This window comes from Simochromis diagramma, unplaced genomic scaffold (genome assembly GCF_900408965.1).
Source record: "Simochromis diagramma unplaced genomic scaffold, fSimDia1.1 OVJJ01000457.1, whole genome shotgun sequence".
In the NCBI taxonomy this organism is placed as follows: domain Eukaryota; kingdom Metazoa; phylum Chordata; class Actinopteri; order Cichliformes; family Cichlidae; genus Simochromis; species Simochromis diagramma.
This window is the reverse complement of record NW_024387277.1, coordinates 259363-381258: the sequence shown is the minus strand read 5'-3', so window position 1 is coordinate 381258 and position 121896 is coordinate 259363. Positions and strand designations below refer to the sequence as shown.

Here is a 121896-nt window from a genome sequence, read left to right as displayed (position 1 = left end):
CCAGCAAATCCAGCCCAAGGTCAGACCATGCATCTCTCTGAGAAACTGGAAAAAACCCAGGAGCTATATCTCAGAAGAAATGGACCCACCTGAGGCATGATGGATATTTGGGGATGCATGCTAAGTGAGATAGTAAACACTGTATTTCCGCTGTAAAGTCGCACGGGTCAGTAACCTGTCAGTATAAACAAGGTGTCTGGATGGGAAACATCTGCCGTCTCACTGACGTTCTCATGGAGTCTCTCCTTTGCTCAGTCATAAACACGTAGATAAACACAGCTCGTCTTAGCTGAGGTTGCACAGATGCAGCGGAGAAGCTGTGTTTATGCCAGCGACACGGTAGTCTAAGGAACACGTCTCAGTGTCTCAAAACAAACATCCACATGCCCTCAAACACAGCTGCAGTGGGAATCCACTCGTACACGCACGTAGAATAACTTCACAAACACACAGTCAACAAAGTCATCCTCGGTTGGCTCACTGCTGGCAAATGTTCCCACACAGCCCAAATGTGCTTTGTACTTGTTGGCTGAGAATAACACACAAAAGCATGTAAACATCCAAAGCACAAAGGCAGGTCGCAGATCAGGATGATGTTGCTGCTCCTCGTACTCTTCTGGGAACCAGGTTTATTTGAGCCCGTTCAGCCAGGATCCTGCTGCTGTTGTGTGGATTAGTCTATTTCAGTCACCCGCAACATGCAATGCCAGAGGTGTGGCCGCCCTGCCACCCCGGCCACAAGAAACCTAAAAATACAGATCACAAGCATTCAGGCCGGATGAGAACTAAAGAGTTTGTTAGTGGGTGCAATGAGCGAGGCATTAGAAAGCAAAGGAAACACTGCTATACAGGCATCTAACAACAGCTGCATCATGAAACCAATTAAATATGAAAAGAACCCAAATCACACCAACTGTAGTACACGCCCATTTAAAAAAGAAGCTTTACATGCAGATCTCCTGGTCTTTATTAGGTCCTAAAATAAGGTAAAAATGGTCTCGAATGAACTACAACACATGACGAATTGTGCCATTATTTTTTCAAAATACAGAAGAAGTGTCTGAAGAATGAAGTTCACCCTCACTGTCTCCACAGGAATTAGGAAGGAGAGAATCAGCCACGCGAAAACCAAATACACCGAACAGCAGAAGCTACGATGGGCCGGGCTTCTTTGCATCGTGCAGTTGGTGAACCATGAACCAAAATATCGGTCAAATGTGAGGACGTCTGCCTGACAGCTAAAGCTTGGCCCACATTGAGTGGTGAAACAGAGCGATGGTAGAAGCAAATATACTGAAGCTACACTGTGATGAGGGACTGAGAAGAAACACTGCTGCAGCAGTGTTGTTAAACAGAGAGTGGAGTGTGTCACATGCAGCTAATCTCAGGTTGAATTTGCCTTATTTTTCATTTGCCGTGGGTTTGACCACGTCTCTGACACATAGCAGCAGATAGCGTGAGTCATCCAGGCTGCTGTTTGCTGAAGGCCTCAGAGGTCACATATATGGACAAGACATAGACAATAGACTTGAAGTCAAGACCGCCTAAACCAAGACAATACCAAGACCAGAGGGTATCGAGACCAAGACAGAGTCGAGACGAGACCACGTAAAAGTGGCCTCGAGACATCCAACTCTAATAGACAATAACATGTATGGAGGTGTCCCAATCCTGAGAGTCACAGGTAATCTCCAGTCTTATATATTATCTCCAATTAAGACCTGCCAGAGATTTTTATGATGTCCTGATACAGAAAATCTTGGTGTACTTTGTATCTCACAGATTTTGAGCTCTTTTAAAAACTATCACCAAATGCCTTTCATGCCCATTTCAACTTTTAAACGTGAGATTTTCATGAAGTCAAGAAGACACGAAGGCTAAAAAAACATGAGAATTGGTCCCAGTTTAAACAGGACATGCTCAAATCACATTTCTCTCTCCTCTTTTTATCAGGATTACAATCACCTGAAGAAATTCATCCCAGAGACATTTTAGGGACATCTCATCAGGGTCTCTGTGCTGGAATGAATGCTGAGGCTCACTGAGCCACGCAAACATGGCCTGACATGTGGTCGTAGCACAAAGTCAGGCCGGTGGAAGTCACGAATGCTTTCTTACTGTTAGCAGTAAAAGGAGCAACTGCTAGATTGAAGCCAGAGGAGAAAAACAAGAATGCTGAAAACAAACAGCCGGAGTGAATTTAGAGACAGAACAGAGTGGAGCTTCTTTATATCACAGGACGCTTTGTGGTTCAGTGATCGAGTTAACTTTAAGTGCAGCACCTCTGGTTTCCTCTGGGTCATAATATGGAACATCAAACCAAACGGCACAATAATGGAGGGAAATGCTTCACGTGATGAAATAATCCACTGCAAACATAAAATTCTGAACATGCACCGAAGAAGGTCAAAGTCAATGTGTAGTTTTTCAAAGATGGGGGGAAAGATAGAACTAGATTGATTTTAATGAATTTCCCATCATGCTCTGGGTGGAAATGAATGATGGAGCAGAAGCACAGCTGCTTTTGTGTGTTTCTGAGAAAAAGCAGGTGACACCAGAGCCGTAGACAGAGATCATTGTTGTCGACAATCATCATGCAAATTAACATCATCGTGTGCACAAACCTAGAAAAGACAAACCTGCAACAGCATTAAATCTGTCTGACCTTATCAGAACCTCAAGGCAAAAAAGGACTTAAATAGTTCAGCAAATGTTTGAGATGAATGACGAGCATCGTGAGAGTCAAGCTATAATATTACCTGATAGTAAATCAGCTTACACTGCAGCCACACACAGACTGGTCAGCCACCAGCAATGAGGGGAAGGTGTGTATCCCCCAACCATTTAGTGGTTCCTGGATGCAGCTGATTGCCAAACACTGCTATACACAGTGCTTTAATCACTAGCAGGTTGCCAGTAGTTTTAATGGAAGAAGCTGATTTGTCTGCAGACACAAAAACGACTCACCATGGGGAGGTACAACTGTGAAAAGTGTGACACAAACTGGAAATGGAGAGTCCTGACTTCCACGATTGCATCCTATTCTAAGATCACCTTTTAGTTGTGACTCTATGCATTTCAGAGTAATGACATCCTGATGTAGGCCATGGGTCCCCCGTCTCCTCGTTTTAGCTTGCCTATAAAAATCTCACCCAAACTCACAAAGTTATATAAAACAAACTGCTGCAAACTTTTGACTGCATCTGAGAACATGAATGCTTTAAGGATTATTCTCTGTGTACACAACAAACCTCATCCTTAGACAAAGATGCAGTTGAAAGACCCAGAAAGCCCTGATCGAGTTTTGGTGTGAGATAAAAATATCAAAGTAGCATTAAATAATAAATAGATGGCTTTTTGTGACCAGCTAACGACTCCACGACCAACTTTGTTCTTAACTGGTTTAAACAGAAATCAGCTGGTGCACTGCAGGACTACCGGCAGCTTAAACCAGTTCATTAATTACTTTTCGGCAGCAGCTCAGTTCAGTACTCCTCCAGGTTCCCACCAGCTGGACAGTGTACACACACACACACACACACACACACACACACACACACCATCCTCAGAGGAATGTCAGGCTGGCATCCTGACCTGCCCAGACTCACTCTGTGGAGCTACTCCAGCTCTCTGACTGAGGACTGATTATCTGTTCAGCTCCCTTACTGTGTGTGTGTGTGTGTGTGTGTGTGTGCGCGCGTAGTTGTTTTGGGAACTCACTCCCAGACTGCATTTGATATATGAAGCCTGGCTGATTTCCATGGCCCACACTGTCCTCACACACTGCTATGTAAAGTCTATACTGTTTGCATGTGTGGTTCCAGGGACTGTAATTATCCCCCGCGGGGCAACAAATGTCACATTTTATCTGAAATAGTGTTTACTGCAGAGTCAACAATTAGTATTACCATCTTCTTACGGCAGCTGTGAGGATGAGCACGAAGCAGGCGAACACACTGAGATGACTAAAACTCTGGGAAATGCTTTTTCTCTCATAGCTTCAGCTGAAATTTAGAGTTCTTAGACAGAGAGAAGACTAGATTTCGACTTAATCCCACAGTTTGCCTTTGCTGGCAGGTACAGAGGAACAAACATTATCAAATTGTTACCATCTGACTTCAGCTTGGACGTATAAACACAGAGCAGCAGTGCTAATAAATACACATGAACAGGTCTATGTGCCGGCACTCAATCGAGTACTGTAGTCATCAGACACTCGAGAGTAACGTGACGCTATTGTGCTCATTCACAGCTTCATGTTTTTATTCTTGGACTCTGCTAGGAGGAGCTTTGCATGATTCACGGTTCAAAATCATCTTTTTTTTTTTTTTTTTTTAAATCTTATACCAGGACTTTGTGCAGTCGCGCAATTAGCCATCATTTGAAACAAGCAGTCCTTCCTTTAACCTAAAGCTCTTTCCAGTGGCTGACCTTCATAACATAAAGACAACCGAGCGTGTTTTCAATGTGAGGATATCCTTGATGTCATGTGGAGCTAAAAGAAAAAAACCTCAGAAACTTAGATGACAGATTATATGCAACTTTGGTCATGTTTTATTTGATGCCAGCATCCACATCATTAGCTACACCAGTACTAGGTTGGATCACCTTTTGCATTCAGAACTGCCTCAAGTCTTTGTGGCACAGTTTCAGCAAGTTGCTGGAAACATTCATCAGAGATTTGGATCACTACTGACACGACAGCATCACACAGTTGCTGCAGATTTTTGCACATCCATGATGTGTGTTCGACTGGATTAAAATGTAACTAAAAGGACAAGAAACTAGTTTGATGCATTTCAATTTTTGTGGCATGGCACAATATCCTGCAGGAAGCAGCTATCAGAAGGGATGGATATGAAAGGAGACAATAGTATTTATGTAGGCTGTGGTGTTTGATTGATTTAATTGGTAAAAAGGAGCCCGAAGTGTGTAAAGACAATGTCCTCCACACCGTTACAGCACCTGATCCACTGATACAAGAAGGAGTCGTGTTTTCATTTGTTTACATCAAATTCTGACCTCATCATCCAGATGTTGCAGCACAAATTGAGACACATCAGGTGGATGATCATTTTTCCAACCATTTATCTTCCGATGTTTGGCGATCCCATTGCAGCCTCAGCTCCCTGTTCTGATAGAAAACAACCACACCGGGGACTCTTTCTAACAGCACATCTGCTCTAAGGGCTGACATGTTGTACATTCAGAGCTACCAAGTAACCCTTTCCATCAGTGTGAAACAGCTTTCCACTGACCTCTGACATCATGGTGTGTGGGGATGTGTACATTAATGCATAGAGGAAACTTGTAAATAAATAATCTGCATTTGAATCCTGACAGACACTAACAAATGTTGTTTGTAGACCACTTACAGAAAACATGAGGGCAAAGGAAACTGCACGTGTTGAGCTCATCAGCTGAACTAGCTGTGGCTTAAAGAGGCTTCCTGCAGCGATGCTGTTAGTTTGTTCAGCGCTTACAAACATCGGAACCAATCAAATCAGACGTCCCTTTAAGGGACTTGTCTCTTTACAGAGTACAGTTATATTGGTTTCAAGCGAGCGTGTGTTCGACTGTAAGTGTGAGGTACACCACACTGCTGCCATCTGGTGGCAGGAGCAGAAACGCCAGGACAACATTAATACTTAATGCACAGTATAGAGTTTTATTGTTTATATTAAATCAGAAAGATAAGCACTATAACGTATGATACAAACCAATAAAATTTTATATCTTAGGGAAAAACAAAAACTCAAATGACATTACAAAAAAATAGTAACACTAGTGGACAAAAAACATTCTTTAAATAACAGAACTGTACATTTTCATACGCAACTAAAAAACAAAAAACAGAAAAAAGTAAGACACCAAAAAGAAACAAATTAAATAGTGATGGAAAAGAACCACAGGCAGTCAGTACCAAACAGAGCTAAAGCTAAAGTCAGCTGACGCGGGAGGAAGGACGTAAGGCAGCAGGAAACAGGCTGGGACGCGGGGAGGATCAGAGCGAAGAGAGGAGAAACTGCTGTGTGGTTCCTTCACTCACCGTCTTTACAGAGTTAACAAGAGAGAGCAAGTAGCTGAATATAAACTCTTTAGAAAACAACCTCAGTGTAACCCCAGCACCCCCCCTTCATTTTCATTTTGACAAATATAATGACACTGAATCTCTTTGACACACAGACAGAAGCCACAGTCCACACAGTGCAGGACACCTCCAGGTTCCTTTGCATCAATCACTGTAAACTGTCACGAGAGTCGGCACGCACCGTGGACGCCGGACGGATGTAATATCGCAATTTGTAGGAAACTTGAGCCCGCCCATCGAGTCAACCGGCGAGCCTTGTTACACTGCATAAAGTCCAAGTTGCACCTGTTCTACAGGTTTCTGAAACTCTTTGAAAAGTTGCATAGGTAAACGAGCAGGCAGCAAACGACAGCCTTCGATTTGACTACAACAAACACTAGAGGGCACCGAATGACTTTGATTCATTACATAATCGTCTGCAAATCTGAAAAACTTTTCACCCAGGAAACAAAAACTCATCTCGCATCAAAATTAAACTCGTGTTGCTTTTCTGCAACAACTGCATGTGTGCTATAGAAAGTCTTCAGTGATGGCTTCATTCTGTTTCTTTGGGTTTGCAGGTTTAAACAAAGAATCTACACAATGAGAATCAATTAGTGCAAAAGAGGTTAAATGCAACGTTACACCATGTCCGGAGTCCACGTGATCGAGAGCCCCCTGAACGACTCAGCAGCTTCAGCCACAGAGTGCTGGTGGAGGGAGGGGAGCTATGTACTGCTACAGAAGACAAACACGTAATTAACCCAGTAGCACAGCGCATGCCCCGCCCCCTTTTTTCTTGTCTTTTTTAAAAAAAGCGCCATTACAAGTCGGTACAAAATGTAAAATAAAATCATATGCAGTGAACGTACACATGAGCAAAAATGTGTCAGGTTCCTTTGAAGCGGATTCGGCCCAGAGCTGTGCGAGCTGTGCCAGACAGAAGTGCCAGGCCGCTCACGTGTGACGCAGGAAAGATCCATCAAAAATGCAAATAAACAAAACGTCTCAGAATCGGACTTCTCCGATAGAAAATTCACAAATCTAAACTTTTTAGTAGCAATATGAAAATGTCCTCTTTGTAAACAGTTTGCCCTTTTTGTCGAGTGGGTAAATACATTCTAGTCACACTGATGCTGAGGCTTGTATACGAGTGTGTAAGCGTGTATTCACAAATCTGTGGCAAACATCTCAAAATCATCTGATGCTCAAATCCCTGTGAGCTGCACTTCTGTTGTTCAAGCAGCCACGGCTGACTTCACTGCAGAACAAAGTCATGCAGGTGTTTGACTTCATCGCAGCTCCACTCGTACGTTTGAAGAAACGTAAATTGCGTGCTGGCGTTCGCGTCGCCTTTTGGAGCAGCGGCGGGGTTGCTATGGTGCGTAACCATGGTGATTGGCGCAGAGTGGGGTCGGGGTAGGGTGTTGTGAGCTGGTGATGAGTGAAAGGACGGGAGCACTCGAGCTCCTGTCGGACGTCCTCGAGGTTTTGAGTGTGGAGACGGGAGGGGCTGTGTGTGTGTGTGTGTGAGTGTGTGTGTTGGGACGGGGGGGGCTCAAGCGTGCATGAGGGGAACGTTGCTCAGAGCAGGCATAAACAGTGTCTGTTCACAAGTCTCCTTCTTCCGAAGTGGGCATGACCGTGTGGGCGTGTTTCACATTTCATGAATCTTAGTGGCAGTGGATGCATGCACAGTGGCCCTACATGGATTGTTTGCATGCAGATTCAGATTTGTACACTATACACTGCAAATCTGTGTGTGTGTGAGTGTGTTTCTTTAGACATGTGGTGCTCTTCACATTCAGAGTCTGTCACTGCGGAAAGTATCCTCCACAGACGGGTCCGGCAGCACCATGTCGGGATCACTGAGCATGCTCAGTCCGTCCAGGCTGAGGGGCTCGATGCGCAGCTCGTCCTCCAACGGGAAGCCTACCTCTGAGTCAAAACATTCGGGCACCGTGGAGAGCGCACTGCTGATGTCCTTGGACAGACTGGGGTTGGAGTCATCTGAGAGAGAGAAGCAGATAACGCCCAATGATCTCTTTGCTTCTTAGACCAAAAAGAAATTAAAAAAAGCACAAGAGCAGCACAGGTAAAAGTCACGTACATGAAAGTGAGTTCATCTCCCTTCAGTGAGAAACGTCAGCATGGCGCTCTCCTATTCTTTGCTTTCAATGAACACTGAAAATTCGAGGTCGCAGCTGCGTGACATTTACTAATGTCACTGCAGTTCAGCACAATCACTGCAGCTGTCTGAGGCTGCGCTGCATTAGCTCAACATCCACCAGCTCTCTGCAACACGGCAAACATCATAATACACAACATCCTGTGAAACAGGTGATTTCTAACACCCATAACTGCACAGGCCAGTGGCTCATGTTAGCAAGCCAGAGACAGGTTAACAGATGGGAGGGGCTCCGTGATCCACCGAAAGCAGTAAAGACAGATGGAAAACGGGAGGTGCAGTAAAACAACTTGTGACCAGCAGAGGAGCTCTCAGCTGGACCGTCCTGACAGACGAAGCTAGCTCTGCTAACGTGAATGAGCCAGATGTTGACTTTGTTTGAAAACAGTAGCACCAAAATGTGGCACCGCATCCAATCGAACAGCAGGCAGCCTGGTGAGGACTCCCTGTGCCAAACTCACTGACTGCTGTTAACTCAAACTAACAGCAACAGCAACAAAAGTAAGACTAATAACAATGTGACATCATAGCAAACAGTAAGGGTGACAAAAACAGGGCTGTGTAACTGGCTCAGATTCCTGCACCAGGATATCCAAACAGTCCAGCGTGTCAGGAAAACACTGACTGTTCGGTTTGTTTTACATACTCGCATGTTTATTTTTTTAATCCAGACATGACAGCGGCTCTCTCCCCGTCAGACTCACCAGTCAGTATGATGTTGGGCAGTCCTCCGCTGCAGTTTGAGTACAACATATTGGACCTCATGTGCATCTGGTCCTGCAGGCTGCTGTGGCTGCCACCCATCCCTGACTGAGCAGCCTGTGAGTAATAGAGGGAGGCGGACGACGGATCGAAGCAAGACCCCCCTGCTGTGGAACTCATTGTGTTTTCCAACAGACCGAACTGATCCAACTAGCAGGCAGAAGGTGGAGAGAAAAACAGAAAGAATCAAGGAGCTGAGATGGTGTCACATTCACCCTGGCAGACTGTACCATGTAGCACGTTTTCTCAGCACAAGAAAAACGTCACATCCTCCTGATCTGTCCTGTCAACACTGCACTCACTTTACTGTTGGTTTGATCTTTGTTTGAGGTTTCACACATACAGTCTGCAGGATTTTGTTTAGGAAAAATGTTCTCAGAAGATATTTCAATCTTTTAACAATTACAGACACTGGAATCTGTGTGTCAATAACCAAACACTCGAGGTTCTCATAGCACATCTGCAGGTTTAACAGTGGTCACCTGATAGGGGACCATCTTGTTCTGGCGATTACAGAACTGCGGCTCCATGAACGGGTCGCTGAAGAGAGCTGCCAAATTGTTGGGCTATCAGGGAGAAAACATTACAATGAGAAGGAAATCAGTTCATTTCATTCGTGATGACGTGTGCTGCCAAAACATATCAGACTTTATTATTATTACATATAATGTTGCTTCAGTCACTTTAACCGTAACCACAGGAAAGGACAAAAAGCTAAAACAGAATGAAACTAAAGGAGGCTTTGTGTGTCTGCTTCTGAACACATCTGCATAAAAATGATCGCATATGAAGTGCTGACTGACAAATCCAACTACAGTCTCAGTGCTGCACTGGCATGTTTGTTGTTCAGACTCCATAATAAGATATAAAGGCTCAGCCTTGTCTGTTACAGTTCAAATGCTGAAGCAAAAATGTATGAAAATCAATAATACGCTCCAAACACTGTTGTTTAGTGACATGACTGTGTGTCCCCGTGTGTGCATGCTAACCATTCTGCACACACACAGACAGACAAAGACGCTCTTCACTCACTTGGCTCGTGTTGAAGTCTAGTGGAATGCTCTGAAGCGGAGAGACGGGTTGCTGCTGCTGCTGCTGCTGCTGCTGGCGTTGGCGGCCCTGGTCCACTACATGCTGGGGTTGTTGGTAGAGCGGATAGGGCGGCGGAGGCTCCCTTGGCATATTGCTGGTATCCAAAGCAACTCCCTATCCACAACAGAGAAACCCAGCAGGAGTCACTAAAGTCCAATAAAGACCTGAAGCTCATTCAGTCTGACTGTAGTGTCATTACTTCCTTACTCTGAACAATGACACCAGCGTGTTTTCTGCGATGTAAATGAGTAACTTGGAGGAAATGCTTTGCTTTGTTATGCGTACGTTGAATTTTGGATCCTTCTTTGTGACAGCAGTCGTTCACACAGTGAAATAACTCCTTTTTCTGGTGTTTCCCTCTCGTCAGGGGAAACCTGTGTGTGAGGTGAGTGTACCTGCGTGATGGGGGACAGCGAGGGCGACATGGTCGGAGACAGCTGCTTGGCCAGACCCCTGCGCTGCTCGGCCCCAGGAGACAGGGTGAGGGGGCTGATGGGAGCTGGCCTTCGCCGGGGGGAGTTGCTGGACAGGCGCAGGGACGAGTTGATGGAGGGATTGCTGAGCGAAGACTGCAGCTGACAGTTGTTGAGGGAAGCCTGGATTGAAGGATTGCTCAAAGAGGAGGAGAGACCTGCAGGGAGAGAAAACACAGCAACACAGGGACTCAATCACACGAGCTTCAGACCCAGCACGGTGTAAACGAGGAGAGTACGTGGTACTGCTGATGTACTTTTTTCCAGAATACTCTCCAGGCCCCGACTCACAACACTAGACTTTATTGTGTGACTGGGAAGGGAGAGAAAGATGGCGAGCAGAGGAAAGGAAAATGAGAGGACAGAGGGAAACTGAGGGGAAAGAAAAGGGCTGTTTGTAGCGAACCGAAAGAGGGTCAAAGTTTCTCTGTCACTTTGGTGTTCGGCCAAGCTGAACTGTATCCGACGTGGGAGCCCAAACACACACGCGCACACGCAACATACACAGACATTTATGGGCGTGACCAGGCAGCAGAGTTCACAGTGGGAGCTCTGAGACAGAGAGAGCCTTTAATGAGTTACTAACAACGTATGGCTGGCAGAGACATGGAGCTGGAGCTCGCTCAAAGTGCCGGAGCTCGGCTTCCTAAGTTAAAGGGACAGTTCGAGCCCCAAATTCATGTATTTTCCCCATCAGCGCTGTTATTCACCTGTCCAGACTGTTTCAGCGTAAAGTCCTAAAAGTCAAAGAAAAATCTATCAAAAGCACGTGTTACTCACTCCAAGTATGCCACAACTAAATGTTGCAAGGACATGTGGAAGCAGCAGTGCTGTGTTAAACTGAGCTCCCACAGAATCACTGCTGTGATGTGTTTTATGAATAATTCAGGCAGACTCACATCTTTGGTCTTGGATCGGTCACAGCTCAATATTATTGGAACGTCCCAGACATGTTTGAGGTGTGCGGGCCAGAGATTGTCCGCGGTGATGTCATGTGATGAAAGGGGGGGGGGGGGCACTTTGAGTTTGCGCTATCAGGCAAGAGGAGCAACAGAAGGGGAGGCAGGCACCCAGGTATCTGTGAGGTTTCCCCTGGTGTGTGTGTCCTGTGTTTGTGTGTAAACAAGTATTTGTTTGTAATTTACTCATTTCCACGTGGTCAAAATGAGTCTTTATCACATGTGGACTGTTGATTCAGCACCATGGCTACGACGGGTGCAAGAGAGGCACGGGTGCTCCACAGTGACCACAACTGCACAAACAGCTGCTAATTTGTGATTGTTTTTTTTTTTTACAGAAATAAAGCTTTGTATTTTTTTTAAATAAACTCCCATAATGACTTGCACATTAAAAAAACCTTTTTTTTTTTTTTTTTATTGGGGAGTGACGGTAACGGTGTTCTGGGAATCCATCCTACCTGAAAAAACATCCTACCCAATGTTTCTGCGCAGAAGCGGCGCATGCGCACAACACCAACGCTGAATTAACTTCTTTTTCTCTCACCCATCCGGAATACTTCTTAAGGTTATGGTTAGGGTTATGGGTAGGGTTAGGTTTAGTCGCAAGTCACCGTCAAATTATAACACGGGTAGGACGTTTTGTCAGAGTAGGATGGTTTCTCAGAACAGGCAGCGAGACAGAGCGAGCGAGTAGAGAGAGAGAGAGTTTTTAGATGTGGGAGATTTGTGACGTTTAGTGTGGAGTGTTTACTTAGTGTGTTGTCTTGTGTAGTTGTTCTGTTGTGTAGTCGTTTTGTTTTGTGTGTCAGTGAGGGCACTAATGAATGTCACAAAGGCACATTTGCAATGTAAACACTGTCACTAAGTAGAAAACCAGCGGAGTGATACACCTCCTGTCGTCAGGCCTGCAGGTTTGTCCCTGTGCTGTTCTGTCTTTTGGTGGACAAACTTTTTTTTTTTTTTACTGACACACATCATTTGTGGGGCATCTTATTGTGACACCTGATTGTTCTCTCACTTTAGTTTTAGTAATACTTTTAAATGGTTGTAGAAAATGAAAAACCAGCAGGTGTATTGGCTGCATTTTTAGATAAATAGTTGTATATGTTTACAAAATGTACAAATTATATTTACCCAGCATGTCTGTGTTTTTTTACAGTAAAAAATACTACTAAGATTTTAAGTTCTTTGTGTGATTTCAGATCATTAATAGAACTATCAATAGTAATAGTAATACTAATGCAGTATGTCAGTGAAAAAACAACAACATGCTGTTGAGCTGAAAGAATGAAACCAAACCAGGCAAAGGGGAAAAATAAAATGAAACAATTTGAGGGTGAAATACAAACGTAAACTCAAAAGGAGTCAAAAATGGCCGGTTGTATTTCAGACCTCAGAGGGTTAATCCAACAAATCATGAAAAATTAGGTTTAAATTTTTGTTCATGACAGTGCAGATTTCTGACATTTTGTGTCATTTAACATGTAACAATGTGATTGTTTTCTGACAAAAAACAGTGTGAAACTTAAGTTAGACTTGTGTTTGTAAATGAACTGCCCCATGTTGTGTAGCTTTCTGGATTTTATACTTATTGGGCTGCATATTTATTTATTATACAGGCTATACGGTACATAACATCAAAACTCACATGTTTTATGTAACTAAAGTGTGTAATTATGTGGGCTACAGACAATAATTAAGTTGTAGACTATATTTATATGAAAAACATGTATTCTTACTGCATTTGAATCATTTTAACCATATGTAACCACCTGCATATGTGTTTGGGGGAAAAAAAAGGCTTTGATTTTGCCACCCCATTTGATTTCTTTGTCACCCTCATGCCCCCCTAAGAAAATTTCTCTAGATCCGCCCCTGCACACACACACACACACACACACACACACACACACACACACACACACACACACACACACACAACCTTGTGAGTTGCCGATGCCCAGGTGCATCATTGCAGCTGGCAGGTTTCCGGTGCTGCTGCCCCCGCTGATGTTGGGGTACCCAATGTTGTCGTCAGGGTCCAGCGGCGTGGAGAGCGGGGAGGGAAACTGCAGGTTGCTGAGGTCTGGCAGGGAGCCCCCGGTACTCAACGAGCCCTGGTAGTGGGACAGCCCGGGGTTCTGCTCTGGAGACGGGAATATGCTGTAGGAAAGGCAGACAGAACACTGATTCAACACCGCGCCGCTGACCACAAACCATTCGGATTAAAGTAACGAACGCGACTAATTGAAAAGCACTCTCTTCTGTTCCCCACCCACTCTCTGCTTCTTCAATTATTTCCAAATAATAGCATATGGGCAGCAACTGTGCCTCGTCTGTCCCCAGACTATAAAGCAAATGCTCGCCTCCATAAACAGAGCAGCTCGGCACCTGGTACTCAGTGTTCTGCCTTTCTTATTTCCATGTTCAACTGGGGGAGGTCTATGAACGCTCTGCAGAAGCTGTTACTGCATTCTGTATCATGAAAAGAGAAGCTATAGGTCAGAGCTGTCTCACACGGAACCACAAGGCTGCTGCTAATACATTCCTGGCAAAAATGGAGATCCACGACACCGGAGGTCGTTCGTGGTGGAAGGAAAATAGTGTCAACAAAACACGGTTAAACAATGCCAATGGCATGTGATTGTCGTAACAACACTCTTCCTCTTACTTCTAAAGGTTAAAGGTGTAAAGGACGTCCTGTTTGAAGCAGTGGGAATGCGTGGCATTTCATTTCTAGCATTCCTTTGTTTCCTTAGATCAGCTGCAGTTGTTACTGCCCATGGAAAACACCCACAGCAGGTCAGTTATGACCACAGGGAAACAGCAGAAAACACACACAGTGACCCTGCTCAGACTCACTTGATTCCAGGCACTTCACAGGATTTAGGCCTTGAGGCCAGAGACTGGACCTGAAACAGAAACAGGAAAACTATGATACACGCAAAACATAACTGAGACATAAAGCAACGAAAACCCCAAACATGCATTTACACTTCTTGAAACAACAATTCTGCATTTTGATTTTATGCTAAAATTATTTCAAGGTTGCATCAAAGACAACCTAGTGTGCTAAAAAAAGGCAACGCAACAGCAGCCAGTGACTGCAGTCAGGGCTAGGCCACGCGGTGCGTTTGACTGAGCATGAAAGATCAGCAATTAGGCAACATTTAAAATGTTAACAACATGGAGATGTTGGAGCCTCCCGTTCATGTCAGAGCATGTTCACAGCATTTACAGCTTCAATTAGAGGTTGAAACAGAACTGCCATGAGAGAGAGGAAGAGGAGAAAAAGTCCTGCAGCGGTGTCAAGATGTGCTAAACTGTGGCTTCTTTACTTCCCAGCCACTCTGTGGGCCGTGCACCACCAAAGGGAGCATCAAACCATTTATAGGCTGCACTTGACGAGCAGCGATGAAGAACTTTGTTTAGAAACTGCATCTTGGAAATGATGAACACTTAAACACGCATCCATGTGCACAAGTTAAAAACACGAACACTACCGCCAGGCAGCAGAAAAAGCTCACCATTATTTCACTTTTCTACTACCGCTTATTGCTCGTGCACATGTTGCTATTCCAGAGAAATTATTTCAACAAACACTTAGAGAATAAAAGCAGTAAAATAAGGATCGCTCAGGCATCAAAACCAGAGCATCTGTGCTGAGAGCGGCTCTTTGCATCAGCACAGCGTATTCATCCAATAATGAGCAGAAATCCCCCTGAATACCAAGAATTGAGCAAAAAGAATGGGGACATTAATCACTGAGCAATGGGTGGTCATAACATTTGAGAATGCTGTGATCAGACAGACAGTGTTCTGACTGAAGGTCCATGTTTAAAACACACACAGTGTGCAAAAGTAAATGTCACGCATGCAACTGTGTTATGTGCAAATGTGCAGCTGGTGACTCGAGGGGTTAGAAAGACCACCATACTCTCTGTGTATTTAAATCATTTCTTGTTCCTTTGTGAATTTCAACATTCCCGATTCCGTATATTTGCCTCTCACATTTCTGGCTGCTAACGATCAGACAGGAAGGACTGGTTTGACCTGCAGTCTCTCCTGAGCCACGGCAGGAATCCACAGTGTCACGATCACCTACGCTGCCACAGACAAATGCTGTTGGTCCCATTTTCAAGTTTGTTTTTATCAGCATAGAAAGAATGCAACCAGACGTGCAGGGATGAAGCCAGCCTGTGGTCAGTGATGTAAAAAGAGAGCAAACTTCTCACCTTCTTGGCCTGCCACAGCTGCTTGGGTAGCGGCTTACTGACACCTATGAGGTTCTCCTCGTTAGGGATGGTGGGGAAGGAGAAGACTGCAGAGAGAAAGGCGCACGTTCATTCACACACGTTTCCTAATGTCAAGTATAATATGGTGCAATGTGGTGCAACTCACCGTCTCCTGAGCCGTCCACCTCGGCCTCATTTACACTCGCTGCACACCAGCCTCCATCAGAAGCAAACAAACAGGAAGCAGCGTGCGAGTGGCGTGATTGACGAAGAAAGACACAGAAAACAAAGGCGGAGGAACGTTAGAGGATATTCTATATTAACCAGCTGTTTAAATAATCCCAGCACGCCTGATGCTCTCATTAGCCTCTCTGACAGTAACAGGCCCTCTGGCATTCTGCAATTACTGTGCAGTTTCAACAACAACAGCTGGGCATCTGGCATCGTGTTATTAATCAGAGAGGGCGAAGAAAAGTTGGGAGACGACTGTTGTTTTCTCATGCCTCAAAGATGCTTTCTACTCCTCCAGACTTAACAGCAGATCCACATGCCTGTGTCTCGTCCACCCAGCGTTTCTCTTTTCTCTGCCCAAGTTGTCGTGTGGGCAACACCACTTCCTGTGAAACACTTCTGTTGCTTATTAGGAAAATAATTTTTGTTTCTCTCGTTTTCTCCTTCAGAGCTCATCGTGGATCAAACTTGAGTTTAGGTCATTTTTTTACGACTGCTATTATAGAAGTTTAAGGGCTGAAAACCTGGAATTTATGTCAATGCTACTTTGGCACAGACACTTCCCAAATTGAAGCCGGCTCGCCCCGGCAGGCTTATGCCCCCCACTACACCAGAGCAACTGCTCAGGCAGAGCTCAAGCAACACAATCAAGAGCCCAAGGCACTGACTTTGCCTCCAAACTGCACCAGCTTCCAATGGGATGCACTGGTCTAATACATGGAGGCAGCATCTGAAATCCACAGAACACAAAGGCTCCACAAACCTGTGACCACAGGTTAGAAGTGCTCAATCATCCAGGTAAGTAAATCCCTAAAGGTTGATTCTGTCCATCTGGACATAGTGGGAGTGGGAGAAGTGTTTGTCACTCATCTTTCAACGTCTTATAATGCTGTGATTGCAGCCCAGCTCTCTGTGAATGGTACTCATGGCCGTTGATCGGTGGTTGTTGATCAATGGCCATGATAATCTGCATATTAATGATCAAGGAACTGACCTCCATTGTTCCCTCAGTGGTGCTACTTTCAGTCATTGTGCAAATGTAGTGTTTATCACGTTGGGGAAACCTGCAGTCAGCTGAGACTGAAGAAGTCACCTATGATGACAAAACGTCTCTCCCACTGAAAACGTCCAGAATCAACCTTTGGGACAAGTCAGAAGTGTTTTGGTTTCATTGGATTTAGACCATATCAGTGCATGTAGTGTGAAGCATAAATCCAATAAAACCTTTAAAGTATAATTGTAATTTGCTTTGAGGACAGATGTTTCCAAAGACTTTTCAGGATCTCCACAGCCCGACTCCTTCCGTGCTCTCATTCTCTCTGAGGCCCATTCAAATTGAGAGATAGCATTCAGATGGAGCAATGAGACAAGACAAGCGTCTGGCATCGCTACATTTCCCCTTTAAAGGTTGTCGAGTCCCCGTAGCTCAATGCTGCAACTAGGACGGAAACGGGACAACTGGCATGGAAAATGGTTGGGCTGGTGTCCCTGGCTCGGATCAGGCCGTGCAATGCTCTCAGTATGGGTGTTGTAAATGCTCAGGATTAAGAAAAAACACTAGTGTCTACTGCCACAGCATAGCAGCAATCAGAGCCCTGTCAGCTGCACAGACTGCTCCTTTTCTACTGACAACAACAGAAACGAAATCTCACGATTAGAGACTGCAGCTGAACTGATCTGTCCAAAGTGTTTCCACCTATTCCTCCAGTGTGACTCATAGCTGTAATTTCTAGTTAGATGCTTCTTTAATCAGCCAGGGCTTAACACCACTCTAAGTCCGCCGAAGCCTTGAGAGGTGTCAACGAGGCCCTGGAGCCTCACAGCTCTGTGCGCTCGTGCACGAGGCCGTGACACCAGGCTGCTCCATCTCAAGGCCTCTTTCAGAGGAAACGACACAGAGCCTGTGGGTCATGTGCAGCATGTATTTTACATTTACAACAGGCTGTGAGCGCAGACTGCACTGTGCATAGTCCCCCACAGACTCCTTAGTTCATGTTGGAGAAACAGAATTAGCTCTTTGCAGATACAGTTAATGATTTATCAGTTTGACAGAAATGCACCGAATAAAGTTTAACTACTTAAACTATTGTCAACGGACATTATCATAATTACACATTCATTTATAGACATAAATCCTTCAGTGGTTTGAGCCTCTTAACAATTCCAATGATGGGAAAAAAAAGAAACCTTATGGATTCTGACTGATGGAGTCTCAAGCTGCAGCTCCTCTAATGGCCAAATGAGGCTTTAATGTTAAGGTTTCATTTTAAAATACCTCTTTTTTTTTCATTATTTAAAAAAAAAAAAAAAAAAAAAAGTTTACCGCTTACTTATTTTGGTCTTCTTGGGTAATTTCTCCCTTCATAGCACACCTGTTTGGATTTTGTTTAAGTACGGGGTGCAACTGCTCTGTCAGGTGTGCTGACAGCTGTAGTCCCATAGCTGCATGCTGGGCCTCACCTCCATTAACTGGAGTCGCTGAACTGGACCTCTGGGGTGCTGTTTGTGCATTTTGGAGCATGTCAACAGACGAGCAAATGTTACAGCTGAGATGCAGCACAGACCATCCAAGAAGTCTGTGCTTCAGGTTTGGTGCGTAAGGCTGTAATATTTTACTCAGTGTGCTGTGTGTCCACTTCATGGATGCAGTTTGCTAACAACAGTTGGTAACTCAGTACTCCACCCACTGATCAACGGCCAATATGCTATAAACACAAAAACTAATGGGTCACAGTGGCTACGTCCATCTGGGATCCACGGGTAGCCACTCCCATCAGTGCATGTGAGCTGGAACTAACATACAGGCAAAAGCAACCCTGTGTGCATAAATGAAGCTCTTTCTTGGGTTAGATCTTGAGGCAATATCCTGTTTGAATGTGTTGTCTAAACAGAAGGAGTAGGAATCCACTGCAGGAGCACTTCTGTTCCACACTTCATCAGCACTGAGATAACAAAGAAGCACAAAGTGAAGGACTAACGAGTGCAGAGAGGAGGACGATCAGCTCTTTGACTCTGAGTCGACTCTCTCTCTTTGGCTCAGCTACAGACGTATAAACAGACTGTTTTAAACCACAAAGGGCTGATGGTGAGTTGTGTAACTGAGCCTAGAGTGGCTTACTGGCCTGAAATGCAGCTGGTTGGACTGTGTTCTCTGTTAATAAATGACCAGGGGAACAGAAACACAAACATCATAAACTAGCATGATTACAATGAAATGAGCCCAGTATAGGAGCGGTCTGCTTACTCTATATGACTAAAACACATCAGCTCTGTATTGCAGTGATCCAGCTTTCTACTCTGAAGTGTAACACATTGGCTAAGTTTTTGAGGCTAAATCCACGAGTGGGTTGTAATTAGTCTCGCTGGACTGTTTCCTGGCCTGTTGGTGGAGTGTTTCACACTGTTATTCCTCAGATTCTTTCATGTGATGGTTCCTGTTAGATTTAGGACCTGATTAAGTGGCTCAGGGCAGAATAAAAACCTCTGTTGGCACCAAAAAGCAGGCACACAAACAGGTTAGCGATGGAACCTGCTGATTAATTCAGCTTGGACTTTCTGACTTGCTCAGATTTGCAGGAGGACGAGGTCACTGCTGCTGTTTGTGGCATCATTTAGCCCCGTGTCCGTCATTGCAGCAATCATTGTTAGAACAAGCACAAGGCTGTAAGATCCATTCCTTCAGTCTTTAACGACTGCTCCCTCTGAACCAAGCCCTGCATATTTCTGCTCCTCAACACTGCTGTTTTAATGCATCCGAGCTGATTTGAAAGGTCAGAGAGAGGGGACGCATATAGGCAACAGTGTGTACTTCTCAAGTCATTTAAACACAGTCGGTCAGAATCTGACTAATGCTCTGTGTTTTTCTACACATCCGACAGGTCAGCTGTTAAAGACAGATTCCAGGTTTACATCCCGCCCTCTGGTTAGGAATATAAAGCAGCCTCACTCTGGATGAATCCTGCACTCCATCTCAGCTGTCAGGATTTGGAGAACAGCATTTCTCAGTGGCTGACAGAAGATTTTACCCAAAAACACAGCGATTCTCCTTCTGCCCCCTCTCCTTGGTCGTTTGCTTTTGTCCCCCTGTTATGCACAGCTCGTGGTAGCTTGTGTTGCTCATTACTGAAATGACTCGGTCATGTCTTTTCTCATAAATTGGTGATTTACTCTTAGATCACCTGCAAAACCTTCCACTTCCTGTGGCACTTTTCAGCTGTTGTGGGATTATGCTAATCCGGCCTGCTTAGCAGCGCTGTGTTAGACGTTAATTCACAAATTCTGCTTGAACTAAAATTAGCTGGTGGGGCAGACCGTGGCTTCAAATGAGCCTGAGTATGTGTTTTAAGACACAAAGCTGGGAAGTTTAAAGATGTTCAAACAGAGAGTTTAACAAATGTATTAGTCCAGGTTTACACCACAGGTACCGTAACATAACAGTACTGCTAATCAACAAAACCATTTTTATGTTTGTGTCATGGTTAATCCATCTGCATGTGCAAGTTCTTTAATCGAAATGATATTTAAATACTAGAATATAATGTTGTTAAACATGTGTATTGAGTTAAGGAAATTATTTTGTTTTAAACATATTTTCCAAAAGTGTGTTTTCCTATTTTTACAACAGACAGTCTCATAAATTTGTTAAGCACTGTACTTCCATATCACACCTGTGCAACCAAATGCAACACCATCTTGTTTGCTTGTAGCTTAAAGTGAATCGGGTGACTCACTCTGCACAGAAGTTACAAACTCACGGTGAAGCACAGACGCACAAAACCCACGGAGTGAAGAGGCGACATTTTCTGGTTTGTTTGCGTCTCTCTTCAGGCAAACTGAGGCCTGATGATGTCAGGTTCTTTGATGGCCAATAAGAGCAAAGTAACTGCTGTGAACATAGGTAATATTTACAGGAATAAGACTACTTTAAACTCCAAATGTCTTTTTAATTTTGCAACTTAAAGGCATGTCTTAATGATGGAGATGAATTGCAGGTCTTCTTAAGTCAAATTCTAACTTACAACACTAAACACTGTCAAAAGGGACGCATAGAAAGTGCTCTCTGAATGAGTGTGCGTATGATACTCTCACCATTGCGCTGTGGGGGTCCTCTACCCATCTGCTGGTGCATGCCAAATGGGTCCTGAGGGTTTGGGTTCATAGCACTTGTATGAAGAGCAGAGTCTGAGTTGGTTCTGTGTAGGAGGAAGAGGAGGAGGAAGAAATTATGGTGTGTATTCCAGCACCCTGGACAGAGGCAGAAGGTTTCTGAGGGCTGTAAGGTCAGTGAATCATTCCTGCTCTGGCTGCACATGGGCCACATTCATCTGCAGGCTCCCGCTGACCTTACACATAAACACCCTCACAGCACTCAGCTCAATCTTTAGCAGGACATCGTAACATAATCACCTTAAACCCTGAACGAGACACAGGGAACTCCATGCAATGGTTAAGATTAATATGAATGTTATAACAATCCAATTTCATCTGATTATTTGATTTGAAGCTGCGCTTTTCTTGGCGGTAGATGCCCAATCCAACATTTCACACACATATGTTCACCTTTCACTTGAAGCAATCTCTGAACATACACACATGAGCCAGCCCACACACAGCATCTTCGTCTTGCAGCGCTTCAGCTGAGAGCTTTCTTTAGTGCGCTCCATTAAGCCTAAATAGCTGCTTTTGTGCATCACAATGTAGAAAAGTGTTGTAATCACACTTATACTGTGAATGTGTGTGTGAATGGGTGGGTGACTGGATGTGTAGAGCGCTTTGGGGTCATTAGGGACTAGTAAAGCGCTATACAAATACAGGCCATTTACCATTTATACTTGATCCAGTTTAAGCTTTTAAAGCTGCCAGATTTTATTCCAAGTCTGCTTTGTACCATCCATTACTGTAGGCTGAGGCAGGCGAGGGGGAAGTACGTTTGATTATTGAGCACATCGAAATGAAGCTAATGCATCTACACACTTTGGCTGTAAATATAAATCTGTGCTGTGGTTTGAAATAAAATAACAGAGACACATCAAAATGACCATTTTCTTCACTGTGCCAATTATAATGATGACTAGGGCTGGGCGATACATCGAGTTTTTCAATATATCGATATATTTTTATACGAGATAAGAGATGTGACAGTATCGTTTATATCAATAGCGTCTATGTCACGTTATAATTATAAGTTTGCTTCTTGTCCACTTTTGTCTCTGCGCTGCGTTACTCCGCCTCCCCCATCGCTTCACCTGCAGGCAACGACTAGATGGACACGCAGCTATCAAAGAGGAGCTGGTCGGTAAAAACAAAACATTTGGAAATTACTGCTTTAGTCCTGGCAGCGTTAATCTCATTAAAATGACGTTAACGTGGCAAATCTCCGTTAACGAGTTACCGCGGATCGCCCTGTGCGTGGGGCTGCACGGCGTCAATGCCTTAATGCACTAACGCCATGGAGCCCCACGCACGGGGGCTGCATGCCCTAAAGTCCTTTAATTTTCTCAAAAATCGACAGCGCGCCTTATGTATGAATTCTGGTTGTGCTCACTGATATCGAACCGATTTTCTGTGGTACATGGCGCTCAAAAATCTGTGAAAAATGTTTTAGTACGACTTTGCTAAGCTACAAGGCCGCACCGCTTGATGGATTGTCAGAGCATTACGGCTATCGTAGGCAGGAGCCTCGCGGAGTGATAGTACTGTGCTTCAACGTAATATTACCGTACTGTGTGTATAAGGACTAGGGCTGCACGATTAATCGTTAGAAAATCGCGATCTCGATTCATACATATGTGCGATCTCATTTCCAAATGGCAACGATTTAAAAAAAAAAAAAAAAAAAAAAAAAAAAGACGACAACGATTGTACCGCATTTTGATCCGGGACGTACTCTGCATGAAAACAAGCGCTCACTCTTCCTGCTCAACAAATGACAAGGGCGGAGCCTTATACCACGTGATACAGAAGCTGTGCCGTGTGATGCTAAAATTAGCAGGGAAAAAACAACGGAGAGCACGTCAGGGATGACGAGAAAGTGACAGGAGAAAATCCGTCCCGGTCAACCACCCAAACATCTATAACGGGAACCTTATACAGCGCTTCCCTATACACGTCGAACTCCCGCAGGCACAAAGAAATTACGGAGGCTATCACTTATCACCTGACCAAAGATATGGCTCCCAACAACACTGTGCAAAACGAGGGATTTAGGAAAATGATCAACACCCTAGACAAACGCTACACAGTGCCGTCCCGCAACTATTTTTCTATTGTTGCACTACCTGCTCTATACACGCAGTGTCGAGCAACGGTGGAGGATGGAATTTCAAGCAGTACAACATTTTGTGGCAACGACAAAATGTGAGACATTTGTTGTTTTTATGTTTATTTATTGTTTTTATGTTCAGTCTCAACTGTTACGAAGTTGATGTGCAGTTAATAAGCGCAATAAATATTTATACTGGAAAAGAGAATCGTGAGAGAATCGTGATCTCAATTCTAAGCCAAAAAAATCGTGATTCTCATTTTATGCAAAATCGTGCAGCTCTAATAAGGACCATAAATGGCAGCTGTTCAGAGACATGGTTACAAAGAGGATTTCAAACTCCAGGCTGTCAGTCACGCAGTAGAAGTTGGGAACAGAGCAGCTGTGAAATCCGTCTTTGTTATTATGCTCAGCGTCTGTTAGTTTACATTTTGACTGCACAATTGTGAGCTTTTTGTTATGCACAAAAACAACATTGGTTTATTTTATTTATGGAGCATTATTATTAAATGCTGATAATTTATTTCTGAGTAATTTTTGCACGTACATCTGCGCTGTATGTTAATAAAAGTGTCTGTGTGAGATCTGGGACACAGCTTTGACTAAGAGCTCTCTCTTTGTTCTTACTTTATGGCTTTAAGAAATATGGAGAGAGATATATCGTATATCACCATCCAGCTAAAGATCGAGATATGAATTTTGGGTCATATCGCCCAGTCCTAATGATCACTGACTTTATGGTAAATGGTAAATGGCCTGTATTTATATAGCGCTTTACTAGTCCCTAAGGACCCCAAAGCACTTTACAAATCCAGTCATCCACCCATTCACACACACATTCACATTACACACAGTAATACATTCTAAGTTAGGAAATAGCCTTTAAACAACAGTTAAACAAGCACAGGGTGGAGACTCTGTGATCTGCCCCCATTCATAGCAAACAGGTGCATTTACAAACATTTTGATTGCAAATTTAGAAGAAAAAAAATATATATATATAAAACATTGAATTATCTTCAAAGCATTTAAAATTCAGACATGTCATTTTCATTTTTCCCCTGTTGTAGGAGATCCAGATCCAGACTTCTGCACTCAGTACTCATCAAATGTGGTCGTGTGTTCAGTCTTTAAGTCAGATTTAAACCCTTTCACAGCTGACGTTATTACAGTTAACTGACTCATTGAAGCTGCCTTTTACTTACAAAATTAAAATAAAATCAAAGTATTGAGTAAGTGTCCTCATTTTTATACGTTAAAAAACAAACTTCAACGTCCTTGCTACTGTGATTGTGATATTTGCAATTTATTTCCATATTTGGCGGTCAACTGCAGCAACCAAGTGTTCATTCATAGACTGAGAGTGTGTCACAGTCTGGACAACCATTTTTATTCACAAGGCAATCGCACAAATCTCATAATGGGAGGCAAACTGTCTCCAAACAATCGTGATCCAGCTTCAGCTGGTTACAGTTATTCTCAGACTGGTGAAGGTGTGCAAAAAAACTGCCATCTCATTTACAAATGCAGACGGATTGCCAACACGTCGTGATCAATCTGCCAAAAAACCCCAAAGAAAAACAAGTTGATTGACTGATTGATCCAATTTAATGTTGTTGTCATAGTAACAGAAACACCGTTTTCTGATAATCCGCTGGTGCAAACCTAAAAATGTGTATTTTAGACACAAACTATTTCCGTTATGGAAAAATATCATACTGAATGAAGATGGGAACGCCACATTGGAGTTGGTATAAAATTGATCTGGTGCCATTTTACAAGTATATGTGCGCAGATATTTCATATATCCCATCCAGTCTGTACCTCGAGAGCTGCAACTCTGTGTTTCACAGAAGCCAACGGTCACAGCGAGGTAATACTTGTAGAAAGCACTCAAGCACTTTGCAATGTGTGCCATTTTATTCTTTTCTACATATTCCACTTGTGTGTTTTTAATCCTGTTCTCTTATAATAAGAAATCCAATCAGACAAACAGTAAAGAAGAATGGTGCTAAGGAAGCCGCTGCTCCCCGCAACAATCGAGTACAGTGCAGCTGTTGGTTTGTTATTGCTTTGGTCACATTGTGTTGGTCCAGAGCTGTGAAAGAGATTAAGATCAGACCACATTTTATGAGTAATCAATGCAGAACTCGCTTTAATTCCAACATGTTCTCAACCTTTTCCTGCAACTGCCGCCAACACAAACTGACTCCAGAAAAATCAGAGAACCCAAAGACAATACAACATTTCAGAGATGATGTAAAAAGGCTGAGAGTCAGAAAATGTGAGTAAAGGACCTTGATGTTAGACTGCAAAGAGTCCTAAAGCTGGTTAGTGAGTACCTAATGTTACAGACTGAAAACAGGAGTGGAAAGCTACAAAGAAATGAGTGATAAGACTCTGGAGCTGAGACTCGGGTCCTCTATTCCAGTGCTTCAAAGGAAGAAAGAAGAAGGGGATTATTGAGATGTTACAAATCAGGCAGAGATTTACAACAGATAGAAACCAGGACACGATGTCGACAAGACGGATTGCAAAAAGACAAAGAACAGAATTGTTTGCCACTGTAAGCGAGGGATAAGGCAGGCCGAGCGAAAGAGGGGAAAAAGACTGAGAAAGAGAGGGATGGGGTCAAGGGGTCACCTGTTGAGTTGTGATATTAATCTAAACCCCGGCCGTTTTTCCTCAGTCCATGGCTGCTGTTCCCTTTGAAGACAGACAGAGGAAAAGCATGACAGACACATTTAATGGGTAAAAGCAGAGACCCCTGGGTCCAGCCTTAAAGTTCTGCAAGAGGAGAAAATATCCCTGTAAAAAATGTGACATATTTGCACTGGCATACACATGGAAAGAAGAAAGACCTCGGAAAACACTCAAGACCCAGCACAATAGTCCTTTATTTCGGAGGAAAATGGAAAGAGGGGATAAATTCAAAACAGGCTGAAGACTGATGGGAAGGAAAAATGAAGACAAAGACAAGAAGCAAGCTAGTTTTATAAACCTCTCACACGTGCAACCAGCACTCTGAGGAAACAACGAGAAACAGAGTCGTCAAAGCCTGAAACGATGGAGTGGGAACGCTGACTGAGTGGATTTTGTCCTAAAGCGCTCATCAAAAAGGGTCCTGACTTCTACGTAAAAGGAAGTAGTAACAGTTTGTTTTTCTCCAACTGGCACAGCTACTTTTCTAAAAATACTAAACTGTGATGGAAAGAACTAAAAACTAAAAATAAATAAATAATAAACTAGACCACCCTCTCTCCAGTCATGCCGGCTGGGATGTTTGCGGAATGCTTTCTTAGCGTTATATAGTGGTGCAACGGATCACGGTTGATCCGTAATCCGAACCGATCCCACTCCACGGTTCGGCATGCACGTGATCGGAAGATTCGAAAAAGAAGAAAAAAAAAAATATGTGTGGTCAGTCTGTCAAGCGGTAGTTATGGTCAGCGCTAGCGGTCCAAGTGGAGGAGCAGAGGAGTTTGCGGTATTTAAGCAGCCCTTTGCTGCCCAGTCCGACCGGGCTAAAGCTATTACAGAAGCTATTGGGGTGTTTAGCTGCAGATGGAAGGCCGTATTCTGTTGTGCAAAACAAGGGGTTTAAACTGTGATGAACGTGCTTGAGCCACGCTATGATATCCTGTTGCGCGTCCACTTCAGTGACAAGATCGCTCCAGGCATGTGTGAGCAGGAAAAGTTCAAAGTTATGGCTGAACTGTCCCAGGCATCTTCTGCTGCCCTAACTACAAATGGGTGGACCTCCAGGGCAACGGGAAGCTACGTGACCGTTATTGTATCGTTGTTATAGTCCAGGTGGGCGATCGTGACTCAAGAGTTGGGAGTTCGCCTTGTAATCGGAAGGTTGCCGGTTCGAGCCCCGGCTTGGACAGTCTCGGTCGTTGTGTCCTTGGGCAAGACACTTCACCCGTTGCCTACTGGTGGTGGTCAGAGGGCCCGGTGGCGCCAGTGTCCGGCAGCCTCGCCTCTGTCAGTGCGCCCCAGGGTGGCTGTGGCTACAATGTAGCTTGCCATCACCAGTGTGTGAATGTGTGTGTGAATGGGTGGATGACTGGATATGTAAAGCGCTTTGGGGTCCTTAGGGACTAGAAAAGCGCTATATAAATACAGGCCATTTATATCACAGCGGAGTGGTAGATACAAAGCCCTGCCCTGCCCTATAGATTACATTAGATTAGATGAAACTTTATTTATCCCTCGGGTGGGTTCCTCCAGGAAATTCTGCAACAGAAGTTGCAGAATGTGAGCAGAAATATACCATATTTACACATATATAAATACAGAGAATACAAAAGGGATAAATAGAATAAACAGGAATAAGAATACAAGGGAACGGCACATTTCAAGTATTGTGAGTCTATTACACCGTTGGATATTAACAAAAACTATTGCACAGTGAAAAGGCACTACAGCTTACTTGTTCCCCCCTCCTCTGTCCCCGTTTCCCCTCCCAGTTTGATGGCGTGTGGGACAAAGGAGTTTTTAAGTCTGCTGGTTCTTGACTTTGGGAGAAGCAACCTGTCACTGAACAGACTCCTCTGGTTGTTTATGGCCGTGTGCAGAGGATGCCCAGCATGGTCCATAATGTCCATATTGCACCTTAATTTATTTTTATATAAGTGCGTGGAATGAGTCTTGAATTTAATGTTTTTTAATAGGCAAAAAATACTTAAATGAGTAAATGGCGAGTCAAATTTGTCTTTTTTTTTTTTCTCCTCATTTTTGCTGATCCGAAAATTGATCCGATCCGTGAGATATTTGATCCGTTGCACCACTAGCGTTATATATTAACAACATGCTCCTGTTTTTCAGCTGCCATCAAAGAAATAGTTGGAAAACCAAAAATCAAAGCAACCAGAAACACAATGACGTCAGGCACTTTGTTAACAAGCTGTTCAGCCACATCTTCACTTTCAGTACAGGGAGACAGAATTTAACTGCCCGACGTGTGAGCCTGGGTTCGAACCTGCTGGGCAGTGAATCTCTGAGTGGACTTGGACAGTGAGAGGAAACGTTAGCCTTCACATAGACAAAGTTAGGCTTAAGATATAGCTGAGAGCCCGCTGTGACTTTTTTCTCTGAGGAATTCGACCTCTGCTACTGTGGCTACATAATAATCAGTTCTCAGAACTGACATAATGTGGGCTGGTTCTCAAAGGGCACCAGTGCAGACCTGTGACAACACTGACTGGGTTCCCTACGTGACGTCTCAAGCCGACTGTCTTGGTGTTTTAAAAGTGGATATTTAAAAAAATCCAGGGTGGATCTGACTGGAAACCAGTGGAGCACACTGCAAAGCTAGCATTGCTCCAAAGCTAGCAAGCTGCCCATCCTCTTTCCAACTTTAATGTGGGCAATAATTTCAAAGTGAACATTACAATATGTTCAGTGAGACTTTTTGGTGGCAATACTATGTCAATGCAGGGACATCAAATATCGATTTTATTAAATACATGAAAATGCTTTGGGAACACTACAAACAAGAGCAGGGCTCACAAAATTTCAAAATCCCTGGTAGCCCTTCGGGCAGGGACTCTTCAGTTTTTGGTAGCCCAAAATAAATTTAAGTAGCCCGAATAAAAAAAGAGAGCAATTTTTTGATTAATGTTTTGTTTCCGTTACAATATTATACTTTAATGTATAATATTGTAACGGAAACAAAACATTAATCAAAAAAATTGTTGAAACACAAATTACAACATTGTATAAAAATTACAATCATCAACTCAAATACTTGGTTCTAATTGAACAGAAATTTCTATGAACTTGTAAGAACTGTGTAGGACATGAATCAGTCTGTGTCAGATCCTGAATTTGAAATTTCCACTGAAGTCACGGGTAAGAGACAAGTGGAACCAAGATCGAGGCCATTTGCTTTTTGAAGTTTGCAAAGACTGCTAAATTGTGCCAGTGGTAGTTCACTCTTTGCAACATAGTACGCTGTTCTAAACAGATTTTTCAGGTTTATTTTTAGTATGTTATTTGCAATTGGTGTTTGTTCTGGGAAAGATATTGCAGACTGAGCAATAATGCATTTCTTGCATTTCTCATGGGTTCTAATGGGGGCCTTTCTTAAAATTACTGGTCCCAGTAACAAAGGCGCTTGTCGACTCAAAAATCGAATAAAACTCACAACACACCTGGCAGAACATCATGTTATTTACACGGGTGCACATAAGTGGTCCGCATGTGCGCATTCGCTGTCAAAATAAAAGACGCGCACCAGATAAGAAGTTGCAACGCGCGTTTGCGTCCATATAAAAAGCACTGTTTTTGTCCGCTAGAGTGGGATTTTCACGGCACATTCTGCACCACATCTCTGTGCGTTCATCATTTGTTTGAAGCCAGCTCACCTCCTGCAACCACTTTTCCGAGAATACGTGCTTCTTTTGTGGTTCGGACTCCTTCTGACATTTGTTTGGAGGTGGAGGAACACCAAAGTAATTGCTTAAAGGAGCTTGCTTCTTTTACATCTTTAAGAGTTTTAAACAAATGTCTGTCCTCCTCCAGAAAATCTTATGTATGCAAACACGCGTTGCAACTTCTTATCTTGTGCGCGTTTTTTATTTTGACAGCGAATGCGCACCTGTGGACCACTTATGTGCAGCCCCGGTTATTTAGCTCGTCATGTTGCAGCCACAGAAATTCTTTTGTCCATGAAACCATAAAGCTGCACTTTCTTTTTGCCTTATAGTCTGATTTGTCATAACTTTTCCGTTTTGTGGTAAGCTTTTCTTTGGCTGTCACTTCTTCACCCTGACCTGTCTTATTTGGCTCAGCAGAACTAAAATATATATCCTGCTGCTTTTACACACACACTCACATAAGCTCAGCGATTCTCTGCGCGATCAACCTCTCACATGTTTAAGCTGCGGGAGATTTCACTTGTCATGTTTGCATAGTAAGCTAACGATTGATAAGATGATGTCAGAGGAATTGGTGCGCAAATTATCGTCACTCACCAATCAGTGCTGTCGCTCTCTATACACAGTTCGCACGATTGCAAAGTGAAAGCAAAAAACAAGCGTGATTGCAATATGTCACATATTGACAGTGGCTCACCGATGCCAATGACATAATTACCCAGCAACATTTCCAAAAGAATGCAAAAGCATTGACATATATTTTTCCTTCCTATGACAGCCCGACGGGCAGGGCAGAGATAGATTTTGGTAGCCCGACTGGAAAAATCGCTAGCCCCGGGATGTCGGGCTAGCGATTTTGCGAGCCCTGAAGAGGCTCATCACGCCTGACACGAGGCAAACAGTTGCAGTCTGACTGACTACGCTCACTCAGAGCTTGTTGATGCAAATAACTTCTCATTTATAAACGCACACAGATTGCCAGCATGTTGCCATCAGGCTGAATGAGTTTCAACGGGCTGCCGTTGAGCAGGAAGGTAACTGTGCACAAATTTAACAGTAAAATGAGAATTTCTGTCTGTGTAGACAGCAACACACGTGTGATTGTCAATCATGTATCACACATAGATTGCATGTAATTGCCGACTTGACCCCATCTAATAGACTTATAGCAGACTGACTCCATAATTTTGTGGTTACTGCAATTCTTGGTATATTGCAAAACATTAAAAATCGCAATAATATCACATTGTGAGTGAAGTATTGTGACAATTTCGTATCATAGGATGTCTCTACAATGATGTAGGCTGGAATCATGTTTTCTCAAATCAGCACAAATGTTCACGCAACACTTACTCATGTTAGCAACGTTGACAGTTTAAGACAAACCTCTGACCTCCAACAGTCTGTGACAGAAGCGTCTCAGGAAACCAACACCCAGAGTGCCGTGCTGGAAACACGATTAGTGTTACTATTAAGCTTTGTGAGTATAAAGGTCTGCAAACCTCCAGACTTACCTGACAACTTACTGCATTCATGCAACTGTAAAAACAACAACAAAAAGCTACAACACTACGTGTGCGACATTACCTGGCTGTTACTGCAGGGTGTACAACCTGTAGCTATATTTAGATATGACGTAGGCAAAGGAATGCAGATGAGCTGTGGCATCCCACCCATCCCACAACAAATATTTAACTTGCACAAATACGTGTGATTGTTAAAAAGGGCAGGCCGGTCTAAATTCATCCAAGACTGGTTATGTTAATGCCGTGTTGTATATGTGAATGCCAACCGGCGTTTGTGTTAAGCAGCAGCAGCATGACGCAGTTTTCAGGTGAGACAGCAGTTGTTTAGTTGAAACAAATACACAAAAACCCCACAGCTCATTCAATAAATGCATAGAAAAAGCAGCAGCCACCAGGGCCATCAGACCGAGGGCACAATCCCTTAGCAATCGTCACAAAACATCTCCGACAGAGACTGCGGTGGAATTTAAGTCCTCTTCTCTGCACTGCAGCCTCCTGGGAGCCTGGGCTGAGATTTCATCCCGAGAGAGGCTGGTACAGGAACAGCAGGCCAAAGATGGGTGCATGGAAGAGAAGCAGAGCGTGGGACTGCATTGATGCTCTGACCCTGAAGCAGATGGTCTCCAAAGGGACCCAGAGCTGTACTCAGGTTTTATGCCTGAAGCATCTGTAGGAACTAACCCCCTTTAAGAGCAGTCTTCCCACACACAAAAAAAAACAACGCACCTTTTTAACACTGGACTGTTCAGAAAGGTGTCGGTGTGTAGGAAGGACAGATGGTGGATATCAAAAACCCTTGCTCACTACAGATGGACGCATTAGGATACAACTCTTTTTCCCCTCAGAGAAAAAGAAAATCCAGAGAGATGATAAAATATTCCTTTGGCCAGACTGCTGGTCACTGGGCGGTTAAAGGCTATGTGAACAGCTCTGTTCCCCTGCATTTCTCTCATGCCTGGCAATCCCTCAGCTTATGTAACAGAGTCTGTAAACCTCAACATCAGTCATCTGTTTACAAGAGGACAGATGTGCTAATGAATGCAAATATATATTTTTCAATCATCTTCATGAAAAGCAGCTTTTATTAAAACACCATCTTATTTCTAACAGCAGCTGGTAAAGTGTGTACTCTGTGCTGTGTACACACTTTATCCAGACCTGCCACAGTTCATCTGGAGATTTTCTCTTCAAGTACTCTAAGATCGGGCTCTGCGGAGGCCGACAGCGCCGCACACACAATTCCCAGGAAATCAAGTTTCCCTAATTTGGATCCATTCTTTGCAACTAAGCTCTGAAACACCTTAAGGATTATTTTAGCGCCCTATATGTTAGCTGTCAGAAAGCTACTGTAGCTAGCTCTGACACTTTCAAACATTAACGTATTCACAGCTTTATAGCTGTTAGTTTTATACCACCACAAAAACACAGTGGCCCAAACTGACATGTGGATATTTGACTTAACGGTGATCTGTTCCCCTGTAATAGCACCTCACCTCTTATTGTTGCTTTGCTTTTTGGTTCGAACGTTTATAGAAGCTGGGTTACAATCGAACACAGGTCTCTCCACAGCGTATACCAACTCAAGGTTGTATGTAGATACATTACATGTAGACCGTGTTCTACCATCACATGCTCAGGACTGAATCATGTTGCTCTTCTTGGCCCTCACCATTGCTCTTTATTACTATGCCAACATGTTTGGGCTTGTTGTCAAACTTTTACTCAGTGCAGCATATGACATCAAACCAAAAACTCAGCAAAATATGATGAGATTTCTCCTGGTTGCTGTGTGTCCTTTCTGAGCGGCTGATTTTAAGCAGTGAAACCGAACACACTGCTGAGCTAATGCAACGAAACGGTTAAAGTGTTTTGTGGCTCTTCTCCACAACTGACTAACAGTAATGTAGTGCAGATGTAGCTGGCGCTGTAAACACTTACCACCCCACTCTCCCCTGAGACAGTCTAGCTGGAGGATCTGCTTCTGACTGTAACAACACAAGGGCCTGAGACTATTTCCATGAATGCTTATTAACCTTAGCCACAGATGGGGTCTTTGGATGAGACTGAGTGGGTTTAAATATGGAAAATAAATGAACATTAGCCTCTAGCAAAGGATTGCAACACACAAAATTTCTTCAATGGGACTTCCTGGCCAACCAGTTGAAGAAGAGCTTCCCAAATGTGACACAAGTTCAGGCCAAACACACTTCCTGTTTCCCCTCCAATCATGTGTTATGTCTTTATCCAAGCTACATATCCGTCAGCAGGCTGAGAGGAAAAGCATAACAGTGACAGTGCAGAGGGGAGCTTGTGTTGTGTTCACTTATTTGGTCCACACAGACAGCTTACAGAACGAGGACACTTGCCAAACGCAGCCGGTCCAAGGACCGTGACCTGATTTGTAAAATAGCTATGGCTGCATTATCATCAAGAGATGACCGCTGTCGCTTCTCGAGGCGTCTCAAACGCAGACACGTGCAAATGACAACAAGTGACTATGAAAACGGGGTTGTGTGCAGAGTCAAAAAAGAGAAGTACTTCTCCATTGTTTAAGTACAAATATGCATATGTTTAAGAAAAACGGAAAGTAAGAGGGGACGGGCAAATATGGGTCCTTATTTATGGCTCCCAAGCACTTTACTCTGATCTAACATCATATATTCATCAAAGAGAAGAGCAGCAGAAACAGCTTTACTTCATCGATTTCAGTCTTAAATCATATGAAACATTGAGAGCAACTTATTCTGATTGCAAAGATCTGATTACGTTAGTTTTTCATTTTCAGCAGTGGCACTGGCATGAGACCACAGCGTGCCCCTGATCCTCAAAGGGATTTGAAATTGGATCTTTGTAATTTAAATCTTAAATGCTCTTGTATTAACCTCATTCATGGACGGTTATAAGCATCTTCCGAGTATTATTACGATGCCAGATTCAATATTCTGAACCTTTTGTTTTCAAATTGGGATAATAAACTGATGGATTAAGTCAACGTTTAAACTTCTTATCAGCTTTTCAAAACCCACAATCTGGAAACTGTGATAAGTAAAATTCAGGAAGGCTACTTAGCATTTTGTTGTTGTTTGTCTTGGCTCAGCCAGATATACAAATCTCAGAATGATGAACTACATCATTAGAACTAAAAAGCAAATGAAAACACATGTAAAGCCCTCGGATGTCAGGTGAACATGCGAACATTAAGCAGGGGGACAGGGATGCTCTCTGAGCTTTCAAGCTCTACTCAGACAAACTGGGCAGCAGAGTTTGCCCAATGTGCTTCCACTTATGGTACGCCTTATAACCAGCATTATGGTACTCGTAGTTCCTCTGCCTGTGACAGTAAAGTAGGCCAAAATCCACTGCTGAGGGGGAAGCTTATCCCTGTTACACACTGTGACAGCAATCTGCTGCAGGTTGGAGCAGGAGGCTCGATTTGGCCTGCAGAGACTTGATGGAGCTGCAGAGGGGCACGAAGAGGGAACAGGAAAAGAAAACGAAAGGAAAAATGACCACAAGCATAACAAAGGGTTTTTTGGCAGTTTACATAAGAGTATTTGGATTTTAGATTGAGTACTTTGCACCTATAAACAGAGAAACTATGAAAAAAATCCTCTAGCACAATTGAATCACAACCTATTGAAGACTCATTCAATCGATTGACGAGTTCACATTATCGTTCATAGACTTGTGTGCGCCTTCATGCCAGAAGGTCCAGTGACTGAATCACGTCAAAATGATCGTCACGTTTGCTCATACTCTAAATTCACAAGCTCAACCATTCACCACGAACAGGTCTGAGACAAAAGCAGCGGTGCCGAAATTATATGCACGAATCTGCTTTTAGTTCTTTGTGCCACATGGCTCAGTAAGAAACACGCCCACTCCGAGTGCGCTGACGTCTGGCTGCTCCGCGAGGACGTTTGTCAGCCAACCTGTTTTGTGCTATCAACAATGACGCAAGGGCGTGGGCCTTATTCAGTTCTTCGGCGCAAGCTGTTATAGTACACTGCAACGCAGAGCCAATGTCTGCGTCGCTGCTGTGGAAGAAAACGAGGCAGGCTGATCGGCAGCCGGCCAAGACGGCATACAAAACACAAAGTGTGGAAACACAGCAAGACTGAAAGAGTGAGAAGGGAGGAGCTTGGCTCAGCTCTTCTATTACAGGCCCATAATTCACTGCCTTGTAAACACAGAGAAAAAGCTGTCTACCAGCACACTGACTGCTCTACGCAGCCACGATCAGAGCTCAGGCGTCCAGCCCAGCACAGTCTTCCAGCAGATGCAGAGACCGAGTTTCAGCTAAGTTGGTGATTCTGCACCACGGGGCAGCGACAACACAAATCCCTTAGCAGTAGGATGACTGCTGCTGGGCATGACCTTTAAAACAAAAGGCTATCTGTCAGACACCTTCAGTGAGGCGCAGGCTTCTCAGGGCCAACGCAGCATTTTCACACTTGAAACATTTGTGCAGAAACAGTCGAGGCCAACAACTCCACCCAACAGCCTGCTCCAGCACCTCACTCAGCCATTACTCACTGATCTGTGTTCAATCGAGATAGCTGGGGTCTGGACTTGAAAAGAAAATAACAGCAAGCACACAGACAGACTTGATATGGGAAATACACTGGCAGGAGCAAATGGTTCCTGTTGTAAAACGATCCAGTTAGAGGAAGAAGAAAAGACGATAAGCATTCTGTCAGCAGCTCGGAGGCTCTACTCACCTTCTCCAGTTGTTGTCCGGAGGTGGCGACAGGTACACCGCTCCATACGGAGAGCTCTCTATGTAGGCTTTGGTCAAGGAAACGAGTGACACATCAACACCATAACATAACAGTCAGAATTAAACCTCATTATAAAAGATATGCAGATGTGTTCTGTCTATAAGAAGCAGGTCAAAGCCCTGCTGAAGTGATGTACAGCAGAGAAAAGGTGTGAACAACAGAACCAACCGTCCCAAAACACTCAGTGAAACAACATTTAAGAAAGACGTGTTTGCCTTTATACACACGCTGTGGTGCACAGTAGAGAGGGCACACCATCCTGGATGTTTTAAAGCGGAGACTCCTGCTCTAACATGCTGTCCAACAACCTGACTGCTGAACAACATGAAACAATGGCAGCATTATTTGATTTACTCCTGAATGCTGATGCAGAGTTCCTGGCTTTGTCTGCGAGAGGGCAGGGTGGCGCTTCGTCTTGCCAACAGTTACTCTTTCAGCGAGTTGAGGTCTTTTGTTTTGGAAATACGGGGTAGCTGCTTAATTCAAGCAAAGCCACGCGAGACTGACGGCTGTTCCAGGAGAATCTGTATCACATGGATTATTATTGACATGGGGCAGATTTACAATCTAGATACTTGGTGTCATTCATCAGTTCTCACACAAAACATCGGACAGGCCCAGATACAGAGCAGAGAGGCCATGATCCAGTCAAACTGGATTAACACCTTTCAACAGCTACAATGGAGGAGTCCAGCCCGGAGCGCACAAAGAGGAAAAATGAATGAACAACCTTCTTCTATATGAGCAGTGAGCCTGAAATGGGAAAATCATTCAAAATCAGCCCACCCTGCATTTCTCTGGCCTATTGGAGCCACCATCACATTTTAAAGATTTGCCACTGTTAAAAACAGAAGAACAATCCACTACAAGTGTCTCGGCTTCAGGTGTCCTTTGATACAGACACACTTCATTACATGTTTTTGTGATTTTTAACTAATGGTCCAGTCTCAGCGTGAGTCTGCATTCATTAAGCTGTCATTTACAGTCACGCTAGTTTCTCCTTTCCCTGCTCCAAGTCTCAGTGTGAGTGCACCTCCTCAAACACATGCATGCAATGTGAACAGTAGAGCTGACATGAAAGGTGGAGTGTATATATGTGCGTATCGATGAAGGTGAGAAAGCTGCTTAACGTAACAAACAGAAAAAGAGAGTGTGCAGCACAGGTCGTCCTCGGATCTTTCCAGCAGTATAAACACACACGACCTGACTGTGCCTAAGACAAAAGCAACTGGAATACCTTCAACCTGAGCTACACTGCTGATGACTGAATCAAACAGATCAGACTCATAGTTTGTGCCATTGTCACGATGACAGCATCTCCAACTTTCATAGTCAGGATCAGACTGACATCAAATTTGTCATTTTTATTTTGAAGGTGCTGTGCTGCCCCCTGTAATCACTATGTAACAAGTAAAGAGTAAGTAGAAGGTCGAGTTTCCAGCTCAAGTTCAACCTATCATCAGTAGCCTAGCTGATAGAAAGATTACTGTTCAATCCTAATAGGGCAACGATGACATGTCTCCTCCCCCCAGCTTTTTATCTGCACAGTGGTAGATTTGGCTCTCAGCAGTTCTAACCAGTGTTGTTGACTAAAGTTTCATTTCCGCTACTGCGATGTACATTTTTACTATTGAAATAATCAGATATTAAACAGGAAGGCCATGACACCATGTGACCATGAAGCACAGGTGCTTAGATGGCCTCCTGTCCCACAGGGCCCATTCTGAGCAACAAACACCTCATTATTGACCTTTGCAGACACCAATGCACAGAACTGACACCACCGCTTTTGTTTTGATACTACGAGATCAAACATCAACACGGGGGCCCCACCCAGGTTACATGTTACATTACAGTATACAACTTTCATTAAAATTAGAAAACAAACAAACAAAGCTATCCATCCTAATCTCTCATCCTGTTCTACTGCTCGCTGATGTGAACCACAATCACAGCTCTTTAACTGTTAAGCAGAACAAAGGTCTGCAAACTGGGCTCAACTTTATTGTTTTATGTCAAACAAAAGTGATCAAAAGGAAGTGCAGCTTATGCTCCTATCTGGAAATGTACAGCTGCAAAACTTAACTGAAATAGAGAGTATATGTAATGTGTATATTTTGAAGGCAGTGTTCATACAGCAGTTAATGAAGCTGTCGTAAGCTTTGGAAGAGGTGTGGTGTGTTTCAGTCCTGGTTGTTGTGTCCTTGGGCAAGACACTTTACCCGCCTACTGGTGCGGAGTTATATTTACTTAGTGACAATAAATATAACAATAAACTTACTGTCTCTCCAGTTAGTGGACAGAGTCTTAGTACAACTTCTTGGACTGCTTTTGGCAGTGCTAGCCCTCAGTGAGCTCACTGGGCCCACAGGAACCAGTCTACCTGCAGGTTGTGGTTAGAGGGCCCAGCTCGCTTCAGAGCAGCAGGAAAAGTAAATGGACTGGTCCTTATGTCGCACTTTTCTACACTGGGCTCATTTAGCTTTTCACACCCATCTGTACGAGCACGTTTTTCTAGGTTTTTTTTTTTTTTTTCTACGCAGGTGCTTTTCTATCCAGCATTCACACTCCAGTGGACACATCACAGAGCAACTCTAGGTTGGTATCTTGCCCAAGGATATTTGGCATGCAGCCACCCCACAAGTTACCACTTGTTTCATTATAGTGTAACAGATGCACAACAACTTTGGTATTGATTCAAACCAGAGTATTGATTTTATTTTGGCAATCTTACTAAAGTCAGTTAGTATAGATATATAAACTTTTATATATAAAGAGCTTCTCTTCAACATCTGTGCAGAGGCAGGGAAAGAAGAAACAAGTAGGGCTGCTAGAAGTGTAAACAAATCTTTAATTTAAATATAAAAAACTGGGTGTGAATGAATCCACATCAAGAAACTGATGTTTCAGTCATCGGTTAGAAGCAGCTACTGTTTTTGTGCGATTGCATGTTGGATAATGATAACAGCACACAACAGGCTCAGTCTAAAAAGGAATCGGGCCGTCTCTCCTGCACTGCAAATTCATTTTTAGAACAGTCTGTCCAAGTTACTTCTCTCATCTCTTATAATGGTTGCTCATCATTCATGAGTTAAATTATTATACGTGAACTGCCTACGCAGCTGTTATGCATCCTGACAAACACCGCGCATGTAATTGCTGACTGCTAAAAACAATCACAGTAATTAACTGTGCATCGTAAAATCGTACAAATCCTGAATTATTTCACTGCCGACCGTGAAATCTACAAGGACGTATAAAACGAAATGATTTCTCTTCTCTTGCTCATTTCAGCTGTGATGAGACTCCATGATGAGATGAAGGTCGCAGCTACGAGTCAAACAATCACCGCTCTGCTCCTGCATCTTCACCATGAAAGTCTCACTTACTGCGACACGTGCATGCAAAACACACACATATGTACCCACACCTTCAGTGTGCTCTCAGACGATGCTGAGAATCTCCTGCTGTCAGTGTCTATTAGGAAAAAGCAAGCACATTGTCTCTGCGTCACACTTGAAATTAGCATAATGACTAATTCTGCTCCTGAGGCTAGAGAACATCTGCCTACACCAGTAAGTGTCGTCACATTAAAGCTCACTATGAACACAAACCATTAACAAACAAAACAAAAACCACCTGGAAGCCACAGCACCCACTTTCTCATCGTCGATTAACCTTTCATGATGATGACACCATCCGTATTGCACAGAAACTATCGTTCGTTCAGGCTTTAAAGGATATCTGCCGGCCGTGCTTGTCGAGGGGTCGGCGATGGGGAGAGTTGATACGGTTGCGGTCCCTGTGGACCCTCTCGACCAGCCCGTGGTGGCGAGTCCCTCTCACAGAGTCCAAACCTGAAGGGAAGCCACCCTGTAAAGGACACAGCAAAGGAACTGTTCACGTCACACACATCAAAAAGCTGTTTCCTGAAATGTAGTTAGAGCTGCTGACACTTGGTGAAAGGTGCTGCAGAACTGAAATGAGCCGTTTAGTAATCATGTTAATTAAGGTTGTACACCTAAACAGAACAGACTTAATGTGATCACTAACACCTTTTACACCTCACTGTGCTCCATATTTTCACTCTTGTACACTATTAGAGCAGTTATGCCACAGTCACTGGCCCTCAGTAGTAGCTCCTCCCCTTTCCCCTCTGGTTAAGATGACTTTCTTCTGATTGGAAGCCCCTCCCAAACCAGCGGTTTAAACAGCAGGTCGATGGGGTTTGTGGGCCTTAGATGACCAACGCAGAGATATCCCTTCTCTATGACATCTCATGCTGCTGTGCATAAAAAACAACTACCTGACAGCGAGCATATGGAGCAGTCTGCAGCCAGATTATCTGAAACTTTAGCCATGTGTGTAATTTAAAAGCCAACATTGAAAAATGTGACAGATACACACAATAGGTCCCCTTTAAAAGTCTACAAACACTGTCAGAGACCAATATGTACCCATGCATTTTCATCACATAAAGTGCCACAGTGAAATACATGTAATGTCACATGTTTAACAGTTTAGAGCTGTTTATTCCCTGGCTGAAACCCAGTTGTTACTCAACTATGTTAACATAAAGATCGAACCATCTGTTTTCATACAAGTCATCTTTAAAGTGTCTGGTAGTTATGTCTATATATGCAGCTCTGACCACAGGTATGTGGTCATAGAATTAAAACACTAAGACTAAACATCTTACAGACATTAACAGTGAGCGGCAGGTAACAGAGCATAAAATAACGCTGAAACCGATTAAAAACCCTGAAAACCATACATTTCACACCTGAGCCTCAACTCTCGCGGCCCGGTACCAAACGACTCACGGACCGATACCGGTCCGAGGCCCGGGGGTTGGGGACCACTGACATAGAGCACCTAGAGAACCACAACCACTATCCTCAGTGATTTGTGAGAGCAATGGGTCAGATATAGAGCATAAAGCAAACCGCCTCAGTGCAAATTAGCAGTGATTGCTCGATGAAGTCAACAAGACCACATTATTTACCCAAAGCAGAGATGAGATCCTGAAATAGCTGAACTCAACACCTTCCATCCCATGCCTGCACTAGAAAGAGAGCACCTAGAGAGTCTATAAAATTACATCAGAGTCAGTGATGAAGGGCAGTCCTGGCAAAGTCAAACCCGCCGAGAACAAGTCTGACTTGTAGCTAACAATGTGAACCAAGCTCCCACTGTACAGGGACATGATAGGAATACCACATACCCCAACTTCCCAAAACATCCCGAAATGCAACTGGATCCCTTCTCCAAGTTTACTAGTTGTGTTTTGTGTGCACATATGGAGATAAGTTGGGAAAACTCCCACAAATGCTTGAATATCCTTGAGAAAGAGCTGAACGAAAACCAAATCGTTCTTCCAGAATCCAAGCTTCAACTAACGGATAGACTCCCCTCTCCAGCACCCTGACATAGACCTTACTGCACTCAGGATCTCCTTGGAATATTGTTGAGATTCTGACTGAGGGTGGGATTTAAAGACCTCACTGCCCGAGGCCTCAGCCAGATGCTCCCAACGGACCTTTGCTATATGCTCGGCTGTACTAAGCCTGTGTGACATCCTCTCCACGCTACCGATAGTAGTGTTGCATTATTGCATTGGTTAGGTTTTGTATGCTTGCAGTATTCAGGTCTTATGAAAGGAATTTTGGAGTTTAAGAGGTCGCACTTTAGTGGAGAAATAAATCAGTTCAGTATACAGATTATCACCCCAGTCAGCTGAGATCAAGCAGAGGACGTTTCCACCTCTCGTTAGGGCTGGGCCATATTATACCGTTCACGGTAATACCGGTACAATGTTAGGCAACGATAAGAAAATGAAATATCGCAACATAATATGGGTGAAACGCGCATGCACAGTGCCTTTGTTTTCATACGCACATGGCCGAAAAAGCATGGTGGCAACAGAGAATGAGAAGGGAAAACGCGGATCGTTGAGTGAAACGGATGAACCAGAATTAGTTTGTAAAAATGCTGCCACTTCAGTGATGTGGAACTGGTTTGGTGTTTGTCCATCAGATGCACAACAAAGCACTTTTTTTGTAGAACATGCAAGCGGGCTGTCGTTATTGCCATATTTGTTGGACTAAGGTGCTTGTAATTCTGGGAGCAATCTGGGTCCTAAACTCTGCCCATTCCAGGTCCCAAAGTCAAACGAACACTGCAGCATCACTGAGAGTTAAAAACTGTCTAAATTCTTTTATCTTTAATAAAACGATCAGCGTTGCTGCTTTACCAGGTGTAACTATGAAGTTTAACATCCAGGCATCCATGAAAACAGAATTTATTACATTTAACGGAGTTAGAAGCTAGCAGGAAGTTAGCGGAAGTTAGCTCGCTAGTTTCGCTAGTTACCTAAGCATGATATAGCATGTTCTGACAGGGAGATTTCTGAAAAAATTCAAACGTACAGCTCTGCTATCACTTCCAACATAAATGAAGACAGAAAACTAAACAGCAGTGACGTTTGTAGGGTTACTGAAGTTGGGCTAGCTGGTATATAATGATGTGCTACGTGATCGCTAGCGACACAGCTATGTTAGCATAACATAAACAGTGAAGCTGGAGGATGAACGCTAACTTTTTTCCACTCGATAAAAGTTAACGTGAAGGTTCCTGATGGTTAGAGACAAATGCAATCGCATGGCAGGATGCTGTAAACGGACCAAACTTCAGTCAGGAGAACAACTGAGATAATCCATCCACAATACGAGGTTAGTCATTAATATACTGCAACAACATGGGAATAGAGCAGCTGTGAGAGAATACAGCATTAATGAATCAATAGTACAGAAGTGGAGGAAGCAAGAAGTGTGAGTTGAATAAAGTTTGATTTATCTGACTGCTTTGTTTCGCTTAATGTGCCTAATAATCCTGTGCACCTTATGGTCCGAAAAATACATATTTGACTTTTTTTTATGCAGTTTAATGTAGCAAAGCACCTCTTTTTAACTTCAGTGGATATTATACATGGTTATGCTCAGGATATGTCAGCCCATTTCTACTGGAAATGCCTTTTGGTTAAACTTTCAGCAAGGAATTTACTTTTACACTGTTAAATGTTTATATAGCTTTAATGCACATAAAAAACAGCTGCTTGTTTAAGTGAAAAGAAATGGATGGGTTTTTTTTCGCTAGTGTGGAGTTCTGTTTTGTCTCGCGTCAATTATATCGTCAGTTATATCGTTATCGCAAATTTTCAAATATATATCATGATAAATATTTTTGGCTATATCACCCTGCTCTACCTCTCGTTAAGGCTTAACACGTGATGGTAGTATTGTGGTGTTTGGGAAAAGTTGGGATTAAATGGGTTAATTCTGTCTGATTAAGAAAGCCTTGGAAAGTATTACATTAAGCACTCTGCACTCATTTAATTGAATTAGGGCTAACAAATGATCACAATCGAGTAAGAGCTAGAAGCCATTTAGTTTGTGGCATTTTGTTCCCAGTAGAATGCACTCGATCGGTGAGGGAGGCTTTATCCGTCAGTGAGGGGAACGCTCCACCTCAAAAGGCCATTCTTTCAGCTAACAGGGACACCTTTACCTGGACTTTGTATCTTAGGACAGATACTCCTCAGAGAACTGATACACGTCCCAGTGTGACAGAAAAGCTCTGTTAGAACTGCAGCATTGATGTTTTATCCTGGTTTTTCTTCCAGTCTGCAGAAACTCAAGTGAATTATTTAATGCTCTCGAGAGCAGCTTGTTTGCACTTCTAAAGATCCAGCACACAGTTTTGCTGCTTTTGCAGTTGAGCCGCACATCAAAAGTGGGCATCAAACACAGCTGACCTTGAACAACCCCTCAATGAAAACGAGATCTTACACATGATGGACTGCAATTTCAAGGAAAGCACACATCTTTTTCTTTTCTTTTAATAAGAAATCTTTTTTTAGCTTAACTTCAAAACTTCAAACCGACTAAAACCTCCCGTGTTTCTGCACCAGTATGTCCTGAGGCCATGTTCAAACTGACATTAGCCCTGTGAGGCCTCCTCAATAGGTTTGAACAACAATGCTGCACTGATGCGGCTGCAGCGCTAATGCAGAGCTCCACCAAGACCAAACATACATATATAAAGAAAGACAGAAATAAGGCTCGTCTAGTGAAAGAGTTGAATTTGGCTCAACTTCACTGCAGCATAACTGCACAAGAATTGGCCCAAGTGCACAATGAGTATTTCTGTTAAACCTCTGGGCTTTTTTTCCCACACAGATTTCATACCGACCTTATCAAGTCCGTGATATTTCATTTTGCTTAAAGTCTTAGAGAGGTGTTATTACATTTTGAATGCAGTCTGTGTGGGTGCTGTATATTTTGATGGTGACGAGTTCCCACCTGAAATTCAGTGCTGGTGTTGCCGATTTGATTGACGTTGGGCAGAGAGCCTCCGTAGTACTGTGCCCTTGACTGAGACAAGCGAAGCTGCTGGATCTTCTGAAACTGGACCTGCGACAAAAACAGAGTCACGTGTTGATCGTCTGGGGACGTAGAGAACAAGTTCTGAATGAGAAATGAATTTGAGCAACCTTATATCATACTTCAAATTCTGCAATATCCTGCGGATGTCTAAAATGTCACTTGGGGCCCACTCCTGTTATACTGTCACTGCTCCTCAAATTGCATTTTTTTTCTTTGCATGTCTCATCAAATGGATTTATGGTTTTCAATCAGTTTGAAGCAATATCGTAGTGCAAGCAGCCACTCCAGATGCTTTAGCACAGCTGTGCTCTTATTATTCAATCTGATTTTACCATCTACATTTTGGAAGTGAACAGAGAGACAGGCGTAATGTATAAATGCATTAAAAACTGTCTGTCTGATTAAAAAGCAGCCATATCCACTGGACACTGGGGACACATTCTAGGAAATGGGCAGCTTGGCGTCCACATTAGCAGCCTACTGTAAAGACGCCACAATGATTACCTCGCAGAAAACAGAAGGCAGCTTGTTCTGCCAAGGTAAACAGCCTTAGCTGTGATCAGGGATAGGCAAATCAGAGGGGCAACTTCCCTTAGAGCGCTGAAAGGACAAAATTTAAATTTCAAAGACTGGCCTTGTTTGATTGTATCGTGTTGTATAAGAGTTTACAAAGAGACTGAAGTTGGCAAGAAATTCGGGGCGAGCTAGGACCACTGGACTAAAAACCTTATCTTTTGGCACAAAATGTATCAGTTTCTGTGCAGTGTGGGCGAAAGACTGTTCTGATTCAGCACACGCAGCACAGCAGACAGTGGTACGGTGTTTAGAGGTGCTGGTGGTCAGTAACCAATGGGTCTGTGATATACACGACTGAAAAGTTGGTAAAGACAGGCTTCCTCAAGCCAACTCAGAAATTTTTACTGCCAACAACTGGTATTTAATGTCAGAGGGTTTCTAGCCTCAAATTTCAGTAACATTTATTATTAATTTAGGACACATGAAAAAAATATTGCCTCTCTTAGAGTGTCTGGGTCAGCCTTTATGTAACATCTACATATATTTATGGATGTGAAGGGTGCAGACTTAAGCCTCTTGGTGTACTCGCTACAATGCAGAGTTCTGCAGAGCTTCTCAGGGGTTGATAGTAAGACTTTATGGTCGGTGTAAATGCTGAAGCAGCTATTTCTAATTTCAGCTGTTTGCTTCAAGTGTGCCCTGTGGCCTGGCCACTGACTGGGCTTTTCTGTCTCAGAGGTCACTTACAGTTCACATCTTATGGCAAACTTAACTCAGTGTCGCCTCAAAACCACATCCTCTTTGACTAGCCATTTAGGACTCTCGCTCACACAGAAAGAGCCCACTGTCAGTGGATGGAATGAGAATAATGTGAAAAGGCCTTTTTATCATCCAAGGAGTTTTTATGACTTGGAATGCATAAGGTTTACAGTCACAGGAAAATGAATTTTCCAGGTTTATGTGTGGTCTGATATCATCCTAGTCACAAATCTAAACAATCTAGCAAATAATACACAAACACTGTACATTTAATGTCTTCAGTAACTAAGAAAACTTCCCATCTCAATTCTGACGTAATTGCACCTGCAACGCATGCAGGTCTAAGGTAGCAAAGCACCTCCAAACCCTAATGCTTCACAGCTGGGATGAGGCTTTAGTGTTGGTGTGGAGAGCTGTTTAACCACTAAACAACAAGTGTGTCTTTTCTCAGACAGAGCAGCTACAACAGGAGCCATTACCAGCTCCTAATGTTAACGTTTGGCATCCGTCTGGAAATAACAGAAACGTTTTCATCTATTTTTTAATCATTTTCTCTTTATTTTTTGTAGCATCGCATGAGAATCAATCTGTCTTTGTTTGAGTTACAATTCAGAATTACGCTCTGATCATCTTTTCAGTCATTGAGCACAGTTCCTAGAGTACATGAGGTGGTCATGTCAGGGACGTGCAACAACATCTGCCAACAGCAGCCTTATTGACTTCTGTTGGCCTAAAGACAAATGTTGTGACATTGAAATAGTGTAATATCAGAACATCATTGTTATAGCAACACCATGACTTCCCTAGTGTGCATAACAAGGCAAGTCCTGGAATGTCTGAGAGCAAGAGCTGCTTGCCAGACTCTGACAACAACTTAAAAGAGCACTACTTAGCAACCTCCAACAAAGCACAGCACTTTGGAAAATAAAGGCCAAAATAACAAACATGTTTCACCATTTGCAACAAAAACAAAACAAAAAACCCAACCAGACTACGAAGGAGGAAAAGATGCTACCAGCAGGTAATGTGCAACCCAAATGTAAACAAATGAATCAGCCGAGCATGGCTGGAGCATCGGTTGTCATATGGAGCCATGGTTGCAGTCCATATGACAGGAAGCGCCAACGACAGATGGAAATTACTGACGTAGTTGCATAGTGGAGCTGTAAGCAACAGGTTAAAACACTCAAATGTTCAACGTGCCAGGCAGAAAATTGTTTCACTTTCAATGTTACTATGTGGCAAATACTGTGCAGGCTGCTGAAGAGTTACAAGGTTACTTTAGTTATTGTTATACTAACGTGTTACACAGTTATTTGATACTTTTACTTTAAATTTCCTGAGAAAACACGACCCAGACTGCTTATATTTTGACTTGTGCCATGTCACTGGATGTTTTGGATACTTTGCTTTGTCACTACTATTGCATTACAAACCTGCTGCTGCTCGCAACTTGTTAAACTAGAGTCACACGTTGAATTAGGTACTGTCATCAGTAACAGTTCACTGGAAAAGGCGGCACACTGAAAAAACACTAATGCAAGTAACAACATAATGGTTACAGCTGTGTACTTACTGAACTAAGTACAGTAATGTGTTACCGAGTTACTGAAAAATGTAATGTGACTACAGCAATGCGTTACTCTAATTGTTACATTGTAACCCAACACTGGTCATCACATGTTTACAAGTATACAAATGTGACAAGTGAAGAAAGTGAAGCGAAGCACTGACTGACACAAAGACTGAGACTATGTAACTAATGTGCCAACATCACGAGCCTCTTTAGTTCGCCCTAGTTGGACTTCTCTTTTCAAATTCGTATTACATGAGACAGTAAGCATCAGGTTGAACCTGTGAAAGCATTTTCAAGAAATACACTGACTACGTGTAAACTCTGCATTTCTGAACAGGAAACTCCTTCAGTGTTTATGAAGCCGGAGCATGTCCAGAAGGGGGCCTGGAAGGCCGGCTGCCAACGCCATCAGCATATGGTAGTGTTACTCTTACAACGCCAGCGCCAACGAGCGAGAGCACAGTCTGGGGGAAAAAAGTACTCGTGTACTTTTACTTCACTGGTACTTTAAGTACTTCTATGTCTCTACTTCTGCTCCACTATAATATAGATTAATATATTGTACTTATATTGTAAAGCTTAGTTATGTCTTATTTTGCATGTTTAAAAATATAACTCTAATGAATGATGCTATATAAATACAGATAAAAGTCATTAAGTAAGGAGTCAAACTCATCTGATACACAAATGCATAAATACTTATGAGACAAAATCATTATGCATATGATTCTGCATAATGAGTGCTTTTACTTTAGTTACTTTATTCTTATGCTCAAACTTTTATACGGTTGTGTTAGATATGTTTTTAATAAAATATTATATTAAAATTAACAATATATAAGAAAATAAAGTAGGTTTATGACTTTAGTAAAAAGTAAGTCTAAAAAGAAAATGTTTCATATAACGGCATCACGGGGTTACACAGAAGCTGGAAAAGTGTGCCCATGTTTTCTGTGCCTAATGTGTACACTTTATTTATTTGTGCTAAAAAAAAAAACAAAAAAAAAAAAAACTTCCTGTGCCCCCTCCCCGTGCCATCCCATTAAAGAAAAATCCTGTACACGCCCATGACAAACAGGACGGCTTTTAAGCGGTTGGTGCAAATATTAAGGAGCCAATTTCCCCATTCCTGTCTCACCGCCGACTGCAGTTTAAAAAGGCTGTACGTCAATCGCTGCACCCCAAGTCGCAAGTTGCTTAATATTTGGCTCTTGAGTAGAATTGCATAAGCCGAGTATCGACGGGTGTGATTTACGGCTGCTCAAGAGAAACGAGAAGTACTGGTTGAATACCAGAAATCTCCGCCGGCAGATGAAGCCTGACAGCTCCGGTGTGAATGAGGTACATGACCACATCCGCGTAGAAGACAAGAGAGCAATAAATGTCAACAAGCTGAAAGTGAAGCGCATTTACCCTTGAGACATTGAGGTCCGTCATCAGCTGTTCAAAGGCCCGCGTCTCCTCTGCTTGCTTCTGGTTGTGCAGCGCTATCTTTTCGCTGAACTTCCTGGGGTTCGAGCCACCTGTGCCTGGGGAGCTGGACATGGTGCGGGCCGCAGTTCAACAACTTCAGCTACTTGTTTTGAGTTGAAGACTGTGCTGGTGGGGTCTTATTTTGCAAAGTCTCTCAGCAAGCGTTGTAGCAAACCCATGAGAATTTTAAGAGCACACACCTCGCGTTATCGGTTAAACTAAAGTCACTTCAGACGCAGCTCGGCTGGCTGCACTGTCTCAATGCTTTTACAAGGCAACAGGCAAGCTAACGCGGCTAGGCTAACACTCAAAGCTCCCTTTAATAAAAGTTGTTTAAGTGTGACTAAAAAGCGGACAAAATAAAAACTTTGCAAAGTATATATTTACTCTGACTTTCTAGGCAAACTGCGAGGCGACAATGGGTTAAAATTAAGCTATAACTTCACGCTGACACTCTTCCAGCGAACCACTTGTTTGAATCTAACGTTAACATGGCGTTAGCTGTCACTGCTAACATAGCGTTGGAAGTGAACGGAGAGCAACAGCGACAGCTAGTCGGCTAAGCTACTGTCAGTGCCATTTTAATTCCGACAAATGCACTTTATCTGCTTGTCGACATCTACCCGCTGTCGGTATCTTTTAGAGGAAACTTCCACCTAAATATTTACAGCTGCGGTCAGAGAAAGTTGATAGCCTCGTTAGCTAAATCTCTCCACTCCCGCTAGTAAAGCTGACCCGCAGTTGGCCAAAGGTTTACTCGCCGAATTGTATTTCAACAAGTTTCCGCTCGTTTTGCATAGACTTAGCTGTAGTTCCACTTTGTTTCCAACCAAACCGGGGAAAGCAGCCGCTGAATATTGGCAAGTGACGTAAGGATCACAATCCACAGTTTGACACTTTAGCTGATATGACAGCGCTTCGGAGTCGACTCTAGTGTTAATCCATGGACAGCATAGAGACCGCAGACAAACTCCAGCCGAGCGACTCCGTGAAGATAAAACAAACAGCGCCGACAGGGAAGAAAAAAAACGGTGGTTTCCCCGTCGCCGATAAACCAGAAGTCTCTCGGAAAAAATGTTTTTAGCTTATTCGTCCTTGGTTGAGGGAGCGAGTAACAGCAACTCAGATCGGCTGGCTTGTTATCCTCATACTACTGCGAGAAAAACATTACCTCGTCAAAGGCGGTGTGTACCTGTGGTATCCACAGGGGGGCGACAAAGTCACCACGCCCTTACCTTACGCAGCAACAAGAAAAAGTAAAAACAAAACATGGAACATCACTGGCTATAGCTATAGATCAAGAAAACTACTTCTGTGCTTACAAGATTTTCTTAAATGCGCTATTTAGATATGCAAGTATTGCATTTATCAAATTAATTTTCATGTTTCTATGAAATAGAATAATAAAACGCTGTGTTTCTTGGAATAAGCTATGTCCAAATCGTGCTCTGAAATACATATGAAAAACACCCTTAAAATGTACATCGTGCATGAATGTACCATGAACATGAGTACACTGTGCTCTACAATTCACCTATTAGAAATCCAGATTTTGCACATATTATGATGGAAAGTAAAAGAATTCAGGAGCTGGACTGTTCTGTTGGAACAAAAGGTTGTGTAAATCAGAATCTTAATGATATGTGAACAATCCAATCAGTCAAACAGGAAACAAAGTTTGGTGTGTGTCTCAGGTTTATGCAGGGCACCCAGTTTTCAAACACACAGAAACATCTGTGCAGGAAAACTCCACACTGCTGTCGAGCCTGCAGACACTGAGAATACTCAGCATTTAGCTACAATACATCAAATTACTGAAAACTGCGGGTATGACACAGTAGTATGACACATTTACAAAAAAGTTGGAATACTGTGTATAACAGGTAAATAAAAACAGAATGCATGTTGTGCATATCTTGTGCACAATAGCATTACTCCGTAGACTTCTGGGCAGAGAGACCAGCTGCTGAAATGTTGGGAAAGGACACAGCAGTCCTGGTTCGTCTTTGTCATGCCTTTCGTTTCACGATGCGTCAAATGTTTTCTGCTGATGGAAGCTTTGGAATGCAGGCGAGCAAGTTTAGCACCTGGACTTTGCCATTGTGACGCCACGCTGTTGTAATAGATGCAGTATGTGAGCTCCAAATCCTGCCTTTACCTTTCAGCACTCGTGTGGAAACACTAATGTAGTGCAGAGAAGCAGAAGGTCCCTCTCCTCTTTATCCCAGAGGATGCAGCATCCTTGTATTCCAAAACAAATTTCACATTTTCTATTTGTCTGGCCACAGAACAGTTTTCCACTTTTCCTCGGTCCATGTTAAGACAGCAGTGTTTCCGGTTCACGTATGGCTTTGTCTGCGCATCGCAAGGCTTGAACCTGCATCAGTAGACGACACCGTGATGTCTGGAAGTGTCCCTGACAGAATCACATTGGTTTTTACTGAAGTGCCGCCTGAGGGCTCAGAAATCCTTGCACAGAATTCTTCAGCTTCCTAGAATATGTAGATATTATTACATAGCACAGATGATGAGATCATCAAAGTCTTTGCAATTCTACATTGAGGAAGAGCGATCTGCAGTGCTGAACCTCTGCCTCTCCAAGATGCTCCTTTTATACTCAGTCTGTTACTTTTCCAGGGCTTTGTTGAGGCATGTCGCTGTTGCCGTAGTCAGAATGGACTGAACGTTTTCTGAAAGTGTTACATTTTCTGTTTAATGTTTTCTTTTTAATTGTCAATCAAATCTAGATTTGAAAATCACCATTTTATTAACATTTTATGCAACATCCAAACTTTATGGGAAGCGGGTTGTAATTTCACTACACATTCCTTCTGGTTGTGTGTGTAGTGGAGGTGGGTTTACAGGTGGTTGTAACATAAAATGGAAATGCTCATTTGGGAAAACGCCTTCTCTTCCTGCACAAAAACTGTAAGATTAGGAAAAAGGCAGTGCATTGGTAGAGCTTTATTCTGAAACTGGAACAAGCACATTTCATCAAATGAAGAACAAATAATGAAGCGAGCACAAGGTGGCCACCTCCGATCAAAGTGAGTCTGCGTGAGAAGCAAAATCGATTTCACCAAGTCTGCACAGATTTTCAGCCTGGCTGAAACAATCGCTTCAAGGACCACTCAAACGCCACGACGTGACAGCGCAGAGTGACATCTAGTGGGCCCACAAGGTGCTGTAACACTGCACGCACACTGGAGCTCGTTGGGTGATGGTGCAACCATCAGCTCCAGCAGACTGAAAACATATAAAATATAAATAATGGCGACCAGGTATTTTCAACGCTAGAAGCATTCTCAGTATTTAACATCTGCTCAGCTTACAAGTCCAAATCCCATCTTGTTTTACAATTCATCAGGCATCATGTTGCGCTTACCCATTTTATAACGTAACAAATCGTTCTACAAGATAAAAAGAAAAATAATGATTTCCAGTAAGTTATCTGAGAAAGCCAGCAAAGCGGCACGTCTGCCCAGTTTCGTGTGATTCCACGTTTCGCTTGCTTCTCTTGCGGGAGCCAGAAGCACAAATGCACGGCAGGTCAGTTCTGAGAAGCAGCAGGGCTGCAGTCACGGCCAGCTCAGTCCACTCAAAACCACTGACCCGTCTGTAGACAGGAAAGGCCTCAGAGCCAGATCAGCACCAGTGCAGCCTGGACTTCAGAGGTAACATCACACTCCTGCAGCTCAGTGTTAGAATTGGACATTTTGGTGACTGATGTCACAGTAAAGCCAGGAGAAGATGATCAGAGAGAGAGACGGCTGCAGCGCTTTCACCATAAACACACGATCAAAGATAAGGAGCCCATCGTTTTCTTTTCTCTCAGTTTTTCCTGGACAAAGTGCCGTGTACTACAACCCTGCTGAAAAGTGCGCATGCACATCGATGATGTTCATCGGGCTTTTCTCAGTCAGGTGAGCGGATGAACTAACAGCTGAAAAAGACGTAAAACTCTCTTTACATAAAAAAAATACACTTTTTTCTTTTTAGATCTAAGCCCATGCACAACATATTCAGAGTATTTAGAGCAAAAACAGAAATTACAAATCTTAAACCTCTGACCGAGCCTCAATGAGAGATACTAGGAAAGACTAGGAAAAAACTTGGGTAATGGAGGTTTTGCATTAAGAATAAAGGATACTACATATCCATGTAATAAAACATAATGCATAAACTTGTATAGGCACAGTGGAGACGTGCTGGAGGAAATGTGTAGGTGAGACAGCATGGTTCTGGTCAGGGCTTTAAAGCAACCCTCAGAGGGGGGGGTTGTGGTTTCAGTGTCTCTAGCCCTTTTTTCTCCTCTCTTTTTTTTTTCTTTCTTCTATTTCCCATAAAATTTCTTGTTGAGCAGGAAAATGAGCAGGTTGACGTTAATGGTGGCCCGGTCGAAGAGCTTCATCACTGCCACGCCTTCATACTGCAGCTGGAGCAGATCCTGTGAAACAAAAACCCAAAGAGCTCAAACACAATACGTCGCTGGTCAAGCTACTGTGAGAAGAGCCAACGAAGCTGAGAAAGGCAACGCTACCTGATATTCTAACTGTAACGTCTCCAAGTGGACGCCCATGAACTTGGCCTTCACGTCAAACACTCCGACCGTCTCCGATGGGGAAATCTCAAAAATGGCATTCTTGAACCTGCGATGAGAAAAGAGCAGAAGACGGCTGTTTAAAGCAGAGGAACGGCAGACTTCTAACCTTGGGCTGTTCATGAAGCTAACTGTATACGTGATCAGCTGCACAACTCACTGGTTGGGCTGCAGGTCCTCTATGGAGATCAGCACGCCCTTTTCGTGCAGGCGGGCGGCTGTGTATTTCTGAGAAACCTGTTTGCTCTTCTTAGCCTTGTTGTCGCCTGGTTTCTTTGACAACCTGAGAAGAAAGACACACAAGTGTACAATAAAAGCAGCTCTCAGCACAGACTTCAAGGCTCACTATTGTATTCTAGGCTGTGACATGCAGACTTTAAAAACACTGAAGCCAATGCTGCACGGTCACCATGCAGCAGACGACGCATCGCAAGTCGCCAACGTGCATTTAAATGGAGGAAAAGAACAAAGATTTATGCTGTATGTAACAACAGCAATTTCATCACATTCACAGAGTTCAAACAGCCAAAAGACGAACAAAAAGACAGCTTCGTGATTTAAATTTGACCGAGCAGCCCACGCCACTGCCTGTGTTTCTGTTATGGGCGGATAGATTTTAACCACGAGCCTCAAACATCAGCTTGTGCTAACGAACGCTCACACTGAGCTGAGGATGAGAACAAGCCTGAAGGTTGCCCATCTGGTCAAGTGCATGTTCAGTTTCTGTTTCTTTGTCCCCCCCAGGTCTGCCGAGGGAAGACATGTGGCACAATCAAGAGGTCTTTCTGCCACACCAACAGTGAGAGAAGATGCCGGGCAGGCCAAGAACATCTTTAATCCCCCAGGAAAAGATTATGAAGCTCAACCTGCCTCGAACCTTCAGAGGCAACGATGGTCCATTAAAAAAATCTGGCAGCTATAAAACACTCAGTGATTAGAGATTAAAACCCAAAAACAAGGAGTCCAAGGACCAGTGTGAGAGACTGGCTCCTATTTTTGGTTTTGACACAAATCAGACGTGAGCTGTAAGCTCGTCTGCGGAGGGAAAGGATACAGGATGTGACATTTTCAGGTCACGTCTGAAGCCCATTTACGCTGGACGTTTGAGTGCAGTATGTTTCAGATGTGGTACTGAGGTTTGCACTGACAAACGCACAACTTTACCAACATGTAGGTGACAAACTTGAGCTTCGCCGTATCCCCAGCAGCAGTGCAGCTCATGACAGCAGTAACAACCAGCAGACAGTGGAGGTCACTCACTTGCCCTTGCTGGCCAGGTTGTCCATGCAGGTCTTGATGTACTGATTGTAGGAGTCGATCTGCACGTTGTAAAAGTTGCTCTTTGAATTCAGGGCGGCGTTGGTCTGCTGAAGCTTCACCAGCTCGGCTTTCCTCCGCTGCCGATACCGTCTCTGATTCCTGATGTCCTGCAGACATTGAAACGACAACCCGTGAGGCAGCCTCTCTCTTATTTGTCCATTGAAGGGACGAGCGGTTTATTTTACCTTGGCGATGTCATTGATGAGGTCCTGATAGCGGTTCTCCGGGTGGACCTTCCCCAGCTCTGCCAGCCTCTGCAGGTTACTCTTGATCTTGTCCTTCTTGCCCTGCAGCGTCAGGCTGTCGTCCACCACCGGTTTGACCTGCTTCATCTTCTCAGGCGTGTTGGCATCTCTGATTGCTCTCCTCTGCATGGCCCGCTGGTACTCTGCCTCCTGCACATTATGTTCAGAGTCTTTAAAACTGTCATTAACAGAAGTGGCAGCAGTAATACTGTTACACTAGTTGTAGTGAGTTTTTAATTTCCCATAAACTTCACTCCTTTTGATTGAAAGAGGATGTTACCAAATATGTGGCTATTGCAGTTTTGTGTTAGTAATTCACCAACTACAGGACAAAGAGTCATGTGTAAAAGTCAGTTCCTGTTTTGGGTCGTAAGGCAGCTCAGTAGTTTTCCGCTCAGATACAACATGCTGAGTAGACATGTCTCAGGACCATCTGCTGAGATGTTGACTTGGTTACAGTCATCACCCATCCAGATTACTGAGACCTGGTGCAGAAACACACAACGTCATGCACTCCCCACCTGCTCTGGGCTGGCTGTTGAGTCCAGGATCTCGGTCAGAGTCTCCCCAGGCTGGAACCGGATCACATCCACAATGAGCCTCTTGGTGCTGGAGAGAGAAACACAAAGACGGAGATGTGAGAAGTCAAAGAGATCCGACAAACAGCAAGCTGCTGACTTGGACTCTGCGGTCTGAACTCACTTTAGCAGGAGCGTCTTTGCGTCCATCTCAGCGTTGGCCTCACCGGGGACATCGAATTTATTTGTGAGAGTGAGCGACACTTCGGTCTTGCCCATCAGCTCTTTGTTGGGGTCGTCAGCGGGGAGAGGATTTTCACCTGAGTGCAATAGAAAACAAGGTATCGTAAACTACTGACGAGTTCCTGACCCGTGACCTGCAGAGTGGAGGCAGGGTTTAGACAGCCACCGTTTCAGACAGACCTGTTGTTTTCACACAAACGTTCCCTGCCGGCATATTTTAGGCCAGAGGAAGTCCAAAAACCAGGATATGAAAACCAAAGAGCCGCGTTGGAGGAAAATGTTCTGTGGTTACGTTTTAAGGTGCAGCCACGCTCAGCAGCACATTTGAAGTCATTTAGGGATCGATTCCACTCTACCAACATTTAAGGTCCTGTAAACTGAAACATTTAGTTGGCCTTGAAAGCTTGACCCAGACAGACGCTTCCTCTTAGTCACAAATATGTTTCACAGGGTTTTGCAACCCAGGGGTTTCTTATAGATTTGAAATGATTTGGAAGTTTTCAGCCGTTTCTTGGATGTTTTATATTTCTACAAATGTCTTTAAATTTCTTTCCATGAAGCACTCTCTAAACCTAAGTGCTACAACCTTATAGCTAACCTCACATACTCGTTCTTGTGATTGCACCCTCCCTGTGATCGTCCTTTGAAGATCAATCAGCCTGTCTGCTTTGCCACCCAGAGTGTGAATGCACACCTCACACTAACACACTATAGCTAGTTAATGTGAGCATATGCAATTCATGTTAAATAATAAAAACATACCATAGGTGTACCTATTGTACAGAGGCATGTGGTGTGTTTGGCATCAAGCTTACAGCCCACGATAAGAATGAGCAAACATTAATGAACCTTAGTCTGTAAAAACAAGTTTTTTTGTTGTTCTTTTAAATATTTGCTATTCACCAGTTATATACATTATATTATATTATATTATATTATATTATATATACACATTAGGGGTGCAACGATACACAAAATTCACGGTTCGGTTTGATACTTTGGTGTCACGGTTCGATATTTTTTTCGATACAAAAAAAAAATGTTCATGCCTTTTTCATTTGTCATTTATTAAAATTATAAATATATATTTTAACTCAAACGTACAGTTTTTAAATTTAATGTTGCTGAAACATGTTGCTGATAAAATAATAAATCTATCTGATCGAGAAATCACTCATCTTTGGAAAAGAGAGTTTATTACAGAGAAATGGCTCTTTCCAAAATAAAAGCTATACTATCCGCTTCTTCTGGGCTATATTCTCAGCAGCATATGAAACATATCAGGTCCCCATAAGGAGAATCATGTGCTAACGGCTGTCTAAATGACTCGGGTAAAGTTTGTAGCATGCATGCTTGTTGTTTTTGTCTGCTTCCACTTGTCTTTGCACTAGGATGATGTCGGCGTAAATGTGCAGTCATATTCGTTGTGTTCCCACTAGTGCTGTCAGCGTAAATCTCGTTGAAATGACGTTAACGCCACAACACGGCAAATCTCAGTTAACGAGTTACCGCGGATCGCCCCGTGCATAACACGTTAACGAGCAAACTGCGCTAACGCAGTAGTTCCCACCCATGTAATTGAGCATTGCGTGGCACATCCGACATACTGTTTTACTTTTGTCTATGACGCGCTTACCTTCAGGGTCATACTTCACATGAAAACCAAAATAGTTCCAAACGCCAGATCTGAATGAGGGTGGGGGAGGTTCAATTTGCCATGTTGCAACGAGCTTAACTTCTGTCTCGCTAGCTTGCGCTGCGCTCAGTGGATCTGCACTCGACAGTGCAGCCTAGGCGGAGTAGTCGAATGCAGATCCACTGAGCGCTCAACACAGACAGCATCGTCAGAAGAAAAGTTGATCAAATAAATTAAAAATGTTGTATTGTTCGATACATATGCGTACCGAACCGAAAGCACTGTATCGAACGGTTCAATATCGATACGAGTATCGTTGCACCCCTAATATACATATATAGCAGTTTGCCACTTCCAGTGGTTTTGTTCATTTTGTTTTGTCTTATTACTGTTAATTCCTAAATATTACAAAAAAGCGACAAAGCTCACCAATGAGGGACTCCACAGTGGGAACCTCGCCTAGGTCCTCAAGCAGCTCATGGATGGGGTCATTGTGCTCTGGGGCGATGGCATCCTGATGGTCCAGCAGCAGCTAAGGATACAAGTTCAAGTACAAGTACCCGATCAGTGTTCGTACTGTACAGGCAAAACTTTTCAAGACCACCTTAAAGCGAGCGCTTTGGCACCTCAGTCTCAGTCAGTGAGAGATAAATGGATGAATGAGGTGAGTCAAACTCACTGTGTGAGTGTTAATAATCTCTCCGATGGAGATGTAGATGACAGGTTTGGTGACTGTGACCAAGTCTGAGTACTGATCCACGTTGAACTTGTCTTCGAGCGATGGGACGTCGCACGCTGCCAGAAAGAAGCGCCTATGACAGAAGACAGGAGGAGAATGTCACGGGGAACAGAAACGGTAACAAAGTAACAGTTTTGGTTGTTATTTAGCTGTTCTACGTGCACATATTCATAATCGTATCAGACCTGAACTTCTGGTAGGAGGTGCTAAGGTATTCGTTGATGGGATTGAGGTGGGCGTTATCTCCCAGGAACATCTTGTTGGACGCAGCGTGCTGCAGCATCTTGGCCACAGAGCCCAGGTTCCGTCGCTGCTCGGTGGTCAGCTGACCACCAGCAGACATCTCGATGATGTCAAAGGCATCGGGAGCCACGATGGCCGGGTTCATGTAGCGGTAATACAAAAGGTTGCCCACAATCTGAAAGTTTCAAAGTAAACTTAATGATCACCACCAGAAAAATCAGCAGCATTTCAAAGCTTTGTCTCTATTATGAAGAAAACTATTAGACAAAGAAAGTTTGGGATCTAAAACCTCAGACTGGAAAACACTAACTGAGCAACAACAGGTATCAACAGGTATGACTTCATCGGATTTAATGTTAATTATATAGAAAGGAGGCCTTAACCCAAGACTGTATATGCTGTTATGGTTTGAACCCCTCTACTTTAGGATCATTAGTCATGAGGGTAATGAACAGACTCCCAGGATAAGTGCTAGTGTGTCATGCAGAAGAGCGCTTAAAAGTGTAAGGAACAAGTGGAGCAGTAAGAGAAGGAGAGCCAGAAGAGTGGCATGGCTCACCTTTGTGTCATCAGTCGGCCGTAACATGGAAAGGAAGGATGGAGCTGGTTGGTGAGGCGGGGAGAGAAGAGCAACAGCAGAGTACGGAGGGAAAAAAAGGAAAGAGTGTGAAACAAACAGTGAAAGTAGAGCGAAGCAAATGATTGATGAAGAAGGCTGGAGAAGAGAGGCTTATGAAAGATCCAGGTCAAAGGTCAGAGTGTGAAAGAGTGAGCTGTATGCAGAGTGCTTTCTGTGTCGCATGGTTGAACATGTAATGCTCTTAGGGCCACACATCTCTTTGTCAGTAGCACTGTCAGTTTTACACAGGCACAGTCGGCACAGGCACAGACGGCACAGGCACAGACAGCACAGACGGCAAAGGCACAGACGGCACAGGCACAGTCAGCACAGACGGCAAAGGCACAGACGGCACAGGCACAGACGGCACAGACGGCAAAGGCAGAGACGGCACAGGCACAGTCAGACGGCACAGGCACAGACGACACAGGCACAGACGACACAGGCACAGACGACACAGGCACAGACATGCCGATGTTCTTGAACACGACTAAAGTAGTCTGCATGATTCACACTTCAAAATAACACCTGCTGGGTGTTAGCATAGTGCTAACATGCTTCGTCCTGTCTGAAACACAACATTTAAGCTGCTCCTCCCACCGTGTGAGATAACCTTCTCCTGATTGGCTGCCCCTCATGGATAAACAAGAGCATTAAGCTTGCAAATGACTGATGCAAACCTTGAGCAGCTCATCCTCCGTAGCATCTGGGAACTTCTCATGCAGAGTGTCCTTCAGCACTTTGGAGATGAACCGCATCCCGTATCTGAAATAAAACACACAGATGCTGTGACACAAGCCAGAGGTGGGCACTGAAAAAAAATGCGATCCAAACAGCGATGTTGGGAGCAACGTACGGAATCTTTTCCACAGAGACGATTATGGCAGACAGGAATTTGTCAGTGATTGTCTTCATGTTCTTGATGGAGGCTTCCAGTCTGGTCCTCACCTCCTCGTGGCTCATGGCCTGCTCCGGAGTGACGTCATAAGGCAGCTTACTGTAAACAACAGTATGAGGGAGGATACATAGAATAAGGTTAATGTACCTATATGTGCAAGGTAGTGTTCTTTAAAATCTTGTTATTGTGCCGCTCCAGGTGGTGTCTCTGAGTTTTCGGAGAACAAGATGCTGGAGGACACCTCCACCTCACCTGGCCTCTCCAGTCTGAGACTCCATCTGGTTCACCCAGCCCTTGTAGATGTCCACTGGGTCGGTCTTGATGTTTAGCGTTTTGTCATCCATGATCTCCTTGACAACTGGCGCCAGGATCTGCCGCAGTGCATTCTGCCCCCGTGCACCTCTGTGGAAGCTCACTACCATCTTGATTACGGTAGGATTTCCAGTGACGATCTCCTTCATCTGGTCCACTTTTGACCTGCACACAGTTGTTGATGACAAGTCTTTTATTGAATTTAAGACATTTCTTTGTGAATTAGAAAGGTCATCGGGCTTCTCACTTGATCTCCTCCTGCAGGGCGGTCTTGAAGAGCTTGAGTAGCAGGTACTCCTCTCTCTGGTTTGATGCATAGTTATACAGAGTGAAGATTACAGAGTCCATGAACTTGGTGGATTTATTTTGTGGCATCTGGAAGATCAGCTTGGCGAGATACGTGGGGTTGGTCTGAAAGGACGCAGAAAATTTAACAACCTTACAGTATGTATCCACGGTAACACGCTGTGAGGATACTGTGATGCTCAGTGCTTTGTATCTTTACAGGAAAAATGTCAGATCTGTTTACATTACTCTCATTCATCTAAAGAAGCGACTCTGAGAAGTCAAACTGGTGGAAACTTCTCCTCCCTCTGTGCATCAGTGTCCTGTAGCAAAGACATCAAAGTGCAGCAATGTCCTGGGTTCTTACCTGTAACAGGTAGAAGAGGTACTGGTAGGCTTCCAGTTTAAGCCGCTTTTCCTTGCTTAGAGCCTTCAGGCCTCCCTTCTGCTTGGTCATCATCATCATGTCCGACAGCTGGCCCTTGTTCTTCTTGGTCAGCTTTTTACTGTGGGACACCACCTCCTGCAACGTGATCTTGTTCTTCACCAGCAGGCCGATCTTGATGTCCATCAGGTTCAGGTCGTTCTCCAGCTGCTGGTTGGAACGGATGTTGGTGACCACCTCCTCACGGAGCCGCATCAGTTCCAACTCCTCCTGGAAGTCCTGGTCGCTGTGGTCCAGCAGGTGGACGAACTTCCTCACCACCCCCATCGGAGGATTGTCAGCGCTGACTGGAGACAAATAAGGAACATGTCAGGTGACCCCCTAAATCGTGAAAAGTTGGTTTGACAGCCCAGGTCCTGCTTACTCAAAGTCTTGTAGTCGTCCCTGGCCTTGTTGGCTCTGATGAAAGCCTGAATCTTCACCACATCATTGATCTGTAAGTGACAACCGCAATCGCTCGCTTGATCAAAGGTGCTCATTACAAACAGCTCCAAACCCGCAGAGGGTCACATGTGTCAAAGTGCTAAATGAGCCACCGCCTGGAACGCCACAGGAGCCAGAGGAAATGTCAGAGGAGATTTATATCCCAGTAAAAAAGCTTTCATTAAATAACAAGTAATTTGTTTACGTCAATGTAAATTGTGGCAGAGGATGAACAATGACTTCTCTCGAACGTCCCACGGCAGCTCATTTGAAACGACAGAGGCTGAAACAAATAATACTAACGTGATCTTCAAAGTACTTCAGACGATCCTTATACTTCTTACGAGCTTGATGCATCCGAACCATGGACTGGATCTGAGAGAGATAAAAGGAATGTGTTAGTTTCACACGTATTTAATCACACGCAGCTGAATGGAGCCGCACACTAAGCTTACCTTGACGGCCTCAGCAGTGTGGTCTTTCAGGTACTCCTTACGGTCTTTGAACGCCTTCCTCTGTTTGCAGCCTTTCCAGTGAGCCTGAGAACGAGTGAGACCAAAAATGATGACTTCTTCCATCAGGCTCATCTTTCCATCTACACACAAACGTGATGGCAGTAAACATGGCTATATCACCTGTATACAGGTAACAGCAGGGTCTTGGGATTTCAGGAACTCCATCCTCTCCTTTTGGCCTTTTCGGACCAGATAGCCACGGCAGCGGGCTTGTAACTTGGTTATTAGAGTTTCATTGGCCAGCCACAGCTGCTCTCGATTGTAGGCCGTGGTTACCCCAGAGACCACGCCCTGACAGGCAGAAGAAAATAAAGAGTTAAAAGGTGTGTTAAACAGCCTGGAACCCGCAGAGCTTCCCTGGGAGAGACGCCGACCTGGATGTCCTCCTTGTTGAGCTGAGTGTTGTTCTGAATGAAGTTCTCTGGCTCCACCCAGGTGCCCTCCTTGGTTTGCAGGTTGTAGTAGTAGTTGTGTCCTCCCTTGACCCAGTGTTTCACCCACTCACTGCCATTATCACCTAGACACAGGATGGACGGAAGCAAGATGAAAGCAAGTTTCCTCTCGTAGTTGTGCTGTGAAGTGTAGTAATGTGCTAGCACTTTATTTATTAGCCCTAACACATTTCTTATGGCAGCCTGAGCCTTCAACTGTATGCATTTTACATGAAGGCCAACAGGTTTGTGTTTTTTGCGAGCATAAAGCAGACACTAAAGTCACTTCTTTTGGTTTTTGTGTTTCCTTGCAAAAATTCAATTGCCTGACTGGAACAAACCATTTCTACATTGTTCTGACACAGACAGAAAGAGTCGTGACTTCATGAAAAGCCACACGAAATGCTCGTGCAGAAAGCTGCAGGTCCTCTAACAGTCACTTGAGCCCGAAGTCGATGTTCCCCTTTTAATAGATATTTAATAGATATTAAGGGCACTGATAAAGTAATACCCACCTCCCCATCAGTAATTCTATCACTATATTTGTGTCTTAGAAATAATCAGCAGGTAAGTCTGTGCACCTGTGCAGCTGATGACTTTGTACTCCACCCTCCTAACGCTAAGACCTCACTATGCACAACGCGGTGTCTCCATCGTTTATATACAGTCTGTGTTACTTATTTCAAGTGTTGCGAGTTTCATCAAAACGCCACATCACTAATCCGTCTCAGGGTCCTCACCTTCTTTCTTTTTCTCCTGTTTGATCTTGGCCAGGTCGTCCTGATAGGTCTGCGCACACTCGGACGTGACGCCATACAGTCCTGCTCCAGGACCACGCAGAGCGGCCAACGTCTGAGCTGCATCTCCGCTGTCCACCGCCTCGTTAACAGCCTGGATGGCCTGGGAGACTGCAGATAGATAGGCTTTAGTTCTCTCTAGACTACTGAAGACAAGTGTGGCATAAATGTACGTATTCTTACACTGCAAAGCCTCTTTTGTGTCCTGGTTGGCTTTCAGAATGGCATCCTGGATCTCATCCAGCCACAGCACAGCAGAAGGATCCTGTGTCTCCTGGATGAACACATGAAAATATGTTTTGAGACAAACACAGCAAATCCAATCATAAACACGCCACTTTGAGCTCCCGTCACCTCTCTCTGAGCTGCTCACAACATAAGGATGAAGAGTGCTAACAGCAGGAAGTGCATGCTTGGATCTGAGATGATGACCATATTAGGGACATCCCCGATCTATGACATGACAAAAAGCCAAGAATACAAAAAAAGCCTGAGCTTTTGGCTCACAGGGATTTATTCTACATATGCTGACCTGATTATATGAAATATTCTAATCCAGCATACATGACAAAAAATAAAGTACACTACGGCCCCATTGTAGGTTTTGCTCAACCAGAAAAGAATTGCCTTCATATATCAGCATGTTGAGAGTTAAATGAGACACAAAAATGGTTAAATATTGCATTTAAAAGATACATTTTCAGAAAAACAGATTATTTTCACAACAGCTGAACAGCAGATTTTGTAGAGATGCTTTGTTAATCCCAGAAAGCCGCTGTCATTTATCTGTGATATTTTTATCTTATGTAACTCCTGCCGTGCATATTTTTACTTTATGGAACATTTGCATAGTGCAATCATTCACAGCTGTAGCCCAGCATGCCATTTGTTCACCATACAAACCACTCCAAGACCTCGACTTCTACAATGTTATGAGATGCAGTGGCAAACGGCAGCATCCAGATGGCGCTCTCTGCCTCTGTATAAAGAGTGCAGGAGCTGGCTGCTGCTTGTTCCCGCTGCTTTTCAGAGCCTGGTGAGAGCAGGCAGCTCATTTGGCAACAACACCCCCACCTCCTTGGTGCGCCCCGCCTCTTCACATTTAGTGCCACGCATTAACAGGAGGTGTGAAAGAAGAGGGCGGATAAAATCTGGTCCCGCATCTTGTGCAGCACGCACATGTGTGGAGTCGAACCAGCCCCGTCGTTATAGTAAATAAAGTCGTAGCTGGGATGGTGCCGATGACTGTTTGTGTGTTTGCATTTTGGCGCTGTAACTGGTGATTGCAGGCGATGAGTCACTGCAGTTAGCAGGAGGCGCTAGACAGGGTGTGGTGGCAGAGTGGGCAGCGGGTGGAGGAGGAGGACTTGGGTGAAAGCTTTATGAAGTTCGTCACACAATACAAGCCCACTGTGGAAAGGGAGGAAGTGAAAGCTGGGTGGTGGTGGGGGGGAGGTCATAATTCATCCATCTAGACTTTTCTTCTATACTTAGAAAACATGAATCTCTCTCGTGAGAAACACACACATGCAGAACAGTCTGCACACTGTAAACACTGCAGCTACAATCACATGAAGAGGATGAGGAGAGAATATTTAGCTTGTTAGTCAGTGGAGTCTGGGCAGGACTTCCTGCTGTTTATCTAGGCACAGCCCTCTGCCCACAACAGACACCAGCTTCTGCCCAAATATCTTCTCACTAACTGTTCTGCAGAGTTAAAGGAGCGACACTAAGAAGCTAGTCGCAAACTCAACATCCAGCAAAAAACAAAGCAAGCCCTGACCTCACGTTACTTGGAAACAGCCACCTTACATTCCCGCTATTTCCTGCCCCTTGGAGACATCAGCGGCGGGGAAATACCTCATTGACTTCGACCCTTTGAAACCCAACAGGAAGCTTTAACCGCTTCCTGTCTTCAGCTCGTTACTTCAATCAGCCGCACTCGCCCGCTGACACGACGAGCACGGTCAGAGTGCCCGCGGGTCTGTAATGCAGCGGTCAACTTTCTGCCCTTTTATGGAAGCAAACGACTGAGACTGGCTTGTTATTTCCTATGCCTGTGAAATCAGCAGGAAAATAGCTGGCTGCTTTTCCCATCCAGGTTTTTTTCCTCCCCAGCTTCTCTTTTTCTGGTGACTGTACTCAAAGTGAGTTCCCATATGATGTTTTTACAGATTTTAGATGAACCTGATGATGTTGACTTTGAAAACAATGTGGGCAGTGACTTGATAAGAACATTTCCCTTATCAGCGTTTATGCTGGAGCAAAAACAGACTACTTTCTAAAAGCAATGCACATAGTCCACGCTCGAGAAATCTGGAGGGGACCTTTGGTCAGCGCGGACTTCCTTTGTGCACGGCAGTAAAGCTCTAACCAGCTCCTGCAGCTGAGCTTCAGCTTCAACAGGAAAACAGCACAAGTGTTCTGTGACATCATATGCAAACTGACTGCCTCACCACAAGCGCGCACAAACACACAAGAACCTCCACAGACTCATCATCCATCCAGTAACGATAACACAGGCAAATGAGTCAAAGAGAGCACGGGTGCCTCTCCATCAATGATCAACCAAAGAGGAGCAACAGAAACGACGTGTCAGGCCTCAGGAAAGAGTGAGAGCAAGGAGACAAGCGCACACGTCCCACACAGACGTGTGACAGGAAGTAAGGGGGGATGGTACACATGACATCAGCGTCCACTCGAATCAAGCACCGCTCCGAGGACAGAGTCACATGAACGACACCTGGTGAGCTTCTTGTGCACCCCCCCCCCCACACACACACTAAATCATGCAATATTTGCAACAGCTGTGTTTTAGTGACACAGTACGATGTGTGAACGATCAAACACTCCTCGTATAGCCCAGGATCATTAGTCGACCCAAGAGTAGCAAGTCCATCCCATCTGAATAAGACTCAACATTGCACTAAGTTCATATAAACAAGTCAGTAAGTTGATTAAAGTCTTCTACATGCGTCGCATGTCACGTCAAAGAAAACCAAAACCAAGCTGTAACTGTCTAAGCTACAGTTAAAACTGTAGCCTGTTTGCATAATGTTCACAGGAATACACACAAAAAGCAAATAGAGGCTGAGTGACGCAGTAATTGCCATTCACAGCCCATGCTTAGCAGATGCAGCCGAACACGTTATTCAGTTTTGCGCAGCAGAAATCAGGAACATGAGGTCCTTACATGAGCCTTCTCCCTGCGGGCCTCCAGCAGTTTGTCATGGTAGTGCTGAGCAATCGACGGGTCCACGTCTGTGAGCTTGGCTGACGGGCTCTGCAGCATGGACAGCGTCTTCGTAGGATCTCCCTCATCCAGGGCTTCATTGATCAACCCAATGGCAGCAATTCCTACAAATGCAGAAGCAGACACACACAGAAAGTGTTGGGCTGTCTGTAAACGTGTGATTCTCATAGGACGACAACGGAAAAGCACCTTTTTGTTAAATACTGCCACATCTTGAATGACAATTCAAGATGTGGCAGTATTTAACAAAAAGGTGCACTATAACTGAACTAAAGCTAAGGAATATAACTAATAAAGGTGCTGAAATGTTCTTAAACTTGAACTATTTTTTTATAACTACGGGGAGGGAGCAGAAGTGATGACACGGGGTGAGAGACGCGAGCGCCAAGTTTCCAGCTCGCTCTACTTGACCTGGCTCTATATGTTGTATTGTTACCATGGATGGGAAATTGGAACAAAGCTTTTCATGTTTATGTAGCATTTATGTAGCTGCAGCATTTTAACCAGCGAGTTTATGGGGTGTGGCTGCGTTTGTTAGACTGCCATTTGAGGAAGTACAATAATTGGCAGTTCAGTGGAGCCATCCACGGTGATGTCGGTTTAAAGTGTGTAACTTTATATCAAAGTGTCAAACCGATGATCTAGCAGCGCCACGCGTTTATGTTTGCTGCACGAGCACGTCTGAGACCGTGGCACTAAATCACACTTTTAATTAGGAAGACTGTCATCAATGACAGAAACTCCTTAAAACAGAAGGATGTTCAGCATTTTTTGGATGGCATCAGGAACATCATCTCAAACTTTGCTGAAATATCGTGGTGGTTTGATCCTGGGAGGACACACGAGATCAGCAAACACACCGATCTACCAGGTGAGACACCTGTGAACAAGCGAGCAGCCACAAGTTTCTGACAAAGACGTGAATGGATGCGATCGTGTGGCCTCTTACGTTCATGCTCCTCCTGCACAGCCAGGTTGACCTGGTCGATGCAGGCCTGAATGTCGTTCCAGGTCAGATAGTCGGACCCTTCCTCTCTGGCTGCTGCTTTGAGACGCATCAGTTCATCCATGTATCTGAGGAGCACACGGGTAAAGAGTTTACACGTCTGCTTTTGTTCACGCAGAAACACTCAAGACTTGACAAAGGACGTGTTGATGACGCCGGGCGTAGGTGCTCACCTCTGAGCGTACTCATCCTCGACATTGCTGAGTCCAGTTACGGTGCTGGACAGTTGTTTCCAGAGAGCCCCTCGGTCTCCGACGTCCAGCGCCTCGTTCATTAGCACCACCGATGACAGCATCTCCACGGCAACGAGCAGCTCGGGGTGGGTAAGGTTACCCTGCGGGACAGAAACATAAAGCGCTTCATATGTAAAACTACCATTATTGCTACTAAAATAATCAACTACACTGTTTACTCGGTCATGAAGGAGGTCGTAAGATACACACCGCTTCCAGTCCAGTATATAATAAATATACACCAAGCAAGGCTCCATGCTCGGGTAGGAAATGGGAATTCAAACATGGAGCATGGAAAACAGGACCAAAGTATTCCATGTGGAAATAAATAAAATATTTCTTAGTTACAGAAACTGGTACGGTGAGTTTGATACGACAACACTGCACCTGCACATTTTATGCTTGCTAACCAGGCTTGCTAGCATTAGCTAATAGGTTAGTGGTTGACGCTCTCACACAATGAGGTCACGATTGGCGCCAAAGGAGACACGGCAACGGCAAGTTCACAACCCAATGGCTGCCATCACGGTGAGCACATGCTGTGCTACAAAAGACGGATTCTGATGTCTGTCGTGGAAAACACACGAAAAAACTTTTTGGGGGAAAAAAAAAGAAAAAAGTATATTCTCACATAGATGAGAACTTGGGTTAGGAGTACTTCCTACCTCAGTCTGTGCAGACTTTAGTGTCCTTTCTGTTTTGTGTACGTCTCAGTGAAAGCTAAAATAAACTGTGCTATCATCAGAGCAGGCTGGATTCCAATAGAGTGCCTGTTGTGATATAAACTGGAAGACTGTCAGCTGCTGCTGTAATTGGCATTAAAAGCCACACGAACACGTTTCTCTGCTGAGAACTGTGTCAGTGAGCGTTCACATTATTCACTGAGCTTTGGGTCCGGGTACCTCTTGGCTCTGCTGCTGCAGGCTGGCTAGCTCTCTCTGGTAGAGGTCTGCAGCGCTCGGGTAGACCTCAGGCAGCTGTGCGTCAGGGTTCATGAGCTCCTCCACCGTCTTTTCTGGCACACCTTCTCTGATTGCATTATTGATCCGTTCCACTGCTTTCAGCACTGCACAGAGACAGGAACCGAGTTACAAACGCATAGATAACTTTGTTATAACACAGGTGTTACAGTCGTACTCTTTAGGTAGCTCTCTGCTATCCCGTTGGCCACGTCCACGCCGCTCTGCAGCTCGTCCTTAGTCAGGGCTTCTCCTGGAGACGTCTAAGAAGGAGAAACCAGGTTAATGTGGAAAGAGGGACGCAGGCTTGCTACAGTGGTGGCTGTTAGACTGTTGACCCCACCTGCTCTTTGTTCTCTCGGTCACCCTGCAGCTGTTTCAGGTACCAGGCTTTGTTCTGGGGCTGCAGGTTCTGAATGCCCATGGCCTTCAGCGCCTCATACAACTTATCCTCATCTCCACTCAGCAAGGCCTGTTCAGCTTCACTCAAAGCATTGTTCACTGTTGGAGAGAGGTCGGCATTTCCACGAGTGCACCACAGAATCCAGTAAATACCACAGAGTGTGTGTGCTGATGTAGCTTACCGTTGACCTTATTGACATTGCCTTGGATTTCTGCCTGGGTAAGAAGCTCATCGTAGATGTCCCTCTCTGCCTCGGTGTTCTCCATTTGCTGTGAGAGCAGAGCAGCACGTTACACGTTTGCACTGCATGATACTAGAATAAGATGTTTGTGCGCTTAAAGGGATGTTTGGGCCATGCATTCAAAGTGCATCAGTATGGCAGTGCTTCGTTTTAGCCATTCTCAGCACATCGCAGACTAATGCCAACATTTTCTTCCATCTTCAGGCTGAACCTTCAATTATTTTCTAATCAAAAAGCAGACGCGACTGCTATGAGCTCCCTTCATCTTTAATTATAAAATAATGTGCCTCAGGCTGCTATGAAAGCAGTGGACGGTAAATCCAGTTACCCGCTTGCGTGAGTTGGCCACCTTCTTCCCTTTGGCCTGGTACAACGTGTCGTGGTACTGCTGAGCACAGCTGGGATCCAGTTTGACCAGCATGGCGTTGGGGTTTTGCATAGCGGCCAGCGTGCCCTCTGGTACGCCCTGGTCAATGGCCTCATTTATGGCAATCACAGCAGCGTGCACTGAGGAGGAGAAGCAGTCACACCGTTTACTTTGTTAGTTTTTGTGGAAAAACTTTGAAACGTGGGATTATAACATCGCTGCCTTACCAGGCTGTTAAAATTGTGTCCTTTGAGCCACAGCTGACTAAATGAAGTCACTTTTCAACTGGTGTTATATACGACACAGTAAAGACGTCACTCATCAACAGATCTTTATCGATCATGTCTCCATTTAAGAAATCATTTATTGGAAGAATTCACAAACGTGACGTGTTTGTTTCTGATTGTCTGTGGCTGTAGAGATGCCGTCTGACGCAGTGATGTCAGGTTGGCTTTGGACTGGACTGAAGTAAACAAAGGCAGGCCGACGGTTTCTTACTTAATCAACAATCAAACGTCCTAAATTCCTGAGTTGGAATAATCCTGAGACGGATGGGAAGAAATGCATCCGTTTCATTAAAGCATTTATTAGAAGCTCTGAGAGCCCGCCCCCTCCCGCGACACCCGAGCCCCTGCTTACATGCCGCTTCATCCACTGAGAGCTCATTGGCCAGGATCCCACCAATCTTGCTGAAGGCGGGCATCTGGATTCCATACTTTTCCAGCTCGCTCTTCATGTTGTTGATCTCCTCCTCTGGGAGAGAGAAGACAGAGCAGATGGAACAGATCCACAGATCGCAGCAGAGAGGGAAAAAGAGAGAAAGGAGTAGGGTTGGGGGGGCAGAGACAGACTGTTCCTGGCTCATGTGTGATAATCTGATTTTGGAGACTGGCTCAGGGACAGCGAGCTGAGCTGGGCTGACAGGAAACCCTCTGACAGTTACTAATGACTTTCACATTTCCAGGAGCTCCTCCGCTCTTTACTCGCAGCGCTGCCAGTGCTGCTCTCAGGCTGACGGCAGTTTCACCATGATTTACATATTATTGTATGTTGTTACAGTGGTGGAGGCTCATAGCAATGACATGACATTTAGCATCACGCGATGAGGTCAGGGGAAGTGAAAAGTATTCCCTGCATAGCTGCTCCAAGCTTTTGTTTACAAGTGGAAGCCAATCAGAAGAAACCCAGCAGCGTGATGTTTAACCATAACAATACAGAATGAGCACCACAGGTTACCTGTAAGCGGCACGCTAACTTTGGCAGTGGTCTGGATTTAAGACGACATAAGGACGTTAATAAGAAGCAAACGAGGAAAACAGATGCGCATGTTCAGGCTCGCGCTCTTACCAGTGAAATCGACTTTTCCATACAGGTCCTGGATCTGAGGAGCCAGACCCAACTTGAACAAGTACAGACTGCAACACAGGGGAGAAAAGAAGTGAGTATAAACATGAGTGAAGATGTGCAGAAGAAAAGATGAGCGTCACACAGGAATGCATATAAACACCAGCGCTTGGCTGACACCTCCAACAACTCCAGAATTTTACTACTCGTTTTATTTTTGGTGACGCAATCGACAAATAGTGAACAGCCAATATGTATGAAATATATGAAAAGTACTGTATGTGCCTTTGCTAAAGGCTGGAAATACTACTTTTAATTATCACTGTGAAGAGGTTCAAACCAAGGAGACGTGATTATTCAGCATGTGCCTATAAATGATCTCAGCTGACCTGGGGCTAAAAGGATATTTAGACTGAACAACAGCGATGTGTAAAAGTGAACTCTAAAGGTTACAGGTAGGAAAGTTAGTTTTGCTGTGAAGTAGAGCAGCAGCACAAGAGGATGAAGAAGAAGGATTTGGGATGGCAGTTTTCAGAGGCACCATGTCTTAATCTGAGAAGATGTTTCAGAGCCGCCTTAACACCCCGACCACCACAGTAACCGTGAAGGTTTACAAGCTGCTGTACAGCTGCTCACAGCACCAGTTGGACAAACCACACACTTCAGTGTTTACAGTAGAGCACATTTCTGTGGCAGTGCATGTGTGTGTTTTCTTTAGGAGGGTAATTACAGAGCTCAGAGCAATGACAACGTCTGCTCTGCTGGCTTTGAAGGCATCAACATCCTTTACACCTGAGCGTGCAATCAAAACAAATGAGCACATACTCTGTGCCGCTGGATACCTCAGTGTCACAGACCCATTGTTGGAGCCTTTTTCAAAAGTCACGCCATATGCTGAGCGCTCCAGGCTTTAATGCTTTTAAAAAAAAGAGCCCCAGCAGCAGTCTGAACTGCAGGGCAGCTAAAGCTGGGTCCTTACTGTCAAATCAAACTCAAAGGACGAGACACAAACCTGAGTGCATGTATGCAGTAGATGCAGCGTGGCATGTTCTTCCGGTCATATATGTCTGTGGTCTCAGGGTAGAAGATCTGAAACACAGAGACAACGGCTTCATCATGTCGCAGCATGTGTGCAGGAGTGACTCAGTATATTAGCTCAATGGTAGGGATTACTCAATGCAGCTCTTCTATTCACACGCCCTGGCGCTGCCTCTGTGGCACAACTGGAATGAAACATTTAACAGAGCTAGCAGCGGGTCATTTTCATGTCTGATAGTCGATTTTATTCACGTCCAACTAAATGACACGCTGCCAGTTTGCTCATGTGGAAATTTCTCACAAAGGAGCCCCGTTACTACAACAGGCCAGTGTTTCCTCATTTTAGGCTGAGTGCTCCTTTACTGTCCTGAATGGACAGTTTACAAACCTGCCAACTTCTCCAAAGCACTCCGAGCGTCCGAGGAGTTCAGACCACAGTATCAAAGTCAACGTCCACTGAAGGGAAAGCTTGTTTGAAGCAATCAGTCACTCTGAAAAACGCTGCTGTCATCAAAAATGGGAATCAACCTAAAACTCATTCTTTTCATATAAAAGCTACATTTAGTGATTCATTTTAAACATTTGACACGAGGGTAAAGCACTGTTCTGTCACGATGCACAGGGTATTGGTGAGCTGCACTTCAGCGCTGCTCTGAGGATCCTTCTCTGTCGTCTGGCAGCCGTGGCCATCGAGCTCTTTTTCCATCCGATTGTTCATTCGTTTGGTTTGAATTATCAGGAAAAAAAACCCACACCCACTCAGGTCAGACAAACAGCTCAATGCCTGAGGAAATTTAAATTACAGAGTTTCTGACATGCCACTCAAATGCAAGAACAAAGTAAAAATAAAGAACTGCTTTTTTGTGGGGTTGGCATCTTATTTGTAATCTGATATTACCTGTAGCTGCTATCATGACCTCGGTTGATAAAAAAAGCTCATCAGGTAAAGTAAGTGTCTCCAAACATTCTGAGCAATAAACTAAAATTGTGTGACTTTTAATGTCCCAGCAGTTTCCCATTCTGACAAACGCATGAAAACAACAAGGTCGGAGGAATGGCCCCCCAACACTGACACGGCAGCGTTAATACTGTAGGACTTAAGCCGCTTATTTAAATCTGACAAAGAACTACTCTTAACAGTCACTGGCTGCAGGACCAACACCCTGTCATATATTTACTGTAACGTCATCTCTAGCACACTTTGCGAGCTTAGCTCAGGCTACCTGGGATCATTTGATGTCTTGAGGGTGAGAAATTGAAATGTCAAACAAAGCGTGTGCTTTGAATGCGAGCACTGGCATCACGTAACTGGCTGACAATATGCAAAACCAACACAATCCAGTAAGTCTCTGTTGTAAATGCTTAACTGACAGTTTGTGCACATTTGTGTCCCCTGTGGGCTTTGAGCCGGCCTTACCTTTGGCAGTCCCTTCTCTGCCATGGCGTTGAGCCACTGGATGACATTGTCTGTGTGTCTAAAATGAAGACCAGTCGCCTGTAAGAGAGACGTATTACATCAGAGGAGAACAAAGGCTCACAGCAACAAATTACAGTAAATAAATGACAAATGCATAAACATCTGCATGTTTTCACCTTGTAACGTGTCTGCTCACGGTCGTAAATCTTCTTGAGGGAAACTGTCTGCGGCGCAAAGAAGTTGCCCAGTTTGGCCAGATAAACGCCGTTTCTCAGCCCCTCCTCCAGCTCTGTTGTTGGAGGCAACTCCTCATCTAGGCAGGCCTCCATCCATCTGCAAGGAGGGCAGCACAAACACGTATCATGCATTACAGTCAACAAAAAGCACAACTTCAAGTGAAGATGGAAACACTGCAGTGCCTCTTAAAGGCCATGGAACAAAGTGAGTCATTGCTCACAGCATTTAAAAGCAAATATCACAGATGCATGCAAAGAACATTTGGTCTTGATGTTTAGATTTCCCCCAATTAGGTTTAAAGGCGACAAAGCTAACCATAGCCGATAGCTATAAGCTAATTCAACACACTTAGCAAGACCGCTCTCGAGAACATTTTCTGACAAATACTCAGAAACCTGCTCTGAAGTACAGCTGAGAAGTTTTGGTTTTTAACCCAAAGCACAAACAACTTTTTGTATGTAATGCACGCTAGTGTTAGCACGTGCAGATAGCAACACTGCACCTCCATGACTGCCACCCCTGCTATTAGAATAAGAGCAAAACACTTTCATCTAAAACGGTTCTTTTTGTACAGCAAGTTTTATTTCAGGATAAATGCCATTAAAATATAAACACATCGGCCATCAGAAGTTTCCACAGAAACATTTTCCTACCGTAGCCTGATTCATTGGTTATTATGAATAAGGAGTAAGCCCTGCTCGGGTTTAATATTAATGCCGCAGGTCCAAAAGGTCCAACCTCACAGTTAAAAAGGATCCAACTAGTGTCTTGACTTGATCTCAGGGGGAAAGAGCACAGCTTTCCTTCCTGTGTTGATCCGTTTCACACATCAGTATTAATTCTCTGCAGCTCCAAGACAACAAACCCCCCTAACCTGGTTAGTGCTGCTAACCCCTCAGCATTCCTCACGCGTGACATTTCATTTCTTCCAGGTCACACTGTGGAGGCGCATTCCCGCTGAGTGACAGTGTCAGCCCCGGGCCACAGAGCAGACACGCTGAGCTCTCTCACTGGGACGCAACTGGTGGACTAGATTCCACCAGCAAATGTCACTTACCAGTAACAACATATGAAGCCAGCCAATGTTAGTATGTAATTTAAATCACCCTGTCATCTCCTTTCATTCTCTTAAATATGGGTCAGTTTACACTCATTAAAGGAGGAATGATCCCTGCAGCAAAGCATCATGGCGGCGTGTAACAGCATGGTGAACTTTTCTGCTCTAATACTGCTTATGAAACTACTCTGAGTTTTATCTGTGTAACGTCACAGTGTGAAGGCAGTGAAATGAAATGTGTTCTTGTGAACAGACAGCCTGTGTTTGCATTCGCTAAGGAAACACTCCCACTCTTCAGAAACAGCACAAGGTTAACTCTACACTGATTACAAGATTCCTTTCTTCCTACAGACAGACATCTCCTTAACACACACACACACACACACACACACACACACACACACACACACACACACACACACACACACACACACACACTTGTGAAAACTGTCTCTGACTTTATTCAATCAAATACAAAGTACAGAGGCTCATTTTTAGGCAATATCCACGTCTAAGCTCTTGTTAAAACACTTGTGTGACGAAACATTCACAGCAACATTTTCCAACGTGAGAAGCCAGTGAACCACCAGCTGAAACAACTTCCCTCTCAGGAAGTCGTGACACAGGGTCTCCAGACAGGCCTGCTATTGAGGCTGAGGTGATGGACCCACAGCGCAGGGCTCGGGCCTGCCAGGCAGGAACAAGCCCCCCCTTTCACTGCACATGGGAGCAGTGAAAGGCTCCACAAAGGCTGCTCAGTAATGGCTCTTTTATCAAGGCTATACACATTCCCCTTTTCCCCCAAACACAGACACACCCTCCACTTAACTGGGAAGGACGGCGGCCATGAATGGGATCTCTGAATTGTTTGTCGTCAACTATGGCAAAGAGCTGCCAAAAATGATCCGTGTGACATTTACAGGCGTGTCTACAATTCAAAAAATAACCACAAATATGAAAATGTTATCTGAAGTCTCTAGAATGGCTGTAAACAGTCTTATCAAAGACGTGACGGTTCAAGATCGTCCTCTGGGACAAGCTCATCGAAGGCTAAAGCTACATTCATGTCATACCAAAAAGATCACAGTTAGAAAACTTCTGATATCAAGTTTTTTTGTCCCACTCGACAAAACAGTTTAAGAGCTGCACGCTTTCACACGGACATTAAGTCAGGATTCATGTTTGTGAAACTAAACCAAATCAAATGTTCACACGTCACACTTCAATGATAATATTGGACCGATACTAAAAGCATGAGACAAAGCAAATTAGTGACAACTAAGATTATTTTTAATACTTTTTCCAACAAGGCCCTTATTTAGGAGACAGCTTTCAATATGTATACTAGCTAGCAACAGTTTACACTGGAAGTACCAGTTTAATGATTTCTGTTGAAAAGCACTAACATTCAGTGCTGACACTCACACTGAATATACGTATTCACAAAGAACTGCAGATGTTTGATGCTCATCGTCCTGTTTTTACTTAAGTTTCAGTTTAATCACTTCTGTAAAACCAAAGGAGTCGCTAATGGCTAATGGCACAGACAGCTAACATGATGTAATGCAGCGCGTGAAAACCAGGCTCAAGCTCAGGTTACTTTTTTAAAATGGTAAGAAGACATCAAACTAAATCAATCTACATGAGTGTGGTTTCATAATGATGACAATAACGTTACACTGCTGTGATTCAGACATGGACGATTTTTTAAAGACAGGAATTCTAAAGTTGTTACTTTCTGATAATAAGTCTCATCTGTGGAGCTGTAGAAGTTTGTGAATGTAACAGTAATATGCAGAATAAACTACAAGGCCAAATAACCAGTGTTGGGAGGTTACTTTTAAAATGTATTCCACTACAGATTACAGATTACATGCCCCAAAATGTATTTTGTAACCTATTCCGTTACGTTACTCAATGACAGTAACGTATTCTGAATACTTTGGATTACTTAATATATTATCATGCTTTTTACAACTACATGAATGTCCTATTGCTGTGTGATTTATTACTATTACTGAATGCTACTCGTCATACCAACTAGATGTTTAAATCTTAATATAAATGAGTAACAGTAGGTGGACATTAGGTAAGGCTGCACTTTCTGCAGTGATCTCGTATAGAAAACTATTCCGCGCGTATATAAAACAGGTCCGCGGCGCCGAACCGTAGTAAAGGGACCTCTGGCTAATACGTCGGGTTCGTGTCGGGCTCATAGCTGAAAACTAGCTTTACTTTGTTGTCTGGGTCAACTTTGCCAGCGAGAGACAGAGAGAGGCGTTGAAAGGCTGCTCCAACGGAACTTATTGTTTCGGAGGAAAACACGAACACAGTGTACAGTCGAGTCTTAATAGCTTACTTACAGCTGGGCTCGTCAGGCACTCTTTTTGGCTGCAGTGGTTATTATTATATTTACATGCTTCCAGCTCCTGTTTCTGCTCGGTGACAGCTCGTACTTTTCCTTTTTCTCCCTCCCTCGCTCACAGACACATAACGGGTATGACAGTCCATTCTCCCTGCAGCACGGACTACACTGCCCATCAGGCTACATGCTTTAGGGCGATGCCTGTAACACTCTGCATGTTGCCTTCATATTAAATCATTTTTGTGAATAATTTTTTTTAAATATTTCTTCACATCATTATGCTGCTGCAAGTAGAGGTGACATGGGCCACGAGACTGAGACACAGACATCAGAGCCTCTAGAGCCCCAAAAACAGAGAGGGCATAGCCCAACATATGAAACAGGAAAAGACCGCCGTGTAATCCATTTATTTCAGCAAAGTAACTGTATTCTGAATACCACCTTTTTAAACGGTAACTGTAACAGAATACAGTTACTCATATTTTGTATTTTAAATAGTAACGGCGGTACATGTACTCTGTTAGTCCCCAGCACTGCAAATAATCAGCCTCGAGCTGAACATCTGCTGCTGGACCCATAGATCTTTGTTTTGAAAGGAACCTTTTCTTTTGAAAAAGCAGACAGCTGTCCTTCCTTAGGAAGCACAGCTCCAGCCCCAGAAACTGCTGCTAAACTTCTCCAGGACCACCATAGAGAGCATCCTCACAGACTGCATCACAGTGCGGTGCAGAAGCTGCACAGCTGCTGGACTGTGGCAGGGCCGTACGGCTGGAGGGTCCACACCACAGACTAATACAATCCCACACAAACAGACCAAGAGCAGCTTCTTCCTCGGGCTGTGGCCTCCATCAGCCCCACCCCTCCACATACAACGAGGTGCACTGATAACTGTCAGGACACTCATGTATCCCTATATAAGCACTGTCTCAGGTTAAATAATCTATTTATCATTTTTAATATTCATACTTAATATTATTTTGCTGATCACAGCAGAGTTATGTTGTTGTCCTTGTATAAAGACAAAGACTATTCTATCCCTAACAGCACAGGACACAGAGGGAAACTGCAGGAATTATTGTCTCATTCCTCCTCAGATCCTGCACGCTTTCAGGAAGCCAATGTCAGTGCTGAGTTCAGAGGTCAGTCTCATAGGAAGAGGTCTGCTACTGACCGCTGTTACTCCAGGAAGACACACCAACCACGCCTCTGCCTGCTATCGAGGAGCTTCCTCTTGTTTTCCTGCATGACTTAAATCAAACGGCCTATACTTGCCCTGCACTCTCTTTGCTAGGATGGTGGGTTTGAGATGGAGGCAGAGCGTTAATAACATAAGCTAACTTCAGTCGCTTCCCTTTTCCCCAGGTTTCACTTTTGGACACAGACACACCGTTAACGTTTGATAACAGCTCAGAAATATAGGCTGTGCAGGCCACACGCCTGGTTACTGTACAGCTGAGTCACGCTGCCCGATGCCTCTCAGGGAGCGGCCTCATAGGTTTCAATGCCTCATTGTTAGGTCAGGGCTATAAAGAACGATAATGTGCTTCAGTGAGTCGAGTGTGCACATTAGTGAAATTATATTGGTTTAGCATGATAGACATGTGTCTAATGTGAGGCAGGTAATTACACTGATGAACCGTAATTAAGAAACCAGCATTTAGAAATTGGATGTTTGAGGGGAAAATAAAAAGTCCTTTATGATGACAATCCTACTAAAAAGGGGAAGTCAAGCACTGCCACAGGAAATGACAATTCAGCATTTTATTCACATGATCAAAAGAAGTCTATATGTTTGCTTATGATAGCATGAACCACACTCAGTGCTGTTTTATTATGGTCGGACAGAATGATCTCACACCTGGTTGATGATCTTTCTTCATTTCATGCTTTTAATTTTTTACCACTTATAACCAGATTATTTCACATGGGAGTCCAACTAAATCCTGAGTACTAGTAACACTAGAAAATTCAGCAACTGAGGTCAGAGACAGCGAGACAGCCATAAAAGCTTTGAGCTAGCTCAAAGCTTTTATGGTTAGTCTAACTAGTTCATTTATGTTAAATACATTTCCTGCTGATTACAAAAGAAACCTTTGATCAAATTGTAGTTTATATGTTATATTGTGACAGAACTGTAAGAATAAGTTTTGGTTTAGTGAGCCAAGCACCAGTAAAGCCTCACGTCCACACCTATGGAGCTTGTTCTTTTTACATCGCTTAAAAGATCCAGGATTAACTGGATAATCCTGGATTGGCTAAACCTGGGAATGCTGATACGGTTTATTTGGTTCTAATGCAAGTGAACTGAATTAGCTGAGTAGCCATGAATCACTTGAACTGATTGCACAGTGTTGTGGTCACAGTGTAGGGAAAACGTATAGATGAATGCTGTGACAGGGGTCTGCATAGCTACAGCTCGATGAGAGCTTCTGTTTGAGGGCTCTGAGATGAAAGCCAAACAAGAAAGGAGTGGCTGTTGAATAACAATCACAGAAAACGTGACCACGTTTTTACCCAACCACAGCAGCCGCTGTTTGTCCAACGATGCTCGCTCCACCTGAAATCTTCTTCGTGTCATGAATGCAGCATTTGACTGAAACCTCCCAAACCAGACGAGCCCGGCGTGGTTGGACATTTAGTTCCATCATGTAATACATGCAATAACCGTGCTGTGCAGCAGGTTTGATTTCTATGCTATTTTACTGTGACACCCAATCCAACAGAGAAATATCTGGGACCTCATCAAATCATTGGCAGTTTGCAGGATTACCATCCTGGTTAAAATGGGAATGCCCCTGTGGAGAACAATCCCTGCAACAGACGTATTCATTGGTGCGATGAGCAGAAACACATGCATCACCAGGCCTAACATTGGGCCACTTTTAGCCTGTGGATGGACCAAGCTGTGGAGAAAAGCAGGAAAAGGCTGAGTGGCGACAGCGCCAAGCTTCAGCACTTATCGACGTGCTCTCAGTCTCGCATTGTTCCCCAGCATTACAGACTTATTTCTGTGTGTGCCTGAAAAGAGAAGGGTAGGAAGTGGTGTTTACATAATAGCTGGAAAGGCAAATGATGTGTGGTGAGCCTTATCTAGCAGCAGCACAATGTCAAGGCACACGTGGCCTCTATGTCCTGCTCTGTGAACCTCTGTGATGCTAAAGGAAGGTGTGTATGCTCAGCCACAACTCTAACACCACAGGCCAATCCAGCCCAGCGGGAATCTGACTGCGTTTCATGGAAAACGAGGCTGTGAGTGATGGAGGGAGACGAGGAGAGAAACGACAGGAGGGAATACAAAGAAAGATGAGTCAAAGCCAAGTTGTCCATTACATGCTTTGCTGCAACACTGGAATCTGTGCACCAAGTGACCTTGCACTTTCCCCACTCACAGTCAAACAGCCTGTCCTGTCTGTGACAGCAAAGCCAACCACGTTACCCTGCACTCACCCACGCCTGCTCCACACAACCCTCTGCTGTCCTTTATGCTACAGAAGGCTTTGATGGATTTATTATTTGCCACCTTGGACATTCTGCTGCATTCTCGTGATAAACGTGAGCTCAGCACATATGCAGGTATGTGCAACAAAAGCTCAAGATTCAGGCTACACCAGCTGCTTTGTTTCAGACACTTTTTCCTGTCCTTGACTCTGTATGATGTCAGAGAGAGCTGATGTAGATAATGCAGTTATCTAAGGCAGCGGTCCCCAAACAGCTGCTGTGAGGCACACAGCTGCTGCTGAAACCTTATCGTTATCAGGACTCAAAAAGCCTTTTTAAGACAGAAGATGAACATTAACTTATCCGAAAAATAAGGACGACTTGGAACTGTGAAGTATGCAAAGCAGCTCTCGTAGAGCCCAAGAGTCCGACCTGCTTTTACTCGAGTCCCAGACGAGGTCACCTGAGGTCAAATAACAGCTGATGTATAGTCAGTACAGCAGGGGGTTGGTGAGCAGGGACGAAACTATTGTGAAGTCCAGAGTTTAACTTGCAGTCTCAGGTTTCACAGGTGGAGGTAGGGCGGGACCTTTCCCGCAGGGCCTTTATGGAGCACTAATCCCTCTCCCTTTCATTCCCATCTCATTCCCTCATTCTCAACTGTTTACTGCCAGCCGAGTGACTCAGGCCTGTTTTCTGGGACGCCTCGCTGTCTCCCAGGAAACAGGCAGCAGGTAGTATTTACACAAATACCCAAAATACTACACTGAATACTACGATGAAGACTCGTGTCTCAAAAGGCACAAAGAGCAGAGGAAAGCTGAGTTTCCTGTTAAAACAACCAAGCAAAGAAAAAGAGAAGAAACTAGTAAACAAGCAACAAACTTTGCTCAGAATGAATAAAACAAAAATGTCATCCTTGGAAGCTTTTCATTTATATGGAATCAGCACATCAGCTGAGCCTTCAGGTTTAGTCACCTGACGACTGTAATTTCATCGAGGAGGCCATTTTTCACCTCCTACCCTGGCTGTGACATTACGTAACAAGTATTGCAGCAGCAGCAGCAGCTGTACACAACAGGGTTGGGAAACTTTTGAAAACAGGAAACTGCAGGCAGTTGGCCGGAGCTTTAGGAGGAACTGTGCTGCTCTTGAAGGGTGAGAACACCGGGCTTCTGTTTTACACTGCAACATGACGCTCGGCATGGGGACAGTCCTAATCTTAACTTCAACACCAAAATACAGATTTACAGTTTAAAGCCTTTCATTGCTGTTGCTTCAATTCTCCTCGTCCATGCAATCGATGTTCGTTTTCCTTTTTTAAGCATAAACTTCCTAAAATCTTCTTTTCAGTACTGTGGGTGTCAGATAAGCTCAGATAAAAGATAAAACACAGAGGATCCTTGTGTTTAGCATGATAGGTGGTTTATTCGACTGGCTTCTCTTGAGCTAAGATTAAAAGACAGTGGCGTCGCACCATTCCCACGTATTAAGAAGACAATAAGAAAGAAACTTTATCGCGTCACGGGTTAATGTGTGATGAGATATTCTGCACTCCACAGATCTCTCTCTCATATCATATATTCAACACTATGCTAACACAGCATGAGGCAAGCTAATAGCAAAGGGTCAAGAGTTTACAGGTCACATAATGTGATAACTCCATGTAACATAATGTGTTGTGTCAACCTTAATTTAGATTAATTTCTCTTCAGCACAGCTGTGAGGGGTGCACTCAGTGATACCGAGAGCAGGGAACAGAAAACTAGTGTGAGTGTAAATGTGAGCAGCGTGCAGTGAAAGACTCACACAGAGCTAAAATAAGTGTAGTCCAAATAAACAACACCAACATGTCATTTTTTTATTTTACTAATCAAATATCACTTCAGTAAAATTATGTTCGCGGATTTATTCATGTCTTAAATTTTATTTTATAAAGTTAGGAAAACAGTCTTGTCTGTTGATAGGTTTGTAGCTTAAACCTATTCGCTGGAATGTTGAAGACAATTTAATTACACAGCAAAAGCAAGACACGAGTAGGCAAAGTTCTTTATGTTTCTCGTGCACGGGAGAGAACTGGACAAACGCCGTCCCTTCGCTTGACCCCAGTCGCTCTCGTCCGCTCCCCCGTAACACTTCTCTTTTATTGAGGTTACATGAATTTACATAGGTTCATTAACATATGACGTCTACATACACACAAAGAATACCGTGGGGGGGGGGGGTTGTCAGTGTGTGACCCCATAAACGACTTCCCTAAACCTGCTGGTCTGGAAGTCCAGCAGTTCATCTAAAACAAAAGGCACTTAGACTTAAACAGATATACGTGTGTTTGCTATACCATATATCAGTAAGAGCAGATATAACCTCTCTCCAGACCTTAAGTTGTGTGTGCATGCCAGAGTGCTCTGGGAGGCACACAGAGTCTCCACAGACTACTAAGGATCAAACCTCTACCAACATGACATTGATTATAAAACTCTAAGCATATATGAGTAGATATTTCTAAGCCTAAATGACAATCCACTATATCAACCTGACATCTGTTGTTGCCTTACATATAAAAGAATGATTCCTAGTCTCTTGCCGTGGCCAAGAATAAAGCTTATTATAACCTTTTGTGCAAGTTCGCCTGAAAAAAAGAAGATATATGTTAATTGATAAATACATCTTTGGCCTCTTTCACTTTCACCCAACACCTCGAACCCTTGAAGAATAGACGTTCACAAGACTTAACAACATGAGGAACTTTGAGATGTCAGTGAAGCTCTGGCTGTCATAAATATTAATGTATCCAGCGCACACATTAATATTAGCCCTTTAGCTATTGTCAGTTACCCAATAGCCACATTAGCTGTCAAAGCTAATTAGCTGTAAAATCTAATGTGGCTATTGAGCTACTGATAAAATTAACACTCACTGCATAGCATTAACAGGACAACACAATTATTAATTTTATTGCTTTCTTTAACAAGACAAATAATAATAAACATACTTGGCTAAACCTTCATGAAGAAAAGCGTCAGTGAATTGTTGTTGCAGTGACTCAGCCACACCTCTGGTTAGCAGAAAGGCTAGCGTTAGCTTAGAGCATTGTGAAAGCAGAGAGAAACACAATCTGCACCAAGAGCATTTTAATTCATTAAGCAAATGAAGGTAGATACAGCTTAATGCGCCTGTGTGAGTGGATTTTGTGTTGCGGGAAGAGAGTTTCTTAGTGTGGGAGAGAAGTAGCAGCAGCCACAAAAAGAAAGAAGGAAAAGTGGATGTTGTTAGCGGCAGTCGCATTCGTTGACTGCACCGTCAGCTCATATCTGCCGTGAGGTTGACTGAACTAGTTACTTCTCTAATTGAAAGGGAGCAGAGCAGTTTGATTTTCAATTTAGAGTTATTGCTATAGAATTTATGCTGAATAAAGTACAAGGATTTAAACAGATTACACAAAAATCCCAAAGATTTCCACTCGTATAACAAGAGCTTAGTGGCCGTCAGCTGCCAATGATGTAACCCAACAACCACCTCACTGTGCCACTTGTGATATCTCTCCCCACTGTCGACCACCTCGTCTGTGAAGAAATTCTCATCGCTGTTAAGTGATGGGCGAAATGTTTTCCCCATTTTAAGAGGTGACACACCTTTGCTGTCAAACAGCGTTTACTATGACCTGAAGGATGGATTTCATCTGAGCAAAAACAGCCTGAGTGCAGCATGTCAGTCAGTGTCAGCGAGGGTGAAATCACAGGTAAACGCTGCTGTCGTCATGGCAACAAGTTAGGTTTTTTTGTTAGTTCACCTTCAAATTTATTACCAAAGTCCATGAAAAAATCCCAAACTAATCAACTACAACTGTGCAGTATTTTGGAGCACAACACCTGCACACAGGTATCTACAGTTACATCACAGCAGTATGGCTGGCTTTGAGGTTGAATAGTAGAAAGAAACTTGTTTGTCGTTGTGTACGAGACCTGGTAGCATTACACTAAGAGCTTCACAGTTACAGCATCATTTGACCTTTGTGCTGTCTTATTCAGAGTAAAGGTTCAACTCTCGTGCAAAGCATACCCAAATTCTGTTTGCGAAGTGTGTGTGGGAGGAAAAAGATCAGAGAAGGGGAATCAATAAAGAACAATGACTGGGTTCATCATTTGCAGTGACCTTAAACATAATGGATACAATAAATGATCTTAGAGCAGTTATGTGGGCTACACATGACGAGTGGCTGTTATGGAAAGTAAGCTATAGCGCTAAGTTAGATTCGATGTAACTTTCCCAAAAATGCTTAAGTCGTTGGCGTATTTTTTTAGATTCACATGTTCGGTTTCTTGCAGAGTTCACTCTCGTTTGTGTGTGCTGAACATAACCAGCAGCCAGCGAGGTTAGCTTAGTACTGAGACCAGCGGGGAAACCGTTAGCATAGCACCTAATCAGTGCCACGAATTCTCACATTTCATTTGTTCGTCTGTCCAACAACCAAAGCACGACCACCTCTTGGGCTCCAAAACAAAGAGGGACTCGAAAACTGGTTTAATCTAAGCTTTATAACGGAAAGTTCCAGCAATGAGTCATTGCAACCTGTTTCAGTCATTTACATAACTGCACTGCCATTTCTTTTCAGTTTTCAAATCCAAATCCTTTCTAACATTTTGCAGGAAAACTGTCATGTAAATACTAGGGGTGCAACGATACACAAAATTCACGGTTCGGTTCGGTTCGATACTTTGGTGTCACGGTTCGATATTTTTTCGATACAAAAAAATGTTCATGCATTTTTAATTTGTCATTTATTAAAATTATAAATATATATTTTAACTCAAAAGTACAGTTTTTAAATTTAACCCTAACCCTTGTGCGTGTTTTTTATTTTGACAGCGAATGCGCACCTGCGGACCACTTATGTGCAGCCCTGGTTATTTAGCTCATCATATTGCAGCCACAGAAATTATTTTGTCCATGAAACCATAAAGCTGCACTTTCTTTTTGCCTTATAGTCTGATTTGTCGTAACTTCTCCGTTTTGTGGTAAGCTTTTCTTTGGCTGTCACTTCTTCACCCTGACCTGTCTTATTTGGCTCAGCAGAACTGAAATGCTTTTACACGCTCACTCACATAAGCTCAGCGATTCTCTGCGCGATCAACCTCTCACATGTTTAAGCTTGCTGCGGGAGATTTCACTTGTCATGTTTGCATAGTAAGCTAACGATTAATAAGACGATGTCAGAGGAATTGGTGCAGAAATTATCATCACTCACAGATCAGTGCTGTCGCTCTCTATACACAGTTCGCACGATTGCAAAGTGAAAGCAAAAAAACAAGCGCAAATTCAAACGCGACTTCAATATGTCACATATTGACAGTGGCTCACCGATGCCAATGACATAATTACCCAGCTACATTTCTGAAAGAATGCAAAAGCATTGACATATATTTTTCCTACAATAGCCCGACGGGCAGGGAAGAGATAGATTTTGGTAGCCCGACTGAAAAAATCGCTAGCTCCGGGACGTCGGGCTAGCGATATTGCAAGCCCTGTATCTGATTGAGGAATCACTCATCTTTGGAAAGAGTTTATTACAGAGAAATGGCTCTTTCCAAAATAAAAGCTATACTATACGCTTCTTCTGGGCTATATTCTCAGCAGCATAAGGAGAATCATGTGCTAACAGCTGTCTAAATGACTCGGCTAAAGTTAGTAGCATGCTTGCTTTTTTTTGTCTGCTTCCACTTGTCTTTGCACTAGGATGATGTCGGCGTAAATGTGCAGTCATATTCGTTGTGTTCCCACTAGTGCTTTCAGGTTAATCTCGTTGAAATGACCTTAACGCCACAACACGGCAAATCTCCGTTAACGAGCTACCGCCGATCGCTCCGTGCATGGGGCTAGATGGCAAACACGTTAACGAGCTAACTGCGCTAACACACTAGTTCACACCAATGTAATTGAGCATTGCATGGCACATCCAACATACTGTTTTACTTTAGTCCATGACTCGCTTACCTTCAGGGTCATACGTCACATGAAAACCAAAATAATTCCAAACGCCAGATCTGAATGTTGCAAGTAGAGCTTAACTTCTGTCTCGCTAGCTTGCCCTGCGCTCTTCCTTCTGACTATGCTGTCTGTGTTGAGCGCTCAGTGGATCTGCGCTCGACAGTGCAGCCTAGGCGGAGTAGTCGAACACAGATTCACTGAGCGCTCAACACAGACAGCATCGTCAGAAGGAAAATTGATAAAATAAATTACAAATCTTGTATTGTTCGATACATATGCGTACCGAACCGAAAGCACTGTATCGAACGGTTCAATATCGATACGAATATCGTTGCACCCCTAGTAAATACGTACGAGACATCCTCTCTGACTTCTGTGAGCTGTTAATAGACCTGAAAATGAACCACACTCTCACTAAAGAAAACAAAGCCAGACACCTTCCTGTTCTTAATCTCGCCATCTCAGCGCGCTGTCAGCGGCAGGACTAATACCACAGATGGCAGCTGGACGACATCGGTGGTACACACGGACCTGGTGACTGAAGTGCTTCTGAGAGGGTACGAAGCACAAACTGACTACGTACCCACACCTCTGTTATCAATTATAACATTTTCATGGTGAGTGATGCACGTGGTGTCTGCAGGTAAAAGAATTGTTTGTTGTCGTTTTACTTCTTTAACCTGACATGTGAGTCTGATCTCTGATCTGACCATAAAAGTCAGTCAGGATTCCACCTACGCCTGGACAATAGTTTTATCACTTCCTCCTTGTTCTTTTGAACAGGCTGTGAGTTTTAATAAAAAAAAAACAAAAAAACAAAAAAACAAGAATTCATGTCCAATGGACAAATTAGAAGAAACTCAAGTTGGAAGATGACAAAGTTTTTCCTTCCTAAAATAACTGCCACTCAATATTTTCTTTTAAATTTCTTTTTTTCCCCAAAACATTTTTAATTTTTTTGTTATTGTTGTAACAAGATTATTTTCCAAATCTGGAATAAATAAACTATATCATATAAAAGGTACTGATTTTTTTGTAACAAATGGACAGAAATAACATCGAAACACACACATTTTTGTCCAATTAGGTAACACATGCCTTTTGTATAGTCACTCTGCTAAAGGCCAATTTTGAACTGGAAAAACCCAGCTATACTATCTGTTTACCAGCCCATACTGTAAAATCAAACAGGTAACCTCTGCCCCTCTTCTTCAGCCAAAACAAACACATGCTCCTCTGCTGCTTACAGTATGCTGCGCATGGTGCCGTCAGCTTTGGGGGGGGTCACGACCCGCTCCTACACCCCAAACACAACATCGTGATCTGCAGAAAACATATGCTGAGTGCGTGACTCGTACCCAGCTTCACTACACTGCAGAACATACAGACAGGAAATGATCATGAGAAAAAAAAAATTGTGGCCCACATGACACTATGTGCCATCTGTGCACTGAGACTACTTGAAATTGTTTTCTGCTTGTGGCAATGTATGAAATGTCTGAATGTGTAGCCTTGATCAATAAAAATAGTATCACACTGAAAACATGTCTGACTGCATTCCCACTGCACACTGCACGAAAGGAGCAGAAAGTGAAAGAAAATTGAAGCGAAACTTCAGAAACATTAGATACAAGATAAGTTTCTTCTTATGTAAATGTTACCCAAAGACGCTGCTTTCAACTTCTCAAACAGGACGACTGGATTTCTACTTTGGATTTTTTCTTTTTTCTTTTTCATGAAACATTTGGGGGGGGGGCAGCTGCTTGATTACTAGACAATGAAAATAATCATAATAATCATAATAATCATGGCCTCTCCAGTGAACGGAGCTCAGCAGACACCTCTGTGCTAGCAGAGGTGCGCGACTCACTTACCATTCAAATATGGTGTGATAAAGAGCAGGTTGCCTGAGCCTCACTGCTTGCTTCTGTGCATTTAATGGGAACATGAAGATAAGAGCGATAAAACCTGCTGTCGTTTGCATCCGTCTGCCGGGCTGGCAGGTATGAAACGGGCACTTGTGTCTGTATCGACACTTGAATACACATCTGACAGTAGTAGTGTTGGAGTGGTGGCGGTGCATTCCCACAGCCAGGTACAGGCTCACGCCCTGCTGTGCATCTGTCACATACATTCATATCATACCACACACACTCCCAGCATTCCTGTGCCCCGGCCTTTCTCTGCAGGTGTTCCCTACATGGAGTCGCTTCACTGCCTGAAACTCTGATGTAACAACTGTAACAGATTCCTGCCACCAACGGCCTGGGACGCCGTCACTCAGAGGAGTCGTTCTTGTAGAGGTCAAGAGCAAATACTGTGCTGCTACTGGCAACAGACTATTTAAATCAACAGAGGAATTGTGTCTTCATCAAACACCGTAGACTTCCCTTGAAACAAAGCTGTGATCAGCTAGTGGGGCAGTTGGATTAAGTCTGGTAGAAACGAATGTGAAGACGGGAAATAACCCAGACTGGTTTATCCAGGACCGCACGCACACACAGACACACACAGACACACACGTTACTGAATCCTTTCCTCCAGGTTTGTCTGATATTCACAAACCAGAGAAATGTTGAAAAATCATGTTTGTTAATTTTAAGAAAACAGGGCGTCCTGCCCAACGCCACCTTCAGGCCTGAGATATGAAGCCAAGACACAAGTGCTAACAGCTGCAGTACCTGCAATGGCCACTTGAGGCTGTTCTAGAAACGAGTCAATTCCCAAACGCTCCCAAGTAAAAGGAGCTTACAGCAGAAATGAGCATCAGTCAGGATCACTGTGGTCACTATAATTGATGAGGCTTTTACATTTGATGATTGCTACCTCACTATTACAGTAACATCAACATCAGAAATTGAAATCTGATTTCAAAATAATATTAAAGATTTCAAAATATTGAAATATATTTTCACACTCATAGGCCATTGTTGCAATGCAGGATGGGTAGTGAAACAGTTGGAATGATCTTGGAGCTCACAGTGAGACAAAAAGTCCTGTGTTAATGAGTCGAAGCCAACGTAACGTAACCGCTATTCAAACAGACACAGGCAGGCGTGTCTTTGCAGCACCTGCTCCTCGATGCCAACTGGGAGGCTGTGCTGGTTAAAAGCTCCACTTTCATTCAGCTGGTAGAGGTCAGTTTGTAACTTTCATTTTATGATAAGAAGTTTATTACTAATGGTAATTTCAAAGATTAGTAATGACTGCCGTCATACAGTCCTTCTCCAGTTTTATATCAGAGTCAGTTTCATGTTGACGCACAGAAACGTGGCCCATAATTACAGGCCCAAACGCTTCTCCAGGCCACTGTGTGTATCAGACATGCCTGCATCACACTGAGCTCTTGGGAATTGCTGAGCTGCCTGACCAGGAAGACTGTCTGCTTCCTCCGGGATCGGGGCAGTGAGCACATCGTTTAGCATCCAGCTGAACAGTGTCTAATATTTTCCTTCTTTTACAATCCGACAGTGATTTTCACTCATTTTCCTGAGGGAGTTTTGAGTCCTCGTGGGAGAAAGTTGTAGTAGCAGCATCTGGTTTTAGTCTTCACTTACCACCAGCAGCATTTGTGAACTCTTTCAGCCAACTACATTGATGAAGTGCATGTGGATGGAAGCGCAGAGAACACAGCTGCAGGGCTTTCAGGGCTCGTCCTCGTCCAAAAGCCCCCCCTCTCAAAGACTGATGTAACGTCCCTTGATTCCTTCAGACTGACAATCCCAACCAAAAAGCAGCACGCTGTGGCATATTTTTATATTTATATAATCGGGTCCATTCTGAACTGTGTAATGACAGCTCTGTGACAATCTGTGCGATCAGCAGGCTGTGCCATCAGAGTGAAGTCTTGTAGTTCACAGCAAATGTGTAAGAAAAATGAACAAGTGTCACATGTTGAATGGTGTGATTTTATATTATTAGCATATTAATGCCGACAAATTGAAGAAGTTTAGGTTCCCAAACTAAGGCAAGAACTTAGCTAAATATCGAATTTACCAATATGGTCTCACATATGCTTTCTTCCAGCAACGCAGTGTGAAAAACACAGGAAACTCATGTGACCCCACATTTCATACTTAGTGCTTTGCTCACCTAAAATGTGCTCTTTTCCTCTCAAGTGTCCTGATTTACCAAATTTACAAATCCTAGAAAGCATTTCAGGGGTAAAAAAAAAAAAAAAAAAAGCTGCCCAACTGAAGCAGAAATGTCCGATACTCCGAAATCATTCCAAGGATTTCCTGATGCCTGCCCGTGTGAGCCGGTGAGGGACGAGGGGCAACACATACCTTCACTGCAGAAGTACAATCACACAGAATCAGAGCGCACGCAGCCTCGCAGCAACCCGGCTCCACTCACACCGGAACCTGTTGCTATGACAACTGTGGGTTTCTGTGGCAACAGTGGGAGATATTAAAATCAACAGGGACTGAGTCACTTCCTGTCTAACACAATCCTTCCTCTTTTGAACCCATGAGCCCGCGCTGACTCCACACACACTGAAAGCAAACATACGTGGCTGCTGACAAGCTCGGGCAACCGCCACCTTTCACACACACACACACACACACACACACACACACGTATGTGTGTCTAAGAGAAAGAACAGACCTCACCTATTTCGTCATGAATGTACTAACGAAATCACCCCCAAAACAAGAAGTCGGCTCAACATAAAGTTACGAGGCGTGGCTGCTTGAACCTTTTCAAGTGTGATGATCTGCATTTAGCAATTAATGTTCAAGTACGCTCACCCTGACGACTGAGGTATCCAGTCATACTGCAAGGGTCCTCATAGAGACTTTCTGTTGGGGTCACAGGGTGTTGCTCAGACAACACAGCAAAGAAAAGAAGTAAACAGAGTACGCCTGTGGCTTTTACTCCAGTGAAACCACAGACCTCCAGCATCACTACATGTTTGACAGTAGGGCTTGTTAGCATACAGATCATTAGAACTTCTACCAACATTTCAACGCTGGTCACTGAGTGGAGTACCACACATGACATCCACCTAAGAAAAAGCAAGTGTTCTCCAAAGCTAAACGTTTTACCCGTCAGATCAAAGAGTCACTGAAAGGATCACATTGGATTGCGATGCGCTGTTACGCAGTCAGCACCAAAACCACCGCCGTTCAGAGACGTCACTTCCAAGCTGCTTGTTCTCTCCAAACTGTAACTTCAGCACAGGTTGAGATTAAACGATGACACGTCTCCACTGCACGCAACAGTCAAGCTGTGATACGCTTCAGTCAATAAATAGACTCCTGCTTTCTTTCTAGCAAATGTTACATCTCATACTCACAGGTTACATGAGGGCAGACATACAGTTGAATTAGGAACCAAATCAGTGACTTGCTCTGGCTATTCAGATTTTCCCGTGCATGCTTCACATCACCATAACTCCTCAAACATTTTGAGCCAAAATTACTAAATAAGTGCAGCCTGCCTGTCGTGAGCGATAAAGCGTTAACAGATGGCAGATTAGCCAGAAATGAAAACGATGACACCGCCGTACAAGCCATGAACGAGTTCTGCCGCAGATAAGACATTTTCTCCCTTTCTTTAAAGCCAGAAACACTTTTCAGTCATTTGGAGGACAGGTGGGATTTTTCTCACTGTGTTGCAACATTTAACCACATTCTCTGGGTTTTGGGGACCGAGAGCGACTAAACTCAGTTTGGTTCTAATATTCTTCGTTTTAAATTGAGCTGAATGTTTTCAGTGGGCGACCCAGACTCTTTCACTTCAGAGCCGGGCTGCTTTAATATGTACAGACTGTGGGTTGGCACAGTGTCACTGAAACAATCATGGCCTTTCCTAAAAGACACACATAACCCTCGTATGTATCCTAATGTGTTATCAGTGGCTTCACAGATAAGCACTTCACCCGTGCCACATGCACTAATGTACCCTGATACTATCGTGGACACTGGCATTTAAACTGATAACAACCTGGGCCGTCCCCCTCCGTCTGTGACTGACACAAAGTGTTTGAGCCTCTCTGATATTTGTTGTTAGATTACAGGACAGTCTGATATTCTGCCTCAGTCCATTTAAATGGGGATGGGACCCACAGACTGTTTCTGGATGGTTTTCATGGTTTGAGCTCGTTGAACACAGTGATGAACTGTGTTCAGCGAAAGTGGTTTTCACAAGTGGTCTTCAGCCCAACAAATGATTAACACCTTTTCTTTTCTTTCTTTTTTTTTTTACATGTAGAATTGTCTGAAGGCCTGAACATCACAGCCGTGCAGCAATGCTTACAGCCGTGATGTCATGTGTCACAGATCATTTGACCTTCACTATCACAGCATTTCCCAGAGAGGTGACGAGCTCCCTGCCCTGAAAGACTCTGGATGCTGATTTTGAATCCAGTCTGGGATGCTGGGATGCTGTCCCGGGTGTTTTTGTTGCTTCAGCCCAGCTTTACTGGCAACAAGTTCAGACTGGACATACATTCTTTAAAAAGAAAAAAAAAGGCAACAAGGCCGATCACTTTGACCTTCTTATGAGTCGTCTCTGGTCTGTTTTCTGTAGCTTTTTGGAAACTGGTAGTTTTCTACATAATTCTCTGTGTATATAATCTGATACTAGGTGCAGGGGCTCATTGCGAGCTGACGCACAGCTCTTACTCATGAACCCTGCTGCCTCTGCAGGCTCAGCTGACTTGCAGATGAAGTGACTTTCTTACCTTTTGGCTTCCTCCAGGTGGCACAGGTACTCATAGGCCATGTTCTGCTGGCGCCGCTCATCCATCTCCTCGGCTGTGAGCCGCTCCACGCCATCCAGTACAGCTGGAGGCAGGAAACACAAGGAATGCTTTTGAAACAGCAGGAATACATGGGAAATAAGAAACTATGGCTGTGTTGCTGCACAAAGAGCCTCACAGTGTGGTTATTCACAAACAGCGTTTACACAATGTTCACCTCGTCAGTTTTTGTTTTTTTCCTTGCATAACTATGGAAATCTTTCCAACCAGCAGCGTGGCCTCTAACTTCCCCGTAAAGCCAGCGTGTTTTAAGTCATCTGTGCTTCACACATGAACACAGGTGCGTGTAACTTTAGGGAATGCATGTGTGTGGAGATGGCAAACAGTAACCCACACAATGCAGAGGAAGTCACAGGGCGATTCCCCGTGAGATTACACAGAGGCCTGCACAGAGCATGAGTCCCTACAGCCGTGGGGTTTTTCCCACATAATGATGGGAGGGGGATGGGGGCGAGAGGAGGGGAGGGACCACCTCAGCAGGTAAAACAGCTTTCAGCAGAAACGGAACATACGGGGCGCTAAGACTTCAGAAACGGCCTCCTGTTTGGAACCAGGTTTGGTATCCACTCATAAATGACACACCATCGGCTAAGCAAACCACTTCACATTTTCCACACTGCGTGGATAAAGTGTCACAGTGCAATCACCACACGTTGCCTCAAAAGGTCTGAGTTTATGGGCGGTGGTTGTTAAGTTGGTAGTTGTTCGCTTCATGTGTGCGAGGACGCAAAACTTCGGACTATCGCCGTCTGTCCCGTTTCCACCAGGTCCAGTCCCCATCCCACGTCCACGTACGAACTAACTTGGACGTAAAGCGGCATTTAAGAAGGAAAAAGTCGGGGAAACTGCTTCCCCGCTCTACGATGCCTTGCTATTAAAACGCGGAAGTCATGATTAGGCTGTATCATGCCGTCAGAAATAAAGAGCCAAGCTCGCCGTGAGCGCTTTCTACTAACATACAACGTCTGTTTCGGGACTTTTGGAGGAGTCTTGCGTGAGCACAGTGTCCGCTGTGGTCCGGGGCTGTGTGTGGTTAAAGGAAGCCTTCCTGCCTGGCATCTCAAGGTGAGCACGGGGGGGAAGCGCATAACTTACAGCCATATCTGGGCCGGGGCCCGTCTCCCTCCTCTGAAGTTGACATCCTCCTCTGTCGAGAAACGCGACTCTCTGCGCTCCACTGCAGTCACGAAGAAAAGTTGAAGCGCAACTTCAGTCCCCAAACTCAACGGAACTTTGAAAAGAGCAACACGCCGAGAAAGAGCCGAAAGAAAAGCGCACAGGACCTTTCGGCCCTCTTGTTCCTCCTCTGCACAGTTTGAGTTGAGAGCTTTTTTTCTTCTTCTTCTTCAAACCTCACTGATGTCACTGGGTGTGTTCTTCATAATCCTGAAGTATGCGTTTCAGGAAACACGGTTTAGCAGCCTGGGGCCGGCCAAGCTGCAGGCGCAGCGCCCCCTGCCGTCCACTCGAAGGCGGGATAGTGCAGGGAGGTTCCCAAGCGGAGGTCCGGGGACCCCAGGGGACCGTCTGGGACCAGGGAAATCGCAATGACATGATAAAGTGTTGCATTTTCCAAGAACCTTCCCGTCCAACCTGTAATCATGGGCAGTACATATAAGTCAGCATGTGTTAATGCGGATTTGACCCAAGTGTTCATCTGCAACAAACACTGGGGGAAAAAAAGGATGCTGTGACTTTCAGTTACTGGGATAACGATGTATTTACAGTAGAAAGCTGGAGTAATAGACACAATAAGATAAGATAAACCTTTATTAGTCCCACACGTGGGAAATTTGTTTGTTCACAGCAGAAAGTGGACAGTGCAAAGTTAAGAGCAGCAAAAATTAAGAAAACCCCCCCAATAGAATAAAATAAGATAAACTAGAATAACATACCAAATACAATCAGAATGACAATGATAAAAATGGTTGGCGAATGTGCACAACCACTAGAATCTTTTTCTGTCTTTCACCAAAAGGGAAAAACCACAGTGAAATATTAGGTTTGTGACAAATGTATTTGTTCTTTTTATGTATGTATAATGTTATAAATACTTTATTATCAGGCTGCAGGAGTGCGTCTGTGGCACTGCACAAGAGTTTAACATTCCTTTGAATTCACATTGTTTCACAAAGTATTTGGACCCTTGGTTTGAGTGCAAACATGTGGTAATTGTGAGGCACTCTAAAATATATTTATATATGTGTGTTACTTTAATGTTGCAGGGGAGATGATTTTAATGACTGAAATACTTCTGGGTAGCTTGATCCATAATAGTCACGTTTTAATAAGTTTGGATTTTAAAATGTGCAAAGACGTAAAAAGACTCTGGACGGTTCAAACCAGGATCTTCTTACTGTGAGGCAACAGTGCTAACCACCATATCTACCTATCTATATAATAAGATAAAATACATGTTTGTATAAAGTCTCACAGGCTAATTGGCTAAAACAGTTATCAGATTTAAAAAAACAAAAACAAAAAAAACTTGCAGTTATACTGTTTCTATGGAAATTCGAGTCCACTTATCAGTCGCAAGCTGGCACTTAAAGTAAAGATCTTCTTATGTGAGCAATTTTAGTTAAATGTTATTGTGAGCAGACATGAAAGAAGTGTTACGTTAGTGCAGAGCAGAGCGATAACTCTTATTAATAAACCACAGAACAACAAGCCTTCTTATAATTCCTTTTTTGTGCATAACTACAAGGTCAGCTGCTGACTCATTTTTCTCTGTTACTAAATTTAAAGGGGTTTTCCAGCAGTGCAGTAAGCGTCCCCTGAGAGGCCGCTGTCAGCAGCAGACTTTTGAGTTTCGGTGGCCGATACATTCACTGAAAAACGAGGCCCATGGTGCACACACACACGACTCGCTGGAGCTCAGAGCTTTTGTTGAGTTACAGTTCCAATCAAACGATGGTGAAAAGCAGACACAAGTTGGACTCAGCTTGTAGGAATCGATGCAAACACACAGTCTTCTTTAGAAGGATGAAAGCTTTATCGTTAAACCATTTACATTTTTTTTTCTAAAATATTTCATAAAATTGTATTTAAAATGTATTATTGTGATACACTGAAGCATGTCGTCGACGCCGTTAGGAATAGATTCTGTTATGTGGATGATAATAATGATAACAAACAATAAACAACAGATATTTATATTCATGCTGAATTAAGAATTTCATACATTTTCCTTGCCATATGTATCTTGACAAAATTTTATCCCATTCATTAAACTGTTTCTGGTTAATTTCTATTGGTAATGTTTGGAATAAATATAATAATTTAGGAAGAATATTAATTTTAATTGAGTCTATTCTCAAATATAAACTTAAATATGGAATTAGATTCCATCTCGCTATATCTTCCTTAATTTTTTTTTGTATTGGTAAATAATTTCGTTCTAATAGATCTGTAAGATCCTTAGGTATTATGACTCCTAGATATTTAAAGTACTCTGTTTGCCATGCTAATTGATACTTATTTTTAATTTCTTCTGATGGAATATAATTGTACTTAAGCAATTGTGTTTTACTCATATTAACCCTATATCCAGATAGTCGACCACTGGTATTAATTCTTCTTTTAGCTCCTTGTACCATTCTGACGTATATCCATCTGATCCTGGAGATTTATTTATTTTAACTTTACTTATTGCTATTCTTAGTTCCTTTTCTGTTATATCTTCAATCAAAGTTTTATTCTGTTCTTCATTCAGTACTGGTAAATCAAGAGAATCTAAAAAACTGTTAATTTCAACTATACTACTCTCTGTGTTATTAGCATAAAGAGTCTTATAAAATGTTTCAAATGCACTCTGAACTTCTATTGGTTTATTTTTTATTAGTTTTGTCACTGGATGTTTGATTTTGTGAACTGTATTATCTGCTATTTTCTTTTTTAGTTTCCAGGCTAATACATTCATTGCTTTTGATCCTCATAATACCTTTGTTTAAGAAACATTAATTTTTTTTTAATTTCATATGTGGTCAAATCATTTATTTCATTTCTTGTTTTCCTAATTTCCTCCAATATGTCCTGTGTTGTTTTTCTTTTATGCCTTTAGGCCCCGAATTAGATTTAAAACCCTACAATTTAACAAAGGAAAAGGGGGGTGGGGCTTACCTTCTCTTAGGGAATATTATTGGGCAGCACAATTAAGGCCTATGATATGCTGGTGTAATCCTTCATACGATGCTCAATGGAAAGCCATTGAGGAGGGTCTGACTTCCATCCCCATACAAGCTATTATAGCAGACAGAAGCTTGCAAAATTTAATAAAAACTATTGAAAATCCATGGGTCAAGTTGACTTTTAAAATTTGGGAAACAGTAATAAAAGAATATAAACTAGAAGAGGATATAGCAATTCTTAAGTGGTGTGCATATGACACACATTTTGCTCCAAATAAATTGGACACCAGATTCAAAGATTGGACATATAAAGGATTAACAGCTTTATGTATGGTAATGGAGGAAGGGAGACTAATTAGTTTTGATAAAATGAAAGATAAATATTCATTAGAAACAGGATTTTTATAGATATCTACAGATGAGGCATTTTGTCAATAAAACGATAAAAGCTAAGGCTGAATTAAGTAAACAGCTGCTAGACGTATTTAAAAGGGCATATAGTTCAAATAAAAATAGAGGTATTATAGGTGACCTCTATAAAGGATTAACAAATATGAAATTACACTCAACCTTGTATATCAAAACAAAATGGGAAATGGAGGGAGGAATAGAGATAAAGGAGGAAGAATGGACAACAATATGGGCATATCAATGGAAATGTAGCAGCTCACAGAGCTGGAGGGAATTTGGGTGGAAATGCCTGATAAGATATTTTATTACACCTCACCAAAAATCTCACTATGAAGGTAACCCTCCCGCTTGCTGGAGAAATTGTGGAAATACAAATGCAATCACTATCATATTTTCTGGGACTGTCATGTTATTAAAACTTATTGGAAGGGAATACATGCAGCAATACAAGAGACATTTGGAAGATATTTACCTTTGGAAAGTAAAACTCTATTTTTTGGACTTATGCCAGAAGGATGGACAAAGAACGATAAATACTTGTTTAATATTTTACTGGCAGCCGGCAAAAAAGCCATCACAAAAAAATGGCTTTCTTCAGAGAGCCCAACTATGAACATGTGGATGAACATCACATTGGACATTTACAGAATGGAGAAAATGACAGCAGATGTGAACTACAAGAGGGACCTGTTTGTATCACGATGGAAGAAATGGATGGACTACATTAGAAAACGCAGGCCAGTTTTTGCTTTTGCTTTAGATTTTGACTTTGTTAACTACTAGAAGACTAGAGGAAATATTAGTCACATTAATGGAAACAAAAACACACTCCCTATATTTATTTATTTATTTTTCTTTCCTTTTTCTTTTTCCTTATGTATTTTTTATTTATGTTGTTTGTTGTTTCCTGTTTTGCTTCTTTTTCTTTTCTTCTTTTTCTTTTCTTCTTATTGTATGGATATTTTAGTTGTTTAAATATAGAAAAAAAGAAAAATATATATGTACTGAAAGATAGCTGAAGTTGATGGTATTGTATAGTGATTCGAAAATGTTAATAAAAAATAAATTTAAAAAAAGAATTTCATAAATACAGCTTCCCCACACCTGATTAATATCACTATTATACCCACTGTCAGTGTTATCAGGTCCTGCTGTGACGTGTCAAAATGTCTCTTGAAAACAACCATTATGGTACAATTTTTGTTAAGACTGTGGCCAAATACTCTTCAAAAATATAGCTTTTGTGTCATCCTCCTTGTAGAAACACTTAAATATTCCTGATACTTATTTAAACACACGTGGAAATCACTGTCAATTTTGTCTTCGTTCTCCAAAATCAGCCAGGACAGCAATGACAAGTTTCTTTGGAAAAGGGGGCCTGGAAAAATCAAAGCATGGATAAAAAAGCTTGTTTGTTTAGAGTTGAAGCAACTTTTTTAAAAGGCAGTCAAACGTTCCAACAAGCTTTTATTATGCCCCCCCCCCCCCCCCCCCCCAAAAAAAGGGGGGTGGGACATGAATAAACTAGTAATAATGGTGCACTCAAAAAATAATATTCCTCCAATTGATCCCTTCTTTTCCACTTATCCCATTCAGGGTGTAGGAAAGCGGCTGGAGCCAGTCCCGGGTGGTGCTGGGTCAGATGGTGGATTCAAACCCAGGTCCTTGTTGCTGTAAGGCATCACCGTGCCCTAAGGTTGTAACCTACACAGCTCTATTTACTAAAAGACGCAGAGCTCCAATAAGGCCCCCCTGACACTGGATGAGCTGTTTCTCTACTCACACACACACTCAGCAGAAATGTAAATCAATGGGCTGAAGGTTTGGGTCTGATCAGTGTTGTTCTACACTCTGCAGGGGCACATCTTTCCTGTGGGGCCAACAGCCTGAGTAATGGCTTCATTTACAGTATTCACAGTTAACAGGCTGTCACATCTGCAGCAGGATGACTTGCAGCTATTTGTGGGGTTGTAATTCTCACCGACCTGTATCATCAGTACAGAGAGCCAGCCTTTGTTTTGTCAGTGTAATGTAAAATAAACGCTCGATAGTATTGACCCCAAACCTCTCACTCTCTCTCTCTCTCTCTCTCTCTCACTCACACACACACACACACACACACACACACACACACACACACACACACACACAGAGGCTCTTATTTTTGCTTCTGCTTCTCAGCCTCTAACAGTAACCATCCCATGGATGGTTATGGATCTTTTGGCCTGCATTGCTTCTTGTACTGTCACTGCTCTGATGCACTCCGCAAATTATTATTTAAAAAATGATCTTGCTGGGTGGCAGTCAGGTTGGTAGACAGGCAACTAAACATGTTTGAGAGTGAGAGGTGAGTTTACAGGAAACAAAGGAATGATGAGTGAGGTGCAGGTAGAGAAACTGGGATAAGGTGGAGTGGGTGTGTCAGACAGGCGACTGGGAGGAGACTGAGGGCCTCTGCGGGGTGGAAGCAGGGATATAAACTGTAACACTGTTCACCTCTGCCTAAAGAGTTAAGGAGAAATAATCCAGCCATAACAGTTTGATCCAGGGAGTTTTTAAAAAAAAATTGTTTAACCTCATAGAGCCGTTTCAGGCCACAGCTCCATGAAAACGCTTCTGCTCTTCTTACCGAGGAAGAATTTCTTACTTGTGTTTGTTAGACTTGAAGTAAGAATGCAGAAGTGGCAGTTTTACACACAGTGGTGTTGAAGGTAATTCTCTCAACTGTCTGTGATGTTTTCTGATGTAATCTAAAATATATATTTATATATAAGTACCTGCCCTACAACACAATTCATATGAAAATAAATATTTAAAATATGAATATTTTATTCAGGTTGTAATTTTATGTGGCTAAATGATAACTTCGTTGTGATACATGGCGGTGCTACAAAACAGTAAAAGTTATTTTGATGGGCAAAGACGTTCAGAATGAAAATCCCTCCTTCCTTTATCACACAGGAAATGAAGTAAGCAGGTAATCATCTCACCTGTGAGCTAACTGCTGGAGGGATGAGGTTTCTAGACATTTAAACGTGTGTGTGTGTGTGTGTGTGTGTGTGTGTGTGTGTGTGTGTGTGTGTGTGTGTGTTTACACATGATTTGTGAGTTCCTCGTGGTCGAACCAAAAGAGGGAGGAGAGTGGGCTTCTCGTGCTTCTGCCCCCCCTCCCCTTCAGTATTTTCCGGTATGGTAGTCTCGCAGCGGCCTCCCGGGCGGGGCTGTGTGAACCGGTATAAGAGGGGACATGGTCCGGAGGGTGGAGGGAGAGTCACACTGTGCTCCTCAGCCTCTAATCTGCTGCCTCCCACTGGGACCTCCGCCCTCCCGCTTCACCGCCACCAGCACCATGGATAGCTCCGGGATGCTCCGCGGGCTGCTGCTCGTCGGCCTGCTGTCCGTCCTGTGCCACGGCCAGGCATCACGGGAAGTCTCCGCAGAAGACTTTGGAGAGAAGAAACAAGAAGCAGCTGTAGACAGAGACCTGGTGAGTATCTGCAGAGCTGTGAGTTTATGGAGGAAGGCCACAGTGAGGGAGGGAGCAGTTTAATGATAAAGCTGAGAGACGCCAAATAACTAAGAAAAGAAAATATCGTTTTGAGTACAAACTCAGAATTCTGGACGGATGCTGTAAACTACATGTGAGGTATAAACTGTTTGTGAGGCACAAATACTCAAATCAACATAAACACGTAGGATCCAAATAAAGCGCATTTCATTTGCATGCGATTCTCTCACTTCCACGCTGCTTAAACACAATCAGAAGAAACAGAAGTAAAAGTTTGCAGACTTATGCAATATTCCCGGATTTCCTATGACAGCAACTGTTAACTGTCACATCAGCTGCTTTTCTGTCTGCTGTATGTCTTTGGGTTTCAGTGGGGATGCAGCTGCACATCACAGTTTTTTTTATTATTTTTTCGTGAAACTTAAGTGTGATTTACTTGATCCTCGGTGGTTTCTGGTGGCCAAAATGATGGCTCACGTTGTCAATAATTAGAACCATGTTTTTCTTTGATCCGTGAATAATGATGAAGTATTTTTTTTAATAGAAAGAAAAAAAAAGTTACATTAAATTATGCAACACATGTACTGCACAACGGCTCGTTATATTAATAGTCACGCTGTAAATAACGTCAGACTCAGAGGTGATTAGAATGGTCACTTTTGTCTGTTTTGCCTGTTTATCATCATAAGTTTTTGCTGTGGTTAGTTATGAACGTTTTGCCATTTAGCATATGTGTAAGCATGATAAGCATAATAAACAAAAGCTTTAGCCTACAGCTTTTCAGAGAGTTCAGTTGAAATTTAGTAAATTGCGTTCTTTCTATTTAATTGCATTTATATCCTTTGTCATGTGTCTAATTTTTTTTTCAACTGCAAACATATAAACTCATAAATTCATGATTCATATGATTCAAATGAACCTGGACATGTTTTAGTTTGCTGGAATAAAGTTACAGTATCAAAAAATTATCTCGCTGTAGTCTTAGTAGTAACTCTGTAACATAATTGTGTTATTAACATGAATAACGGTGACAGTGCAGTGTTACAAATGCTAACACTCAGGTTAGAGTGTTAGCATTTGAAACTGACTGAAAGGGTAACACAGCTCATAGTGTAGCGTTAACACTCTATCACAGTTAGTTTGACACTTTTATTTTTATTGTGTATCCTCCGGCTTCATTAAAAAGTTTGAGCACGAATAAATGTGCAAAAGTATCAAAAAGTGGATGAATGTTATTTAAATCAAACTTTTTCTGTTGTTCTGTGCCGAGCAGCTAGAGGCACTGGACGTGCTCCTGGGCAGAAACCATAATCAAGTCTCCACCCCTGAGAAAAGAGGAAGCATCCCACTGGTAACGTCACTTTCTCCCCCCCCCCCCCCCCCCCAGTTTTAACATTAATGCACCGTGGCTCTAAGGACATCATTTAGTCTCGGCTTGTAAGACGAGTCATTAATATGTACTGCGTACCTCACTCCACTGCTGTTTAATTAAAGCGTATGGAAAATATACCTGCCAGTAATTAAAAGATAACAAGGGAATGCCAACAACACTCTTTCATTCAGTGCAATTACAGACTAATCAAGGCTGCTGCCCAACTCCAATTAGCTGAGAGAGGGAAACTGGAAAGCTGCAAACAGCTTTCAATCCTCCTGTCTCCTCACACAAAATAAGTCAGCCTGTTTCCTACAGGCCCAGCTGGAGGTAATGGATGGCATTTAATTACAGCGCTGAAGAATGATTCATCTTCTTCTTTCTGTTAAATAAATTGAATAACTGTTCGCAAAGTAATGAAGTTTTTGTGCGCAAATAACAGAATAAAAAATAAATATCCTCCCTGACAGATGTGAAAGCTCATAGTTCTTTTTGCAGCTGTTTCCACATTCAAAGATAAATAAGTAAACTCGCTCAGAGTAACAAGTCTGTGTCTTCCTGCTCCCCTCAGTGCGGGTTGGGGAACCGGTGTGCCATGAAGTACGGGCCTCGCATCGGGAAGCTCTGTGACTGTGGAAGAGGAGCCAACTGCAACTCCTACCTCCTCAAGTGCATCTAAACCGCCCAGGGCTCTCCTTTAGTTTGTCACCTCTGCTATGCCAAACACATCCTTCAGCACAGCTCCCATAAACCAACCCTTTCATCATTTATAGTCATAGCTGTTGTTAAACAGTTGTTGCCTGAGGATAAGCATGGATTTTGTACTGCTGACAGTACTGAATAGGTTGTGTTTAATGTAAATGTTTCATCTTCAATAAACACGTCAACATATAATTTGTTTTTTTTTTGTTATTTCTTGGTCCGTGTCGCTCGCCCTTTGTCATTCAGGTTACTGTGTGTTTTTATATTGGAGATGAGAACATGTTGTATAAAGCTTGTTTGGATTCGTTTTTATTGGCACTGCAGCCATTACACTACACAGGAAGTTTGCTCAGCTGGAAGGACAGCACTGTGCAAATTCAAGCTCTTCAATGTAGCTGGAGTGTGTCCAGTAACGATACGCATTTATTCTGGTTTCAGAGGCCTTTCGGGCCAGTGGAGAATGCATACGTAAATAGGAGGTTTCAAACTTGGGAAAAGCCTTAAAAGTATAATGTACTGACACGCTGCTTTATTTGTTTATGTAGAAACTTCAATTCAATTCAGTTTTATTTATATAGCGTCAAATCACAACAACAGTCATCCCAAGGCGCTTTATATTGTACAGTATATCCTATAATAATAGATACAGAGAAAACCCCAACAATCATATGACCCCCTATATGAGCAAGCACTTTGGTGACAGTGGGAAGGAAAAACTCCCTTTTAACAGGAAGAAACCTCCAGCAGAACCAGGCTCAGGGAGGGGCGGGGCCATCTGCTGCGACCGGTTGGGGTGAGAGAAGTAGAGACAGGATAAAGACATGCTGTGGAAGAGAGACAGAGGTTAATAACAGATATGATTCAATGCAGAGAGGTCTGTTAATACATAGTGAGGGAGAAAGGTGACTGGAAAGGAAAAACTCAATGCATCATGGGAATCCCCCGGCAGCCTACGTCTATTGCAGCATAACTAAGGGAGGATTCAGGGTCACCTGGTCCAGCCCTAACTATATGCTTTAGCAAAAAGGAAAGTTTTAAGCCTATTCTTAAAAGCAGAGATAGTGTCTGTCTCCTGAATCCAAACTGGAAGCTGGTTCCACAGAAGAGGGGCCTGAAAACTGAAGGCTCTGCCTCCCATTCTACTTTTAAATACTCTAGGAACAACAAGTAGGCCTGCAGAGCGAGAGCGAAGTGCTCTAATAGGGTGATATGGTACTACAAGGTCATTAAGATAAGATGGGGCCTGATTATTTAAGACCTTGTATGTGAGGAGCAGGATTTTGAATTCTGGATTTAACAGGGAGCCAATGAAGGGAAGTCAATACAGGAGAAATCTGCTCTCTCCCTTTCAAGGATGCCAATGTTCACATTTTGGACAGAGAGGACAGATGGTTTGAAAGAGGAGTGAAAGAAGCCATCTATGTCCACTGTGAGCGACCATCTTTGAACAGAGGCGGTGGTTTACGACACCAACTCTCTGCCATCTATAATCCAGTTTTGAGATCCCTTCCCAGACGCCTTAACGCCCACTCACATCCTGGGCCATCTGATCTCAGGAATTAGCATGATAAGGTGGGGCCAGGTTTCACAATGAACTCACCCGAAACTCTGGCTGATTGGGACCCACACCCAGTTCCACACCTTGGCTCAGGCGATTAGAGGATCATCAGGGGGTCCTTTTGTCCCTCTGTGGGGGGAAACTCCCACTAGGTTTATATCTGGGACTCTCCACCATTTGACCTTAGAACTGAAGAAGCTTCTCGGATGAGAGGTGAAACGTCTTCAAGTAACTTAAAGAAGTCCAGACGCTTTTCTTTGCAAGCTCCTTAGAATATTTGTTTAATATGTGCATTGAAGGACATATCCTGGTCAAAAATTACTCCAAGGTTCCTCACAGCGTTACTGGAGGCCAAGGTAATGCCATCCAGAGTAAGAACCTGGTTAGATACCATATTTCTAAGATTTTCAAGGCCGAGTACAATAACCTCAGTTTGATCTGAATTAAGAAGCAGAAAGTTTGCGGCCATCCAGGTCTTTATGTCTTTAAGACATTCCTGCAGTTTAACTAATTGGTGTGTGTTATCTGGCTTCATGGACAGATAGAGCTGGGTGTCATCTGCATAGCAGTGAAAATTTATGCTATGTCTTCTAATGATGCTGCCTAAGGGAAGCATGTATACCGTAATGTAAACAGAATACAACTTTGACTCACATTAGTGTCAGGTGTGTTAAAGGTGTTTTAACTTCGTGTAACAAAGAAGACGATTACAAGACGAACTGTTGCCAGAAAAAAGTTGGTAGCACACACTGCCATTTCTAAGTAACCACAGCTTATAACAGGCACGACATACTGTGCAGTTACCGTTGACTCAGAGCTCTTTTGTTGTTGTTTTTATATATTTCTGGGAATATTCATGGGAATTGAAAATGAGGACTTAAATCAGTAAAAAAAATAAGTCTATAAACACACAAACACAAACTGTAATATACAATGAGAATGAGAATGATAGTGAAGATGTTCATTATTTCCAGCAGAATCACAACAACACCATCAATCATCTGGAATCATATTTCAATGCAGATGATTACTTTAAACCCAATATTCACTCTTGTTTTTGCTCTATTAGCATCACCACCCAAGTACACTGTATAGATAACTACACATTACACCTACAGGAGTTGTTTGGCAATGGAAACCCTGCTATGATGTTTGAGGCACACACTTTTTGTGTTTGGAAATCTGCAGTTAGTGAGTCAGCAGAGCGTTGGCAACTTGTATGCACTATACACCTCTGCAACAAAACTCTATAATTTTATATGATCAGTCACTTCTTGGCTAAGCTGCTCCTAAACGACTGTGAAACATCTAAATTTCACAAACTGGTGGCACCGTCTTACAGGACCATGCCAGAATTCAAAAACACATTCTTTGAAAAATGTTGGCAACGGCTGCATGGCTACAAGCTGGAGTTGATACCTGTGGCAATGAGACTGAAAACGTCTGGACTCAGTAAGAGATGTGGCCTGACACAACGTCCACACCGTGTACAGCCTTTTACCCTTCACTGGCTCCGCCTGTGAGCTGCAGTGATTGGGTACAACGATTACTTTTTTAAGAGTTAAAAGGCTTAAACCCCCCATAGTGCTGCAGACACAAGGACAACTTGTGTTCCTGACGAGGGGAAGCCTCTTCCACACAGTCTATCTGGATCATTGTTATTATTATATTGTTAATATACTGTTTGGTAGATATTCATTTATAAAATAAGTCAGAATTTGAAGCAGAATATTTCTGCAGTGTATTACAGGGTGTGTCACATAACTCCTACAAGCAGTTGTCTTCATGTTTTGTTTTTAACCCTCCAGTGCAGGAGCTGTTTAATGGCTCCTGCACTGGACTCCTGCAGGACTGTGGCTTTAAAGGTTGATGGAGACCCTCTGCTGGCTGATGCTGCTTGGGCTGGAGCCAAGTGCAACATGCTTATTAAGCCCAAAGTGGAAACAGACCAAAGAAAAACAAATCAGCGTGACGGCTCATCATTTATAAATGCTTATTTATAACTGCCCTTTCCTAAACTTTTATTCTTGCTCTTTCCAGAGCCTGTGCACCCTGCTGCGTGACACATTTAACCACAGCTTGGAACAAATGTAGTGTGTTCATAATATTTGGCTGTATTTAGTCACAAACTGTGACAAATAAAAGCACACTGTCCAGCTGCGCCAAAGATATATACAGTAATGCTGCAAACATGTGGCCTGCAGCCAACAGATACATGCTTTTCATTCATCCTCCTAATCCACCATGAAAAACCGAGGAGCTCGTTTAAAGTTCTTTGGCTTCCTCTGCTTCTGTTGAAGAGATAGCAGGCAAACAGCCCTGTAATGCGTCCCCTGTCCAACGGCTGAAGAAATTTAACCTGCATTAAAAAAAAGAGTCAATCAACAGTGGATGAAAAGCTTCTGTTTTTAATTATTGCAAACAGTGTGTACCATGTGTCCCCAATAAGGCAACCCTACCTGTGAATTTTAACATGTAACATGGGAGTGTATGGAGATGCACTGCCTTTTAAAATTAGCCTGAAGTCTCATTAGAGGAACCACATGTTTTGGTACTTCCACACTGACTTAAAATTTAAGCCACGTAAATGTTTTCACAGGGGTCTGTGAAAAACCAAGAACACCCCACGATTCAGTAGATTGTAGAACCATGTTTAGTTGAAGTGATGATATTCTGTATGACTGTATCATGTCTCTGACATCACTGTGGAGGAGGCCCTCTCTTCTGCTAACAGCTCACCGTTACCAGTAGCAGGGCCTAATGTAGCCTCGGAGTAGCAATCTGGCCTGCAGGAGGACTTAAAAGGTCTGGAAAGCTCACAGTTTCACACACTGTTTTAGTTTGTAGTTTTCAGACTTCACATCGCTCTCTGTGGTGCCCTTATACTCTTCAGCACCTGGAAATATTGTTAAAGTTCTTATTAAAGCAACATCCTGCCTGATAAGGAATCTATATATCTGTGTCCTATTGCCCAAAATTATTGTGTGCTGGACTGTACTGGGACAGTGGCTGCTGTCGTCACAACCCCAGTGATGTTTCAAATAAGGTTTTTTTTCCAGCATTAAATCTGTTACACCACATTCACTCTGTCCTGGTTTCTTCCAGCCTCATGACTCCCCTGGGTTCTCTTAAAGTGGTGCCAACTTGATGAAAAAAGCTCTTTTTTTGTACAGTTGTGAAGCACAATAGAGAGAGCTGTTTTACAGCAGACAGAAAGCTGTTGTTTCCACTCCCCACCCAGGTAATGTGATCCGTTCCCGACTAGATGGCGTGATTCAAAGATAATAAACTAACTGCTACAATGACTCACATGAAACATAAAAAGAAATAAAAGTCACTATTATTCTTTGTCTGTGATGTTGAAAGTCTTTAGTCTGTAAGAAACACATCATCGCTGCGTGTGCTTTTAGATCTGGGACAAACAAACAACTGCAAAATGTTATGTAGATGACTTGGCTTGGATTTTCTTTTTTTAGAAAGTTTTATTCATGTTATAATTCATACATATACAGCAATGGCAGCCACAGAGCAGAAGAGATGCATCTGCCTGCAAGAAATTAGCAAATGTGTTTATGCTGACTTTAATCTGAATTACATGATTAATGATCACTGGCTACATTTGTGTAGATTACATTGTCAGATGAAATACACAACATCCCTGCATTAGCTATAATACTCCAGGGCAGCCTTAAATACCACAGTGCTCACTGAGCCCATCAGGATCAGGATCAGAATCAGGATCAGCATTAGGATCAGGATCAGGATCAGGATCAGGATCAGGATCAGGATCAGAATCAGGATCAGGATCAGGATCAGGATCAGTGATCACTGGATCACATGGAGCAGTGCTCGTGATGATGTAAGTTTTTGACCTACGTAATGTTATCAGTATCTAACATTACCTCAGAGTTACCTCAGGCCGTTATCAGGCCCACTGTATAACATAATGGGCTTTTGTTAAAGCGGCTGGTGTGTCCCAGTTACACACAAAGTACGTTGATGCATGACGTGCGCAGTACATATGGAGAGTCACGCACATTAACATAAAGTATTTTAAGAATGAATTATTAATTGTGAAACAATTATTCACTTTATATTCATTCATAAATTAAGTTTTGATGTCTAATACTTATTTATACACTAATGAAGCAATTTATTATTTAAACACTGGATTGTCAGCAAAAATTAGGAAGTATAAATGTTTCTAAATGAGCTATTAATCCCTTCATAAATAGTTCAAATGGAAAAGGGATTTACAAAAAAACACCAATAAAAGCTTCATTTAAAATATAGAAAACATATATATACATAAATGTATTTAGGCGCTATACACGAGCACCTATATATATTTACATATATATGTATATATATATGTAAATACCGGTATATATATATACATATATATATTTACATATATACATATACATATATATCCGTGCTACTTTGATCTTGCCCTCTAGCCTCCTTCTCCATGGAGGGTACTGCCCCTTGTGGCTGTTCAACTTGTAGCCAAGCATCTCACTGATCACTGCTGCCGTATTGTAGATCAGCTTGTTAGTGTCGGTAATCGTGGTTGTAGGTATCGTCCGTAGTGCTGCATTAACATCATCTAGCAGACCTTCTGAGGGTACTTCACGTAATCTTGGTAACCGGCTACGGGGGATCCAGGTTTCAAGCTTGGCCATGATCCTGTTTTTCAGGTCAGTTCCTCTCGCACTCAACGATCCTTCTCCTATCGCACTTGGGGCTATGTAGCCAATCTCGGGTGGGGGTGATGATATCTCCTTCCTGACCTGGCGTCCTGACTCCTCCTTGCCGTAGTGTTTGTGTTGTACCTCGTCAATCTCTAGCTGTGAGAGCAGTCCCTTCTTTCGAATGTTGGAACACTGAGCTACTAGTTGTTTCGCCGTCATTGTGGATGTTGGGTATCGAAGAATCCATAGAAGAATCATCCTATTCATGTAGCCCCTTCCGCCGGGGTTACTTGCGTAGTAGCATTCCAACAACGCCCTGTTTTCGTCTCTTGCCCACCGATGCCTTCTTGTTCCAGTAGCCCACTTCTCGTCAGGGTGCCCTGGTTCCTCAACACCTGACGCGGACCACACACACACACACACACACACACACACACACACACACACACACACACACACACACACACACACACACACACACACACACACATATATATACACACACATATTCCATGTGTTCTCCCTCAAAGTACCTTTTCCTTGCAGATGCAAAGGTTTGATTTTCCTGGTTTTGTTATTTTGTATTTTATTTTAGTTTAATAAAAAGACCAATGAGTTTATTCCTTGAGTTTCTGAGTCCTGTGTTTGGGTCCAACCTCTGCCAGCCACACAGTCACTGTGACAGGTCAACCTCTGTCTGACAGGTAAAGTACCTTTGGCAGCGATTAAGTCTTCTTGACTTCCATTGCTGACCCTTACCACCCTCACCTATTCCTTACCCGCTCAATCTGTCTGTCCAGCCTGTTGATACCTCCTTTTCTCCTTCCTTAGTGTGCAGCCTTACACAGGACTCACTCTAAGCTTTTGTGACCTCTCTTTCTGCTGTCTGCCTATGTCTCCCAACATTCCTACTTTCTACTTTCTTCATCTTCTTGATTATCTCATGTTTTTTTTCTTTTTTTCACCTATTTTTTTAAATGCCCATCAAAGTCTGTTCCATTCACCAGTCTCTCCCTGATGGAGACACTCCATACTACTTTATCCACCTTACTTCAGAATTAGTTTTTCTCTTTTAACCTCCAACCTGTGCACTCACAACATTCAACAGCCAGCAGCCCTTCAGTTTACAGCTTCAAATCCAGGATCCTGTCTGAGATGAGAGCAGTTTAAGTGTCATTCAGTGACTGTCCAGAGGACAGACGGGCTCAGCTGTTAGTCTTAACCCTTCTATAAGATAAATCACCGACTGATATCCCCCTATTTTTGGGGGTTTTGCTTTTTTGTTTTTTTGCCTTTCAGGCTGTCTTCACACTCACAGTTAGTTACACATTTGATAAATCCAACAATGATCTGCAAACTCATGCATACCAGCCGAGTCAAGGCCTTCTACAGAATGAAGGTATATCTGTAATGCTTAGCAAGTATTTATTACAGTAACATAAAACCACATGTCAGTTTTATCATTAAATTAACACCTACAGCTATTCATTTTTAAAAAGTCCAGTTTTCTCATTTTTTCAGTCCTTTTCTATGTAGAAAAAGTAGAGGCTCATTCAAAATTATTACTGTTTTATATACAGACATTTTTTTTTAAACTAAAATTGTGGGTAATGCTGAAAACGGAAACTTTTCATGGTTAAAAGGTTGATTTTGTCTCTGTATCAGGGACAGAAGATGAGTTAATAATAAATGATGGATGACAATTCCAGCACGTTGGCGATATACTTTCATATGTTACCATAGCTATAGTGGATTTTTCCGACCACATGTGAGAAGGGAAACAAGTGGAACCAGACAAGTACGTGTTACCAGCTTGTAAAGTGATTACCAACAACAGTCGGATAGCAGCCTTCATTTGTAGCTGTGTATTTGGCCATGTGACACATGTAAAGCCAATACTGCTTCACTCTACACAAACTCCCCGGGGAAATATCTTTGTGTTTTTAATCCTCTGTCTTCACCAGCTAGCTGCTAACTTTGTCTGCCATCTGATGCTGAGCAGGCAGCGCACACTGGGCTTAGGGGAGCTTTTCTGACACCTGTTGTGGAAATAAATGTGGTTAATGAGCAGCAAAAGTGAAAAAAATACAAAAGTTTTTGGTCATTACATCAAAACAAAGTTTCTTATAAAGACAGTAGCTCTGTAGGATTGAAGGGAACTGTAGAGGCAGGTGAAAAACTTGATTCACGACTCTTTAGAGTTTCTTTCATTTTCAATTAGTGGAGTGATTTAATTACACTGAGCTATAAGGTCCTGTCTGCACTCAGTGTTTGGACAGGATTAGTGATGCACCAGTGCTCTGATGTCACAGTGGGCCAGGCACAAATCCAGACAGAAGCATAGAATAGTACGAGGTTCCTCCTCAGTGAAAAGACTCGTTCAGTATTACCTGATGACTGATGGGGAGTCTGGACTCTGATTCACACACATGGATGATCATGAATGTTTACACATAATGGAGAGACATACAGTATTTTGATAATGTGCTTAACACACAAGGATCTTTTGCAAATTCACATGAAAATGCAAAATAAATAAATAAAATCATGTCAAGAGGTCACCATAGCAATAGGTGGTGATACATCCCTCAGCAAACAGTAATGCTGGCCAATCAGAAGTCTACAAGCAATAATATGTCACTGAAAAGTCTTCATCCCGGAGGAAGTTTTTGACATCTGGAAGCAGACTCACTGGCCACTCGGGGAACTGTAGTACCTCCATGTTTACTAGTTTCAGCTCCAGTGGCTGCCACCTTGTAAACTCCAGAGTTTAGTAAAGACTGCATATCTTCCAGAGAGTGAAAACTCCCTCTGTCCCACAGTTTTATCTGTCATATATGCACCCACTGTGTGGGCTGCAGTGACTAATAATATGAAATGAAAATATAAGATGTGTATGTGTGCAGAGTCATTTTTACAGTTCTGCTTCTTGTCGATTGATTACTCAACAGCTCCTTATTAACTGACGCTATTTTTCTAAGTCATGACACATGGAGGGGTACCTGAACGCTATCTCAGCCAGCTGCATGCGTCCCATCTTGCATCTATGTGCAGTACTGCACTGCTGCTTTGCACAGCTGAGGTAAGCCTCTAAGTCCACGGATGTTTTGATTCCACTAATCTCTTACCCCATCAGAGAGCCCACCCCACAGGTATGTGTGAATATAACACAAAGATGTTAGATGGGATCTCCACGGTCTTCAAGGGAAAACGGCAGCAGTGATGGAAGGACATGCCCTCCCTGAAGGGGATAATTGAAGTTCAATCAGGACTGGGTTTGGGATTTTTTTTTTTATGGGTGGTTTTCTCAAACCTTATGACTGCACCTGGTATAGAAAGTCACTCAAAATAATGCAGAGTGGTTTCTTTGAGAAATATTTGCAAATGTGGTGCAAGAGACGTAGGATGGACTCAAGCACTGAAGAGAAGAGCAGCAGCACAGCTGTTAGTGTTAGAAGTGCACACTAATAAGTGTGAATGCCAAATGAATCCCACAGAGTTTATTCCCATTTTTACCAGTTTAATATAATGTGAACTGACCGACACTGAGTGCAGACGAAAGGGAAGCATCTCATCCTCAGGACAGCTGTGGGCTATTTGGCACCGATGTGTGTGATTTTAAGTCTAAAAATATGAAATAAAATATGTCACTTATATAACAATCTAATAAACACGATTATAAAATACGGTTTAATTACTCTCAACATGAGAAACACAGCAGTTTTGACTTCTTCTGTTCTTAATCTGTTTCTATTCACATTCGTTTTGCTGTGAGGTTTATGAAAATGATCCATCATGCAGCTCTGTGGGCAAAACCCCAAAACTGGCCGCCATACTTTCCGTCGTGCTACCACAGTAACATAAATGGAAATCCATCAGAATGAGATGTTATTCAATTATACCTCTGGGCGTCCAACCTTCATTTTCATTTTCGATCTTTTTGCTTGAGTGTGTTTTATGGACAGACACATAAAACATCAGAGTCGTGAACAAGAAAGAAAATGCAATTACTCCCCAGTTCCCAGGAGCACTGCTCTGATTGCAGATAATTTTATTGGATTACCAATAACCTGCAGGGAAACGGAACACAATCTGTGTCTGGCACCAACATCACTGCATAGACCAGATGTTAATGAGATTCTTCTGGACCTGATTACCTGAGAGAATAAAGTCGCAGGCCCAAGAGAAATGGCTGTGTTGACTCTTTGCCGAAGGATCATAAAAACAGCTCAGGTGGTAGAGCAGATCAGCTACTGATCGGAAGGTTGGTGGTTTGATCCTAGGCTTCCCCAGTCTGCATGTCAAGTGTCCTTGGGCAACTCCAAATTGCCCTCCGATGCGTTCATTGGAGTGTGACTGTGTGTGAATGTAGATTAGTTTGCACTTGCGTTTAGAAGTGCTTGCATGAGTGGGTGTGATTGGGTGAATGAGGCATGTTGTATAGAGTGCTTTGAGCACTCCGGGAGAGTAGAAAAGTGCTGTATAAGAATCAGACCATTTACACACACAAGCCTGTTCAGCTATCTTAGCTATCAGCTATCTTCATTGACATAATGGTTTCCCTAGCCCCAGAATTGTAACCCTGACACTAAAACCACATTTTGAGCCTCAAAAAGGCCTTCAAACTTGTGAGGACCGGTGTGTGTGTCCTCACAAGTGACTGTTGGTTCTCACAAGTATAGTAGAATGCAGATTTTGGTCCTCACAAAGATAGCTAGACAGGAACACACACACACACACACACACACAGTAAAGTAAAATAACAAAATACTGTAAAAATGAAAGGTCTCCGTATCAGACCATCTTGGACGTAACATGTTTACAGCCTTGTAAAACGAGCCTTTTAGTCTCCTAGTTTAATTTCTGCCTTCATAACAAGTTTACGGGTGATGTTTTTATATAATTCACCCTTCTGTTAATGCTTTAAGATAAGGGAATGACTACCTTGACTAACAAGTGTAGCAGCACAGGCCACTGTAGCTGGGAGCTCTTTGCTAGGCGTTGCTTCTGGTAATCCGACCCACTAAAGTGGACCTCATGACAGGATTTGAGCTGTTGGGGACTTTTGGAATGTTTTACTGCAATTATCTGGCAAATAACACGGATCACTGTGTGGCACAGGCCATCAACAGCTACTTCAATCATTAATTTGACACCAAGTGAACAATGAGGAAAAAAAACAAGAATCATTTAAGAAGCCTGAGGTGATAGGACCACTTTGTTACTTTGTTACACATCATACTGAAATGATGATGATGGAGTGGATATGATAAAGAGCAGGACCACTGAGGAGTTTTCTGGAATGATGAACACTGGTCCTGTTGAAATGTGGAGGTGAAGGAGGTAGAGGAGAGAAAACGCAACGAGAACCTTCAGTTGGGACAAACACAGATCATCTCTCTCTCTCCTGTTGTAGTCTGTTTGGCTCCATCACTACAGTCACTTGCTGTTCCTTATTACTAGCTTCAGGTCTATCGATGGCTTCAAGTGATGTAGGATAACCAAAGTACTGAAGAAGTTAGTGAGATCAAACAGTTGTTTCACTCTCAAAGAGAAATGATGGAGTCAGACCCAGGAAGTGAGGACACATGTGTGGATCCAGTAAGCCTACAGCATTTTGAATGAGTCTCTCTTTTTAGCATCCAAAGCGATGATGCTAATTTAACTTGCCTAAACTCTTAATGGGGAATGGCAATACTAGAAAGATACTGGTACAACGATCTTATAGAAAGGTCAAGTTTTGATCATGGAGCAGTTGTTTTCATAAGCAGACTGTTTCTTAAGTGAATGGCTTTCCTCTACCAGAGCAGTAGATGCACCTTCCTGTTTGAGCTATAAAGATCAAAATCTCCGCAGTTTTATTTTGTTAATGAAACAGCTGCTAGAAGGATGCAACTGCTTGCTACAAACAGCCACAACAACTAGGAATTGTCCTTTAAAGCTTTTCCAGAGACCAGGAGATGGTGCTGTTTCTTAACAAATGTCCATCATTTCCCCTCTAATCAGACTGGATCATGTGGCTGAAAGCAGAGAGAGAACCAGCAGGACTCTGAACAAATGTTTGAAACCACACTCCAGGACTGTCACATCAGTGCAGCAGCTGATTTCACTAATTAGGCTCTGCTCTCTGTGTGAACACGTGTCAGTCACTTAAATCTGGTGTTGCTGTGTTTGTTTAGAAGAAATCCTGCATCGGCTCAGCACTCACTGCCTGCTTTGTCACAGTCTGGGGGAGGCAGACTGTATGAATAGAAAAAAAAGGACCCAAAACGCAGACTCCAAGGAACAGGGAACAGAACTTGAATGTTAACAAAAAGCGAGCCGTTTAATAAGGCTGGTAAAAAAAAAAAAAGGTACAAAGAAAGGGCAAGGCAAACTGAAGTAAATTAACATCAACCTAAACTGGGAGAACTAAATAAACAACAAGAAAAACCTAGACATGAAACATGACATGAAAACCTTGGCATGAACAACAGACGACCTGACAAAGAATGAACAGAAACACACAGACTAAATACACACAAGGGTGATTAGGGGAAGTGAAAGACATGCAGCTTGAACACTTAAGGGGCAAAGGGAGACTAAAACACAGGGGTAGAAGACACAAGGGGAATCTAAATAAACAAATGAGCTTAGATAACCTAATGAACTAAAAAATAAACCATAAACATCAAAATAAACTAAAACTCAAAACGCTGGGTCAACAGACCCAGGAACGTGACATGCTTTTGTATGGATGGAAGCATATTTGGATTGCAGTGGTTAACAGTAGTGGCTCGGTGTTTCAGTTTCCAGACACTTTACTTGAATTTAATTAAGTTGAATTCAGTTTGGTTTATATTACATCAAATCACAACAGCAATCAAAGTGCTTTATATCATAAAGTAACTGCCCTAGTGAGAAACCCCACAAATCAGACTACCCTCCATGAGCAAGTACTTGGCGACCGTGTGAAAGAAAAACTCCCTTTTAACAGGAAGAAACCTCCAGCAGAACCAGGCTCCGGGAGGGGCGGGGCCATCTGCTGCAACTCCATCACATGAATCTTTTTACTACAATGAAAAAACTCTCAGATTTATTTAACAAAGCCCCGAAGAGTAGTTTTACTGGTGCTAGAAGACACTGGTTTTACTGGGTGTCAGTTTTCCCATTCACCTGTCGATTAGGGATCATGGCTCATTGTCAGCAAACATTTTCTTCTGAAAAGCTCTGTTTCTTAGTTTAGATGTGTATTTAAAATGACACCGTTGTGCACATGAAATATTGCTAAACAAGACTCTTGTTTCAAAAGGTGAACTGGAGATACTGGATTATTGTTTTCTTGTATGAGTAAAGCACATGTTAGTCACCTCCAGTCTGTTCATACTGCTGCTGTAAGTCTTTCAACTCACTCATAAATCTTGACACATCAGGGTTCTTACTTGTACGGCCTTACGAGGTGAGGGCCCCTCCTGCATTACTCAACTGCTCCATCTCTGGGTTTCAGGTCCTCAAACAGGGGCTTTCTTAAGGTTCACCGTCGGTGGACTTAAGGTGGATTGTGCCTTCTGCACATTAGTTCCAAAACGTGTTCACACTTTTAAAAAGCAGCTTCAACACAGACAGTGTTTGTAGTGTTTGCGTTTTGTCTCTGACATAGGCTGCTTCTTACTGATCCCTTTGTAAAGGACTTTGTGACTGCTCTTTGTTTTAGAAAGGGTTGGATTACACTTTTTTTCACATTTGCATTTTTCAGATCATCAAACAAATGGTAATAGTAGACAAAGATAACCTGAATGAATGCAAAATACCCCCTTTGAAATGATAAATTAGCATTGATTAACCACACTTTTTTTTTAATCTTTTAATTTGATGGTCAGAAAATATGACAAAATTGCAAAAAAAAAAAAAGAAAAGAAAAGAAAGAAAGAAATCAGGAAGGGGGCAAATACTCGTTCACAGTGCTATAAAAAAGCTTTACATGCTTTCTATTACTGAAGCAGTGTGGGCTCACTGACAGAGAATGGAACAAAGGGCAGCTTTTTAAAATTCATTTGTCACTTTTGTAACAGTACAGAGTCATTATCCCCGTGGTGCAGGTGCACTGTCTCACAATGAACACAGGATGTCTCAGCCATCTTAAAGGATTGAAAATGTGAACATCTAGAATAGTTGGACAGACGTCATCTGCAGATGAAGAGCATGTGATATAACTGAAAGCAGGGGCGATTCTAGGATCAGAGCTTTGGGGGTGCTGAACACCCAGAGAGCTGCCCAGCCAGGCAAGATACACTTTACTCGTCACGATGAGACTTCTTCCCCGTCTCTGTCAGTCCCTGCATCCTTAAATGTCTCCCGAGTTCTCTCTGACTGTCTCCTTGGTGCATTTAAACCCCTGTTCCTCCCTGTCCTCATCGTCTGTTGTCTTCATCTCCATTATCACTCATCATAATTTTACCATCTCTGTGCAAGTCTGCAAATTTCTTTATTGAATCATAAGATTCTTAAATTCATCAAGTCTCTCTGTGCCTGGGTCCTCATCACAAAACATGACATCATTGTTTTGTACATTTTAACACAATTTAATCCCCACATTTGTGAAAGAAAAGCAAAACACTTTTTTAAAGTCTGTAACAAAACCATCAAATCTGATAAAGGTTATTTAAATGCTGCAGAAGAAGAATGGATTGGAATAAAAAAAATACATATCCTAACCTTAATTACTGCGGGAGAATAATGATGCTCATAGTGAGTAAAAAGTAAACTGAGTGCATTTTTTGGACAGAGATTCACTTTTAAAGTGTATGTATAATATAATACAGATATATAAAAATACACTCCAAAAATAGAGTCCTTGAAATGTACAAATGTACAAAATATTGATAAAGAAAATGTATAAAAATGGAAGCAATGTCGCCAATGGAACTATGTATGAAAAGATCTTTACTGCAGATGCTACTATGACTCTGCAGATTTTTTCATTTTATTTTAACCTATGTTGCCTCACCTTGAAGTTGGCAAATCTGTCACTTTTGGTGCTCAACTCTCTCAACTGACATCACAGCCAGGTGCTGGAGTCTGCTTTGACCCATGGTCCTTCTCAGTCAGGTGTCCCTGTCTGTTTCCTTACTTGGTTCTTCCTGACCTTGTACTCTCTCCTCATGTTCCCCCCATACCTCTCTCCCTCTTTGGACTGACAATCATACACAAATAGATTGTATTCAATTAGATAAAAATACATAATGAAAAATACTATTAAGATCACTAATAAAAAAAAGTCCTCTCTCAGTGTACTTTCAACCAAAAGGCAAATAACCAAACCACATGTACATCTAATAAAAGATATAAATATTGAAACACTGATCCAACATTATCCTTTATTGACAGATCATTTGTTCTTACACTTTTACCTGAATGTGGCTCCTGGGATTAATCGGCACATATGACAAAATAACCAGCTTCTCTCATTTCCATTTCGAACAGGACAGTGGTAACAGCAGCAGGCTACAGACAATGTTAAGTTTTAGATTTTAAATAGGCTGTATAAATGTCAATGGGAGCAACAGGACGGTCAAATGCCGTTGATTTTACTACAGAGCAGGACGGATTGTAGGGTAGCAAACATCATCGGAAAACACGTTTTCAACACTGCAGGTTACCTGGTGTAATGTTTTTCAACTAAAAAGAAACATGGCCTGACTCCTACCTAACTCTATAAAGAGTAACTGAAGGTTAAATGCAGCTAATATGTCCTGTTTTAAGCCAAATGCTCACACCTCCACTCAGCTGCGTCTCAGACACCATCGCTCTGCCAGAAAGTAGGGGTAGAGTATGGGAGGGGCAAGCTGGAACAAACCGGGGGGGATATCTATACTTTTGTTGTTAAAATATTACGTCTCACCCAAGTACTGTATGCTTTTTATATTTTTAGCAGTGTGTCACACAAACAGCAAATATTGTCAAAAAAGTAAGAATGAATCAAAGTGTGAACTCTGAAAAACCTTATATAGTCATCTTGTACGTTATGCAGCCAATTTTCACAATTGTAACTGGAACTGTAATTATATATGTGAATATGCCAAAGGAAGTGCCAAACTGAAGCTTTTATAATGACCTGTGAAGGTCCCGGCAGTTATGAAAACTACTTAAAAAGAAAAGTGGCATGTTTTTAAAAGTAAAGAAGTCGCTGCTTTGACATTACGAAATGTCAATCTCAGCATTTCTAATATCAGGAGTGATGTGAAGCTGGTGTGTTTTTTGTAATAATTCCTCATATGAAGCATTAATCATCACTTCCAGCCGGCTGAATAATAACTGTGCTTTAGTTTCTTCTTATAAAGGTTTCATTTTGACGTATGGGAGCGAGTCTGGCACGACCCCCTTATCAGTGGACAACAGGAGATTAAAGATGGTCACTTCTGACCTCTTGATCCTGAAGTAATTTTCCCCGCTAGCACATTACTCTGGTTTGATTGTCAAGCAGAAAGACATTACACTGGTCCATCAGCAAACAAAGAAAACCTGGGTGACTAATGTGAGTCATTACAACAGCTCTAATAACAGCTGCTTTGCACTCCAGGATTAATTATTTAGGAACTCTAATTAGTTTTAGGAGCTTGTTGGACAGTTTTTTCCTTTTTTATGAAGTGGTGTAGAAATGGGAAGAGAATAGAAATGTTTTATTGGCTCGTAAATAAAGAAGTGCTGACTATTTCCTCACAACACATGTGTAACAGATACAACCTGACCACCCTGCACTGATTGGTTTATTGAACATTGACTTTGATGCCAGGAGCCTGAATAACAGGTGAAGCTGGATTTATTTAATATGAACAGGAAATGCCTATTAATACTAAATGTGTTCAAACGTTCCCTCTGCAGTGTCTGTGTTGTTTCTGCATCATCACTGAAAGAGCATTCAAACAGAAAAGGTGACAGGTTTTTGAGAGTTGAACCTAATTTGAACCATTCACCGATTTCACACCGAGCAAGTTTATTTGGATTTGAGGTATGAAGGTGTGTCCACACACAAATGTGAATATGAAGAATGGTGTCCTTTCATTTAAAGGGATGTCAGACTTTTCCGTAACATCTTCACTGTGACTACGTCTAACCTAAACGAACCTCAGTTTTAACATTCATTTGTTCAGGATGGGGTGAGACCACAGCTCTGGTTCTGAGGTCAGACTTCCAGGCTTTATTTATTAAACCGAGCTGTGACAGAAAAGCACGTATAAGTCGGTTTCGAAATCCATACTTGGAAGTGGCAAGAATCTCTAAACAGTCCAGACTTGACTAGAAGCGATTTTTGGGTTTTGCTCTTTAGGGACGTGCTTGCTCTTGTCCGTCTGTCTTCGTGCTGCAGTTTTGGATGGCTGCTCGTTTCCCCTTTGGTCAAACTAGTTCTGCTGAACCAAAACCTCAGCTCTGCCACTCTATCAGCTCAGGAACGAGGCAGGTGATCAGTCTGATATGTGCATCGTCTCTCCCTCTGCAGAGTGAATTCAACAGCTTTGTTTGCACTTAAGTGTTAAATGAAAAAGATGAAACCAACAGTATGGGTAATGTTACTTACATGGGTTTATGTGGTGACACCAAACATGATTATTGTAGATCAGCACTCATATTTCTTTGCAAGTTCAGGTTGTCTTTGAACTTCTGGGCATGAATTAAAACACAGACACAACTTTAAATTCATCGTGTATTTCTTTTTATCTTCACTGTGTCACTGTATATAGACGGCAAAAACACCTGTTCATAAACACCAAAGAAATTAATATTAGAAATGAGTATACTAGTTGTTCTTTTTTACAAGCTACACATTTATTGTGTAAGACCAAGTAATCAGTTACAGGCACTATCACTGTCCATCATATCTATAGATATGCATGACCACACATTCCAGTCACCCCACTGCAGAGAGCCACTGCACCAAAAACACTTATTTATAAACAATGACGTACGCTTACATGTCAACAACACGCATGTATATGTAGATGTCTGCGTTTGTACACATAATATATTTAATTTGAGTCTTTTAACCCTTTCACACGCCATGGTCACTACAGTGGGCAGCTGTTCAAAGGTTCTTGTGTCAGTGTTGATGGTGTACTTGCACATAAATCACTACATTGGACACTGATGTGTCCCTCCATACCTGCCACCCACTCCAAAGGGGATGTTGTCCACCTAAGTGGACATGTAAAAACTATTTGAAAAATACATGTTTAAAAAATAAAGTTCAAAAATCTTTTTTTCAAGATGAATAAAAAAATCCTGATGGATTTTGCCATAATTCATGCATGACAGGGTTAAGAATAATTCCCATAATCTATATGGGCGTTGATACTGGTGCCTGAGGCAGTTTAGAGAGAGCAGAAATTTGATTATCATTGGAAGATCGAAGAAATTAGCAATGCAGCAAAAATTAGC

The 121896-nt window shown here is 43.0% G+C and overlaps 3 protein-coding genes across 6 annotated transcripts; 1 reads left to right on the top strand and 2 right to left on the bottom strand.

The window, feature by feature from the left end:
• Nucleotides 1–5645: 5645 nt before the first annotated feature.
• Nucleotides 5646–65639, bottom strand: crtc3 (CREB regulated transcription coactivator 3). 4 transcript variants are annotated; one of them, XM_040002819.1, is made up of 17 exons: nt 65627–65639; nt 54709–54716; nt 48670–49860; nt 44322–44432; nt 39706–39834; nt 35902–35963; nt 25915–25977; nt 21099–21202; nt 15946–15984; nt 15780–15865; nt 14407–14456; nt 13487–13707; nt 10508–10743; nt 10053–10226; nt 9503–9586; nt 8963–9170; nt 5646–8080 (listed from the first exon to the last, which is right to left on the bottom strand). In XM_040002819.1, exons 3-17 carry the CDS (start codon nt 48799–48801, stop codon nt 7875–7877), a joined length of 1905 nt encoding a protein of 634 aa, XP_039858753.1. In that variant the 5' UTR covers nt 48802–49860; nt 54709–54716; nt 65627–65639; the 3' UTR covers nt 5646–7874. The 4 variants fall into 4 exon arrangements, with proteins under 4 accessions (XP_039858753.1, XP_039858752.1, XP_039858750.1 ...); XM_040002818.1 differs by lacking the exon at nt 54709–54716; XM_040002816.1 differs by lacking the exons at nt 54709–54716; nt 65627–65639 and having other exon boundaries at nt 48670–49873.
• On the bottom strand, nt 51679–94490 carry iqgap1 (IQ motif containing GTPase activating protein 1). Its single transcript, XM_040002815.1, has 37 exons — nt 94206–94490; nt 93033–93135; nt 73436–73592; nt 73260–73337; nt 71817–71893; nt 70808–70875; nt 70100–70213; nt 69422–69600; nt 69034–69121; nt 68793–68950; nt 68628–68712; nt 68393–68556; nt 67431–67591; nt 67201–67325; nt 66192–66355; nt 63182–63272; nt 62942–63109; nt 62145–62287; nt 61891–62061; nt 61711–61794; nt 61559–61630; nt 61197–61266; nt 60755–61119; nt 60350–60513; nt 60043–60267; nt 59749–59889; nt 59573–59657; nt 58216–58448; nt 57971–58103; nt 57721–57823; nt 55597–55732; nt 55416–55503; nt 54835–55044; nt 54590–54756; nt 53490–53612; nt 53270–53378; nt 51679–53176 (listed from the first exon to the last, which is right to left on the bottom strand). The coding sequence occupies exons 1-37, from the start codon at nt 94249–94251 to the stop codon at nt 53063–53065; spliced, it is 4962 nt and encodes a 1653-aa protein (XP_039858749.1). The 5' UTR covers nt 94252–94490; the 3' UTR covers nt 51679–53062.
• Nucleotides 94491–100806: 6316 nt separating this feature from the next.
• cartl (cocaine- and amphetamine-regulated transcript-like) lies at nt 100807–103425 on the top strand. Its single transcript, XM_040002857.1, has 3 exons — nt 100807–101138; nt 102433–102510; nt 103103–103425. The coding sequence occupies exons 1-3, from the start codon at nt 100899–100901 to the stop codon at nt 103208–103210; spliced, it is 426 nt and encodes a 141-aa protein (XP_039858791.1). The 5' UTR covers nt 100807–100898; the 3' UTR covers nt 103211–103425.
• The last annotated feature ends 18471 nt before the right edge of the window (nt 103426–121896 follow it).

Coding starts and splice junctions, on each gene's coding strand:
- cartl (XM_040002857.1), top strand. CDS start 100,899: ATGGTCCGGAGGGTGGAGGGAGAGTCACACTGTGCTCCTCAGCCTCTA. Junction 101,139..102,432: donor CAGCTGTAGACAGAGACCTG/GTGAGTATCTGC, acceptor TGTGCCGAGCAG/CTAGAGGCACTGGACGTGCT. Junction 102,511..103,102: donor AAAGAGGAAGCATCCCACTG/GTAACGTCACTT, acceptor TGCTCCCCTCAG/TGCGGGTTGGGGAACCGGTG.
- crtc3 (XM_040002819.1), bottom strand. CDS start 48,801: ATGTCCAGCTCCCCAGGCACAGGTGGCTCGAACCCCAGGAAGTTCAGC. Junction 44,433..48,669: donor CGGACCTCAATGTCTCAAGG/GTAAATGCGCTT, acceptor TTTTTGTCGCAG/GTCCAGTTTCAGAAGATCCA. Junction 9,171..9,502: donor ACAAGATGGTCCCCTATCAG/GTGACCACTGTT, acceptor TCTGCCTGCTAG/TTGGATCAGTTCGGTCTGTT.
- iqgap1 (XM_040002815.1), bottom strand. CDS start 94,251: ATGTCAACTTCAGAGGAGGGAGACGGGCCCCGGCCCAGATATGGCT. Junction 71,894..73,259: donor CAGAGAAGGGACTGCCAAAG/GTAAGGCCGGCT, acceptor TCTGTGTTTCAG/ATCTTCTACCCTGAGACCAC. Junction 54,757..54,834: donor TCATCAATGACATCGCCAAG/GTAAAATAAACC, acceptor CAATGTCTGCAG/GACATCAGGAATCAGAGACG.